The sequence below is a fragment of the Oncorhynchus gorbuscha genome, linkage group LG26 (assembly GCF_021184085.1).
Source record: "Oncorhynchus gorbuscha isolate QuinsamMale2020 ecotype Even-year linkage group LG26, OgorEven_v1.0, whole genome shotgun sequence".
Taxonomy (NCBI): Eukaryota; Metazoa; Chordata; class Actinopteri; order Salmoniformes; family Salmonidae; genus Oncorhynchus; species Oncorhynchus gorbuscha.
The window spans coordinates 11483377-11627555 of record NC_060198.1 but is presented as its reverse complement, the minus strand read 5'-3'; the positions used below and the strand labels follow the sequence as shown (position 1 = coordinate 11627555).

General features: G+C 43.8%; 7 protein-coding genes across 21 annotated transcripts in view; 4 read left to right on the top strand and 3 right to left on the bottom strand.

Moving 5' to 3' along the window:
• The window catches only part of LOC124015516 (protein AF-17-like), a 24352-nt gene extending 138 nt beyond the window's left edge, over positions 1-24214 (bottom strand). Inside the window, 20 exon segments of the mRNA XM_046330774.1 lie at positions 1-3339; positions 7218-7275; positions 7574-7938; positions 9175-9251; positions 9478-9690; positions 10289-10437; positions 14486-14552; positions 15583-15703; positions 16719-16888; positions 17482-18202; positions 18205-18338; positions 18574-18724; positions 19078-19164; positions 19274-19393; positions 19744-19837; positions 20129-20232; positions 21752-21861; positions 22218-22272; positions 22444-22523; positions 23761-24214. The exon segment at positions 1-3339 is cut by the window's left edge and continues 138 nt beyond it. Of these exon segments, the coding sequence (XP_046186730.1) occupies positions 3067-3339; positions 7218-7275; positions 7574-7938; positions 9175-9251; positions 9478-9690; positions 10289-10437; positions 14486-14552; positions 15583-15703; positions 16719-16888; positions 17482-18202; positions 18205-18338; positions 18574-18724; positions 19078-19164; positions 19274-19393; positions 19744-19837; positions 20129-20232; positions 21752-21861; positions 22218-22272; positions 22444-22523; positions 23761-23869 (3258 nt within the window). The 5' untranslated portion in view covers positions 23870-24214 and the 3' untranslated portion in view covers positions 1-3066.
• A 5821-nt stretch (positions 24215-30035) lies between these two features.
• Positions 30036-61406, bottom strand: LOC124015251 (zinc finger protein Aiolos-like). Of its 12 annotated transcripts, XM_046330345.1 has the most exons (10): positions 61187-61406; positions 45362-45412; positions 44934-45007; positions 41805-41869; positions 41445-41603; positions 35753-36121; positions 35161-35328; positions 34141-34257; positions 33118-33237; positions 30036-31480 (listed from the first exon to the last, which is right to left on the bottom strand). In XM_046330345.1, exons 4-10 carry the CDS (start codon positions 41854-41856, stop codon positions 30813-30815), a joined length of 1653 nt encoding a protein of 550 aa, XP_046186301.1. In that variant the 5' UTR covers positions 41857-41869; positions 44934-45007; positions 45362-45412; positions 61187-61406; the 3' UTR covers positions 30036-30812. The 12 variants fall into 12 exon arrangements, with proteins under 12 accessions (XP_046186301.1, XP_046186304.1, XP_046186302.1 ...); XM_046330348.1 differs by lacking the exon at positions 41445-41603; XM_046330346.1 differs by lacking the exon at positions 44934-45007.
• Positions 46511-62423, top strand: LOC124015252 (insulin-like growth factor-binding protein 4). The gene is made up of 4 exons (XM_046330355.1): positions 46511-47703; positions 59263-59426; positions 59990-60115; positions 61907-62423. The coding sequence occupies exons 1-4, from the start codon at positions 47343-47345 to the stop codon at positions 62042-62044; spliced, it is 789 nt and encodes a 262-aa protein (XP_046186311.1). The 5' UTR covers positions 46511-47342; the 3' UTR covers positions 62045-62423.
• Positions 62424-69965: 7542 nt separating this feature from the next.
• Positions 69966-78969, top strand: LOC124015972 (SWI/SNF-related matrix-associated actin-dependent regulator of chromatin subfamily E member 1-like). 4 transcript variants are annotated; one of them, XM_046331474.1, is made up of 11 exons: positions 69966-70144; positions 71211-71261; positions 71627-71679; positions 72193-72297; positions 73551-73631; positions 73956-74087; positions 74311-74482; positions 75966-76138; positions 76312-76413; positions 77075-77315; positions 77515-78969. In XM_046331474.1, exons 2-11 carry the CDS (start codon positions 71255-71257, stop codon positions 77736-77738), a joined length of 1290 nt encoding a protein of 429 aa, XP_046187430.1. In that variant the 5' UTR covers positions 69966-70144; positions 71211-71254; the 3' UTR covers positions 77739-78969. The 4 variants fall into 4 exon arrangements, with proteins under 4 accessions (XP_046187430.1, XP_046187431.1, XP_046187432.1 ...); XM_046331475.1 differs by lacking the exon at positions 69966-70144 and adding an exon at positions 70374-70460; XM_046331476.1 differs by lacking the exon at positions 69966-70144 and adding an exon at positions 70448-70466.
• A 3682-nt stretch (positions 78970-82651) lies between these two features.
• On the top strand, positions 82652-86568 carry LOC124015735 (C-C chemokine receptor type 7-like). Its single transcript, XM_046331170.1, has 4 exons — positions 82652-82859; positions 84298-84344; positions 84789-85213; positions 85583-86568. The coding sequence occupies exons 1-4, from the start codon at positions 82844-82846 to the stop codon at positions 86238-86240; spliced, it is 1146 nt and encodes a 381-aa protein (XP_046187126.1). The 5' UTR covers positions 82652-82843; the 3' UTR covers positions 86241-86568.
• An 11291-nt stretch (positions 86569-97859) lies between these two features.
• LOC124015550 (tensin-4-like) lies at positions 97860-110224 on the top strand. The gene is made up of 12 exons (XM_046330836.1): positions 97860-97996; positions 99968-100314; positions 100532-100866; positions 101000-101095; positions 102526-102657; positions 103953-104045; positions 104605-104682; positions 106417-106479; positions 107994-108165; positions 108304-108372; positions 108560-108586; positions 108714-110224. The coding sequence occupies exons 2-12, from the start codon at positions 99968-99970 to the stop codon at positions 108844-108846; spliced, it is 1545 nt and encodes a 514-aa protein (XP_046186792.1). The 5' UTR covers positions 97860-97996; the 3' UTR covers positions 108847-110224.
• Positions 110225-111118: 894 nt separating this feature from the next.
• On the bottom strand, positions 111119-137812 carry LOC124015549 (keratin, type I cytoskeletal 18-A-like). The gene is made up of 10 exons (XM_046330834.1): positions 137726-137812; positions 137382-137564; positions 131495-131577; positions 129692-129845; positions 127507-127788; positions 124238-124372; positions 122883-123103; positions 118667-118926; positions 117178-117280; positions 111119-113578 (listed from the first exon to the last, which is right to left on the bottom strand). The coding sequence occupies exons 2-10, from the start codon at positions 137547-137549 to the stop codon at positions 113347-113349; spliced, it is 1638 nt and encodes a 545-aa protein (XP_046186790.1). The 5' UTR covers positions 137550-137564; positions 137726-137812; the 3' UTR covers positions 111119-113346.
• Between the last annotated feature and the right edge of the window lie 6367 nt (positions 137813-144179).

The window sequence follows — 144179 nt, the reverse complement described above, 5'->3', positions numbered from 1 at the left end:
CAAATACACTGTACATTGACAACAATACTTGTCTTTTCTTAAATGCAGTGCTCAACTTAAATTTCATAAAACATTTTTTGAGAACAATGCATTTAAAAACTATGCGTAGTCAAACTTGGTATTTAGCTACTGATTTGCGAGACTTAACTGCATTTCATGCATTTTATGTCCCAAGAAGTTAGTTCCATTTTCGTCAAACTTCATTGAGAGAGAGGTGCTTAAATATGATGTAATACATAACAGATACACATAACAATATACGTACATAATAACATGGATTATCTTGGCTACCCAAACTTCAAAGCTTAGAAAATGAATGTGTCTATACACAAACACATTTAAGTATACAATTTGCACTCAAACAATAAAAAAAATAAAAAAGTATATATATATATAAAAAAAAAGATTTATATTTATTGGGCCAAATCGCCCCAGTGCAACATGGGAAAGATTCCCTTTCAAGATTCCTTCGAGGTACTCTTTCAGTCAAAACAACCTCTTCGACATGTTCTTTCCTAGATTTTTTAAAAACCTTAATCGTACAACAACTCATAAGGACGTACTTGTTCAACCGCAGACCTCCTTCGGAAGTCCTGTCAATGTGGAGGAATAGGCTCATGTGTTGTCAACGTTAACATTCTCCTATCGTCTCGTTGCTACAGTATTTTAACCAACTAACAATAGTCGATTGAAAGCTCCTCACTGTTAACTAACAACAAAAACAGAACAGATCTAATACTTACCGGATATCACATGTACGGGGAGGTCAATATCGAGGTCGCAAATGGAAAACTAACACACATTTGGGAATGATCGTTGACCGTAGTTAAATGAGGAAATGATCGAATAAGATTAGTAACGAACACCGCAAAGGAAAAATATTATTCCAGTCTAACAGTGAGTTAAAAGACCTGGGAAAACGGCCAATGTTAATAGATTAGCTTGATCCCAGCACAGAAGGACCTGTTGTTATGTGCCACACAGGAAAGGAGATGCAGTAAAGAAAGTTACATATTAGAGTTCCCGAGTTGCCTATGTGTTCTGAATGGTAACATTTTATAACTTGACATCGTGATCTCAGTAGTAAGACATACTGTACATAATAAGTGTTACTAGAATGACGTAACAGATGTCATGGGCAGTCATATTATAACAGATAAAGTCACCTGATGACAATTGAATCAACATTTGAACCTGATGACACCAATAAGACTTTGAGTCACAATTGTATAAGAACATAGTCACAAATACCATGACTGCTATGTCATTACTATGACCGCATTTTTATAGATCTTAAGACAAAGTAAAGTGACACCATCTAACATGGGATGTTGCTTGTCAGTTCTTCTAAAACATTGAGCAGCATCTTAAGACACAATTTACAGATGATTTGAGACTTACCAATAAACATATTTTCATTTGACAATTGTTGACATTATCACCGTTGCCTATCAATAGTATAAATGGTAAGATTGAAAAGAGTGTTTTCGCCCTGAATCTAAAATAACGGTAAATGTAACCAGAACAAAAACTAGACTAAGAAATGAATAAAACAAAAAGAAGCTGCCTTTTGGCTGTTAAGGTTGAGTTGATTTTCCTCAGTAATTCTAGCGTTATTTGAAGGCATTGACAACTATACAGTATTGCTAAAAGAACAACTAGTTACCCGGGCATCAACAGAACAATATGTACAACAGAAACATATAAGAAAACACTAACACTTCAGGATAGAGTGCAAAATATTCATACTAATCTATCATTAACTTATCAGTTCCAAGTATCCAAATGTCCCTTATTAGGTTCTATATCAGCGAAGTACACATGGGTTGAGGAAACAAAAATATTAATTTCTTACATGTTTACTTGGGACAATTTTCAAACGTTTGGTTTCGTTTGATTGATCTTGGCAGCGGCACACATATTGAAGATCATATATTCTCTCGAAATTCTCAGGGGTGGACTTGAGGCATAGTTCGCACTCTACACTGTCAATGGCAGTCCCCAGATCATTTGATGCCAGCCTGTAGCTGTGACATTTAATAGGATAGAATAGGAATATCATAGTTGTATAATATATGGGAGGGAAGAAAATGAAAGGAAGACAAGACCTTGAGGAAGACAGTTGATGTTTAGAGAGGTTTCAGACAGATTGTCCTCAACAAGGATGTTTGGAGGGATACATTGGTTCCACAGGGGTATAATTGCTTAAGCGGAGGGTCAGTGCTTCAGTAAAGTTGTGGCCTAAGGACACTTTGGCCCAAAACACTCACATCCAAATTCCAAGTCGACACTTAGCCCTACCCATAGGCACTCCAGGAGATCTAAAAGGATTGGATAGGTTTAAAGTTTACCATGTCTTCTGATTGGCTAGGTGGAATAGTCATCATGTTGTTTACGCCCATCGAATCATTTCAGATCTCAGGAAGTGCCTTGAGAGTAGCGGCTAGGGGTTGATTTGGAATTGATCACCAGAGTCCAATTTCTATGCTGGACCCCAATACTCTCCATATTTACCGTCAGGACACCAGAATCTCTGGCTCTTGCTACAAGAGTGAACCCAATTGGTCTAGCTAACAGATTAGTGCAATTCAATTACAGACCACCGTATTCATGCTCTCCGAAAGCTGCCTACACACACACAGACCTGGAAGAAAAAAAACGTCCTCAAATAAAAGGAATTCAATGCATAAGAAATAAAACATAACCGTTTAAATCGATTCCATTATACATTCATAAAAGAGGGGGAAAGACAGAGATGATAGAAGACAGAGAGTTCAAGAGTCTTTCGGGTGGAGATTAAAGGTGACATTAGTTTCTGATGGAACAGCTCAATTACGTTCTTTTCACCCGGCTATAGCTGCTGTTATAGCTGCAACAGTTCAGACACGAAGATAACATATCAGCCATTGTTGTCTCCGCCCTTCTCTCCCACCCCCTGAAATTAAACACATTTAAAACTGACCTGTGAGTTTAGATGTTCGGCCCACACATACATGTATCAACATTATATCCTCAGGTTTAACAGCATTACAAAGCAAGTCAACCTTCTAGAAAGAAGTTTATTCTTTAAAGCTTCAGTCGATCAAGAATTGACCTATACAATGGCCTATTCAAATAAGGAGTCTCGAACAACTGCATATCGGCACTCACCCCGGGCTTGTGCAGTGCATTCTCCTGCAGACCGAAGAGTGGGTTTCCCTGGCCACCCTGCAGGGGCGAGGCCCCCAGGTTTGGGGACTGGGCAGTGGGGGTGGAGGTGAGGGCCCCGGTCAGTGTGAGGCGCTGTAGCTCCCTCTGCCACTGCTGCTGCAGCATCTGATAGACCACCACCTGCTGCTCCTGAGACACACACAGCCCAAGATATTAGGGACTTGAACATGGGTAGTGATATGCACATCCAAAATGAATCTACCGGTGCCGGGCCAGAAAAGGACTGCAGCATATGCTGTTTTTTTTCTCCATGTATTTTTTGGGACCAAAAATAAACCTGACCATGGTCACACTCATTGAATAATTAGGGGTTAACAGTCAATCAGATTGGTAACTTTTTAAATAATTTGGAAGAGAGAAACTAGAGGCCATGAATAACTTGGGCAAAAAGAACGGCACTGATTGGCCTATAGTTGACACTGTCATAAGCAGTCTCGCTTTAAACCGTCATATCCACCGCCCTGTTTGACCTAGAGACTTGAACGTTTGTATGCACAGTTCCTTCAGTAAGTATTCACACCCCTTGACCTTTTCAACATTTTGTTGTTGTTACAGCCCAAATTTAAAATGTATTATGCAGTGTGTGTGCACACTGCATAATAGAACTCTGAATCAGTCAAAACCTCCTTCAGTCCACCTTTGCTATATGGAACAACCAGAGGCGCAGGGGCCATTCCCAAAAACACACTGCCAGGAGTGAAAGTAAGGTGGTACGGAAAAGATACGGCGTCCCGGGAAAACTAACTGGTGGGGGTACGCCTTATTGGTAAAACATGACCCTGTAAAAATAGAACAAAATGTCAAAAGAACTGTAGGTTATTACATCACTTTTCTTATAATTACCGCAAAAGAAAATTATGTGCAAATGGACTTGAAAACGGGTCATATAGCCTACGCTCAAATTCGATGTGGTTTGAGGAAAACCCTGATATTTTGACAAGGCAGAGATGAGTGGCTGACACCGAGACGTGCCCGAACAGCAGTGGACGCATAAATTATGTCCTAACGACAATCGCCAAATGTCATTACACTTTTTGGTATTTTGTGTAACAGATGTCTCTTTCCATTCACCATTATTTGGAGGCTGGGAATATGTTGCGAGTGGATGAACGTGCGCCGGTAGCCAAGTCACGGAGCCCTTTGAAGTGATTATTTGACAATCATATGAAAACATCATGACTGGTTGTGTTTATTACCACAGTAAATTGACATTCTGTCCTTGTTTATTAATCTTCTGTATTACTTCATGTTTGGCGTGGACCCCGGGAAGGCTAGCTACTGCTTTAGCAACAGCTAATGGGGATCCTAATAAAACACCAAATTAAAGGTCATACATTTTAAAAGTTCAATAACAATTCTTTACAACTAGGCCCGCAGAGATCCTATTTGAATTAATAGGGATTCTATATGTTATACATTTGTTTTGGTGCACGACAGGACGTCCTGTACCGGGAAGAAAATAATTCCACTTTCACCCCTGCACAGAAGTACAAAGAATCTGAGGAGGAACAAGAGCGAGACTTCAAAGTTCAACCCTCATCCAGGTCCAACCCCCATAAGCGGACACCAAAGACAACTCATGACCTTGTCCATCATAGGTCAGGACAATCCAATCCAACAGCTCCTGGCTATGGTGCAAGCTTTAAAGACATCTGTCGAAAATCATGGAGTAATTTTGGAGAAGCTGAGGTTTCAGATGGCACCTTCTAGCACAAATTCCAGTCCGAAACAATACACCAACGCAGCTCCCAGCGTTGGCATTAGCTACACCCGATCAAGGTCAGGCAACACCTGAACCACCAGCAATGGGCTGCCATTCCAGGGCTGCAGCCGCCCCCTACCAATCACCTCTGCCACCTCACCTCCAGACTCATCATATCCAACCTCAACCTATAGTGCCCCCTAACAAGCCTAGCTCCAAAGAAAAAATCTGATATTACACGTCCATTTAAAACACTGCAATTCCAATCCACAGTCGCCCATCAACTTCAAACTTGTCATCACTATCATAGACATCCCTAAGACGAACCACACTAAATTTGGTAATATATATAAAAAACAAGGAAACTATTAATAACTAATACTTTGCATATGTAACACTCATGCTCAAAATCATCTCATGAACTACATGTCAAATTCACTCCAGATGTTGTATTTAGAATCATGATTGCACATAAAGGAAGATAATTCCTGCATGATCGAGTGATCTTCTGTCCTTTTTGTCATCCTGTGAACCCCGTTCATTGCTGCTCACAGCTATATTTTAATAATGTACAGTAGAAGTTGGAAGTTTACACACACCGTAGCCAAATACATTTAAACTTAGTTTTCACAATTCCTGACATTTAATCCTAGTAAAAAAATCCCTGTATTAGGTCAGTTAGGATCACCACTATATTTTAAGAATGTGAAATGTCAGAATAATAGTACAGAGAATTATTTATTTCAACTTTGATTTCTTTCATCACATTCCCACTGGGTCAGAAGTTTACATACACTCAATCCAATTTGTAAGTCGCTCTGGATAAGAGCGTCTGCTAAATGACTTAAATGTAAATGTAAATTAGTATTTGATTGCCTTTCAATTGTTTAACTTGGGTCAAACGTTTCGGGTAGCCTTCCACAAGCTTCCAACAATAAGATGGTTGAATTTTGGTCCATTCCTCCAACAGAGCTGGTGTAACCGAGTCAGGTTTGTAGGCCTCCTTGCTCACACATGTTTTTTTCAGTTCTGCCCACAAACTTTCTATAGGATTGAGGTCAGGGCTTTGTGATGGCCACTCCAATACCTTGACCTGGTTGTCCTTAAGCCATTTTGCCACAACTTTGGAAGTTTGCTTGGGGTTGTTGTCCATTTGGAAGACCCATTTGTGACCAAGCTTTAAATTCCTGACTGATGTCTTGAGATGTTGCTTCAATATATCCACATTATTTCACTCACGATGCCATCTATTTCATGAAGTGCACCAATCCCTCCTGCAGCAAAGCACCCCCACAACAAGATGCTGCCTCATTGTCCCCATGTGCAGTTGCAAACTGTAGTCTGGCTTTTTATGGCAGTTTTGGAGCAGTGGCATCTTCCTTGCTGAGCAGCCTTTCAGGTTATGTCGATATAGGACTTGTTTTCCTGTGGATATAGATACTTTTGTACCCGTTTCCTCCAGAATCTTCACAATGTCCTTTGCTGTTGTTCTGGGATTGATTTGAACTTTTCGCACCAAAGTCCATTCATCTCTAGGAGACAGAACGCATCTCCTTCCTGAGCGGTATGACGGCTGCGTGGTCCCATGGTGTTAACACTTGCGTACTAATGTTTGTACAGATGAACGTGGTACCTTCAGGCATTTGGAAATTGCTCCCAAGGATGAACCAGACTTGTTGAGGTCTACAATTGATTTTTTGAGGTCTTGGCTGATTTCTTTTGATTTTCCCATGATGTCAGGCAAAGAGACACTGAGTTTGAAGGTCGGCCTTAAAATACATTCACATGTACACCTCCAATTGACTCAAATGATGTCAATTATTCTATCAGAAGCTTCTAAAGCCATGACATAATTTTCTGGAATTTTCCAAGCTGTTTAAAGGCACAGTCAACTTAGTGTATGTAAACTTCTGACCCTCTGGAATTGTGATACAGTGAATTATAAGTGAAATAATCTGCCTGTAAACAATTGTTGGGAAAATGACTTGTGTCATGCACAAAGAAGATGTCCTAACCGACTTGCCAAAACTATAGTTTGTTAACAAGAATGTAGTGGAGTGGTTGAAAAAACTAGTTTTAATGACTCCAACCTAAGTGTACGTAAACTTCCTAAACTTCAACTGTATCTCTTATTTCGGTCCTGATAATTCATCCATTAATACGGTTTCAGTTTTATTTTAACTTCTTATGATGATCCATCTTATCATCATGGTTGTGTTGTATTGCGTTACCAAACATCAACAGCGTGTACTGCAAGTGTTTGCATGTCTGAGTGTGTTTGTAGGTCATATGGTAGAGTCATTACTGGAGTGAAGTGCTGCTGGAGAAGGAGCTGCTTCTGCTGCTCAGACAGGAGGGAAGACCTGAAACACAACCATGTTCAATATTACTCATCATGGGACACTTCCAGTGCAAACAACACTTACCCAGTCAACCCATTAGTCACAACAAAAATCAATTACAGTAACAGTCTAGACCAGAATCAGTCAGCACAGCCAGTCACAACAGGACGATATAAAAATGTATCCCTGTCACAAAAAGAATGGCCGTGGCTATCACAACAACAACAACTGATCAACAGCAATCTACAAACAACATCCTCACAAAACAATCAACCAACACTATACTTTTCTGGTGATCAGACAGAGAGGAGGTACTCACGGACTCATGCTCTTGGGGATTTGCAGGCCCTGTGCCAGTGCTTGGGGGCCCAAAGGAGGAGGCTGGGGCCGCAGGGCCGGCAGGGTGGGCTGGGGTCCGTTCTGGACAGGTGACTGGATCACCCCGTTCAGGCTGCCCAGCACGCCGTTCATGTTCAGCTGGGGACTTCCGGCTAGGGAGACCATGAGCCCGCCCACCATGGAACTGCTGGCCTGACCGAGGACCCCCAGGCTGTCAGTCAAACCCCGCCCACCCAGCCCGTTCAGCAAGGGCTGGCCGAAGGAGGCGGGACTCTGCTGTGGGGGCGGAGTGCTCTGGAAGGAGAGGGAGGAGCTACTGCGGGAGGGACTACCAGAGTGGAGCTCCTAGAGTCGGAAGAGAAAAACACAGGGTAAAACTAATAGGACAGTTATGGTTCATCTAAAGGTGAAATCTGTGAGTTCCATTTCCCCATATTTCATATATTAACATTCCCTGAAATGTAATAACACACATGCCCCGCCCACCTGAGGATTTTGTCTTTTTCACCCATCTACTTCCTGTGTTTGAGGGGTGAAAATCCACTTGTCACTTAAATTTCGCTGGATCAATTGCTTTCATTTTACACCTGTGACTCTTTCATGATTATGCCTGTCGTTTATCCCCGTTAACGTTCGTAATGACCTGTCAAACACACTCTGGTAATGGCTAAAATGGGCTCAATGAAATGCATTGTCTTTACACTGATTCTGCAAAAAAAAACGCTAAAGCTTGGTTAGGGATTTAACGCACCATCTTGACACCTCCATCACAAGAAAGATAACTTTATTTGAATGGGTGTTCATTTTTTTTGCGGAATTTGGAAAAGTAATCCTTTAATACAGTTGAAATGTTTACAAATTAGAGGCTCTGAAATGAAAGCATCTTCCGGAAATGAACACTCGGATTATAGTGATATTAGTTTGATCTCGCAAATGTAAAGTATGTTTAGATAGGTGTAATCTAGAGCGAAGCGCGTTGATTTTTACTCTGAGGGTATCCTGCTATTGACACACTTGTTGAATTACGCAAGGGAACGTGAGAACAACAGGGGCACCTAAGCCAGCGCAGGTGAGTGCAGCCAGAGGTCGTGTTTGGGGGTTGCAGCCCTGTGCCACCCCTTTATGTTAATTTATTCCTATTTGCACATTTAACCTGGTGTATTTATACAAACGACGCATATAGAATCATCTTTATTTTAACACAAAATATCCCCCAAAATACTTAATACAATAAGAACATTTATATATAAGTTCATTCTAACTTTTAAAAAGTGACATTTTACAATAAATTGAATACCTGAATTCCTACCAAAATCCCTAAACTCATTATTCGTCCGTGCCAGTAAGATGAGTATCTTCATCCATTGTCCTTCTGTTGCATTTTTAGCAATCTAGATGACCGTTGCTACTCAATGTACAAACAAGTGGAGGCGGCACGTTCGATTTGAAATGAAACCCAGATATCCCCTTTAATGCTACAGTTGGGGATAAAGGGCAAGAGTATTGTATAAGTAACTACACAGTGGGTTCAGGTGTTGGCCGGTACTAAGTAAGGCGTGGTGGGCACAAAGGGGTTCTCACCTCGGATGAGGTGATGAAGGAGGTATCATTCAGGAAGCAGCATTTAGACAGGGGACTCTTATTGTTGCTGAGGGGGTCTATAGGGACAAGAGAGGTACACACACAGGGATATAGATACAGGGACAGGGTACAAAAAAACACAACACACAACTGTCTAGATTATAATGACAAAAACAAGGTTTGTTTTGGGGGATGGTGACACTCTTTTCCAGACTAGCAAACTGACTCTATCAACAAATGAGGTAAGGAGGATGGGAAGCATCTGAAAGGAGGTGAATGAGAGGAGGGTTTCCTGAGTCTGACCGTGTGCGGAGGAGAGGAAGCTGATGTGGGCGGTGGTGGGCACTAGGCCCTGGGCGGAGTGGTGGGAGTGGTGGACCTGCGGGGGGAAGGGACAGGCCAGCTCCACGTTGAGCAGCTGCAGCCGCTCCTTCTTGGCCGTCAGGCTGAGAATCTGGTCCTGGAGACGCTGGTTCTCCTGCTGCAGCGAGTGGAGGGACTGGAGCATCTCTACAACTGGTGGAGAGAGAGAGATGGAAAGGGGGGAGGAGGGGGGGAAGAGACAGGAAAAAGGGGTAGAAAAGAAAGTGAGTGAGTGTAGAGCACTGTGTTAGAGTCAGTTTCATTTTTTTGTTACAGTTTCCATACTAAGCCATTTTATTTTAAATATAATTTTTTTAACTAGGCAAGTCAGTTAAGAACAAATTCTTATCTACAATGACGGCCTAGGAACAGTGGGTTAATTGCCTTGTTCAGGGATAGAACGACAGATTTTTACCTGGTCAGCTCGGGGGATTTGAACTTGCAACCTTTCGGATTTACTGGCCCAACGCTCTAACCTCTAGTCTACCTGCCGCTACCGGCCATGATACACTAATGATCATCGCAGAACAGCACAGCGCATTTTAACGGATCTGAAAGCAAGCATATCAGACTGACTCGGGTTGATAAGAATCCACTTCCTCTTCAAAGGGTCCAAAAATACATTTCACATCGGGTGTGTATGACCGACTGTGTCACAAAGGCAGACACATCGCCCAAAAAAGACCAACTGAAAATCCTCAGAGAATGAAGATATATTATAGACTGCCACAAAGAATCCCAGTGTACTTACTGTTGGCACCCATCTCTCCGTTGCCATGCTTCTCCAGGAGGAGCTCTATGTGGGAGCTGGATGGAGGGACGTTTTCAGGGCGACCTCTGACCCCAGGGCCCACACCCTCCCTCTGGTCAAACAGTAGAGGCAGACAGCTCATAGGAGACCTGAGAGAATAACAGTGGTAAATGAACAGGCATATGGCTACAGAGAACAGAAACAGATTGAAATGGAATAACGTTGGTACACAAGAGACAGAATGAAATGGAGTAATGCTGGTACACAAGAGACAGAATGAAATGGAATAACGTTGGTATACAAGAGACAGAATGAAATGGAATAATGTTGGTACACAAGAGACAGAATGAAATGGAATAATGTTGGTACACAAGAGACAGAATGAAATGGAATAATGTTGGTACACAAGAGACAGAATGAAATGGAATAATGTTGGTACACAAGAGACAGAATGAAATGGAATAATGTTGGTACACAAGAGACAGAATGAAATGGAATAATGTTGGTACACAAGAGACAGAATGAAATGGAATAATGTTGGTACACAAGAGACAGAATGAAATGGAATAATGTTGGTACACAAGAGACAGAATGAAATGGAATAATGTTGGTACACAAGAGACAGAATGAAATGGAATAATGTTGGTACACAAGAGACAGAATGAAATGGAATAATGTTGGTACACAAGAGACAGAATGAAATGGAATAATACACAAGAGACAGAATGAAATGGAATAATGTTGGTACACAAGAGACAGAATGAAATGGAATAATGTTGGTACACAAGAGACAGAATGAAATGGAATAATGTTGGTACACAAGAGACAGAATGAAATGGAATAATGTTGGTACACAAGAGACAGAATGAAATGGAATAATGTTGGTACACAAGAGACAGAATGAAATGGAATAATGTTGGTACACAAGAGACAGAATGAAATGGAATAATGTTGGTACACAAGAGACAGAATGAAATGGAATAATGTTGGTACACAAGAGACAGAATGAAATGGAATAATGTTGGTACACAAGAGACAGAATGAAATGGAATAATGTTGGTACACAAGAGACAGAATGAAATGGAATAATGTTGGAATAACACAAGAGACAGAATGAAATGGAATAATGTTGGTACACAAGAGACAGAATGAAATGGAATAATGTTGGTACACAAGAGACAGAATGAAATGGAATAATGTTGGTACACAAGAGACAGAATGAAATGGAATAATGTTGGTACACAAGAGACAGAATGAAATGGAATAATGTTGGTACACAAGAGACAGAATGAAATGGAATAATGTTGGTACACAAGAGACAGAATGAAATGGAATAATGTTGGTACACAAGAGACAGAATGAAATGGAATAATGTTGGTACAAGAGACAGAATGAAATGGAATAAGACAAGAGACAGAATGAAATGGAATAATGTTGGTACACAAGAGACAGAATGAAATGGAATAATGTTGGTACACAAGAGACAGAATGAAATGGAATAATGTTGGTACACAAGAGACAGAATGAAATGGAATAATGTTGGTACATAATGTTGGTACACAAGAGACAGAATGAAATGGAATAATGTTGGTACACAAGAGACAGAATGAAATGGAATAATGTTGGTACACAAGAGACAGAATGAAATGGAATAATGTTGGTACACAAGAGACAGAATGAAATGGAATAATGTTGGTACACAAGAGACAGAATGAAATGGAATAATGTTGGTACACAAGAGACAGAATGAAATGGAATAATGTTGGTACACAAGAGACAGAATGAAATGGAATAATGTTGGTACACAAGAGACAGAATGAAATGGAATAATGTTGGTACACAAGAGACAGAATGAAATGGAATAATGTTGGTACACAAGAGACAGAATGAAATGGAATAATGTTGGTACACAAGAGACAGAATGAAATGGAATAATGTTGGTACACAAGAGACAGAAGAAATGAAAATGGAATAATGTTGGTACACAAGAGACAGAATGAAATGGAATAATGTTGGTACACAAGAGACAGAATGAAATGGAATAATGTTGGTACACAAGAGACAGAATGAAATGGAATAATGTTGGTACACAAGAGACAGAATGAAATGGAATAATGTTGGTACACAAGAGACAGAATGAAATGGAATAATGTTGGTACACAAGAGACAGAATGAAATGGAATAATGTTGGTACACAAGAGACAGAATGAAATGGAATAAGAGACAGAATGAAATGGAATAATGTTGGTACACAAGAGACAGAATGAAATGGAATAATGTTGGTACACAAGAGACAGAATGAAATGGAATAATGTTGGTACACAAGAGACAGAATGAAATGGAATAATGTTGGTACACAAGAGACAGAATGAAATGGAATAATGTTGGTACACAAGAGACAGAATGAAATGGAATAATGTTGGTACACAAGAGACAGAATGAAATGGAATAATGTTGGTACACAAGAGACAGAATGAAATGGAATAATGTTGGTACACAAGAGACAGAATGAAATGGAATAATGTTGGTACACAAGAGACAGAATGAAATGGAATAATGTTGGTACACAAGAGACAGAATGAAATGGAATAATGTTGGTACACAAGAGACAGAATGAAATGGAATAATGTTGGTACACAAGAGACAGAATGAAATGGAATAATGTTGGTACACAAGAGACAGAATGAAATGGAATAATGTTGGTACACAAGAGACAGAATGAAATGGAATAATGTTGGTACACAAGAGACAGAATGAAATGGAATAATGTTGGTACACAAGAGACAGAATGAAATGGAATAATGTTGGTACACAAGAGACAGAATGAAATGGAATAATGTTGGTACACAAGAGACAGAATGAAATGGAATAATGTTGGTACACAAGAGACAGAATGAAATGGAATAATGTTGGTACACAAGAGACAGAATGAAATGGAATAATGTTGGTACACAAGAGACAGAATGAAATGGAATAATGTTGGTACACAAGAGACAGAATGAAATGGAATAATGTTGGTACACAAGAGACAGAATGAAATGGAATAATGTTGGTACACAAGAGACAGAATGAAATGGAATAATGTTGGTACACAAGATACAGAATGAAATGGAATGGTAAAGTATACACAAGTAAAAGTGACCATATGAGAGAACAGTGTTGATAGTGACCATATGAGAGAACAGTGTTGATAGTGACAGTGAGAGAGAACAGTGTTGATAGTGACAGTGAGAGAGAATAGTGTTGATAGTGACAGTGAGAGAGAATAGTGTTGATAGTGACAGTGAGAGAGAATAGTGTTGATAGTGACAGTGAGAGAGAATAGTGTTGATATTGACAGTGAGAGAGAATAGTGTTGATAGTGACAGTGAGAGAGAATAGTATTGCTAGTGACAGTGAGAGAGAACAGTGTGGATAGTGACAGTAAGAGAGAACAGTCTCATAGTGGTAGTGAGAGAGAACAGTGTTGATAGTGGCACTGAGAGAGAACAGTGTTGATAGTGGCAGTGAGAGAGAACAGTGTTGATAGTGACCATATGAGAGAACAGTGTTGATAGTGACAGTGAGAGAGAATAGTGTTGATAGTGACAGTGAGAGAGAACAGTGTTGATAGTGACAGTGAGAGAGAATAGTGTTGATAGTGACAGTGAGAGAGAATAGTGTTGATAGTGACAGTGAGAGAGAATAGTGTTGATAGTGACAGTGAGAGAGAATAGTGTTGATATTGACAGTGAGAGAGAATAGTGTTGATAGTGACAGTGAGAGAGAATAGTATTGCTAGTGACAGTGAGAGAGAACAGTGTGGATAGTGACAGTAAGAGAGAACAGTCTCATAGTGGTAGTGAGAGAGAACAGTGTTGATAGTGGCACTGAGAGAGAACAGTGTTGATAGTGGCAGTGAGAGAGAACAGTGTTGATAGTGGCAGTGAGAGAGAACAGTGTTGATAGTGGCAGTGAGAGAGAACAGTGTTGATAGTGGCAGTGAGAGAGAACAGTCTCATAGTGGTAGTGAGAGAGAACAGTGTTGATAGTGGCAGTGAGAGAGAACAGTGTTGATAGTGGCAGTGAGAGAGAACAGTGTTGATAGTGACAGTGAGAGAACAGTGCTAATAGTGACAGTGAGGGAACAGGGTTGATAGTGACAGTGAGAGAGAACAGTGTTGATAACAGTGAGAGTAGAGTCAAACAGAAACTTACTGTGAGGAAAGGCTCTCTCGTGGCGAGTTGTCGTGACATGGGAAGCGACAGTCGTCCATCTCGGACTCTGAGAGGAGAGAGAGCAATCCCGATAAACTACCAGGTAGCTACAGTAGGGGAGACTGGGGTAAGTTGAGCCGTTTTTTACATTCAGCATCACTCCGTCAAGAGAAATATACTATGTCTTTCTGTTTTGAAAACATTGCTTGTCCAAAAAAAAGTGGTCTCTTCGCACAACTTAGCTGACCTGTGGGATAGGGTTAGTTAAGTTGAGCTGTGGGACAGGGTTGGTTAAGTTGAGCTGTGGGACAGGGTAAGTTAAGTTGAGCTGTGGGACAGGGTAAATTAAGCCGCAAACACATTTCTGTACTAAATTAAATATTAAAAAAATACCTTTTTAAAACCATGTTTATCTTAATTTCCCAGAACACAATTCAACACAATCACAATCGCTTTTTGTCTTTTAATCATTTTAAGCATCTTTTAACAGAGGCTTAACACCTAAGGCCCTGTTGTTACCTCATATCCCTGAGATAATGCCTTGATTTTTTCTGCCTGGGAAGAAAACACTTCAATTTGCTCAACTTGTCATTGGCTCAACCATTACCCCATGGTCATTGGCTCAACTTACCCCATGACAATTGACTCAACTTACCCCATGACCATTGGCTCAACTTACCCCATGGAAACATTTTGACTATATTATCCCACACACAAAATGATGCACTTTCATGCTAGGTTTAAGACCTCATACTGAAGCTTATAGAGACCCAAACTGATGTAAAGAACAATCTTAAAATGATCTACTTTGGTTTAGATAAACGCATCATGAAACCTCGTAACACAATAAATTCATTTGACTTAAATGTATTTTTACCTAACTTGCTAACCACCGTTTCCATGTGATTTCTTCCGTCACAGACTGAAATGAAGACCTCTTCCTAAATATTTGGTCAAATTATTCATTTTGTGTAAGGGTTGTCCAAGAAACAAGGGTTGCTCAACTTACCCCTTTGTCTCAATTTACCCCACTCTCCCCTATGTAACTTCATAGGAAACATAAGTATCTCACTAACGAGTGTGTGTGTGTGTGTTACCTTGAAGTGAGGTCTGGGCTTGGCTCAGTAGCGAGGGCAGTACACGGGCAGTGGAAAAGACCCTGCCAAACGGCTGAGAGGAGCTGAGGCTGTAGGAAGAACTGGAACATGGAACATGCACCTACAAGGGTTTAACACACACAGAACAAAGTTAGGATCTCATTTACCTGGCAACTGAATACATGTGGGATACTATTTTAGTTGTAACATGATATCGTTGATAAGCTCAGTCAAATGGCACTATATATTCCCTGCATAGTGCACTACTTTGACCAGATGCCTGGTAGTGCAGTACAGATGTAGGATCTTAATTTGATCACCCTGTTGCAGGAGAACTGTCACTATCAACACATTTTTAACTTGTCGTGTATTTCAGGTTTAAAGAGGCGCCCCAAGTTTGTAATTTCCACTTTGAAATGTCAGACTCCTTCACGAAAAAATGTATCAACCCCTACAGAAGTGTCCATTAATTAAAATCCACATAATAATTCATATTTCCTGCAGAAGCAGGATACTTTTTCTGCTGTAGCAAACTGGCTCAAATGAAGATCATACATCTGTATATAGGTACTAGTGTGCCATTTTTAAGAAGAAGAAAGCTCTGCTACCTGACCCGAGCTCGACGGGCTCTGACATTATACATGGTAGTTAGGGCCGGGTGGGGCCTGTTTTTTCATCAATAACTAGGGTACGTGCCGGGCCTGGGTATCACTAAATTGATGACAAAAACGTTGAAGCTGAGCCATTTGCTCGTGCTCTGCTGCGCAGTACAGTTATATCTGGCTCAGCTCGCAACATGATGTCAGAAGTGCTTCCACCTCATCAAATATAAGGCCGGAGAGATTATTTCACAGAGTTTCGAGTGACGAAAAGTATCTAACAGCTAACTGCTCTCTCATGCCCAAGCGGAGCCGTTGCTATGGATACTCACAGCCGCCATGAGCAGAGCAGGGAGCTCGTGACGGACAGAGAGGAGCGGCTAATGGATTGACTAACGCAGGAAGTTATTTCTGATTTTGGCCAGGGCCGGGCCTTAAATTTGGCAGAAGCAACCGGGCCTGGGTCGGGTAGAGCCTGAACGTCGAGGGTATGGGTAAAGGCTCGAACGCAGACGCGATGTTGATTTCCCCGAGTACCTGTGGGTTGAGGGCAGAGTTGACCGGTTGAAGTGACACTGTGGAGACGTGAGATGGCAGGAGTCCTGAAGAGAGAGCGGTGCTACATACGCCTCCGCCCAACGACAGAGGGGTGTTACTACAGACAGCCCCACTCAAAGACAGAGGGCCCTCGTGACAGGTGTAGATTCCTAACCAAGAGAATAGTATCAGACTTAATTCATAAATGCAATTCATTTATAGAACACACACACACACACAACCGCGCACCTAAAAGTGTTGAGGTCATATCTTGTCAGAGTAGAGCAAAAGCAGGATGTCAACCCAGCCATTGACGCACATGCTCTCTCTGTTGACACTGCACACAAAACCACAATCTAACAAATCTCTTTACGACGCACAGATCACTAACGACCTAAGATTTACTACGCACGTGCAAAGTCTGCACTTCTAGTTCTGTTCAAGAAGTCATAAGCAAAAAGCGTTATACATACAAGGGTTCTTTCCTCTGATTTTTACTCAATCTCTTACTCCTCTTCTTCCTTTTCTTTCTCTGTAGTGCAAATATGCACAAGCTTAAATCTGGCCGCCATTTTCTAAACGAGGCATCTTGCTTCCTGAACATCTCTAAATACACATACTTGATGATGTGTACGTTCATCATCCACAGCCACAATACATAGAAGTGCTGTGTATTATTTTCACATGCAAGTGCACACAGGAAGCTAGAGGGCTACCACACAGAGACTACGCCCGCTCAAGACGGATCTGGTGAGAGACTCACCGGAGCCGAGCAGCGTATTGCCGCGGCCTGTGGAGAAACTGACGCTAGAGGAAGTGGAGGAGGAGGGGAAGGAGGAGGAGGAGGAGGAGAGGGAGGAGGTGGGCAGGGTGGAGGAGTACGCTGTGTGGGGGAGGGAGGAGGAGCTGGGGAAGAGCGAGGAGGACGAGGTGGAGGAGGAGGTTAGGGAAGGAGGTGGAGCAGGAGCCATGTGGTGACGGTACTCCTCCTCTCGCCTCTCCGTCCGCTCCCGGTTCTTGCTCCCCCGCGGGCGCCCCGGTCCGTGCCGGCTCTTCTTGTTGCCACGGTGCCTCCTCTCCCGGTGTGTTGGCAGCGGTGGTGGGGGCGTGGCCTTGTCCTCCTCTAGGTTGGCCTCCTCCAGTATAGGGGGCGTGGCTAGGTGCGGGGACTTGAGAAGCGACTTGGAAAGCTTGTAGTCCCCCGAGGAGGAGGAAGTGATTTTGCGGAGCTTGCTGCTACCGCTGCCTATCCCACCTGAGGAGGAAGTGATGCGCATGATGGAGCCGAAAGTGGAGATGGTGACCTTGGTCTCGAAAGAGTTGGTCTCGCCCTCTGACCTCTCGTGACCCTGCGACGACCCTCCGTGAGGTCCGTCAACCGGGGTCAGGGCCGGGGGCTGCAGAGAGGCCTTGTTGTGGTATTTACTATTGTCCAATTCCTCCTCCTCTTCTTTCTCTTCTTCCTTTTCCTCCTCCCCTTCCTCGTCATCTTCCTCAGGCGCTGACCGTCTGGTCCGCTCATCCGGGGCTCCTCGGCGCAGTGCTCGTCCGCTCCTCGGTCGGGGTCGCGCTCCAAACGAGAGGTAGAGGAGAACGGGAGCAGGTCTTGGGAGCCGCCACCTGGGAATACACACCGTAGTTATTCCTAAACACAGCACAATAACCAGACAACACTATACGGTGCAGTTATACCTAAAACCATTATAAAACACACGTTCAGACTAAACACAGTGAAGTTATACCAAAACAAAGAGTTCTGCACTAGAGAGTTGGTTATTCACAAACAGAACTGACTGAGAAGTTGCTTGGACACAAAACGGCAGGTTAGTTGGCCCATAAAGGATTAGCTTTGTACCCGTGTTGAAGGGACTGGAGGAGCAAGAGGACGAGGAGCAGCTCTTGCCAATGCTTCCTGTCTTCTTACTGCGGTGTCCCAGCTGGCCGTGAGAGCTCATCCTCTTCAAATTCCCCTCGCTGTCCTTGTTGCTGTGGTGACCCGACGACAACTAAATCAACAGCACAGAGAGGTCACGGGTGGAAAACGTGTCATTGGAGATCGAGAAGCGGTTTGATGTCATAGATTAAAGCCCTTTACGCTCGTTAGAAAGTATTGCGAGACGGTCCTGTTAGAGAGTTCAACCAAGGACCTCACCTGAATAAAAAACATTTTCTCAAATGTATCCACTTAGAAACGCACAATAGTTCAAACTATTTAGGGAACCAAATGGTTATACTCGGTCAATGATGGAAGAGGATTGGTGGATGTGGGGAAAGACTGGAGAGAGAAAGAGAGAGTTAAGAGAGGTTAGAGACAGAGACTGAGGGCATTTAGGGGTGTAAATATTGGGGTTGGCGTTACCTTGTCCATGCTGCTGGACAGTGAGGACCCCAGACCATCAGATGACTTTTTATGCCTCTCCTTTTGCCTCCCCTTGTCCTTGTGACTCTGAATGAAACCAAAGGGAGAGGCTGAGGATTTGAGCATTCATGCAAATACACCAAGCAATAGTCAAATGCACGTTCAGTATGTGCACGACAATACACGAGACACTCACCTTCCTGAGCCTGTGGTGGTGGGAGCCGTGTTTGTCCTGGGCGGGGGACGTGGAGCCCCCCCTGGAGTGGCCGAAGGAGCCGCGTTCGGTGTTCTCTCCACTGGAGCGCATCTTCCTCTGCTACAGGACCCCGCCGAGGAGAGGCAGAGAGTCACACTGCTGCCAACCGTGACGGTCACAGGGGCAAGTACAGCTATTGGGGCAATCGCTGGACGGGCAATCGGCTAGAGCTACAGGGGAAACTAGGGGGCGGAGGCTATTTCTCCACGCCGGCTTGAAAAGCTATGTCTCCTTGCCTTCCTCAACGCAGTATGTGAATGTTACAAAACCAAGTGGAAGTAGTGGAAGTCCTTTCCAAATCCGTCTTATTACACAACACATTTACACATTTCATTCCATTTAAATAAATAATAACTGGAGCTCTCCTAGAAAGCTGAAAGGAGACTTGAATAACTCTGCCAGTCTCTTACCATCTTGATGTAATGGTGCTTGCAGTAGCCACAGTACTTGACGTTGTCAGCCTCGGGGCCCTCCTCCTCACACAGCAGGCCAGCCATCTGAGCACTGCACAGGGTCAGACAGTCAGACAGATGGGAGAGGACACACACACACACACACAAAAGCATTCACGCACAGTCACGTACGCACAGTCACGCACACGCAGTCACGCACACGCAGTCACGCACACACGCACGCACACACACACACACACACACACACACACACACACACACACACACACACACACACACACACACACACACACACACACACACACACACACACACACACACACACACACACACACACACACACACACACACACACACACACACACACACACAGACCACTCACCAGGTGACGTGGAAGGCTTGTCGACAGCCCTGGCGGTTGCACGTCATGCAGGCCCCACACGCAGCCTTGCTCTCTCGCCCATGGTCCTCACAGATATAACACGTCTAAAGAGAGGGGAGGAGGAAGATGAAAAAGAAGGATGACTGACCAGAACAGATCTCCTCTTATCAACGTCAGATGTCATGTCCACCTGAAATCACTCACAGATCTAATGGGCACACTTAGCTATGGAAGGGAAATCGGGTCGTTCCACAAAATTAATGCTTTTTTGCATTAAATAAAAAGTTACGACTACTTAACTACCTAATTGGTGGAACGACCAATTTGTATCTATGCCAAATGGCATCCCATTCCCTATAGAGCGCACTACCTTTGACCAGGGCCCATAGGGCTAAAAAGTAGTGCACTATACTCTGGGCCCTGGTCAAAAGTAGTGCACGACAAAGAGAATAGGGTTCCATTTGGGACACAGCCAGTGTGATACTGTTCAACTCTATGGGCCTCACCAGTGCCCAGAGTCCAACCCTAGCCTGTCATTGATAGCAGCCTGTTATGAAAAACATTCTACCCCCCTACTCCCCTTCACACCTCGCTCCCCTACGGCTACCCTACGGCTATTACCCAGACAGAGGGGGCTGGCTGTCTGCCTAGCAACAGGTGCTGGACAAAAGAACAGCGGGCCTCCTTACCTTTCTTCTCTTCTACCCCTCCTTCCCTTCATCTACCCCCTCCTTCCCTTCATCTACCCCCGTCCTCCTCCCCTTGTGAGCCACATGCATCATGGGCCAAAGGGAAACAGGGAAACGGCATTTTTGGAGCTACTGTAAAGGAAGGAGGGAGGGTGGGGGCTTATTGAGCCTTCACCCGTTGTCTGCGTCCCAAAAGGCGCCCCATTCTCTGTGTGGTAAAGCCACTTTTGACCAGGGCCCATTTGGGATTGTGTACTATTTGGGACACGGCCCATTGTCCACTCAAACGCTCTCTGAGAATGCAGGGCAGCAAATCCTTGATGAATGGCTCTGACAACCAAGACCAGAGAGGTGCGAGCCATTTAGTGTAGCTGCCCCTGACATGGTGGCGCGAGGCCACTACCAGACAAGCAGCCACTATCGTTCAGCAGCAGGCGTCTACGTAGCTTCCCATTGACTCCAATAGAACTGTAATCCAATCATATAAAAGCTTTCATTCAAAAACAAATCTGTCTGGTGGGCATATGCCGAATATAGATTTTTCCACAATAGCGATCACTCAAGACCATTAGGCCTGAAAGCATGCAGACGGTGGTGGGAAACATGGCCCGTGACTATCCAGATGCCAACTTTAAAGGCTAAACTTGCAGAGAGGACTTAGGAAAAACTCTGGATGATCTCATGAAAGCTTTGGCCCGTGCAAAAATATACTGTATACTAATGACTGCGTGCAAATCACAAAAACGCCCCCCCACGAGTTAGTGTGAAGTTTTGAAGGTAGGCAGAGATGGACAACCCTTTACTCTGGCGAAAGAAACAATATCTCCAATTTCATTCAATCATTTTAGGCCAATAAAATGCATTTGAAACGACGGTCAGAAAAGACAAAAGACAAACAAGGCTATCAAAAGTGGAAGTGAACAGTGACGAATACCTTGATGTATCTGTCGTGAGGGACGTACTGTAGTACGATAGGCTCCATGGTGAGAACGTTGGCGAACTGCACCTCGGGAATGTAGAGTGCACAAACCACATGGGCCCAGCCTGGAGCGAGAACAGCTCACATTAGTACAGACACACACACACGCACGCACACACACACACAGACACACAGACACACACACACAGACACACACACGCACGCACGCACGCACGCACACACACACACACACACACACACACACACACACACACACACACACACACACACACACACACACACACACACACACACACACACACACACACACACACACACACACACACACACACACACACACACACATTAACACGGACACATTATATGTTTGTAAGACAAGGGAAACGTGGAGGAAAGGAGGGATTGATGGAAAGTGGAGGATGAAGAATAGAGGAAGGAAAGTCAGCGTCCAGTAGTTTACCTCCACTGTCTGTCCTCTTGAGGGCGCCATCTTTGTGAGGGCACAGCTCACATCTCTGATGAGAAATGAGAGCACACCTCACAATAACCAACTAGGCACAGTAGCTTCAATAGCACACTGCACTACCAGTGTTATTTACTACGACAGACAGGGATATCCTGTACATTGACAGAGATTTGAATGAGTATACGGATAATATATCGATATATGGGATATATATACTCACCACTCTGGCAGCTCTCTCCTGAGACTCACATTTTCGACAGAACCACGGGCCAGTGGGCACCTGGACAATACCATAGCACGCTGTGACACACACACACCCACACACATAAATAAAGACACAAATACAGACAAATCATTAGTCTACCACTCAAATGAATGAGACACAAACAAGTTGCCTAACTTATTAGTTATGTAACTAACTAACTTCTAGGTATACCTTCAACTTTTAATTAATCTTTTTTTTTTTTTTTTTTTTTTTACTGTTGAGAGCAAGCATAGAGTAAGTAAGTAGCCTTGCACGAGCCATGGCTTGTACGAGCCGGAACGACTCATAGGAGCAAGAGCCAATCTCCTGTTTCCGTAGTGTGAAGCAGCTTGATGTACAAGTACACCCCCTGGACAGGATGCTCGTCTATCACCGGGCTCTCCTTAATGCTGAGTGCCAAGCAGAGATGCTGCAGGACCCATTTTACAGTCTTTGGTATGACTGAATCAAACTCCCAACCTTTTCAGGACAGACACTCTTAGCACAAGGCCACTGAATCGAGAGAAGGCGTAGCCAGGGCATAAAGTTAAGGGCATAAAGTTAAGTGTCACAATGATTTATATATTTCTTATTCCCTAGATAATCCCGATATTGATAGGCTATTGATGTAGGTCACCTTTTTCAAAGAGTGGTGGCGGTTTGAACGCAACCATAAGTGGTTTTACTTTGCAAGACATAGCCTAATTTATAATACTATGACGTGAATATCAGTTTGTAAACTCAGATTGTATCGTGTGTCGGACACAGACGATATTGTTATTGATGTTTCCTACATAGCACACTAAATAAAAGCCACGGGGGATATATTGCGAAGGTGTGCACTACTCTTATAGCCTTATAACCGTAAAGATGTAAACATTAAATCATAATTCATGACTCTTCTTCGAATCAAAACTCATGGACATATTGAGTGGCTACATTGCTGCAGGGCTGAGATACAAAGATGTCAACAAAGAATGTGGATGCGTCGTTGAGGAAACAATTAATCCGGAAGGCCCGATAGGCCAGCTAGTCCACTGCTCCAGCAGTAGCAAATGCTTCCTAACGATGCGTGACTTTGGATCGAATAATAGCCATTCTACCAAAACCGCAATAGCCGGCGCCATAAGGGCTCGATGTAATGTTATATGTCCCCTCTCGCACCACGGCAACGCGTGTTAAAGGAAAACACCCCCTCCCACATAAACATACAGACACGCACGCACGTAGGCACGCACCACCCCATCCTTCCCCCAATACCGTAATTACATTGTAGTATAGCAAGCTAGTTACCCTGGTGAACAGCGACGCTGCACCCGTGCCCATCACAGTATACAAGAGGATTTTCAGCCCAGCCTCGCTCATCGGAACACACGCAGCAACCTCCAACCATTTCCCGCATACTGTTCCCATACGGTATTTGATACGGTTTTGCGGCGACTTAAATCGCCAGGGTGTCAAGTAGTCCCTGACTTCAACGGTGTCTCAAACATGGTAGTCGGTAGTCGTGCTACTCTGCAACCAAGAATGAATTTCAGCGTGGGGGTTTCGGGTACAGCGAGTTTTTCCGTGATGTCTTCCCGTCCCCCGTAGAACCGATGCAGTGCGCATGCCCACATCTGCAGGATAGTCTCACGGTGTGAAGATGACAATATTTCCATCCCTTGAAGTTGTGTGTCCTCAGTTGTCCATGCTCAATGGCAATATGTATGTTCCCTTTCTACAGAATGACCAAACAGCCCGATCTCCTGCTGTCGAAAAGCAATAATGGCAAGTGTAGACTAAAGCGTGCCTTTTCTCTTTGAACGGTAGATTTAAAAAAAGCACTTTAAATGCATAGCGCCATCTTTAGGGATCAGACAAAACACAAATGTCTTGGCCTACTTGCCTAAATGGAATACCCAGAGATAGTTTGGGGAAACCGTTAATATCATTCAACAATATGTAGTCCAGGCCAACTACTTTGTCGATTTATTTAGAGACTTTATAACAACTATATCCAATATGTAGGCATATTCAAAAGATTTATCATAACAATAGTCCATAAAACAGAATCAGATAATGTATGTTGTATTAGTGGCATTATAAAGTCTCATAATGATGGTTGCTTAATCAGTTGGTCAACAAAATACAATTCTAGGCTAATAATGTGTTTTATTAAGCACTTGTGTGATGTGTAATGTAAAGCATTGTTGTAAAAGCTGAGACTGCAAAGCCTTACATAACTTATTACATGATCTTTCTCAGAAAGTGAAGTGAACTATGTTAGAGATGAAAGCCTAAACATGTGAAAAATACAATACAATATAATAATGTCTGTAATAGCCTTGTAATCCAACGTTTTAATAGGAGTTTACAACAGACCTCAAAAACAAAGGATGTAATTATCTTTCCTTGGAGTGACAGACAGTCAGTCAGCCTGTGAGACTTTTAATAGCCATGTTTTTTTTCAAATATTCAGCTCTGGCAACAACATCATTGGCATAATTCCCTCCAGTGGTTTTAGCGTCCACCTGCTCATATGAGGAGATGCTGTCAGCCCCCATATTGTAGGCTGCCAACGCCCATGAAAAACATAAACACAATAGATTGAACATAAACACAAATAGCTTAGTAGCTGCGTACGGTACTACAACATGTATGATTCATCAGCTCAGTCCAGGAGTGAGTCAGTCAATACATTTCAGCTTCTGCTCCTTGGTCCAGTGAGGCTACTTCTTTTCTCAACATCTGAATAGGAGCCAACCAACATCTGTGTGCCTTTGGTCTATATGTTCCCGATTGTCCCATGCCCCCCCCGTTGGACTGTGGCAGCACTTGTCAACCTCGAAAAATAACAGAGATCTCCCAATGGAACTGTAGATTCAATCGATGGAACTGTAGATTCTGTAGACTCATAGTGTATTGTAGAATGTTCATCAAACAATAGTGGGGCGGCAGCGTAGCCTAGTGGTCCGAGCGTTGGACTAGTTAACCGAAAGGTTGCAAGATTGAATCCCCGAGCTGACACGGTACAAATCTGCCGTTATGCCCCTGAACAAGGCAGTTCAACCACTGTTCCTAGGCCGTGATTGAAAATAAGAATTTGTCCTTAACTGACTTGCCTAGTTAAATAAAGGTAAAATAAAATAAAAACAAGTCATTCCACATTAGACATGACCTCCTGGGAAGCAGTTGCACAGTGGGTAAACAAATGTTTAAAATTGAACAACCAGATTATAATAATGGGTGTAAAAATGACGTCTCTACAACCTGCACATAATCATGATTGTAATTATGCCATTTCAACCCCTGATCCAGAGTCTCACATTCATTCTCAAAGGTTTATATTACCTGCATATTACCATGGGCATTTCCATTGTCAACCTGAGCGATTGACCAGTCCTGTCCCACCCCTGGACTTTCTAGAGACGTTACCACCGAGGACAGCTGGGTCCATTCCATACTTTTGCCTGCACTGGTGATGCGGCCCTTGTACTTGTTTACCTAGGGCCGATCACACTCTGCCATTTCATGAGATGCTGACACGCCTTGATGATTCATTGCAAAGAAAAATAAGAATGTTTTTACCATTCTGTGTTTGCTTTTCTATGAAATTGAATTATTAGATGAATGTGTATGTGACATGGTTTAGGTCTTGCCCAGGAATAAGCCAAAAGCGTGCTAATTAACTGCCAAGCCCCACCCATAATTGCAACAAGACATAACCATGTCACATATAGACTAGCGGTATTGATTGTTTGTGTGTACTGAATTTATACATACAATACCAGTCCAAAGTTTGGACACACCTACTCATTCCAGGGTCTGTCTTTATTTTGGCTATTTTCCACATTGTCGAATAATAGTGAAGACACCAAAACCATGAAATTACGCATATGGAATCATGTAGTAACCAAAAAAGTGTAAAACAAATCAAAATAGATTTTCTATTTGAGATTCTTCAAAGTAGCCACCCTTTGCCTTGATGACAGCTTTGCACACTCTTGGCATTCTTTCAACCAGCTTCATGAGGTGGTCACCTGGAATGCATTTCAATTAACAGGTGTGTCTTGTTAAAAGTTAATTTGTGGAATTTCTTTCCTTATTAAATTCATGTGTTTGAGCCAATCAGTTGTGTTGTGACAAGGTAGCGGTGGTCTACAGAAGATAGCTCAATTTGGTAAGTTCATACTATGGCAAGAACATCTTAAATAAGCAAAGAGAAATGACAGTCCATCATTATTTTAAGACACAAAGGTCAGTAAATCTGGAAAATATCAAGAACTTTTAAAGTTTCTTCAAGTGGAGTCGCAAAAACCATCAAGCACTATAATGAAACTGGCTCTTATGAGGCCTGCCACCTCTGCTGCAGAGGATAAGTTCATTAGAGTTAACTGCACCTCAGATTGCAGCCCAAAAACATTTTTCACAGAGTTCAACTAACAGACATCTCAACATGAACTGTTCAGAGGAGACTGCGTGAATCAGGCCCTCATGGTTGAATTGCCGCAAAGAAACAACTACTAAAGGACACCAATAAGAAGAATAGACTTGCTTGGGCCAATAAACACGAGCAATGGACATTAGACCAATGGAAATCTGACCTTTGGTCTGGTGAGTCCAAATTTGAGATTTTTGGTTCCAATCGCCGTGTCTTTGTGAGACGCAGAGTAGGTGAACGGATGATCTCTGCATGTGTGGTTCCCACTGTGAAGCATGGAGGAGGAGGTGTGGGGCTGCTTTACTGGTGACACAGTCTGTGATTTATTTAGAATTCAAGGCACACTTAACCAGCATGGCTACCACACCATTCTGCAGTGATACGCCACCCCATCTGGTTTGCTCTTAGTGGGACTATCATTTGTTTTTCAACAGGACAATAACTCAAAACACACCTCCAGGCTGTATAAGGGCTATTTGTCCAAGGGGAGTGATGGAGTGCTGGCTCAGATTATTCTTCTTCTTTTTTAAATTCAACCTTTATTTAACAAGGCAAGTCAGTTAAGAACAAAACCTTATTTACAATGACGGCCTACACTGGTCAAACCCGGACGACGCTGGGCCAATTGTGCGCCGTCCTATGGGACTCCCAATCAGGGCCGGTTGTGATACAGCCTGGATTCAAACCATAGGGACGCCACTAGCACTGAGATGCAGTGCCTTAGACCATTGTGCCACTCGGGATATGACCTGGCCTCCACAATCACCCGACCTCAATCCAATTGAAATGGTTTGTGGATGAGTTGGACAGCAGAGTGGAGTAAATGCAGCCAACAAGTGCTCAGCATTTGTGGGAACTCCATCCAGATAGTTGGAAAAGCATTCCTCATTAAGCTGGTTGAGAGAATGCCAAGAGTGTGCAAAGCTGTCATCAAGGCAAAGGGGGCCTACTTTGAAGAATATCAAATATAAAATATACTTTTTTTGTGTTATTTCATACTTTTGATGTCTTCACTATTATTCTACAATGTATAAAATAGTAAAAAAATAAAGAAAAACCCTTGAATGAGTAGGTGTGTCCAAACCTTTAACTGGTATTGTGTATATATAATAGTTGTCAGAAACCACATACCACTGGAAATTTGGATTTGCTGATTTGCTGATGAGGCACCAGTAGTGTCAATTCTCCCAATTTGTGTAATCATCAATCGAAGCAATTTCTTGGACGCAGATAAGTTATACCTTGACTTAGTCAGTAGATGTCACTGTGAGCCCCATTCCATTGAGCATCCGTATGTTCTCCATGGTCAATTTATTACTTCTTGTCTCTCAGAGGAGGCTGTTGGCACCTTAATTGGGGAGGACAGGCTTGTGGTAATGGCTGGAGTGGAATCAGTGGAATGGTATCAAACACATTTGCTCTGTTTCCCAGGCAATATTATGAGCAGTTCTCCTCTCAGCAGCCTCCACAACTGTCTGTCTGTGTAAGTAAATTGCTGCCGGGTAAACTTGTTTTAAACTTGTGGAAGACAGGGAACGTTACAGGGACACTTGGGCAGATAGAGAAAGTTAGACAAAGGACTGGGTCATCAAACGAGGGAAGAAACAATGACTGGATGTAATGCTTTTCTACCATTGACACACACCCCACCTCTCTACCCTTCTATACTCCCCTTTCAACCTATAGGAGTCAGTTCTGTTGTTTCTATTACCGTTTACTCTCAACATTGACAAATATCTATTTTGCATCATTGTTTTTAATGCAGAGACAATCAGACCTGTCATCTTTACAACAAACAACCTGATAAGCATATCTGGGCGTATTCATTGAGAGCACAGCCTGCTTTATAAGTAACAAGTCTCTTCACTCAACTCCTCACACAGAGAGAGAGAGAGAGAGAGAGAGAGAGAGAGAGAGAGAGAGAGAGAGAGAGAAAGGGGAAGTGAGTGCTGATGGAAAGGACAGATAAAGAGATGTCAGCAGCTGGATGAGATGAGAATCACACCTGTTCTGGTGGTCTGACGCCGGCTTGAGCAGTGAGTCGTGACTGACTGTGTCCCTGGTCTGTCTGACATGTGACTGGCTCGTCAACGCATTGCCTGCTTACTGTTACTGATAAGACTAGCTATATGTACATATCTACCTCAATGACCTCGTTCGTACCCCTGCACAACGACTCGGTACTGGTACCCCGTGTAAATAGCCAAGTTATCATTACTTATTGTGTAGTGACTCCTTGTGTTATTATTTTTTTCTCTCTGCGTTGTTGGGAAAGCCCTAAGTAAGCATTTCACTGTTAGTTTACACCTGTTGTTATGAGGTATGTGAGTTGACCCTAAGGTTACTGGTGTGACTGACTGATACTCAGGTGAAGGTGGACAGAAGCAGTTGATTGTTTTGAGGATTTCTTATCTGGATTGGGGTAGGCAAGTTCTCTCCTCAGGGACCTTCTGCACTTTAGGAATTGCTTACTGTGTGCCAGACGTCTAGTTTCATATTAAGTGGAACTGAAGACGTGTACTGTAGCAGGAGAACAAGACTGTTGACTGGGTGACGAACCGCAATAGTGGCCTACTTTAGCCACCAGAGGGCGTCTTCGAGTAAAAACTAAAGCAGAATGAAATCTATCAGTGAATCGCCCCAGCCTCCGGGTTGGACAATGGATCTCAAAATCCCATAATGCGATTGGAACTTTCTCCCAAATCAAATCAAGTGTGTTTTTACATTTTGCTCCCACCAGCCATATCTTTAGCCAACTTTTATATGCAAGCACAGTTCCCCATTATAATCACACTGTATTGTACATAAAATACAGCCTAAACCTTGGTATTAATGAAAAAGAATCAAGCGGAAATCAATTATAAGTCCTACTATCAATCCTACATGCTCTTTATTGATGACGGTCTATTTGTGCAATAATGTCCCCTCTATGGGACAGACATGCTTCAGCAGAGCCACAGAACATGTCTACAGAGCAGTCTCTCACAGCAAGTCTTCATAGCAACAGTTTGACGTTGAGGAGTTGTGAAGAGGGGAGTGTACTGTGAAGTGCTGCCTTTCTTTGAAGCTGTGGCTCTTGCTGTTTCTTTCACAAGGTACAAAGTCCCACACAATGACCAGATTAGCTTGAATGAACTAGTTTTTCTTTTTGAACCTCAGTAGTTTACAAGGAAAACAAAATGTACAGCAGAGTCTGTCAGTCAGCTTTACAGTGAACGTAAAATGTACTCAGTACTATATGTCCTACTGCTACTGCTGCACATACAGAGGATATTTGGACACACTGTAGTATATCCCAACCTAAAAGCAGCAGGCACGGCAAAGGTAATGCCGATTACCCCCTTTATATTGACACTTCTGTTGAATAGTCACCAAAGATAAGATGAAGAACACACATATTTCTGTAGAAAAGTTATTCCGCGGCTTAGTGAAGTAGAATAAAATGTAGTCCCACATAAAACATAGATAGAAAAATAACTATTGATCAAATGATTATCTTTCAGATAATCCTGATTTCTTTTACTTTTGACACTGTTATTTGTCATAAATAAATGTTGGCACTTGAGTCAAGCATGATTATCCTCTACAAAACATTTTAAATGCTACATTACTGAAATGCTACATTTCCTTGTGTGTGTGTGTGTGTGTGTGTGTGTGTGTGTGTGTGTGTGTGTGTGTGTGTGTGTGTGTGTGTGTGTGTGTGTGTGTGTGTGTGTGTGTGTGTGTGTGTGTGTGTGTGTGTGTGGTAATACTGGTGCTAATTAAAAACAAAAAGGAAAGTCCCTGAGATCATTTTTGTGTGTATGTAATGTTTGTACACAATTCGTGTGTGTAAGTGTATAGATGTGTATGCATTATTCCGTTTAGGAGTCTGACTACATGTATGGGTGTATGTGTGTGTTCACGTTCAAATGTGTCTATACTACTTCAACTCCAGGCGGTGCTCGCCGCGCACAATGTGTGAGGAGAACTCATAGCGGTCCCGGCTGCGGTGGCCACATACATTGCACTCCAGTGGGTCACGGAAGCCGTGGCAGCCCATGTGGATGGTGAACATGACGTAGTCCAGAAACCACACCCTGCAGTGACCGCAGGGGTACACCGCCCCCGCTCCTGTACCTACCCCAACCCCTACCTCCCCCTCGCTCCTTACCACCCTCAGAGCCTCTATGGGGGGCATGGGGAGCGCGTGAGCCTGGCTATGGGGGCGTGGGAGGCTGTTGTGGGGACTGGGCCCCAGCAGGTGGCCCAGGCTGTAGATGAGAGGCTGGGAGAGCTGGGCCCGATCGGCGTGGAGTGTGTCCATGCTAGGGTGGCCCTGGCTGGGCCGGGGCAGGTAGGCGAGACCAGTGCTCTGCTGCTGCTCCAGCTTGTGACCATTGGTGAGGGCCAGGGGGCTCATGTCAGCGCGGCTCAGGGGGATGGGGTAGGCCCTGTGGGGGGAGGCAGAGTCAGGGTCCTGGCCTGTGTAGAGGGGCTGGTGGCTGTGGTGGTTCTCGGATCCTGGGGAGGTGAGCGGAGGGTCCATGACGTCAGAGCGGTGGATCAGCTCCCTGTTGAAGCTCAGGTCCAGACACACGCCGTTGTCCCCTAGATCACCCACACAGGGAGAGACACCTCAGCATTCACTCACTCAGCACTGTGCAGGTGGGGCCACTAACCCAGAGCCAAAAATACATAAACTGTATATCTCTGTCTACCACACACATATATCTCTATATAAATGGCTCTGCAGTAACCATTTCGCTCTCAGAAAAGAGCCAGAGCCGTGCAGTGGAGAGGGAGCCACAAGATAGCCACCTCCACTAACCATTAGGAGCATCAGCAGCAAAGGAGCAAGCTTGGTCACACTTGAAGATAAAAAGCACATTTTGTACAATTGAAATCTTGATAGCTCGTGCAATGGAGAACTAGCAGGCAGCCGCTGACCCTGTAGATAAACGAGCTTCCTACCACAGAACGAACACTAAGAGGGCGTGACAGAACAAGAGATCTGTGTCCCAAACGTCACCCTGTTCTATACAATGAATGCACAATGGAATAGGGTGCCATTTAGGACTCAAGCCACGGAGACGAGGAGGAGACGAAGAGGCCTCTCAGTCTCCACGGCTGCAGCTGCTGTTCCACCACAAGAGGAGACGGACGCACCTGCTCACGTTTCGCGCTCTCGCCTGTTTTTCAACCACCACCTCTCTTTTCCTCCTGTGGTCGTTATATTGCAAGATTTCAGTTCATTTGTCAGGGTGATGGGTGACAGGAGGATCTCTTTAGGCCAGACAGCTTTGCTGTTTCTTTGCAGCGCCTCGAATTCTGAAACGAAACACTCCATGATAAGCGGAGACGCTTGACAAGAAAGTGTGACCTGGGTATTGGAAATGGGTACAACGCTTTAGGGTTTAGGAAGTCAACGTGATGACAAATCAATCATTTATTGAAACGGACGGTTTTCAAACACTCAGCAGTAGTAGTAGTAGTAGTACTTGTCCGTTTGTGTGTGAGAGTGTTCCGGTGTGCAAAAGGCACATCTCCCACGATTGCTTCATGTTATTGGCATTCTATTCCTATGCGTGGTTAACCATACCCACCTAACATATACATGAGGCAGGGAAATTAGGGCAGTGGTCTACCACCCTATGGCGCGGTGCAGCAGATGAGGCTGGCGTTCTGCCCAGAATTCCTGCTTGGCAAGCAGAGCAAGGGGGGACAGGAGAACTGCATAGATAGAGAGACATAGACAGAGAGCGAAAAAGACAGACAGACAGACATGTAGCTTAGACAGACAACAATATGACACACTTAAATAAAAAATAAATAAAAAAATCATGAAAACGTACATTCATTTGAATTAAGTGCAACTGACAGTAAACACGAATACGATAACAGCAGCAGCAGCAGCAAGTAGCAAGGGGTCAGATTATAGTAAAAACCTGACAGGTGCAGCAATGAAGCCAGTAATCAGAGACCCATTACACACAGACATACAATTAATCCACTTGCTATTGAATTGCCAAATTAGCAATTTCTCAAAAGAATAAGCAACCAGCAGTCCAGTCACAAAGGAATCATCAAATCAAAAATTGCAATTCCTCATTTTGTTTGAATGACTACATCAACAGCAAAAAAAAACATCTGCAGTTTTCACCGCCTACACACTCACCCATGCCTAGTTAACCCTACCAAGGTGACAGCCTGCAAGACAGTTGAGGAATGAGTCAGACTGGTCTTACCAGTGAACTTCTGTGGCATAGAGCTCTTGCGTTTGGCCACGTTGCTCGCCAATCTGTCCAGTAGCAGAGCGCGCTCCGTGCCCATGTGAGTAGTCCTGGACACGTGGGTGTCCTCACCGGCTGAGAGATACACAGAGAGAGAGAGAGAGAGAGAGAGAGAGAGAGAGAGAGAGAGAGAGAGAGAGAGAGAGAGAGAGAGGTTTCTTAGCAGTACAGAGGTACAGCAAAGACAAAGTGTGTGCTTTCTGTCCGCTGTGCTGCAACTGTCTACTGCCTCGAGCATTTGAGGTTGTGAAATGATCTTTTTCTTTTTACAGAACTAATAAACAAAACGACTTTAAAATGAAACTCGCCCTCAGAGGAACCAATAAAACATTGAGCGCAGCCAAGATAACAAAGCCCGTGACCTCACTTCCTGGTGTTTTGCCTCATCGACTAGTGAGGCCTGCAGGAGGAAGACCGCAAGGTCGAGGATGTGCTTCCTCACCACACGCTATCTATCTGCCATACTTACGACATTCAACCGACCACAAAACAACTTGGTATTTTTTGTGTCGCAATCGTCCTGACTGTCCCCCATGGCTGGCAAACAGACTTCTGGGGGGGGTGCAGTCAGAACAGGACACCGAGACATTTGTCCTACATCTCTTCTGACTGACTTCCCCTCTGGTGTCCTTACAACACAACGTCTCCCACCACAACAGCCACAACCTATTTAGCTGTAATGGTGGGGCAACTTACGACCATGAACTAAATGGAATGAAGCTACAGAACTCTGCAGCCAGCAAATGTGTATGTGTGTATGCGTGTGTGCACAAATGTGGGAGTAGACAACAGAATGTGCACACATCTGCGTGTGAGTGCCTGCGAATGTTGTATGTGTGTATGTGTGTGTGTGTGTGATTGCATGAGCAAAGTGTGTATGTGTGTATGTCTAAAGTGCATTTGTGTAAGTGTGTATGTGTGTGTCTGAAGTGTGTGTGTGTAACAGAGGGTAGGGAGGAGTGTTCCAGGGCCTCTCACCTCTCTCAGCGTTGCCTTTGTTCTGGATGTACACATGGCACCTCTCTCTGTGCTCTTCAAGGGAGCTGCGCTGCTTGTAACTGCGACCGCAGTGGTTGCACTTGTAGGGCTTCTCTACTGTGAGAAAAGAGTTTCAGTTAAAACTACAAACTCCCACTTCAAACCATCATACACGTTGCTTACTGAGGCTGTTGTTAAATAATGGGGCAACTGCGATCTCTGCAAGATCCTCCCTTTATTTTTTGAGGTTGTATTTTACTCCCTTTTTCTCACCAATTTCGATCTGGTCTCATCGCTGCAACTCCCCAACGGGCTCGGGAGGCGAAGGTCGAGGCACGCGTCCTCCGAAACATGACCCGCCAAACCGCGCTCCTGAACACCCGCCAGCTTAACTTGGAAGCCAGCCGCACCAATGCGTCGGAGGAAACACTGTTCACCTGATGACCGGGGTCAACCTGCAGGCACTCGGCCCGTCACAGTAAGTCGCTAGAGCGCAATGAGCCAAGTAAAGCCCCACCGGTCAAACCATCCCCTAACCCGGACGACGCTGGGCCAATTGTGTGCAGTCCTATGAGACTCATGGACACAGCCCAGTTGTGGCACAGCCCGGGAAATGAACCCGGGTATGCGCCACTGGGGAGGCCTCAAGAACCTCCTTTAAATGAACGTCTCTGACAGCCCCAACGTGATATCAACGCATATCTAAATAACTGTGTGCAGACAGGTTATAGGTACTTGTGTGTGTGTGTGTGTGTGTGTGTGTGTGTGTGTGTGTGTGTGTGTGTGTGTGTGTGTGTGTGTGTGTGTGTGTGTGTGTGTGTGTGTGTGTGTGTGTGTGTGTGTGTGTGTGTGTGTGTGTGTGTGTGTGTGTGTGTGTGTGTGCATGTGTATGCATATATTTTGTGCACATGTGTAAGTAAGTGCGAACAGATGGAAAATACCTGAGTTTGTGTTATTATGAGATGCATGTGTGGCTATACATATGTAAACGCAGGTGGCACACAGATGGTGGATAGGTACTTGAGTGTGTGCGCAGGTGTCCGCTGAGGGCGTCTCGCCTGCGGCAGGCGTAGCTGCACATCGGGCACTTGAAGGGCTTCTCCCCGGAGTGCAGTTTGATGTGGCGAAGCAGGTTTCCCTTCTGGGTGAAGGAGGCGCCACACTGGCTGCAGTGGAACGGACGTTCACCTGGGTGTAGGGAAAAACAGAGGGATCCATGTCATGGAGAAACTCGGGTCAACACCGCCAAGACTTACTGATACAGTAGTTATGTAGCGCATAGTTGAGCTACTGTGGTAGGTGAACTCGTATGTATTACTCTGCAGTACTGTGACTGAATAGGAGTTAACACTTGGTTTGTTATAAAGCAGACGGTTGAGTGAAGTGTGCTTGCTGTGTTATAGCAGATGTTGAAATGGCATTTTATCAGTGCGAGGGCAAGTAATGCAGAGTGCATGTAAAGTCAAATGTGTCCATTCAGTGTGACGCACGAGTCACTGTACATATTGAAACACAAATATTTTAATCAAACACCTTGATCTACCGAGTTTATAAAAAGAAAAATAAACATTATTTAAGGCCAGGGTTGGTTTGGCCGTGTTACTCTGCTCACCGGTGTGGCTTCGCTTGTGCACGAGCAGCACATTGATGCTGACGCACGACAGGCCACAGATGTCACAGTTGAGCTTGCCTGCTGCCTGGCTGCGGGGTTCTGCTGCGTACGGCGAGGAGTCGGTGTGGGCGTCCTGCGGGCCTGTGCTCTCATACTTTACATAATCTGCCAGAGACAGGTCCTGTGGTTCGTTAACGGCTTCCCCCTCTTCCTCCCCTTCCCCTTCTCCTTCGTCTTCCTCATCCCTTTCCTTCTCCTCCTCTTCCTCTTCTTCATAAAGGTAATTGTCTCGTTCACCTTCTTCACTCTTGGGGTACTGATCGTCATTGTCGTCATACTCTTCATTCTCAGTTTTCACAGGAACCCCATCTAGGAAGGAGGGGAGAGAAAGAGAGGGTTAAATATATTTCCCTCCTTGGTTATTTGGCTTCTTGAGCACCTAGAGCAAATTGCATGAAACTAGTTATGGCTGGTCTATGGTGGTAAAACAACATTAAAGAAATCAATATTTTTTGCTTTTCGACTAGTCTTATTTCAGCTGAACTGTTTCATAAACAGACTGACTGACTTTAAAGGGGCAATCAGCAGTTGCTCCATCCATTTTTGGACTTATAAATGAATTATATGTACCCATAGATTCTTGAAGAATATAACTTGTAAATGCCTCATGAGCTTTAATTCAACTGTCGTAGTCCATCAGAACCCAAAGTATATGCTTGTTTTACTCCAATGTTTGTAAACAAAGAACATGTAAACAAAACCTATACAGCCTCAAAACATGGTTAAAACTATAATTTTGATATCATGGATGGTCAATCCTTGCATCCATAGCTCTGCCTATGAATTTGAGAGTGATTACATTTCTCCAGTCCCATCCCTCGGCTTTTTACCGAACCAGTGGTGGGGAGAGGGATTTGCTATTGTTTCTACTGCCGATTGCCACTTTAAGCCCCAAAAGTTAGTATTTTGTCCACTGCCAGTGTGCGAAGAGAAAAATGCCAGTCTATGTTGTAAAACATATCTAATGATTCTACATGCAGTTTTCTGCAAATATGGACATAAATAGCTTCCCAGCTAACACAGCATTCTGAGAACCAGATGATTCAGAGAGCTTGGTGAGAGCGTGGTTGTCCTATGATTATTTTGCATACAACCTTCCCACAACTTTCTGGGAATGGTGCAGGATAGTTGCTAGGCTTTGGAATATTCTCAGCACATTTAAGGAACTTCACAAAAAAAAAATATATATTTTCTTGGTGTTTCATTACCTTAACAGAATGTTTTCTAAATGTTCAAACATGGTTACATTTTATTTCACTGCTAGTAATGTTCTAGGAACGTTCTCCAAATGGTTTGACATTGGGAATGTTCTCAAATTGTTGAGAGAATGTTAAGAAACTTAAGAAACAACTTTCTTCTTCAGGAATTTCATTACTTCAAAATAACGTTTCCTACAGGTTTCCTCATGGTTCCATTTAAAGTAATGTTCTCAAATTGTTCCAAGAACATTAAGAAACAATGTTCTTCTGTGGGAATTTCAGTACGTCATCAATTACGTTTCCTACAAGTTTCCTCATGCTTCTATTTAAAAGACATGTTCTCAAATTGTTCCGAGAACCATAATGTTGTAATGTTCAGAGAAGGTTCTAAGAATGTAATTTAAAAACATACTTTCCATAACAAAAATAACACTTTCATAACGTTCAGAGATTTACATTTTTACATTTCGCCCTCAGCATCAACAAAACTCTCTCTAAACTCTACCTTGTTAATGGTGTTCAGGTGTGTTGACCGTGCCCACTAATTGGCCACACCTGATCTTAATGAGTGCTTGTATGGTATGCTAGCTCCATCCTGGTGGCGCAGTGGACTAATTCCATGGTTAGAGAAGAGAAGATTATTGGTTCAAATCTTCACTGATGGTGTGTCACAATAAAAAATAAAGGTGTTTGCATAAGTACTGCTTCATAAGGAAATTGATTTTCATGTGTCTTATCTGTGCTTGGATTTTAAAAAAGTGAACCCACAATAAGATAGCAGTGTTATTAAGTGTTATTGAAACATTCAAAGGATTAAGGAAGTTATTAAAAAACCTCCAAATAACCTATCATTTCCATTCTCAGAGCTTTAATAAAACCTCCCAGGAAAACTTTCAAGGAACCAGAGTAAAACATTCTCATAACCTCCCTGCAACTTAAAAATAAAACATTCTCATAACATTTAAAAAACTTTCATTTTTACCAGTCAGGAAACATATGGCTTCGTTCCCACAACCAATGTGAAACTGAAAATATACAGCACCAGTCAAAAATGTGGACACATCTACTCATTCAAGGGTTTTTCTTATTTTTTAAACCATTTTCTACATTGTAGAATAATAGTGAAGACATCAAAACTATGAAATAACACATTTAGAATCATGTAGTGACCAAAAAAGTTTTAAACAAATCAAAATATATTTTTTATTCTTCAACTTAGCCATGACAACTTTTCACACTCCAGCTTCACCTGGAATGCTTATCCAACAGTCTTGAACGAGTTCCCACATATGCTGAGCACTTGTTGGCTGCTTTTCCTTCACTCTGCGGTCCAACTCATCCCAAACCATCTCAAATGGGTTGAGGCCGGGTGATTGTGGAGGCCAGGTTATCTGATGCAGCACTCCATCATTCTCCTTCTTGGACAAATATCCCTTGCACAGCCTGGAGGTGTGTTTTGGGTCATTGTCCTATTGAAAAACAAATGATAGTCCCACTAAGTGCAAATACGATGGGATGGCGTATTGCTGCAAAATGCTGTAGTAGCCATGTTGGTTTAGCGTGCCTTAAATTATAAATAAATCACTGACAGTGTCACCATCACACCACCTCCTCCATGCTTCACGGTGGGAACCACACATCATCCATTCATATACTCTGCGTCTCACAAAGGCACGGCGGTTGGAACCAAAAATCTCAAATTTGGACTTATCAGACCAAAGGACAGACTCCCACCGGTCTGATGTCCATTGATCTTGTTTCTTGGCCCAAGCAAGTCTCTTTTTCTTATTGGTATCCTTTAGTAGTGGTTTCTTTGCAGCAATTCGACCATTAAGGCCTGAATCACGCAGTCTCTTCTGAACAGTTGATGTTGAGATGTGTTTGTTACATGAACTCTGTGAAAATCATTTTTGGGCTGCTGTTAACTCTAATGAACGTATCATCTGCAGCAGAGGTAACTCTGGGTCTTCCTTTCCTGTGGCGGTTCTCATGAGGGACAGTTTCATCATAGCACCTGATGGTTTTTGTGACTGCACTTGAAGAAACTTTCAAAGTTCTTGAAATGTTCCGCATTGACTGACCTTTGTGTCTTAAATTAATGATGGACTGTTTGCTTATTTGAGCTGTTCTTGCCATAATATGGACTTGGTCTTTTACCACCCCTACCTCGTCACAACACAACTGATGTGCTCAAATGTATTAAGAAGGAAAGAAATTCCACAAATGAACTTTTAACAAGGCACAGCTGTTAATTGAAATGCATACCAGGTGACTACCTCATGAAGCTGGTTGAGAGACTGCCAAGACTGTGCAACGCTGTCATCAAGGCAAAGGGTGGCTACTTTGAAGAATTTGTTTAACACTCTTTTGGTTACTACATGATTCCATATGTGTTATTTTATAGTTTTGATGTCTTCACTATTATTCTACAATGTAGGAAATAGTAAACTTTTGACTGGTACTGTATATTCCCACAACTTCCAAAACACCAAATATGCTAGCTGGGTTAGCAGAGCTCCACGGGGCCAATCATCAGACAGAAACTTCTACAAGGTTTTGTGATAAACGTCACATCTCCACCTCTACATTTGTATTTACGCTTAGAATATTTTACAATATTGACACCAGCCCGTCTCCTAGTTTGGTTAGGCGAATTTAAGACAAGGCAGACTGCCAGAGAAAGATTTAGGAGATGTTTTTCGTAGATAACAGCAAGGCATTTCCTTTCAATGCTCAGAAACCAGAACCAGGGCAGAGACAAAGCGGCAAAGAGAAACCTCTCAGTCAACGTCGAAGAAAAGAACACAACAGCCATGCTTCATCATCTTCTGATCATACAGATTGAGAGCATAGCCCTCCCCATAAGTGTAGCATTGCCTTTTCAAGTTAGAAGTGTATACCCCAAACCACACAAGTGTGCAACCCAAGTCCTTAAAAGTGCATAACTCAAACCCAGCAAATGTACACCAATATAGGGCTGGGTGATATATTGTGAATACCTACATACCGGTATGGATTTTTCAAATACCATATTTAAAGATGTTTTTCATACAGTGCTAAATAACTTCAACAAAGTTCAACAAATGGACTACTTCACTGTCAGTATTGTCCTAGTTTGATTGATCGCGAATAAAAAACAAATCAGAATTTGTTGCCATTCTAGGGTCATGTCCTACTTCTAAAACATATTTGGAACTTGAATTGTTCAGAAACATACAATTCTGTCAAATGTCGCCATACCATCAAAAATGAGAAAAATATAGTGAAATGATATTTGGGCCATATCGCCAAGCCCCACACCAATAAGCCCTGCAAGAGTAGGCCTACACCCCAAGCATTGCAAGTTTAAGACCCAAACCCTGCAAGTGTGCACCTCATACCATACAAGTAAATCCCAAGCCCTGCAGTGTATAGGCTATCCCCTAAGTCCTACAGTCTATATATCCTACAACTGCACCTGTGTACACGTCAAGACCTGGGCTCTGGCCTGCAATGCCTGTCCCTGCTGAGAGTCAACCAACCCCTGTCGAGACTCAAGTTATATGCCATCCAGAAACCACATTGTGGTCTCAGCGGTGGCTGATGCTCTTCCTTGTCATGCAAAGCGCTCAGAGGTGCGATGGAAACTTTTCACAGAGAGAGTCCCCATATAGAGTCCAGGGCCTGAGTGCAGTGAACCGCAGGGCGCGCTTCAGTAGAAATTCAGAGCTACAGGGTTACACCCCGACTGTGTAGCTGTGGCAAAAGACTAAAATAAGGAAGCGCATGGCCTCCAGTAGTAGCTCCAGCAGACTTACACCACACCGGTAACACTTTATTTAAGGGGCCATAATAAACCATTTATAAGGCATTTATAAAACAGTTTTATTCACCATTTTATTTATCATTACTCCCACATCTGTAAATGTTAGTAAGTTCACACATGTATATATATTTCCTTAAACATCCTGTGTTGTGTACCTATTATTTTACCAGGTACTGCAGGAATGTCTACCAATGGCATGCCCGTCTTTTTGTGAGATATTACACTGCTCACTCAAAACATGTATAAAGTACATATAAAGTATCAATTGTGCTCACTTTAGATTAGGGACTGCAAATAAAACGCATGTATACTTATGATTAGTAATGATTCATAAATGGTTTATACATGTCTAAGTAATTATTAATATTATATATTAATTTTCTTTTTTTACAGACACTTAAAATAAAGTGTTACCAGCAACTCTTCTAACTCAGGTTGTAAAACGGAGTCAATGTCTTGTTAACACTGGTGGTCTTGGGCGTCTGACCTCCTTTGTTCACTGCCTCTGTTAAGCCCAATGGCTTGTGCATTTCATCCCATAGGTCGGTTGAGTATTGAGCGCAAGTGGGTAAGCTAGTCAATACAGCATGGTTTTGGGGCAATATTCTCATCAACACGTGTTTTGTACCTGTCATTCCCTCGTTTCCTGTGGGTTCTGAGTACTCTATTCCACTCTCTGAGGTCTTCCCTGGGGCCTCCTCTTCCTCTCCCTGTCTCTCCCCTGCCCCTTCTCCTCTCTCCACCTCCTCTGCCCGTGGCCTCTCATCTGTCACGGCGCTGCTAACGTCTGTGAAGAGACCATCGCCATCTTAGTCTTTAATACGGAGCCTAACATACATCTCAAACCGTATACGTTTTTTGTTGGGGCATCATTTTTTTTTGAAAGTCAATTTATGACCACATCCTTTTTGCAACAATAAAGATGATTAGCCTACGGTATGGAATATAAGTTAGAGTGAAAGTTCTACGTTGAAAAAAGCTGTCATACCCATCATTTCATCTTGTGATGACTTGAGCTCTTGTTTTTCCTCTGTGTTCATCTTCAATGATTCTCTGTGGAAATAAAACACAAAAGAGGCAGTGTGCCAATCAACCCATTACTGCAAAAGTTAACATAAACCCCAGAAAGCACTAAATCAGTTATTATAGGCAAAATAATATTGATTTCATTTGGCATATTTCCATGGAATTAGTTACTTTTCATGCAATAAGCCACTAAGTAGGGCATACGCAATGCAATATGTAAATAAAATGTTAAAAATGTTCATGAAAACAACCATGAAAACGACTAAATAAATGTGTGGTAAATTGTCCGTGCATGGTCCATTGCTCAACCCTAGCAGTTCATTCAAATGAAGAAGAAAAAAAAATATGACGATCACTGAACATGCATTTCCTGCCAAGATGATGCAAATAGAAAACTGTGAAAGAGACAATTCTACACTTCTACAGCAATGTAGCCATACAATTCTCCAGCATATTATTTCATTTTTCAACAGAAAAGACACCCTGCCATTGAGGTAGTTCATTGATTTGACAAAGTTAAGCCCTATTTCTTACAGCACACATAGGTTTTTTCATGCTTAAAACAATATAAAACTCTCATTATCACAAGACTTTTTGAATTATAGCTAAATGCACCTCTTTTAATGTGAACTATTCCGTTTTTTTCTATACAGTAGAGGCTTATCTTCCTATTCCCATTTCACATTCCTGTTAAAAATATATTTAACTGGGGGAAGACAACAGCAGTTTTCATAATCTCTTTTTAAAACGTCTCACCTGTAATGTGTGTATCTCCCCCCTGATACTGAAGCGCTCACGTCCAGTTTTAAATTCACCTGTCTCTCCCGCCGTTCAGATTCCCTTCTCCGCCACTGGATCGCCTCGCGTTATGGATAAGCCAAGGTTGACGTCATACGCTAAACTTTGGAGACCGTCTTAAAGGAACAGGCGACTGATTTTTTTGTTGCCTAAACGAAGTGATGGAAATACTTTGTAATGGCATAGGAAGACTAGAGTGAAGACATTTTAAGAATGGAGGTTGAAGTGGTGAATATGCGTTATACATGTATGCATGGATTTATCATTATGATATGAATGACTACGATCGATCAAAACAGGATATTACAGTAGACGTTCAACGACGGGCTCCGAATAATATACAAGTAACCCACCTTGTGGCCAAAGACTGCTACTGCCTCCTCTTTCCATTTAAAGTGTTTTTGTGCATGTATCCCTGCCAATTATTTAATAATTTGCCAGTAAACATATCCACTGATTGCATGAATAGACCATGACCAAGCATGGTAATGCTGTCAGAAGAAACGTTTGTTTGGGTAATGGATATTGATGCATTAATGTGGTCTACCGGCTCAAACAGACTTTTGTTCTGTCTACCACAAGTAACCTTTTGTTCTGTCTACCACAGGTAACCTTCTGTGCTGTCTACCACAGGTAACCTTTTGTCCTGTCTACCACAGGTAACCTTTTGTTCTGTCTACCACAGGTAACCTTTTGTTCTGTCTACCACAGGTAACCTTTTGTTCTGTCTACCACAGGTAACCTTTTGTCCGGTCTACCACAGGTAACCATTTGTTCTGTCTACCACAGGTAACCTTTTGTTCTGTCTACCACAGGTAACCTTTTGTCCTGTCTACCACAGGTAACCTTTTGTTCTGTCTACCACAGGTAACCTTTTGTTCTGTCTACCACAGGTAACCTTCTGTGCTGTCTACCACTGGTAACCTTTTGTTCTGTCTACCATAGGTAACCTTTTGTTCTGTCTACCACACTTAACCTTTTGTTTCTGTCTACCACAGTTAACCTTTTGTCCTGTCTACCACAGGTAACCTTTTGTCCTGTCTACCACAGGTAACCTTTTGTTCTGTCTACCACAGGTAACCTTTTGTTCTGTCTACCACAGGTAACCTTTTGGTTATAACGGGATCATCACTTTCTATAGCCTATACTGTGTGTGTGAATATGTGCTCATTAGAGCTGTGGCATTGGCCATTTCGGATCTAATACAGAGCAGCAAAAAGTGCTTTACTGCAGCTTGGGACAAGCAATCAGGTGTGTGTGTATTGTAGGACACTGACTAACAGAATCACAATCGTATCTGGGAAATTTGCTGCGAGGGCTGAAGCAGACCGCATGTTACTGACTCACCCCCTTTCCCGGCCTCATTGCTAACTATCCACCAACTGACCTAGGCAGCACCCAATGCTGTATCCCTGTCTCTTACACACACACGGATCACACCCGGCTTCATCTGTAACCACGGAGAGACCAGGGAGCATTCTCGCTCTCTTTCTCACACACGCACACACACAAACACACACACACACACACATATACACACATATACACACATATACACACATATACACACATATACACACATATACACACACACACACACACACACACACACACACACACACACACACACACACACACACACACACACACACACACACACACACACACACACACACACACACACACACACACACACACACACACACACACACACACACACACACACACACACACAAACCTCATAAATGGCATACCACCTATCCAGCAGCCCGAGCTCACTACAGTTGGCCTTATTATTTCATGAGAGATGGGAGACCAATAAACACCTCCACTGATGACACCTGTGGATTTCTCTACCGCTGTTACAGTACAGGCTTATTCACTTATTCGAGTTGTGCCTTGAATAAGATATTTGACATGCCAAAAGCAAACAGTTGAAGAAAGGTTTTATTGTACTATTTACAGTATGTGTTCCAATATTGTAATAGTTTGTTATTCATTACTTAATGGCCCCTATACCAAGAGACTTGGATAGAAATGACAAAAGGTATTACCAAAAAGCAATAATGGTTCATGGGGGGATTTGTACTGAATATCAATGAGGCCCACTACATCAGTAAAGAGGACTACTGATGTCGTCCAAAAAGCAAAATACATACATTCACTGTGCGAGACTAGACGTTGGTTTCTTGCAGAACGCTGAGACATTTGCTGCATGCCCCTGTCGTTTTCTGCTCATTTATTGAGAGAGGGGAATGAAGGAATCTCATCGCTAATAACACGTACCACCCACCTGAGTGGTAATACACTGCCTAGTGAGGTTTGGCCCACGGCCCATGGCCCAGCCTATGGCAGCGGGCCACCAGTCTGAAGAATGAAAAAAAAAAGAGGGAAGGAAAGCACATAAAGGCATTACAATACATGCTGGGTTACCATGCTAAAACACATGCAGAGGAACATAAAAGAGAATTGGCGTCGTTCCAGCCCTCTGAAAGCCTTGGAACCAAATAGTTGTGAATGAGAAAGATCCTGGGCACACACATATACACACACGTACACAAAAGACACCGACACACGCTGGCGGCCTACTAATTTACATTCTCTAATTTTCAAACATACACCCACAATCAAAACACTCCCAGCTAGCGGTGTAATTCAAAGTTAGCTGGTGAAGCCCTCTGTGGGAGAGGGGAGGCTTTTTTTAAGGCCTTTAAGACCTACCACGTGGAGGGCACTGTCCATTGGCCTTTTATAGCTGAACCGCACAGCTCGCTGGAGAGAGAGAGAGAGAGAGAGAGAGAGAGAGAGAGAGAGAGAGAGAGAGAGAGAGAGAGAGAGAGAGAGAGAGAGAGAGAAAGGGACAGAGAGAGAGAGAGAGAGAGTGAGTTTATTTCACTTTTGTTTTTTTAATGATCTTTTTCACTTACTTCGGCAATGTAAACATATGTTTCCCATGCCAATGAAGCCCCTTGAATTGAATTGAATGGAGAGTGAGTGAGTGAGTAAAGGGCAGATGCAGACGGAGGAAAAGAGGGATGCTGGTCCCTAATGGACTCGTCTTCTCACACAACACACACACACGGGCCACACTAACCACAGCCATGTGCAGGAAAGAGACATGAGGTTGCCCAAACTTTGTTATTTCAACAATGCTTTGTCATTAGCTAGAGGTGTATGTCTGTGTGTGTGTGTGAAAGAGAGTTTAAGATGGCATGGAAGTGGTTTCTTTTATCCCCTTTGTGTGTGTATGAATGCCTTTTACTGCAAGTGAGAATAATAGTTTTCCAGATACGTTTTTCGCCCTGTGTGTGTTTGTGTGTCAGAGTGCAAGTTCATGTTCAGGCTAGTGTGTATTTAGAGAGAGAATGAGAGAGGGGGGATGAGAAAGAGAGAGAGGGGAGAGTAGGGGTTAGTGGTTCACGGCAAGCTATTGTAATGATGCGAGTTAGCAATTTTTTGTGTTCACAGTCATTGTGTTCGGGTGAAGGTGCTGCCAGCTCTTGAGTCTGAAATGTGAGAGAGGGGAAGGCTTTAGTTACATATTTTGTCGGTGTGATTCTGTGTTATAAGGGGACAAAAAGTGAGATACTCAACATAGTGAATATTCAACACAGGAAAAGAGAGAGTGAGAGTGGGTACAGAGAGAGTGAATGTGTGTGTGTGTGTGTGTGTGTGTGTGTGTGTGTGTGTGTGTGTGTGTGTGTGTGTGTGTGTGTGTGTGTGTGTGTGTGTGTGTGTGTGTGTGTGTGTGTGTGTGTGTGTGTGTGTGTGTGTGTGTGTGTGTGTGTGTGTGTGTGTGTGTGTGTGGAGGGTGGTTCAGCTCAGTCTTTCTTCCCTGCAATTCTGTGCGAGCATTCAAGATTGAGGGAGAAAACGTGAGGGAGAGAGCATGTGTGTGTGTGACTGTGTGCGAGCATGAGTGAGCGACAGCAAGAGGAAAAGAGAGAGTGAGGGAGAGAGAGCGCGAGCGCTTGAGCCTGGCATTTCTTCCCTGTGCCTTTCAGCTCCTCTCCCCCTGAAGAAGGAGGCGTGTCCATTGGCCAGCAGTATAAATTCCAAGAGGAACCACTCGTGTAGAGCCATTCTCAGGAGCAACCCATTGCACTGCACCCCATATGGACGAGGAAATTGCTACTCAACTTGAAAAACTTGACGCCCCTTCCCTACACCTGGACATTGGCAAACCACAGACTTTTCTCTTTGCATTATAAAAGGCTTCAGGGGCTCTGTGTGAATTCTTCTTGAAGGGAGAAAGACTCACCTAAATAGACCAGTGGACATTTGTTCCACTTCCCAACAAATAACCACTTTGTGCGACTCAAAGACTTAAAGACTTTCGTCGCATGGGAGAGCAAGGACTAGATATTTAACAGTCTTTGATCAACCTGCATTCTTTTTCCAACCTCCCAAACATCCTAGGGCTAGGAAATCAAGCCTAAGAAACGGTGAGGTAAAACAGCGGGGACATTGTGTTCCAACTCTTGCCAAAACCCCTGCCACCCGCAACACCAACCAGCAGGCAACATCAAAGACCAAACCCTCCAACCGCCTCCCTCCCATTCCTTACCCTCCAAAACTAAAGCAGAGACCAAACAGTTGTGGGTGAGAGAGCAGAGAAACAGAAGGAATACTAACAAACAAACTGCAGGAAGTGCAAGAGAAATCGAGGGCAAAGATTTGAGATCACGCCTTCGGGACTGCCATGGTGCGAGGTGGCGGTGCGGCTATAGCGCCACCCTGCTGGGGCCTGTGGGCGGTGGGCGCCCTTTCGCTGGCGACCCTGTGTCTGACGGAGGAGGCCATCCGCTGCCCCGTGTGCTCCGAGGAGCGGCTGGCCAGCTGCCAGCTGCCTGATGGCAGCTGCGAAGAGACGGTGAGGGAGGCGGGCTGCGGCTGCTGCCCCACCTGCGCCCTGGCCAAGGGGGTGCACTGCGGCGTCTACTCGCCCCGCTGCGGCACCGGACTCCGCTGCTATCCGCCACGGAATGTGGAGAGGCCCCTCCACTCGCTCATGCATGGCCAGGGAGTGTGCACCGACGAGAGGGATGTGGAAGAGAACTCAGGTGAGACAATAGGGAAGGTGTGGTTGCGGGATACCGGTATCTTTAACGCTTGTCCACTGATGTGGCTGTATGTGCAGGTGGCATCACTGGGGGTCACCCTCTGTTAAAAAAGGGTGATGCGTTATGTTATCCCTCCTTCTTTTCTTCAGTTGTGGTCCGACTCTCCATATCGTATTTTCGGCTACTGTGCGCAACACTCTTAGTGGTGCACTGGCACGCCTACCCAGAACTAGGACATGTGTGCATGAGAACACCGCCACCTCAATAGCCTCAGTCGTTTTCCAGGTTAGTACTGTATACAACAGGATGTAGCTGTAAAATCAAGCCTGGCGAACTGGTTGGTCTCTTCACACTCTCTCTTCCTCTCTCTCCCTCTCTCATGTTGGATCCTAGCCGGTCCAGTTGGACCATACGCAGTTTTGGGCCAGGGTACCGGGGCTGGGCCAGAGTGTTCTCTCCCTGCTCCCTGCTCTTACCTGAGCTGGGGAGGGTGTGGCAATATGCTGCTTGTTTGCTCTAATCTCCGCTAAGCCTCGGCCCAGAGCACACACACCAGCTCTTCACGCATGGCCTGACCTGAGAGCACACAGTCCCCCCGCTGTTTTGCACCCGGCCGTACACAGCAAGAGGGCACCTTCTGCCTTAGACATAGCAGAAAAGGTATCGCTCAGAGAGAGAAGTACTGTGGGGATAGTATGGCGTGTGTGTATGGATGTATCAAATCAAATCAAATGTTATTTGTCACATGCGCCCGAATACAACAGACCTTACAGTGAAATGCCCACTTACAAGCCCTAACCAACAATGCAGTTTAAAAAAGAATAAGAATGAGAACAAATAATTAAAGAGCAGCAGTAAAATAATAATATAGTTATTAAAGTGACTTATGCATGGATAATAACAGGGAGTAGCAGTAGTGTGAAAGGGGGGGGGGGCAAAGCAAATAGTCTATGTAGCCATTTGATTAGATGTTCAGGAGTCTTATGGCTTGGGGATAGAAGCTGTTTAGAAGCCTCTTGTACCTAGACTTGGCACTCTGGTACAGCTTGCCGTGCGGTAGCAGAGAGTACCATCTCTAACTAGGGTGGCTGCAGTCTTTGACAATTTTTAGGGCCTTCCTCTGACACCGGCTGGCATAGAGGTCCTGGATGGCAGGAAGCTTGGCCACAGTGATGTACTGGGCTGTACGCACGACCCTCTGTAGTGCCTTGCGGTCGGAGGCCAAGCAGTTGCCATACCAGGCAGTGACGCAACCAGTCAGGATGCTCTCGATGGTGCAGCTGTGGAACCTTTTGAGGATCTGAGGACCCATGCCAAATATTTTCAGTCTCCTGAGGGGGAATAGGTTTAGTCGTGCCCTCTTCAAGAATGTCTTGGTGTGTTTGGACCATGTTAGTTTGTTGGTGATGTGGACACCAAGGGACTTGAAGCTCTCAACCTGCTCCACTACAACCTTGTGGATAAGAATGGGTGTGTGTGATCAGTCCTCCTTTTCCTGTAGTCAACAATCATCTCCTTTGTCTTGATCACGTTGAGGGAGAGGTTGTTGTCCTGGCACCACACGTCCAGGTCTCTGACCTCCTCCCTATAGGCTGTTTCGTCGTTGTCGGTGATCAGTACTACCATTGTTGTGTCATCGGCAAACATAATGATGGTGTTGGAGTCGTGCCTGGCCATGCAGTCATGAATGAACAGGGAGTACAGGAGGGGACTGAGCACGCACCCCTGAGGGGCCCCCGTTTTGAGGATCAGCATGGCGGATGTGTTGTTACCTACCCTTACCACCTGGGGGCGGCCCGTCAGGAAGTCCAGGATCCAGTTGCAGAAGGAGGTGTTTAGTCCCAGGATCCTTAGCTTAGTGATGAGCTTTGAGGGCACTATGGTGTTGAACGCTGATCTGTAGTCAATGAATAGCATTCTAACATAGGTGTTCCTTTTGTCCAGGTGGGAAAGGGCAGTGTGGAGTGCAATAGAGATTGCATAATCTTTGGATCTGTTAGGGCGGTATGCAAATTGGAGTGGGTCTATGGTTTCTGGGATAATGGTGTTGATGTGAGCCATGAAAGCCATTCAAAGCACTTCATGGCTACAGACGTGAGTGCTACGGGTTGGTAGTCATTTAGACAGGTTACCTTAGTGTTCTTGGTCTGCTTGAAATATGTTGGTATTTCAGACTCAGACAGGGAGAGGTTGAAAATGTCAGTGAAGACACTTGCCAGTTGGTCAGCGCATGCTCGGAGTACACATCCTGTTAATCCATCTGGCCCTGCGGCCTTGTTAATGTTGACCTGTTTAAAGGTCTTACTCACATCGGATGCGACAAGCGTGATCAAATTTCCGTGCTCTGTGTGTGGGTTTGTATATGTATGCATGTGTTTTTGCGTGTGTTCAGTGTATATGTGTGTGTGTGTGTGTGTGTGTGTGTGTGTGTGTGTGTGTGTGTGTGTGTGTGTGTGTGTGTGTGTGTGTGTGTGTGTGTGTGTGTGTGTGTGTGTGTGTGTGTGTGTGTGTGTGTGTGTGTGTGTGTGTGTACGTACACTATATATACAAAGGTATGTCATCCATCTCGCTAGCTGACGTGCTATAATGAGTGGATTTGGCTATTTCATTCACACCCGTTGCTGACGGGGGTATAAAATCGAGCACACAGCCATGCAATCTCCATAGACAAACATTGACAGTAGATGGCCTTACTGAAGAGCTCAGTGGCTTTCAACAGGGCACGTCATGAGATGCCACCTTTCCAACAAGTCAGTTTGTCACATTTCTGGCCTGCTAGAGCTGCCCATGTCAACTGTAAGTGCTTTTATTGGAAAGTGGAAATGTCTAGGAGCAACAACGGCTCAGCCTCGTTGTTGCACAAAGTGAGGTCCATAGAGAAATGTTTTGCTGAGATTGGTGTGGAAGAACTTGAATGACCTGCACAGAGCCCTGACCTCAACCCCATCGAACACCTTTGGGATGAATTGGAATGCTGACTGCGAGCCAGACCTAATCGCCCAACATCGGTGCCCGACCTCACTAATGCTCTTGTGGCTGAATGGAAGCAAGTCCCTGCAGCAATGTTCCAACATCTAGTGAAAAGCCTTTCCAGAAGAGTGGAGGCTGTTATAGCATGATTCTGGAATTAGATGTCCAATGAGCAGGTGTCCACATGCTCTTGGTCATGCAGTGTCTGTGTGAGCGTGAACTGAATGTAAATGTGTGAGAGTACATTATAAGTGTATGTGTATATATTTGAGAGTGTATGCATGAGTGTACTGATGTAGCTGCAGTATATGTTGGCGTATGCACCATATGTGTGAATGTATGTCCATCTCTGTGTGTATCCTGTTATTGATTTCAGCATGTTAATACGTGGTCATGTGTGTGTGTGTTGTATTGCAGGGAACCGTGTGTGTGTGTGTGTGTGTGTGTGTGTGTGTGTGTGTGTGTGTGTGTGTGTGTGTGTGTGTGTGTGTGTGTGTGTGTGTGTGTGTGTGTGTGTGTGTGTGTGTGTGTGTGTGTGTGTGTGTGTGTGTGTGTGTGTGTTTAACAAGAGGAGGTAATAAAAGCTGCCTGTCTGCCTGTATGAAATTACTCTGTAATGGAGTGCGGCCATTCTCAGGCTATTAGAGCTCTCTGCAATCAGTAATTCATTCTCACTCTCTTCATGGCCCCCATTCCTCTTCCTCCTCCTCCTCTTCACTGGCACTGCAGATGTCTGACTGACTGGCTCCTCTTTTACTGGAGATGTCTTGTTCACTTCCCTCTGCAGACATCTTGATACAACCCCTGTCTTTTTCCTCTCACGGTAGTCACATTCTTCTTCCTACTGCAGCAGCAGAGGTCTGGTTCCACTTTAACATCTAATACTGTATGGCTTATCTGCTATTCCTGTTCCATCGTATTCTTCAGATGGCAGCAGATGAAACTGTTCCTGCCTTTTTAATTTTTTATTCTTCCTCTCTCCCCTTCCAAAGCAGGGGGAACTCGTAGGCAGTCTTTCACGGTGGCGATTTCTATTATGCCAAAGAAGTTTGGTAGCGATCGTTAAAAAGAAAACGCACCGCCTACGAAGCCATTCACTCATTTGTTCCAGATTTCATCCACACGGATTGTTCCAACATCGCTTCTTTCACCAGCAGCACCGCTGCCGGGACCTCCAACGGTTATCGGTAATGAAGGTGAACTATCTCCCAGTTCCAAGCAGCACAGCAAGGCGAGACTTTGGACAGACTTGAACAGCCCTCAACTTCCAGGCTGTGTCTGACATGGCACACTCTATTCTCAGGGCTCTCTGGTCAAAAGTAGGGCTCTGCTTTAGGGAGAATAGGGTGCCATTTTGAAAGCACTTCCAGAGACTCAAGTCTCCAGTCAGCACTGCTGCATCAGTTTCCCCCTGGGCCTGGGTGGGTTGCTGCTCCTCTCCCCCCCCCTGCCCTGGAGCGCATCGCCCACCGTCCAGCTGCATCAGTTTCCCTCTGGGTCTGGGTGGGTTGCTGCTCCTCTCCCCCCCCTGCCCTGGAGCGCATCGCCCACCGTCCAGCACTGCATCAGTTTCCCCCTGGGCCTGGGTGGGTTGCTGCTCCTCTCCCCCTGCCCCCTGCCCCAGAGCGCATCGCCCACCGTCCAGCACTGCTGCATCAGTTTCCCCCTGGGCCTGGGTGGGTTGCTGCTCCTCTCCCCCTGCCCCCCTGCCCTGGAGCGCATCGCCCACCGTCCAGGATGAGCTCATCGGCACGCTTGCTGCCAGAGCAGAAATGAGAGCCTTCTGCTCTGTGCGAGGCCAGCCTAGGTTAGGCCAGCACATAGCGTGACTAAACGGAATCAGAGAGAGGGGGAAAGCTGTTTAGTGCATGATAAAAAGGTGGACGGTCTTGGTTTTGGCTTCGTACCGTCCTCTGAATGGCTTAATCTGGCTGAATGTTTTTCCCTAAACATTGTTTACTGAATGACTTCGCCATCCACGCCTTTGTGCTGTCCGTTGGAGACGAGCGGCGCAGAAGCCGAAGTGGGCTAAAGTGCTAAGGTTCAGCGGTTTGGGAGTTCTCGGAAACTCTCTCGACTCCCCCCCCCCGAGTCCTGTCATGAAGCAAAGTACCCCCCAACGTAGCCCTACTCAATAAGTCGTACATCAACACTTCAGTGCAGCGCCTCTGAAACCCCATGCGCCAGACGGACAGGAAGAAACGGGAGAGAGAGAGAGAGAACAGAGAGAGGAAGAGAGAGGAAGAGAGAGGGAGTATGAGAAAAACCCAAGCCACAAGTGTACGTGTTCCTTTGTGGCACTTTTGCCGGTTTTATCCATTATTCAACCGAGGGGTACATCTCCTTAAGACGCTTCCCGCACTGCCCCAGACCTAGCAACAGTGAGCATGTCTGATAAAAATAGAAGTTTTTTTTTTTATGGAACGGATTCCCAAAGACAAGGACACCATAGTGGGAAGAGTATGACTGATCCTGAATTGACAGCACATGTACCAGAAAGCATCCCAATGAAACGGTCAATACTCGGAATATAACATTTTCACACGTTTTGTCAATAAACTTTTCCCAAAGCTAGCCTACCATTTCCATGGCCAGGCGCACAGACCATTTAAATCTGAGGGATAGATGCCCAGATGCTATCTACTCTCTGCCTTCTGTTACATTCCTTCAAGTTCAAAGCTGCAGTATTCGTAAACTCAATTTCCATAGCAACTGTAAGTACTGGAGTACATTTAGCATCTTATCATGTCCTGCAAATCTCATGCAGTTCCCTAATAACCGATTCTTGGAAACTCTCTCGCAATCCTGATTCTTAGAAATCATTAATGGGGGCTTGGAATCCATTCAAACATTCCGACGGGGTCTCTTTTGGTGTCATATTCAATTCAAATGCTCCGCGAACCTTTTAAACTCGGAAATGTGTAGTACTTACAAGCAGATACAGGTGTCAATGGGAATGTCATGACTGACATGTTGCGAATGCCGTTCACGCTGGTGGTAAGCTGAAAGGAGCCACATGTGTCTGATGCACAGTATGTATCTGCATTTTAGGCAGAGGCCCGATCAGTGGCACTTCTAGTCAGCCATCTGTTCTTGTCAACCATCCCACAACTCCTGATCTTCTTACGATGTGAGGAAAACACTTGTCTGTGTGCTCGCTGGAATGATGAAACTGATTCAATCATTTCTCTGTGGCCAATGAGGATATGTTGGGGAATAGGGCAAACCAATTGCAGATGTCCGTGTTTAGGTCCTTATTATTTGCTTACTTTGGGTATTTATCCCATTTGTACAGCTGGGCTTTCTGCAGCAGAACTCAGTAAATGTGATTAGCTAATCGATCCCTCCGTGGACCCCCCTGGTGTCAGAGCTGCGGAGACACAGATGCACAAACAAACCAACGGACGCCGAGTAACGACACAGAGCGATGATGAGCGCTCGCTAGCTGGTCGTCAAATTCAAATACGCCTAATCCTCGGAGCCCAGTGAGATCAAAGTCCCTCGTAAACAGTCTGAGTTCATCTGTGTATTAAACAGCAGCCGTTCCCATCATGCTTTGTTTGGAAACATCCCATGCAAACACGTATATCACAAACATCTGGCAGGGGAACATCTGGCAGGGGAACATCTGGCAGGGGAACATCTGGCAGGGGAACATCTGGCAGGGGACTCAGCCCATGGTGCATTGTTTGAACAGTCGTTCGTTCATTCTGAGTTAAGCCCGTTGTCATGTATCGACGCACAGTTTGCACACTAAACATTTCATGTATAAATTCAATGACTCACTTATCTAATGAGCCAGAGACTCAAATATACTGCAATCAAAATGTGCTTAATCACTACGAACAGTGTTACTGTTGGCACGGGTGGTGTGTTGCTGTAATGTTTTATGTTGCTGTATTTTGGTGCATGATCCTGTTCTGTGGGATATCCTTACTGTACATGAGCAAAAAAACACCCAAACCAACCAGTAATTGTGGTTCAGTTCTTATTTCATGGGTAAATCATTTTGGCCCACTTTTGTGGGGTACCTACCTCGATTCACGGCTGCTTCATGGCTTAAGCAGAGAAGTCAAATGATAGTTGAAGGGGGAAAAAAGGGGAAGGGTAGTTTTGAGCGCATCCCTTTTTATTGTAATAATCTCCACCTGTGTTGTTTTACAGTACAGAAATATGCCACACAAAGCACTATGGACCAATAAGCTAGTTCAACACATTGTTCACATTCGTGCTATTGCCAGCTTACATAAAGAGCAACGACTTGACGTAAGATATGCAGTGGGCGACAAATTGTGTCACACGTGCACTATTTACATTCAAGCGTGCCAAACGCCCACTGTCTCCTCACCCAAGATTTCCACTGATGCAATGACGGCCGACGATAAGCGTCTCGCTAGCTGACGTGCTATAATGCTATGTAGCGTAACCCAGTTCAGCCTAAGCAGCCAGACATGTCCCCCGGGACAGTGTTGAGACGAGTACACATGCTCCATCCAGACTCCCAGTGACAGCTGCAACTGGAACAGTGGAGTTCCATGCCACCCTCTGAACCTCTGGTGGGCTGGGAGTGGGGAAACACACCGCCGACATTCCCTGGCAAACACCTCGCCGGAGGAAGGTCAAGTCAGAGCAAATGGCCGAAAAACGGTTTGCAACTGGGTCGGTGGCAGACAAGTCTGCATTAATTCAACGATACGACGGTAGATGCCGACGGTTCGAGGGATCCAGCAGCTCTTGAACCCCACATGAACTCTACACGAACCTCCCCGGGTTGACATGTTCACGGCCTTTGTTTTTTTAGGGTTTTTTGTTAAAAACGCTGTCAAAAACAGAGGGAAATGATAGAACCTTTATCAGAACAGTCGTAAAACCGAGTCTTTCTTTATCTTGGCTATCCACCTGTGGCTGGGGTTGGATGCGAGTGAACACCGCAGACTGTCCATGCTTGTGTTCTTCGCTTTCGCCCTTGACAAAGGAATCTAGCCGAAATGGTTCTGGCCCTGACTTTTCTTCCTCCTGTTTGTTTAACATGATCCATTTGTAATAAAAGAAGATTATTACTTGGATTATTTTCCCCCTCGGAGCGTTTCCCCCGGAGTGCGTCCCCCCGGAGTGCTTCCCCCGGAGTGCGTCCCCCCGGAGTGCTTCCCCCGGAGTGCGTCCCCCGGAGTGCGCCCCCCCCGTCCTTTCTATTATTCATCACAGCAGTCTGCCTTGTGCCTCAGCCTGCCTGTGTTTGAAACGGAGATGTTGACACAATCCTCCCGAAGCAGCAGCTTCCTGCCCGGAGAACAGAGGTGGCAGCAAACAGGACATGGCACCCCCTGACCCACTTTTAAATAACGTTGGGCTTGTATGAAATGGCACTCCGAAGGAGCATGGATTCGGCAAACTGGCTAAATGGCAAAAGAGGGAAAGAACGATTTATAGGGAGACGGGAAAACAGCTGAAGTCGTGCTTGGTCTGGCGGAAAGTGCTGATGAGTAAAGGCCAACAGAAACATACAAACCCCCGGTCGGCAGAACACAGCCTGTCAATCAACTTTAGATCAACTTCCTCACCTCAACCTCATGTAGAGAGGTACGGTATAGAAATGTAAACCTCTCGTGTCATTACTGAAATGTGACTAGAATAGCTAATGGCAAAACCCCTTACCCCGAGTCTGAAACAGACAAAGGCCACCTTACCTCATGAGTAGGCTAGTCTATCCATTGTTCAATAACAAAAATAACTCCACAACAAAACCTGTTGATAGCTAATTGCTATTGAATCCTAATTACAGAGGGGAATTCCCCTGGTAAATGTGGAAAGGTCAGAGAGAGCAATGCAGAAGATCTGACCATGACAGAAAGTAGGTTCCCAGAAGCAACTGGTATTAATGCCACACTGATGTGAGACGCCATTCGTGCTTTGATCTTTCCAGTGATCTGACAGACAAAGCACAAAAGCCCAGGCTCTGGGTGCTATGGTTGCAGTGCCAACCCATGAAAGGTCACAAGCAGAACAGCAAAGAACAGTTGGTGGGGGAATAAAATGTGTTTGAGTTACCAACCAACCCTGCAAAGGCCACAGGTGAACAGTCAAGCCAGAACAAAACAGCTGTAAAGCTCTCCACACTCCATACGTTTGCCCACCGGCACCTTGTGACACTGCAAAATACCCTCTTCCAATCTCCATCTGGCACAGTGAGGTTTTTTTTTTGTTGCTGTAGGGGAGATGGAAGTGGGGTGGGGGCAGTTTCCTGAGGAAACAGCTGGCTGCCTGCAGGGCCATAGAACTGGAGAATTATTGCAAGGTAAATGTGGCACAGGCCACAATGGGTAGGCAGGCAGCGAGGAGGGGGGGGGGGGTCATTTACTGTACTGTACCCCTCTGAGTGGGAACGCCACTGTTTGTCCTTGATGCTAAGCCTGGTTCTTAGCCTACAATTCACCATGGTATTTTCATCATTTTTTTTGTTCCTACTGTGTTATTGACTTAATTGTTTACTCCATGTGTAACTCTGTGTTGTCTGTTCACACTGCTATGCTTTATCTTGGCCAGGTCGCAGTTGCAAATGAGAACTTGTTCTCAACTAGCCTACCTGGTTAAATAAAGGTGAAATAAAAAATACATAAAAAATCAAATCAAATGTTATTGGTCACATTCACATATTTATGGAAAGATATCTCTCTGTTGGTATGACAACATTTGCATTGGGTCAGATCAGTGATATACTGTAAATTAGGTACATTAAATTATACATTTTCATGCAATCATCAAATTGCGAAAAGCCTCTGAGAGAAGGCGTAATTGACAGAGAAACTCGTCAAAAATGGCCTATTGTTTCAACACTTGTGGTGTGACACATACAGTGGGGGGAACAAGTATTTTATACACTGCCAATTTTGCAGGTTTTCCTACTTACAAAGCATGTAGAGGTCTGTGATTTTTTTAATCATAGGTACACTTCAACTGTGAGAGACGGAATCTAAAACAAAAATACAGAAAATCACATTGTATGATTTTTAAGTAATTCATTTGCATTTTATTGCATGACATAAGTATTTGATACATCAGAAAAGCAGAACTTAATATTTGGTACAGAAACCTTTGTTTGCAATTACAGAGATCATATGTTTCCTGTAGTTCTTGACCAGGTTTGCACACACTGCAGCAGGGATTTTGGCCCACTCCTCCATACAGACCTTCTCCAGATCCTTCACGTTTCGGGGCTGTCGCTGGGCAATACGGACTTTCAGCTCCCTTCAAAGATTTTCTATTGGGTTTAGGTCTGGAGACTGGCTAGGCCACTCCAGGACCTTGAGATGCTTCTTACGGAGCCACTACTTAGTTGCCCTGGCTGTGTGTTTTGGGTCGTTGTCATGCTGGAAGACCCAGCCACGACCCATCTTCAATGCTCTTACTGAGGGAAGGAGGTTGTTGGCCAAGATCTCGCGATACATGGCCCCATCCATCCTCCCCTCAATACGGTGCAGTCGACCTGTCCCCTTTGCAGAAAAGCAACCCCAAAGAATGATGTTTCCACCTCCATGTTTCACGGTTGGGATACTGTTCTTGGGGTTGTATTCATCCTTCTTCTTCCTCCAAACACAGCGAGTGGAGTTTAGACCAAAAATCCCAATTTATGTCTCATCAGACCACATGACCTTCTCCAATTCCTCCTCTGGATCATCCAGATGGTCATTGGCAAACTTCAGAAGGGCCTGGACATGCGCTGGCTTGAGCAGGGGGACCTTGCATGCGCTGCAGGATTTTAATCCATGTGTTACTAATGGTTTTCTTTGACACTGTGGTCCCAGCTCTCTTCGGGTCATTGACCAGGTCCTGCCGTGTAGTTCTGGGCTGATCCCTCACCTTCCTCATGATCATTGATGCCCCACGAGGTGAGATCTTGCATGGAGCCCCAGACCTTGCCTTCTCACCAAGCTGCTTGCCTATTGTCCTGTAGCCCATCCTAGCCTTGTGCAGGTCTACAGTTTTATCCCTGATGTCCTTAGACAGCTCTCTGGTCTTGGCCATTGTGGAGAGGTTGGAGTCTGATTGATTGAGTGTGTGGACAGGTGTCTTTTATACAGGTAACGGGTTCAAACAGGTGCAGTTAATACAGGTAATGAGTGGAGAACAGGAGGGCTTCTTAAAGAAAAAAGAACAGGTCTGTGAGAGCCGGAATTCTTACTGGTTGGTAGGTGATCAAATACTTATGTCATGCAATAAAATGCAAATTAATTACATAGAAATCATACAGTGTGATTTTCTGGATTTTTGTTTTAGATTCCGTCTCTCACAGTTAAAGTGTACCTATGATTTTTTTTAAATTACAGACCTCTACATGCTTTGTAAGTAGGGAAACCTGCAAAATCGTCAGTGTATCAAATACTTGTTCTCTCCACTGTATGAGTTGCGACCTTGTACGGGTTGGGATTGCGAATCTTTCATGTGTTGTGTAGGTTGTAGCTCTAGAGGTTTCCCTGGTAAAAAAAAGAAGGTCTATTGACATTGCTGGGACTTACTGGATAAATAAAGGCTTCAATAAAATGTTGGTGACTTGTAGTGTTGCGACTCAATGTTAACTGTTGTGTCCCACAGCGATGGACCGGCACGGTGAGACCATCCCTGAGCACCCCAACAACAGCAACATCCGCTGCAGTCCCCAGGACAAGCGCTGCATCCAGAAGACCCTGGCCCGCCACCCCGCCAAATCCACCAACCAGAGAAGCAACAACGCCAGGGAGGACCCAAAGGCTGCCCTGGTGAGCGCACCAACCACCGTTCGCCTCCGTATATAAGGAAAAGACCACAGCTAAAGGTTACGTGTAGGAAAACATTACATACGCACATTTAAAGTATTTGAGCAGGTGCTGGATGTAAGAAAAGGAATGTCACCCCATAGCTTTCAACTAGAGTCCAGTTGAGTCTTGTTACTAGACCGACACGGGTCTAAGGACAGATCCAAATCCATGAGTTTAGCAGTTGGGTTTATAAACGGCATGTAACCTATTCGCTATTTCCAGCCCTCATCATTTCATGGTCATCTCATGAAACGTAAAAACAGGTGTTCACTGAAATCAACGACAAAAGGGTCGTATAAAACTCTTTGCCATTTCCAGATACCTACATGGACGTGTATAAGCATACATGGGCGTGCATGCCCAAACATCTACATGGGCCGACACTAGCCTGGGTACCAGTCTGTTTAGCTAACATTCCACTCCTTATTCTCCGTGTCATATGCCAAAGATTAACATAACGGGAGTGGCAAGGAGTGGAATGGTCGCTGAACAGATTTCCGACTGATTCCACTGGTCGTCCTCAGGCTCCATGTCGTGCTGAGCTGCAGAGAGCGCTGGACCGACTGGTGTCCAACACTCGCACCCATGAGGATCTCTACAGTATCCCCATACCCAACTGTGACAAGAACGGAGACTTCCATGCCAAGCAGGTTTGTCGACTGACAAGGAGTCCTTATCCCAATGGTATCTATATTATGCACTATTCAGGAAGTACTCCGACCCACTCTGAAATGGCACCTTATTTATATTTTTAACCAGAGCCCTATTGGCCACTGCCAAAAAAGTAGACCACTACAAGGAATATCGTGCCATTTTGGATGCAGAAATTTATCCAGGTAGTCTGTGTAGAAGGTCTTTATCATTCACTCGATCTGGTATCAGACAGGCGCATAAGAACACACCACGCAAACAATCCCCTCTAACATTGTCACGGCTCTATTAGCCAAAACACACAATGGCCCTGTAACAGCATTGTTTATTGTGAGCATTTTCTACTGCCAAGACTCTACATCTACAGACAAGCAAAGTGATTTACCAAAGAAAAACCGCGCTGAACCGTGCACGTACAACACGACACAGTGGTTAACCTAAAAGGGCTGACAGTAATCGCTTCACTGCAGTGATAGATGTCATTAGCTTTTCGAAAAAAAGCAATTATTTCTCCGCTACGTCTGAAATGGGCGACTTTGTAGATAAGACGGGGAAGAATCTGAGAACACGGAGCTCGATAAGGCTCGTTGCTCTGTGGAGCTGAATACGCTACGAAGCAACAGGCGTAGCAGAGTCAGTCAGTGGTAAAAGTCTTACCCTGCCAAGGGCATCAGAGTCTGGGGTCAGACTTGATTGTACAACACAGTTAATGTACCCTTGTCTGCTCTTTATAGTGTGCAAAAGGCATCTGTTCACTGTTGAACTATAACTGCATTGTGGTGGAACTTTACGGCACCCTTTGTGAGCATAACTAAGGTTATGAGAGGTCATCTGGCATCTTTTCATTGCACAGGAGGAATTTCAATAGGAAAGTTGAGCCAGGCTGATGGGGTGTTTCAACACCACCCCAGGCTACGTACAGATATTTATCACTCAGGTTATGATTCCTATAACTTTGAGATTCTATTCAATTGATCCACATTCACACTGGTGAGATTGAGGGGCTTGAGAGAAAGTGATTGACAAAGGGAACAATGTCAAATATAACAGTGGTTTGAATTTGAAGGTACCTTAAAGATGGAATCCGCAGTAGGGTGGAAACATCGCCACTGACCGCCCTCCCACTGTTGTTATTGTTTTGGTTTTTGTTTCCGGAGCTGAAGAGAGTCGTGCGGCATGGTAAAAAAAATGATTGAAGTACATATTGCGCTTTTCTATCGTTGTTTGCAATGATGTTCGAGGATGACAAAAAGTGTTTGTTGTTTGCAGTAACTTCTTCGTTGTTGTAATATCACAAACGGACGTGACGTTTCACCGTTAAGTAATCCAGCTTTAATGGAATTTAAGTGCTATTAAGAAACATCAACAGTTTATGCCAGAGTACCTGCGGTTTTCTGAGACAAGTTTTCTGAACCAAAAATATATATTTCGTTGTTGGACATAAAATACTATAGAATCACCAGGAAATCAGCTCAAAGTGATTTTAATTGAGGAAATCTGTTCCCAAGTATTTCCATGCATAAATAGAGAGACATATGTGATCGTATCACAATGTAATCAAGGTTTGAAATGAAATATCTCTGTTTGAGATTCTTGCGGCCAATTTGCAGTGTACAAATGATTTATAACTATGTTCCAGCCCCGGACCATCTGCTCAAGGAAAAATCGGTCCATTGCTGAATGTATTTGGAGGCCCCTACCTTATGCCATTGATTTGTATCATATGCCTATCGTGCAACAAATGCCATTTAGCTTGTGACTGACACCTGTCTTGTTTCCTGTGTCTACAGTGCCAGCCAGCACGTGACGGGCAGCGGGGAAAGTGCTGGTGTGTCGACCAGAAGACGGGCATGAGGCTGCCAGGGCCCCTGGAGCTGCGGGGGGAACTGGACTGCCACCAGTTAATGACTGTACCTATGAGAGAGTGAGGAGGGGACCGGCGGGGGCCCTGGGGGGCCAGGGCTAGGGCTAGGGCCTAGGGCCAGCCAAATTCTACTGGTGCTGTTTAGTTACAACTATGGAAGGAAAGGACTTAACCCTAAAGCCCCACTTCACGTGAGGCTAACGGTACTTGCTTGATATGAAAAAGATAAAAGGAAACCATATAATTTTGCTATTTTGCTATTGTTTGTTTTCGTGTGTGAGCGTATGTCTGTATGCATCTTTTTGAGCACATGTGTGTATTTTATGATTCTGTGAAGTTAGGCAGATGCTCTTGCTTTAAATAACAAGTGGCAAACAACAGACTCCCGAATAAAAGTGTTGTAAACATTCTTCTCAAAACAGGACAACATTGGTTTAGTGTAGTCTAGTTGAACTCTGATTTCCATCTCTTAGCCTCTTTGAAACAAAAAAAAACAGAAAATCTTTACGCATGAGTTAAGTGTCCTAACATGACTCACCATCGACCATTCAGCAGCAGCTGTGGAAAATAATGACTATTGGGAGTGTGTATGAGAGAGAGAGAGAATTACCAATTGATGATAAGCCACAGCTTTTCACAACACTTGGAGACATGAAGTGAAAAGAGAGATTACTTTTGAAAGAATAAACCGTACCTCTGAGAGGAGCCCAGAATAGATGTGCTTTACCGCTATCCCCCCTCTACGCTCCCTCCTCTCCACTTCCCCCCTTCTCTTTGACTGGGAGCTCTCTCTCTCTCTGGCTTATTTGTCCAGGGGGACTGGCATCATAGCTGGGCTCAGGACTCTGTACACCGCTGATAGGATAATCTTGTTTCTCCAGCTGGGGCTGAAGTACTAAGATGCCAATGCTGCTGCTCTCATGTTTGTATGAATATGCTTCTATATACAGGATTTCTTTCTAACCAAGAGACTGCTTGTTGGCAGTATTGTGTCGTTTATAGTGGTGCTATACACTCATTGTGCCAAAAAAAATAAGTGTTTTTTCTTCTCCTGTGCTTCTTGGGGGATTGTTTTTAGAAGGAGACAGAGATACAAACTCCCAGATGAGGGGGGCGATCTTAGAATAGCATAGATGTGTGACTGACCACAAATACGGTCTAGTTGTCACACAAATATCTCCAAGTTTTTATACTGCATTGATGAAATAAAACATACAAGTAAATACACGGATCTCAGTGGGAGCATTACTGTAGTTCACCCGCCTGACTGTTTCATGGACTAATGTAGTGTGACTTTGCATGATTGTAGCACGTGTGGCTCGTGACAACTTCTCGCGGCCAGAAGGGAAGAGGACTTTATGACTGCAATGATGGAAAAAAACAAGCTCTAGACAGCCTCTGTAATGGCTAGCTGGCTGAAACGTTCGGAGAAAACGGCAGACGTCTATATAATAACATTAGAAACCTCACAGAGAGGTAGCATCATGCTCATACATGGACTCCCTCCAGTATAAGTGAACACCCTTGTCTTGTACTCTGGCAGAGCCAGTTATCAGGTTTGACGTCATCGATGAAGCAGTATACGAGCCAAGGAATCATTGATTTGTATTATTATGTTGATAAACTCCCCTAGTGCATCATACTCCTACATACCTTCCACATACACTACATGGACAAGACTGTTAACATCCCCACAGCGATTTGATTGTACTGTATTGCAAACGGGTGGAAAAGATCGGTGATGGGTTCCCTCGGGCTGTGATCTATGATGTGATTGGTTGATTGACCGACTCAGGCGTAACCTGTGGACCACAGGGAGTGTAGGAGAGAAGACGGCCCTTGAACACAGGACAGTCTGATCAGTGGGTTCAGCGAGATCGGTCGTTTGTCATTTCTAGAAATGGATAGTGCACTTAATCCCCCTGAGAGAGTTGGGTTACTAATTGACTCCAGGGAGGATTCATCTCGCCGGGACATTCATTATTGGTGTCAACAGTACACTGGCACAGTTCGCTTCCTGTAGAGCGAGGCGAGGGGACAGGGCCGAAGAGGGTAAACCAGACGGACGTGGGCAGCAGTTGTCCTGCTTCCTCTTTCAAGAACTGAAAGAAGAGTGCAGGACAGGTTGTCCAAAAAAACGGACTCCTACAAATGATAGGCAGCTCTTTTTGTCAGCAGAGATGTGAGTAGATCGACTAGAGGGAGAGGAAGCAGAGACGGTGTGAGTGACAGCGAGCCGAGGAGTTCCAGCTACATTTGTGTCGCAACTGATTTGCTCTCACAAAGCCACATTGTGTCCGTAAGGCACACAGCTTTTACCGTTCACTCACTCTCTCTCTCTCTCTCTCTCTCTCTCTCTCTCTCTCTCTCTCTCTCTCTCTCTCACATACCCCTCTGGTTTGACAGAGGAGCCTAGAAGTCATTCAAGGGCTTTCCTCTGGCTGTTATCCAGAGCAGCAGAACACATACTGTAGCAAGTCCAACTAAGCCCAACATAGCAATGCCCTTCAACACGGTTGTGCTGTGATTGCTGCCATGGGGTAGTACATCCTGGGACAGAAACATCTCATTTCATTAGGCAACATTGAACATTCACACCTCCCTGCCTGGGGACAAGGTAGATAGGAAACCCGCTGTGCTACATTACCATTCAGAATCACAATATCAAAGATATTTGGGTCGATGTGTGACATGACCTGACGTGAGCCGGGCCAAAGGTAATTATTGCGGACTTAGCCAACTGTATCTGTATCTGTAACTTGCTTCCTTGTAAAAAAATAAAAGAATAAAAATAATTTTAAAAACTGCCAAAGTTATCCAAAGGGTCAATGGGGATATTGCATGGTAATAGTGTTGTAGTGTACTTAGCAGTCCCTCAGTCCATGACTTATCTTCTGAACTAATTACTAACCTGTAGACATTTACTAAGCCTACATTTGACCAAAACTTTGACCGACAAAACAAACATCCCCAGTGGGCTGGTTGAACCGACGTCCAGTTTTGCCTGCTTTCTGGGTCACCTTGAAACTGAGCCTCTTGATGATCACTAATAGTTCATATTAGCTTTTTCTCAATTGACAAGTCCCCAAAACGTATTTTTGGCTCTCTGAGGCTATTCAGTGAAACAGGATGCTCTTACTTTCTGCCACATTCCACCATGACATCCACTATTGCCCTAGAATACCTAAGAGCAGAGTTCCACCTCAGCAGCCCCCAAATGAAAAGCCCATATTCCAAAAGCTGGTCATATTTTCATTGTAAAAAATCCCTTGTTCTAAACCATAAATCACACATAACTTCAACAAAGCGACTGATGTCATTCCCAACTAGAAAGACATAGGAAATGGTATTAAATTAAGGAAGGAGGATATACTGTAGCTGATAAGTTGATTGTATTTCAAAACACAATGAAGTAACATGAACAATGAAAGGCTTCTCCAAAGAAGTTACAAGGAAGAGTATTTTGAGGCGTGAAACCCCCCAAAACTATCGGAGTACTTTGTGTACATTAAATGTTGATATTCCCTTGTCATGTACTGAACAAGCATTTCGCTACACTCGCATTAACATCTGCTAACCATGTGTATGTGACAAATAAAAATTTGATTTGAATGAAAAAACACCATACATAAGTCTAAGGCCTTATCTTTACAAGTAGGCTGTCATTGTAAATACGAATTTGTTCTTTACTGACTTGCCTGGTTATATAAAAAGTAAAACAAAGTAATATCCTAGAACATTCCATTTCTGTGCTACTGTAGATATTATCTCTAGGTAAAGTAGTGCTATGTTACAAGTCAATGGTCCTGGTTTTCCTTTTGGATCCAAGACCTTCAGTGTTTAATTTACATTCAACTGTGTATGCCTACACTATATTACTTGATCTCTAACTTTTGCTCTACTGTATTTTGTACTTCTGAGGGATATTCCTGTTTGCCTTGGACTTTACCTGTTAATTCTACCGTAAAAAGATTCAAGGTAACTTTAGCATGTGTAGCCTAACTATGTACTGGGTTTAAACATGGTGAGATCTTGTATGTGTGGTCCAGAACAGGGCCATGCTTTAGCAACACTGAAGAAAACACAGCAAGAATGTGTGCTTGTTACAGAATAATGATCTGGTTACCTTAGAAATGTTTACTCTATGAGAGAATTGTATACAATGTATTAGATCCAATGAAATTCTAAACGTGTAGCATCTGTTCTCTCGCCTGATTCGTCCCCCCTCTAAACGTCTGCATGGCATGTAGTTAAACGGTTCATGTATGTTAGATCATGTACCAAATATATTCCACCACACGGTAGATACTGAGTTCAAGGGAAAGTGTGTACTGTGCTAAGTGTCGGCCATACTGATTACACAAGAACCGAGGGTGCACTTCTAAACGGGTTGTTTCAATCAATATGTCTGGATCATCAAAGGCTAAGAAAAACATCATCTCAGTACTGTTTTCCAGGTCCACCACACAACCATAGCTACAGGTCAACCGACCGAGTCAGAAACTGCGGAAGTTTCTGGCAACTGAACATCGGGGGAAAAATCTCATGAATGTCTTTTGCCGGGTGTAACTTTTGAAGGCTCCGCTTAAATATACACGTCGTTAACAGTATTACTCGAGGCATGTCCAACGAATACCTCAGGAATGATACGTCGTAACAGTGTGACTGCCACCGCTTCTAAAAATACACTGCACGGTCCACCATCCGAGTAAACTTTCAAGGCTGCTTAGTTCCACTGCCTGAGTCTATTGGTGAGCCCTACAGGTTTAAGACAAACTGTGCCTGAATCAGAGTGGGAAATACCTGAGACCTTTCAGAAGAAAATCCTATGCCTAATCCAAAATGGGAAGTCAGTAGAGATTTAAGTGGAATCCTCTGCTTGATTTAAAAATGTGATTGGCCTTTTCCAGTCTGCAGGCATCCAGAATCCCAGCACTGTACCAAGGAGGCCTGGGGTTGTGTCAGTTAAGCCATTACATCTGGCATTGAGTCTAGGGGTCATCCGTCTCTGCACACCTCTGTCCAGTACTTGAACAATAGGCTATATGAGATATTTACGGAATACAATGGAGTACTTACTGCATGACAGGTGTCACACATCAAGTAAGTGATGCAGTGGTGGAGGTCAATGTACGTAAACTGACCTATCCATAGATATCAAACAGTGCTAACTCAGTGGGCCCATCTAAATAACGGCCACAGAGAAAATAGTACAGTGTTTTTCTGTATTCAACGTATTTGAACTGTATTCAAAGGTCGTGTTGGAAGACAATACAAATAGAGGGTCACACCCTGATCAATAGCCTGTCAAATCAAACTACGAGTGGATTCAAACAACAAGTGGATTAGGGCAGAGCCATTAAAAAAAAAAAAAAAAATGTCAATACAGGTCAGAAGAGGCTTACTGTGTTATTATAAAGATGGCAACAAGCAAATAAATCACTACTGTTGACATTGTACCGATTGCAAAGAATGTGAGCAAGAATGCAAAGTATTTGAGTTCCAACAATCAGTGGCGATTTCAGCATGTAAATCTTGGTGGGGCAAAAAACAATGGGATGCATGGCATCAAAGCCAGTACACAACACAACACTAAACAATACATGAATTGCATGATAACGGTGACAAACGATGCCCACAAACTGTTAAGGCCTACAGACAGCTGTCCCAACATTTTACCACTGCTACACCTGGCTATCAGCGGAGCCTTTTCTGGCAGCGAAACAGTTCATTCAGCCTCATTTACTGCCTTTAAAAAAACATAGCTGATATGTCTGACTTGCTTAAACAAATGTGGTTTCTAATGACAATTGAGATGTACAAACTATGGCATAAGGGGACAGACAACAAGCGGATAAGAGGCAAATCCGTAGTTTCAATGATGACATTAATGAGCGAGCTAGTACGGACGTAGTCAATATAACTATTTGTTTAGCACTTTTGAAATCTACAGTGACAGAATTCAGAAAATGGGCTGTTCTTACAGTGTTCTCCCTGTACACCAAGTCAGAACTGTACGATAAATAAATGGGTCATGAAAGCAGACAATGAAAACTCTTACAAGATGAAATGATTATATTTCTCTAAAACAGGTTATAGGCTACATGTGCACTACCAAGTTTAGAACAGTAGGCACAATTAAGAGGGATAAATAGACCAAATTATTAGGGTGAGGCACAGGGGCTACTAACAGCTTACTACACAACATACAGTACACTTAGTATTTCTTTCTTAGCTACAGTATACATATCTCCCTGGCATATTACATAATTTATGCAGTGGCATACAATACATTTTTGGACTCACCTTGTTGTGCTGTGCTCACTTGAACAGGAAGGTGGCACGGCGGACCTTCGTGGGCAAATTTTGTCATCAAAGTCTGGCATTCTCTGAATTTATGGTGTTTTTAAGACAACTGGGAACTCAGAAAAAAAAACCTAAGTTGAATCATGATGACGTCATTGATCTTCAGGTCGTAACTCTATAAAAAGGCCAGACTTACAATTCCGAGTTGGATGACCATTCAAAACATATTTCCCAATCATTATTTCTGGAATTCCCAGTTGTCATGAACTCACTGAAGTCAAGATATCACAGTTCTGAGTTAACAGTTGTTTTGAGCGTGACACAAATCACGCTTCATTGACAGCATGGCCAATGTTGAATGTTTATCATTTTAAACTTGGAAAAGAGACCCTTAATCCCAGATTTGGGACCACATGGCCACTCCACTGAATTACAAGCTAGTGATTGCTTTGCAATGCTTGCAGTTAGCCACCGTTACTGATTCCTTCCAAACCACTCATCGTTGAATTTCCGATTTCCAACTTGTTGTGTAATGCTTATGTCCAATGGCCGATGAGCACCGATACGTTTTTATCTACAGTACTGTTCAAAAGTTTGAGGTCACTTAGAAATGTCCTTGTTTTTGAAAGAAAAACACATTTTTGTCCATTTAAAATAAGATCAAAATCGGTCAGAAATACTATTCCATGCGAGAAATTATCTAGAAACTGCGCTGTGTACTACTCCCTTCACAGAACAGCGCAAACTGGCTCTAACCAGAATAGAAATAGGAGTGGGAGGCCCCGGTGCACAACTGAGCAAGAGGACAAGTAGATTAGAGTGTCTAGTTTGAGAAACAGACGCCTGACATGTCCTCAACTTGCAGCTTCTTTAAATAGTACCAGGAAAACACCAGTCTCAACGTCATCTGTGACGAGGTGACTCCGGCATGCTGGCCTTCTAGGCAGAGTTCCTCTGTCCAGTGTCTGTGTTCTTATTGGCCAGTCTGAGATATGGCTCTTTTATTTTTGCAACATCGGCCCTGAATGACAGATTGCCACTGCTAACAAAATAGGAGATATGAATAGACCAGTCTTGGCTTTTCTGAAAACCCTTTTTTGTTAGTGAAGCAGAATGTATATAACTAAGTTTCATGCTTGGGTGACGTAAGCAATATTTTTGTCATTTTTATCATATGGAATTTGAAGCTAAGGATAATAGCTCTTGGCAAGCAATGGAATATGAAAATGTATGGTCAGAATGAATTACCAAGATTAATTATTCTGCCATAAGTAATAGCAGCTCAACCTTGGATCAGTGCACCAATGACAAGACCTGTCATCATGTAACTGCAGCAGCATAGTTCAATTAGTGCAGTTTATATGGGTTATGTATAAATTATAAATTGTTCATGAATTCTTGCAATGTCCTCTTTAGTATATGTTCATGTTCATCACTGATTCATTCGTACTGTAGTTCACTCTAGTGAACCCATGTGTATTCAGAAGATCTGATTCCAAATCAGTAATTGGTTAATTATGAATTTGATAGTCTCAAATTCAGTATTATATTGCAGAATCATCACAAACGTGTATTTATTACGTATAATTTATTTTAGTAATATATTGATTGAAAAAATGTTAGTAATGAAATGAGGTGATTCAATTTAGAGTAGGCTAGCCTTGGGGTGTAAATGCAAACATTATGCCCTTAACAGAGGAGAAAGGAATAGTTCTGGAAAATTCTACTGAAATCTGTGTGGACCCCATAAACACATATATATATATATATATATATATGTTTCATTCTGAGGACTGTTTCTGCTCGCAAAACCTGAATCTAGCCACACACACACTGGTGGGGGACAAAGGATTTTGGGGTGAGTGTGCTGGCCATTACTTTCACTTGCTTGCTATGTGAACTAACCAACATATGAAAGGCAATAGTATTCATTCATTGATTTATGTTGAATAGTCTTTCAATTGTATGTCAAGAATTTTTGTAAAATGCCACTTTTGTTTGAATAACAGATTTACAGATACATGCAAGGTGATGGTGTGACTGTATTGTGACAGCTCTAGCTAGCAAATAGCTTATTCATATACAGCGTAGGAGGTAGTGGCTATCAAGCTAGCATGGTGCTTTCTAAATTGTCTGATCCAAGGTTTTCGATTGCAAAATCCACATCCAAAACGGTTCGGGTATAGTCACTGTTAATCCGCTGTTTTAACGCCTCAAATCAAAATCAAAATGTTTCAGTGACAGCTAGATAGCTAACGTTAGCTTGCTTTGATCTGAATGCTTGGTGGCTAGCTAATGCGAGCTACCTGACAACGTATGCGGTGTATCAAATACAATATTCTGTATTTTAGCTTTTGTTAAATCATTTAAACTGCAGATTATTCGCCTTCTCCAAAAGTTACCAAGTTCACTGATTGTGTTATCTACGTTTGCATGCTCATCATCTACTGATCAGATGGTCCAAGTTAGCCAGCTGGCTAGCTATAGCTAGTAGCTGCATATACTAAGCAAGTAACGTCAGTTAGCTTAGCGTTACTAGCCTCGCTAGCTAGCACAGCTGGGTGTCAACCAACTACGCAAGATGACAGAGCTTTATTTTTCAGCAAATGCATTTCCATGTATCTCATTTATTTACGCATGTGCAATTATAAGCAAATGCCATTCCAAATAGTGTAAGCGATGTTTTTGGACGCGAACAGCTTGCTAGTCGTCACATCAAATCCCTGTCATGTTCATGCCCGTCCACTGACACTGTTGTGATGTTGCACATACGTCGCCTGACATCATTTTGGCACCAACATCTCTTTTGTTCTCCCTCTTAAGCTATTAACTTTCTTTCCTATTCAATTTTTAAAGTACTGTAATAACAAATGAAGTTAATGAAACACCTAAATGCTTTCCCCATTATAATGTGTTTATTACAGACCCAATGACTGGAATAAACTGATAGAATTCTTCCCCTGCCAAGATGTCAAGTAAGACATAGTTTGCAATTATACAAGTTTAGCCATCAGATAATGAAAATATGAGTACTTCTGTTTGGTCTCGGATAAAGCTGGGCAACTATGGCTGCAAAAATGTGAATTTACAAATGTATATGTTATCACAATAAAATACATTTGAGTTTCAGGCATGAAATATTAACTTCTGGTAGCCTATATGATTTCCTAGTATTATAACTGATAGGTTAATAATTATCTGTCTTGTATTTGCTGAGAGAGAAATAGAAAATCACAAAATTCAGATCTACCTTGATGGGATTGATTTAATCAACATTGAGAGATGTAAAAAGGGGGCTTTTTGCCTCAATTTTAAAATCTCACCTTTTCTTTCAAAACAGAAAGAGAAAGAGAAAGGCCATATGCCCCTCCCCCTCCCCCAGCCCCTACAACAGTAAGTATTTCTGATGGCACATGGGAAGCCATTTGGAAAGGGATGTCCCATAACAACATTCATGCCATCTATTATCTTTCAATGTTAACTTGCTACTGTCCACATTTTTGGGGGCTAACTTTGTTTTTAAAAGTGGAATCCATTTGGCCATTTACTACGGTATACCCTGTAGATAGTCCTGTTACCACAGTAGAATTGGTCAATGCAATAGGCTTTGCAGTCTCAGATAATAAGCTCCACTCCCTAAGATGTGAGGTGCCGTATACAACATACCGTACAGTGTAGACTATACATTATTTTCATAACAAACAACGCTAATGTATAGATAACATTGCTGTCTTGACGATCCTTCTCGTTGCTACAGCATGAGTGCAAGTCTTTTTCAGTTGATCTCTACAGCTTTTCAACATTCATGTTTTCGCCAGTTTTATTCATTGATTTTGTCATGCTTTACCCCATTTTCTTTTAAACGTTATTTCTCATCTGTGTTTCTGTCTCATTTGTTTCCATCAGCAATTGCCCAACACCCCAGGGTTTGTGGGGTACAACCCCTACAGTCATCTGGCTTACAACAACTACAGGCTGGGAGGGACAACAAGCAACAACAGTCGGGCGACGGTAGGAATAACGACGTAGAGAAAACACCGGGATGAAAACGCCAGACACAGAAGGAAACTAACATCAATATTTAAAATGACTATCTTGTTGGATTGAAACAGCCTCATCTAGCTTGCTTAGTAAAACTCAGTAGTAACGTATCTGCAGATATGAGCTATAACAGCTCTTGACAACTTTGCTCTTTGGCTTTGTTTAGAAATAGTACTTTTTCCAGGGCTTATAAGAGCAGACATACTTGAACAGACAGACAGTATGATTCGTCTAACCCATTCCGTTACCAAGGCTTTCTGAGATGTATGCCATCCCAACGCTCCTCTTGCTGCCTTCATCATACTAGTGCAGACTGGCCAAGTGTCCATCTGTGTGTGTTCAAAATTGCTCGATCCTGCCCTGTAAAGTCTGCATTGCTGATAGCCATGCTAAGTAACCCATGCCATCAGCGTTGCCATGGCATTATAGACCCAATGCTTGGCATGGGTTTCGGCTGCTACGGGAATAATTCAGTCGTTGCATGCAAGCTGTGGTTGGCACTCGGGTTCTGATAATGGCATTATGTCACGCAGTGTGCCAGTCTCAGCTTGAGGGAGGTTTTGTATATTCTTCCATCAGCGTTGCCATCAGCGGTGCCAGTCTCAGCTGGAGGGAGGTTTTGTATATTCTTCCATCAGCGTTGCCATCAGCGGTGCCAGTCTCAGCTGGAGGGAGGTTTTGTATATTCTTCCATCAGCGTTGCCAGTTTCAGCTTGAGGGAGGTTTTGTATATTCTTCCATCAGCATTGCCATCAGCGGTGCCAGTCTCAGCTTGAGGGAGGTTTTGTATATTCTTCCATCAGCGTTGCCATCAGCGGTGCCAGTCTCAGCTTGAGGGAGGTTTTGTATATTCTTCCATCAGCGTTGCCATCAGCGGTGCCAGTCTCAGCTTGAGGGAGGTTTTGTATATTCTTTCATCAGCGTTACTCAATCATAGCCTCTGTGTGACTTCTGTACACTGGTTGGGCTCAAACAGGCTTGAATTAAATGGAGGTGATTGAACTGATGGTTTTGTAGTGTGAAGCGTCTTTGTTGGGATTTTTTTACAAATACTTTGTTGAAGGTTGGATGATCAGCTATGTGGTTGCGTATTTTCCTGCAGGGTGTCTCTCAGTCGAAACTTTGCTTTGTGTAAAATTGTATGATGAGACATTTTTAGCACCGGTTGGTGTCCTAACTTTGACTTTGAATCTAAAAAAAAAAAGTGCCTTTTTATTTCCCAGAATTCTTCAGGAATAAACATTCCAAAGCCACCCAAGCCGCCAGACAAGCCGTTGATGCCATACATGCGATATAGTCGCAAGGTAAGTTGTCTCCGCGTAACATTACTTAAACCCAAACTGCGCCATCGTGCGCACCACTGCAAGACATATTAAAATACTGTACTATACCCTTATAACACGCAGCACATTAGCCAGGGTTAGGGACGAGCACTCTTAATGTACACTGCACATCGTCTGCCCCATGTGTCCATGCAGGTAGGTGTGAACTGTGAAACTAGACATACAGCAGCCTAGGCATTAAGAGCACACAGGCAGACTATGGGGTATCTCCTTGGAGGTGGAGTTTACACACGGACTCCATAGGTTTGTGGAGATAATGAGCCCCTGTCTGGTTCTCATCACCAGGTTTGGGATCAAGTAAAAGCCTCCAATCCCGATCTGAAACTATGGGAAATTGGGAAGATAATCGGTGGCATGTGGAGGGACCTCACTGATGAGGAAAAACAGGATTACTTGAATGATTACGAAGCAGAGAAGGTTGGTTTGTTTTTACCGGGGTGTTTATTTACGGGGTTGTTACGGGTGACCAGTAACAAGTGTCTCCAACAGTTGTCAGAAGGGTCCCTCCAGTCATCATTCCTTCCTTTGTAAAAAAAATACTTGAGTAACTTTTCTTCAATGTCGAAGAGTTTGTTTTTGCATTGCAGGGGCACGTGTCAAAGGTCTCTCCTTTTGTCACATCCTTGTCTCTCCCCCACAGATTGAGTACAATGAGAGCATGAAGGCCTACCACAACTCTCCGGCCTACCTGGCTTACGTCAACGCTAAGAGCCGCGCCGAAGCCGCTCTGGAGGAGGAAAGCCGACAGCGCCAGTCTCGTCTCGACAAGGGCGAGCCGTACATGAGTATCCAGCCAGCAGACGACCCAGATGGTAAGACGCTCTCAGCACTACTAGTATTACCATGTTAGTCACACTGGTTCCCACACCATGTTTCAGCAACTGTGACATCACCTTGGTGTCAATTTCTATCCCTGCACTACTTCTTCGTGTTTTGTCACACTTGCTACTTCACCTTATAGGCCACGCTCCATTTCAGTTCTGTAGTATAAGTCTGGGCCCTGTATTTGGGATCAATGGCTTCACTGAGATCCAGTAAGAAACAAGGCAACACACATTCACATAGAAACATACATCAAAACTGGACTTCTGAATGACACCCTACAGGAAATTATGCTTGTCTCGTATCGAGCTGGATAATGGTATACAGGAAATGGATTTAAAAAAAATCTTGTAGTAAGTTGGAAACACCTAAGATATAAAAATGTGATAGTTAGTATCCCTATGGGTTCATTTGTCAACAAGCTGTACATTGATGACTTCAAAAAGATTTGCCACAACAGTTGCTTTAGTAGATGCAGAGAACAGGGAGAGTCTGAAGAAACGGTTCCCTTTGGTTTTGGAGATAAAGCACCCCCCAAAAGATATCGGAAGTGAAGATCAACCGATGGAACAGGTTGATGGAGATGATGATCATTTTCGAATGACGTCTTTCTCCAGCATAAAATGTGCGATGTTAATATGAAGCCAAAATTGTATTTCTTGCTCCCAAATTCACAGACAAATGCATCATCTTGCCCCCATTGCTATTTTCAAAGGGTAACATCCTTCACAGACTTCAAATGAAATGGGTGTTTGACTACAGCAATAAATTACTTTATTTAATCACTGCAGTTTTTAGTTTTTTTTTGTCAATTGAATGACCTTTGGCCCAACGTGGAATGAATGAATTCTCCATGTGTTCAATAAGAAGTTGACCTTATTAAAGAGACAATTTATTCTCCTACATTTATGACTTACTTTGATGCTGGTGTTACAGAGGACAGCTTCATTTGACCCTGGATTTAAAAGAAAAGTGTCATGTACCTCAAAGCTTGGCTGTTCACTTAGTTTCGCAACATCCTCTAGTTGTTCTGGGAAATAATAAAGAGCACAAGCGCCAGTAAAAACCACCAAGACATTTCTGGAGTAAATGAGTAAGGTTTTTGAGAGGCAGCGAGAGAGAGAAATGTATCTTTATCTCTCTACCCACACATGGATGTCAATACCATTCACAACAACAGTGTTGAAACTGTGAAATGTGTATATTCAAGTATATTCATGCGACAAAACATGTAAACAGCCACATTTGCAGACATTTCCGACTGATATATAAATGGTTCAACCAAACGTAGGTATGTCAATGTTAAACTATGTCCGATTAAGATATGCCAGATCAGGTTTCTTTCCGGAAGCCGACCACATCTACACTTGTTGTGGTGGGATCTCTCCCCTCTTGACCCATTGACCGTTCTGTTCGCTGAGCCCTGATAGATACACGGCACCCGCCACATGCCTTTTCCATTCGCTCTCCCAGATTACGACGACGGATTCTCCACGAAGCACTCGGCTGCCGCCCGTTTCCAGCGCAACCACCGGCTGATCAGCGAGATCCTGAGCGAGAGCGTGGTCCCCGACGTGCGCTCCGTCGTCACTACCGCCCGCATGCAGGTCTTGAAACGGCAGGTCCAGTCCCTTATGGTGCACCAGGTACGCTGGTGTCTTGTCAGTCTTCAGTCGGTCTTCCTAGAGACATATAGATACCCAGTCATGGCAACCTGGAAATCAGATCCTTTCTCCTTATTTGATAAATGAGTAGCAATTAAAAACAGGTAACCAGTCAGGTAAATTGGCAGGTCTCTGTCTGTCTGTCTGGTCCACAGAGGAAGCTGGAGGCGGAGCTACTTCAGATTGAAGACCGCCACCAGGACAAGAAAAGGAAATTCATCGATGCCACAGAGTCTTTCAACGGCGAGCTGAAAAGGGTATGGGATCATCATCAGGGAACTTGTACGCAAAATCTATTAATGTTGCACATAGTAAATATTACAGCGTTGACCTCAGGCTATTTGGAATGGGCCAGTTCTGCATTGTAGAGATCCCGCAGCTGCTAACTTTATCCATGTGTCCTGGCAAACACGCGGCGTCATCACTTAGAATTCTAAGTGAATTGACTCGGTGCAGTTCTGAATCCAGATGCCGCACTGTGTAGTCCATACCCCAGATGGCGCCATTTACTTCGAGTCAATTTACTTCCTCTATGCTTCACAATGGGCAACTCAATGAAATAAAATGATTGAAAGGGGGAATACCTAGTCAGTTGTAGAACTGAATGCATTCAAATGAAACGTGTCTTCCGCATTTAACCCAACCCCTCTGAATTAGAGAGGTGCGGAGGCCTGCCTTAATAGACATCCACGGCGCCCATGGAACAGTTGGTTAACTGCCTTGCAATGTGGTATCATTGTAGAGGAAACAGGAACTGTGCCAAATCTGATCAAGGTCAACATTGCACTCGCAACTTACTGTCTCACTGTTACTAATCACAGTTGCACAGGTGTGAGATTGATTGTAAGATGAATAGCATGAATCCCCAGCATTAATCCCCTGGCGGGGAGACTCAACGTGTTGCCATTCTGCGCCCAGCTGTGTTGTATGAAAGTAGAGGTGGACATGGAGAAGATATCTGCAGAGGTCGCTGCGGCAGAGGATGCATCCCGCAGGCGCCTGTCGGAGCGGGAGAAGGAGGCGTCCACGTCCTCTAGCCTGGAGGAGGAGGAGAAACCAGTTGGCCCGTCAAATGGCAGCAAGAGCCAGCAGGTGTCTGTCAGTGACAGCAGCAACAAGGAGAGAGAGGAGACGGAACCCAGCCCCATGGATACTGGTGGTGAGGCCCAACAGTATTAATCACTGAACCGTATGGTATTTTAATGTATGGTTCTGGTCAGGTCCCCTGAGTTAGGCAAATGGGGAGATGCTTCTCTTGGGAGATTGTCTGCTGAGCGCATTTTACAATGTTATTTTATATGTTTGAAACCACATCGGTGTTTGCTGTCCCCTAATATTTCCTGCTTTCTTGGTTACAGAGAAGTCAAAGGCATCGGAGGAGTCGACGGCTCGTCCTGCCAGTGAGGTTGAGGAGGGGGCGCCGTCGGAGGACAAGGAGAGTGTTCCGGAAGGGGTGATGGAGGACGGCACCAGTGACAGTAACACGGGGTCAGAGACCACCTCTGCTGTGACGGAGGACGCCCCGCCCAGCGAGCCAGCAGCCTCAGAGGGGCCGAGCAGGGCACGCCCTTCCGCCCACTGAGGAGTCGACCTCTGACCTTAGGGCCGAGAAATGTCCATGATGCATCATTCCATCTCTACGGTCCCACTCTGATGATAACACATTGTACATTAGTATCTATGTGAACAAAAGCTGTGTTTAGATGGGTTTCTATTTCCGATGGGAAGTTTGATGCAATTGGTTGAATCTTCAGAGCTCTGTTGGCAGGGTCAAAATGGACCTGCTGTCAATTTGCGAAGCGCTCCAAGTGCACAAAGCAAAGCAATTGTCCCAACTAAAGTGAATGTCATCTAAATTGAGTCACAATTCATACGGTGAATTCGCCGTATTTCTATCACAGACCGCAGTGCCAGTCGATAGCAACCATCCCATCACCTGTCAATATATCAAAACATATCTCTTGTCTTATTCTATGGTTCTATATCTGGCAGACACTATGGTACTATATCTGGCAGACACTATGGTACTATATCTGGCAGACACTGGTACTATATCTGGCAGACACTATGGTACTATATCTGGCAGACACTATGGTACTATATCTGGCAGACACCATTAATCTTACCGATTGAGGCTGGTTGTAAAAACTGTCGCAAAAAAAACAAGTTGTTCAATGTTTAATTACTTGTTCTTTGGAGTGTAATGTTATTGTTGCTTTCAATGTTATTGTTGCTTTCAATGTTATTGTTGCTTTCAATGTTATTTTTGCATGGTGTCGCAACTCCTCAAATGGAAGAGTTTGCTTTAGTAAAGGGAAGGGGTGGGGTGACTCTCGATATTTTGTCATGTTTACTCTTAAGTATCAGTATTAAGTGACAGTATTGTCTCAGGAGTTAATAGAAATAAGTAGTTGTTTTCATGATTTATTATTATTCTTGTGTATTGTGAGTCCTGGGCCCAGTCCGTTCGTCCACCAACCTGTTGTAATGCTACGAGTCCATCCATGCTGTACAGTGCTCTTAACAGTCAGTGTTCTAAAGTCTGCTAGCTCTCAATCAAATCAAAAGCACTATGCTTAGAACAACCTTTCAAGTGTTATGTTGTTATGACCAGTAGTACAATGTTCGACCCAGAACAAACTCTTAAATGTTAATATGCAATGTAAGAAGCCGCGTTGGAAGGTTTGCGTGAGCGTGAGTGGTTTTTCATCTCGTCCTAAAGCTACTTGGAAGAGCAGAGTGAGTCATCAACATACTGTCTTAAAAATCGATTTTGTTTGCCACATTTATACCAATAAACTTTTCTACCCTGACATGAAGTTGTTGACGTCAGAGTTTGTTTTCAATGTCTCGCGCATTGCGTATAGAACTGGTCATCCTTTAAGGTGGCGTGTTTGTTCATATTAACAGTTATTCCCACACTCAGGCTGAGGTGGCCGAGGATAATTCCATGTTGGAATTCAAATCAAATGTATTTGTCACATACACGTGTTTAGCAGATGTTATGGCGGGTGTAGCGAAATGCTTGTGTTTCTAGCTCTGGCAGTTCAGTAATATCTAACAGTGATATCTAGCAATTTCACAACATATACACACACGTCTAAAGTAAAGGAATGGAATTAAGTATATGTAAATATTTGGGTGAGCAATGTCAGAGCAGCATAGACTAAGACACAGTAGAATACGATAGAGTACAGTATATACATATGAGATGAGTAACGCAAAATATGTAAACATGATTAAAGTGACAAGTGATCAATTATTGAAGTCTATGTATATAGGGCAGCAGCCTCTAATGTGCTAGTGATGGCTATTTAACAGTATTTAACAGTCTGATGGCTTTGAGATAGAAGCTATTTTTCAGTCTCTCGGTCCCTGCTTCGATGCACCTGTACTGACCTCGCCTTCTGGATGATAGCGGGGAAAACAGGCAGTGGTTCGGGTGGTTGTTGTCCTTGATGGCCCGTCAGGAAGTCCAGGACCGAGTTGCACAGGGCAGGGTTCAGACCCAGAGCCTCTAGCTTAATGATGAGCTTGAAGAGTACTATGGTGTTGAAGGCTGAGCTGTAGTCAATGAACAGCATTCTTACATAGGTATTCCTCTTGTCCAGATGGGAAAGGGCAGTGTGCAGTGTGATGGCGATTGCATCGTCTGTGGATCTATTGGGGTGGTATGCAAATTGAAGCGGGTCTAGTGTGTCAGGTAAGGTAGAGGTGATATGATCCGTGACTAGTCTCTCAAAGCACTTCACGATGACAGAAGTGAGTGCTACGGGGCGATAGTCATTTAGTTCAATTACCTTTACTTTATTGAGTACAGGAACAATGGTGGACATCTTGAAGCATGTGGGGACAGTAGACGTCGGTGGCACTGTGTTATCCTCGGTGGCACTGTGTTATCCTAGCCCTGTGCAAATTGTGACCCATTTGAACTGGCCAGATTTGATAAGACATGAACTCTAGGCAGCATGTGTTACACTTCCAACGACTTATCACACACTATCTATGGCCCCCAATACTGACGACAGATTTGAAACCATTTGTTAAAGATGTGGTCCACTGGTCTGTGTCCTCTGATCTACAAGGTACAAGGAAGTGGGTTTCCTGTTTTCAGTACAAGCACCACTCTTTCCAGCTGTCTGATGTAGTGTTTTCTGTTGTAGTTAACATGTTTTTAACCAACAGTATTTACGTTGTATCGACCTGATGTGAGCAAAGGAGACAGGTAGAAGATAAACAAAGAGAGACAGGTAGAAGATAAACAAAGAGAGACAGGTAGAAGATAAACAGATAAAGAGGACAGGTAGAAGGTCAACTGATAAAGAGGACAGGTAGAAGGTAAACTGATAAAGAGGACAGGTAAAAGATATACACATCTAAGAGACAGGTAGAGGATCAACAGCCACAGTCGTCTTCCTGTTAGCACACTTAGAAAAAAGAAACATCTGTCACTTTTGCAGCTAGATTCCATGTGCAGGAACCATACCGGCAGCCCCATAGCATTTGAATTAGTAGAAAGTGAACATCCGTGATGGGTGGACCGGTGACCTATTGAGTTTACCCGTGAGTGTACCAGTCCAATTTTTTTTGGCAGCTTATTAATTGTCCGTTCTAATAATGATATTTCTATGATCTGCTTTCTGCAATAGCGATGAGATTTGTCTCAGCTTTAGTGTAGGTGCAGATGTGCACAGTTGTCCCTCTGCAGCAGTCAACCTGTTGCACAGAATTGTGGTTAGTGTTTCTTGGCTGGTTTCTTTTCCTGAGCGCCTTGAAAACTCAAAGCCGCAACCGCACGGGCAGACAGGTGTGCAACTTGCACAGAGTTGGAGGAGAGGAGGGGAGAATAAGACTGAACATGCCCTTTACTGACAAAAAGGTCAACTAAGACAGCAGCGGTACTGCCACAACTGCCTAAGCAAAAGTGTTGTGGTGGTTAACACAATGACCAACATATACCGTATGAGTATTGGTGAAAGGGACATTTGGAGAAATCACTTATTTGTCGAGGTTGTCAAAGGGGACATGAAGAAACATGAGTTTATCTCTAATATTTTGAATTAAACACACATGGAGCATTGATTGTAATGAGTCTGTCTCACCTTTGAAGTTCTCTGCATATCAGCCAGTTGCTCTGGGAGGCCTGTTTTGGTAAGACACTTGAAAATAGTCCCTTCAGTGCATGCTGTTTACAGAATGAGCATCCATCTGGTTTGTTACTTACTTATGCAGTAAATACTTTTCAGTATTTGTTTTTTAGTTATACTTGTACTTTTATTCTAGCTAAATGTATCTCAAAGTGGGTTATTTGCTATGCTGAAGATTTCATTTCATACAGACTTTGTAATACAGCCTTTTCATCCAACATATCTCCAACATCCACTCTTAAGCACAACCCAAAATAGTTCTACCTGGAGCCAAAAGGGTTCTACCTGGAACCAAAAAGGGTTCTACCTGGAACCAAAAAGGGTTCTACCTGGAACCAAAAAAGGTTCTACCTGGAGCCAAAAAGTGTTCTACCTGGAACCAAAAGGTGTTCTACCTGGAACCAAAAAGGGTTCTACCTGGAACCAAAAAGTGTTCTACCTGGAACCAAAAAGGGTTCTACCTGGAGCCAAAAAGGGTTCTACCTGGAACCAAAAAGGGTTCTACCTGGAACCAAAAAGGATTCTACCTGGAACCAAAAAGGGTTCTACCTGGAACCAAAAAGGGTTCTACCTGGAACCAAAAAGGGTTCTACCTGGAACCAAAAAGGGTTCTCCTATGGGGTCAGTTGAAGAACCCTTTTGGAACCGTTTTTCTAAGAGTACATACAGTACATGTATTGTAATGATAATCAGTATGCCCTGTTTACCTTCATCCCTGCTCCACCTGAAAGTACAGGCAGGGGTGAGGATAAACTGAAGACAATAGAAAATGGTAGACCAAAGTTTAACAAAATACAATTAAAATCAAGGTGGCTAATGGCTTTTAATACAACATCAGCTGTAATCTCAATCGGAGATGGCACGGGAAATTTCATCAACATCTAAGCCTATTGATAAGTAATGGGGTTGTAACGGCGAGGTGAGAAACCAAATCTACACCAATTTAGGACCTATATATATATTGTGTTCTCAATGAACCGATCTAGCATTTTCTTCAGTGTAGACTACAAAGAAAAATAAGCCTCAACAGCACAAGCGTAATGGTGTTATCTTTCGAGTGACTGCGGGTTGAAAATAGAACCAGGCGATACATTTTCCCTCGACCACTGCGGCCACTGAGATCTTTGTGTGTCTGAGTGTCTGTGCTGAACAACATGAACACTCATTTCCTCTCATAGTGTCCAATAGCTGTATGCAGCAGTTCAACTGCAATGTTCAATAGGTAATGAATCAGTTCTACCAGTTCTATGGGATGCAGTTCTATCTCTCTACACTGTCATACAAATGATGAAACCTCAAATGGTTCTGCACAGTGTGTTAAACCAACAACATTTGCATTTACTCTCATTCCTTGTCATTGTTTTTTTCACGAGACACCCCGGGGGAGTAAAGGTGTTAACTTTTTTTAAACTTTTTTTTTTTAGTATAGTTCAAAGGGGAATCTAGCACCTGACACAGCCTCATCTCGACTAGCGGGCTTGTCTCTCTACTTTCACAACCTGTGTACAGAGAGAAAGTGCAGTTGTAACTCTCAATCAACATGACCGCTGTCAAAGGTGAGAGCACATCTTTCGATGTTTCATACATTTAAACAAAAATACATGTCATCATTTTTCAAATAAATGTTAAATAGTTTATGTATTCACGGGATATTAGCTTCCTGTCATTTTTCAACAAATAACAACTTTTATCAAAAGGAATATAAATACATTTTTGTTGTAGGATTTATTAATCCAATAAATAAATAGATAAATAAATGTGTGTTGTATAAGTAGGGGTTATATTGAATTAAATGACTAAAAAGGCACTACTGCGGGGCAGGATTAGCACAACAGTGCGTCCAGTCAATTGCTGCATGGATGTAGACAATCATATATGAAAATAGTAAATGTGCTTCCTTCCGTTGGTTGAACATAGTGTAGGGTGCTAAAATGGAAAAGCTAAAGCCTTTCAGCTTTACCTATACAAGCCATACAGCTGTATAGCTACGTAGGCTAGAATCATTCAATTGAGCTTTTACTTCTATATTATTAACACAATATCTGTGAATCTCTGACATCTGCTGCCCTTGTTTCAATTCATGATTTTTGAAATGTTAATTGACTTTTTTAAGCGTTTCAAATCAATTGAGCATAGAAATACGGAAACTTGAACCAGGTTTGTAAGACTGAGAGGTTTGCAGGTACAGCCCCAGTTCACTCACGACACGTTTTGTAACCGAGTCACTTCTGTTTTGAAGGTTTGAGAATTTCCAGTTTTCTGATCGTGCGATGAGTCAAAGGGGGATTTTTAAAAAGTCGTTTTTGTTTTGTTTCTTTGTTTCTTTTTGTCTCTTAAAAAAGAGAAGATTGATTTAATGCTTTCCATATTTGGGTATGCTATGATATCTTTGGACAACCGATCAATCGGTGCATCCCTTTCTGTTACCACCAGATGTCCTGCTGTGTCTTTTGTTGCACACTGTACAACAGGGGTCCTCAATTACATTCATCCGAGTGAATATTTTTCCTTGAGTGGATGGTCAGGAACATAGTTATATATGATTTGTACACTGCACAATTAACTCCCAAACAGATATAGTATTTGACAAAAGCAGAATCATTTCAAACCTTGAATACATTGAGATACTGCTAATGCTGATTCCCTGGTGATTTTCCAGTGTTTGATGTCCAACAACAAACACGTTATGCTCAGAAAACTTGGGGGGCCAAATATATCACCGGTGGGATGAATTTGGCCTGTTGGCCACTTATTGGGGAACCCTGCGGTACAAGCTAAATACCCAACAGTTGAGACAACTCAAATTCACTATTGACACTTGCAAAAACAATATATGCTAATAACAAGGGACATCAACTCCTATGTAGCCTCATAAGTGACGTGTCTTGAACTCTTTCCAAAGGTTGTTCTTATAGTCAACTACTGTAACATATCAGTCTATTTATTGATCAACTGGTACTCTAGAGCTTTAACCACACCTTATCTGATTTTCAGATACACGAATCTTAGTACCAGCTCTGTTGATCTGGACCTACTTTGAGGTAAGAACCATGGACGAACACAGTCTTCAGTATACCACATCATACAATATCATTTGTGTGAAGTATTAATAGTCTTTTGAAATCATTTTTTTGGACAATCATTTTAATGACATGTTGACAACTCACTTAATAACATGACACGAACTCTACCCACAGAAACGCACAAACACTACACTGGTACTAACCACAGTCTTTCAGTCAATGGCATACTGTATAACACAACTTCCTCTCAGGAAGTGGTATGCTCATCTGAAAGCATGCCAGTTTATCAAGGGGCCAGATGCAGGGTACATTGTGTCGGCTTCATTTTGGACCCAGTTCCCTGATCCTGAACACTAATCTATTTGAATGACATTTCATTAGTATTCAAGGCGTTCGATTACACCAGTCAACCATCAATTATCCTGATTTATAGTATGTCCCATTTTGTCTTTTTTTCCCCAGACTTGCTTCTCTCAGAACGAAAACGTGACCACAGAGTTCATCACTGATTACACTGATTACCCCACAGACAAGACTGACTTGGATTATGATCATTGGACCCAGCAATGCCAGAAGGAATCCAACCGCCACTTCCGCTCCTGGTTCATGCCCACCTTCTACTCCCTCATCTGCTTCCTCGGTCTGGTCGGTAACATCCTGGTGATCGGTACCTACGTCTACTTCAACCGGCTGAAGACCGGGACCGATGTGTTCCTGCTCAGCCTGTCCGTCGCCGACCTGCTGTTTGCCGTGTCGCTGCCCCTCTGGGCGACCAACTCCATGACGGAATGGGTGCTGGGGCTGTTCATCTGCAAGGTCATGCACACCATCTATAAGGTCAGCTTCTACAGCGGCATGTTCCTCCTCACCTCCATCAGCGTGGACAGGTATGTTATTGCAAATGCGAACGCGTTCTCAAAGACTAACTTGGTTAAATAAAAGCCTGATTGAAACGTGTTTCAGTGTGCGTCCTGCTGTGACCTAATAGGCTGATCTGCTCCTATCTCTGCTGTGACCTAATAGGCTGATCTGCTCCTATCTCTGCTGGGACCTAATAGGATGATCTGCTCCTATCTCTGCTGTGACCTAATAGGCTGATCTGCTCCTATATCTGCTGTGACCTAATAGGCTGATCTGCTCCTATCTCTGCTGTGACCTAATAGGCTGATCTGCTCCTATCTCTGTAAATATTTGAATATATGAGCAGATATATGAGCCTACTTTATAAAGCCTACTTTTTGTCATTTTTCTGACAGGTACTTCGCCATCTCCAAGGCCGTCTCTGCCCACCGCCACCGCTCCACGGCCGTGTTCATTAGCAAGGTGACCTCTGTGGTCATCTGGGTGATGGCGCTGGTCTTCTCTGTGCCCGAGATGTCCTACACCAACATCAGCAACAAGACCTGCACCCCCTACACCGCCGGCTCAGACCAGGTGCGCGTGGGCATCCAGGTGAGCCAGATGGTCCTGGGGTTTGTTCTGCCACTCCTAATCATGGCCTTTTGTTACGGCGCCATTGTGAAGACCCTGTGCCAGGCCCGGAGCTTTGAGAAGAACAAGGCCATCAAGGTGATCTTCGCTGTGGTGGCGGTCTTCCTGCTCTGCCAGGTGCCCTATAATCTGGTACTGCTGCTGACCACTCTCGACACAGCTAACGGGGGCAGCAAGGACTGCCTCTACGACAACAGCCTCCTCTACGCCTCTGACATCACCCAGTGCCTGGCTTTCATGAGGTGCTGCCTCAACCCCTTTGTGTACGCGTTCATCGGGGTGAAGTTCCGCCGCGACCTCCTGAAGCTGCTGAAGGATCTGGGCTGTATGAGCCAGGAGAGATTCTTCCAGTACACCTGCGGAAAGAGGAGGAGTTCAGCGGTCGCCATGGAAACCGAGACCACAACCACTTTCTCCCCCTAAAGCTGCCAATGCTGCCTTGTCTGACGGCCTTTTCAACATGGACAAGACCTTGTGCACAGCCTGTGTTTATTTCTTATTATATTTTAAATGTTTGCTTGTAAGTGTTCTGTAGGTCACTTAAAAGGTCTAAAGGACATATATGTTTTATGTATCAGGCAGCTTACTGGTCGTCACCAGGAATTTATTTGGATCAAGTCTATACCATAAAAAAATCCTGTTATATAGCTGCCAGTGGAGGACTAGCACTGTAAATACTCAATATCTTTGTATTATTTCTGTGTTGTTTTGAGTCTTATTTCCGAAGTAAATAAAAAATCAAATTTAAAAATGTGTAGTCTGGTCTCTAAACTATAATTTGACACCTTGTGACCACTTGTTCCACAACCTGGATTAAAAAATACGAAAGTATTCTAGGGTATAAATACTGTAGTATTCACTGTAGTGTTTACTGTAGTACACTGTATACTGTAGTAAAATAAAACTGTAGTATATACTATACTAATACAGTGCCTTGCGAAAGTATTCGGCCCCCTTGAACTTTGCGAACTTTTGCCACATTTCAGGCTTCAAACATAAAGATATAAAACTGTATTTTTTTGTGAAGAATCAACAACAAGTGGGACACAATCATGAAGTGGAACGACATTTATTGGATATTTCAAACTTTTTTAACAAATCAAAAACTGAAAAATTGGGCGTGCAAAATTATTCAGCCCCTTTACTTTCAGTGCAGCAAACTCTCTCCAGAAGTTCAGTGGGGATCTCTGAATGATCCAATGTTGAGCGAAATGACTAATGATGATAAATACAATCCACCTGTGTGTAATCAAGTCTTCATATAAATGCACCTGCACTGTGATAGTCTCAGAGGTCCGTTAAAAGCGCAGAGAGCATCATGAAGAACAAGGAATACACCAGGCAGGTCCGAGATACTGTTGTGAAGAAGTTTAAAGCCGGATTTGGATACAAAAAGATTTCCCAAGCTTTAAACATCCCAAGGAGCACTGTGCAAGCGATAATATTGAAATGGAAGGAGTATCAGACCACTGCAAATCTACCAAGACCTGGCCGTCCCTCTAAACTTTCAGCTCATACAAGGAGAAGACTGATCAGAGATGCAGCCAAGAGGCCCATGATCACTCTGGATGAACTGCAGAGATCTACAGCTGAGGTGGGAGACTCTGTCCATAGGACAACAATCAGTCGTATATTGCACAAATCTGGCCTTTATGGAAGAGAGGCAAGAAGAAAGCCATTTCTTAAAGATATCCATAAAAAGTGTCGTTTAAAGTTTGCCACAAGCCACCTGGGAGACACACCAAACATGTGGAAGAAGGTGCTCTGGTCAGATGAAACCAAAATTGAACTTTTTGGCAACAATGCAAAACGTTATGTTTGGCGTAAAAGCAACACAGCTCATCACCCTGAATACATCACCCCCACTGTCAAACATGGTGGTGGCAGCATCATGGTTTGGGCCTGCTTTTCTTCAGCCGGGACAGGGAAGATGGTTAAAATTGATGGGAAGATGGATGGAGCCAAATACAGGACCATTCTGGAAGAATGGGACTGGGACTGGGACGGAGATTTGTCTTCCAACAAGACAATGATCCAAAAGATAAAGCAAAATCTACAATGGAATGGTTCAAAAATAAACATATCCAGGTGTTAGAATGGCCAAGTCAAAGTCCAGACCTGAATCCAATCGAGAATCTGTGGAAAGAACTGAAAACTGCTGTTCACAAATGCTCTCCATCCAACCTCACTGAGCTCGAGCTGTTTTGCAAGGAGGAATGGGAAAAGATTTCAGTCTCTCGATGTGCAAAACTGATAGAGACATACCCCAAGCGACTTACAGCTGTAATCGCAGCAAAAGGTGGCGCTACAAAGTATTAACTTAAGGGGGCTGAATAATTTTGCACGCCCAATTCTTCAGTTTTTGATTTGTTAAAAAAGTTTGAAATATCCAATAAATGTCGTTCCACTTCATGATTGTGTCCCACATGTTGTTGATTCTTCACAAAAAAATACAGTTTTATATCTTTATGTTTGAAGCCTGAAATGTGGCAAAAGGTCGCAAAGTTCAAGGGGGCCGAATAATTTCGCAAGGCACTGTACATGTAGTGTTTTTACAGGTTATAGTATTTACTGTACTGCTTTTGTAGACTTTAGTATACTGTAGTATTTACTGTAGGGTTTTTTCAGACTGTGGTATACTATAGTACTTACTGTAGTGTTTTTGTAGACTGTAGTATACTGTAGTATTTACTGTTTTTGCATACAAGGTGTTTTTGTTGTACTATCTTTGAAATAGAAGTGGAGGCTTTCTCCTTCAGGAAACCTACTGGAGAAATACTAAAACAGCACATTTTTCCTAACCTGTATGTAGGTAGGACTTGGGTCTGGACAGCTAGTTCAGTGCTTCTGCTCTTTTCTATAACCTGTAGGGGAATGAATATGTGGTCTTGTTATGCAGGTGAATGAGGACCCAAAAGCGACTTGGCGAAAACAGAGTCTTTAATCCAGTAAAGTAAAATACAATCAAAAAACACAACTTCCACTCGTAATGACGAGAACCGACTGGAGACTCGATCTTGAACAGCAGGTTGCCTCGGGAAGGCACTTGAACCTAGCAGACTCAGACACCTGCTCACCACGCAGCATCTGTGGGAAACACGACACGACAGGGCGATACACAAACACAGCACGGTGAACAATAGATAAGGATCCGACAGGGCAGGAACGGAAAACAAGGAGAGAAATAGGGACTCTAATCAGGGAAAAGGATCGGGAACAGGTGTGGGAAGACTAAATGATTGATTAGGGGAATAGGAACAGCTGGGAGCAGGAACGGAACGATAGAGAGAAGAGAGAGAGGGAGGGGGAGAGAGAGGAATAGAAAAAGGGAACGAACCTAATAAGACCAGCAGGGGGAAACGAACAGAAGGGAAAGCATAATGACAAGACAATATATGACAAAACATGACAGTACCCCCCACTCACCGAGCGCCTCCTGGCGCTCTCGAGGAGGAATCAGGGAAAAGGATCGGGAACACTGGCGGCAACGGAGGAAATCATAGATCAAACGGTCCAGCACGTCCCGAGAAAGAACCCAACTCCTCTCCTCAGGACCGTAACGGAAAAACGAAAAAAAGGGAAACTAGGGTACTACTCTAAAAAAAAAAATGAGACACGGGTAGAGAACTGAAAACTTTAGAGCAAACAGGACCAAACAGGCCAGGAGAGTAACAACTAGGGACAGACTGAGACACAGCAAGGGCAGGAACAAGAACAGGAGAGATGCGATGGCAGGGAACAGACTGAGACCCAGCAAGACCAGGAGCAGAAGCAGAAAAATACGCACAAGGGTGGACCCCATCGTCAGTATCGGAGCGCTGGGACAGAATGGCTCCCACGCCCACCCCCGACGCGTCAACCTCAACAATAAACTGTTTAGTGACGTCAGGTGCAACAAGGATAGGAGCGGATGCAAAACGCTTCTTAAAGAGATCAGAACAACAATCATACGACCGGTGAGGAGGAAGGGAGTTGGTTCTGGACCGACTGAAGACCGTGCGCAGACCATGATATTCCTCCGGCACTCCTGTCAAATCACCAGGTTCCTCCTGAGAAGAGGGGACAGAACAAACAGGAGAAATAGCAGACATTAAACACTTCACATGACAAGAAACGCTCCAGGAAAGGACAGAACCACTAGACCAATCAAAAGAAGGATTATGACACACTAGCCAGGGATGACCCAAAACAACAGGTGTAAAAGGTGAACAAAAAATCAAAAAGAAATGGTCTCACTATGGTTACCAGATACAGTGAGGGTTAAAGGTAGTGTTTCACATAATATACTGGGGAGAGGACTACCATCCAAGGCAAACATGACCGTGGGCTCCCTAACTGTCTGAGAGGAATGTCATGTTCCCGCGCCCAGGCTTCGTCCATAAAACAGCCCTCTGCCCCAGAGTCTATTAATGCACTGCAGGAAGCTGCCGATCCGGTCCAGCGTAGATGGACCGGTAAGGTAGTACATGTACTTGACGGAGAGGACCGTCTAGTAGCGCTTATCAGTCGCCCTCCGCTTACTGATGAGCTCTGGCCTTTAACTGGACATGACATGACAAAATGACCAGCGGAACCGCAATAGAGACAGAGGCGGTTGGTGATTCTCCGTTCCCTCTCCTTAGTCGAGATGCGAATACCCCCAGCTGCATGGGCTCAACACCTGAGTCAGTGGGGAAAGACGGTAGTGTCGGAGAGAGGGGAGACACAGTTAACGCGAGCTCTCTTCTATGAGCTCGGTGACGAAGATCTACCCGTCGTTCAATGCGAATAGCGAGTTCAATCAAAGAATCCACGCTGGATGGAACCTCCCGAGAGAGAATCTCATCCTTAACCTTAGCGTGGAGTCCCTCCAGAAAACGAGCGAGCAACGCCTGCTCGTTCCAGTTACTGGAGGCAGCAAGAGTGCGAAACTCTATAGAGTAATCCGTTATGGATCGATTACCTTGACATAGGGAAGACAGGGACCAGGAAGCTTCTTTCCCAAAAACTGAGCGATCAAAAACCCTTATCATCTCCTCTTTAAAGTTCAGATAATTGTTAGTACACTCAGCGCTTGCCTCCCAGATAGCTGTGCCCCACTGCCGAGCCCGACCAGTAAGGAGTGATATGACGTAGGCAATCCGAGCTCTCTCTCTTGAGTATGTGTTGGGTTGGAGAGAGAACACGATATCACACTGGGTGAGAAAGGAGCGGCACTCAGTGGGCTGCCCAGAATAACAAGGTGGGTTATTAACCCTAGGTTCCGGAGGCTCGGAAGAACCGGAAGTAGCTGGTGACACGAGACGAAGACTCTGATACTGTCTTGAGAGGTCGGAGACCTGAGCGGCCAGGGTCTCAACGGCATGCCGAGCAGCAGACAATTCCTGCTCGTGTCTGCCGAGCATCGCTCCCTGGAACTCGAGAGTAGAGTAGAGAGAATCCATAGTCGCTGGGTCCATTCTTGGTCGGATCCTTCTGTTATGCAGGTGAATGAGGACCCAAAAGCGACTTGGCGAAAACAGAGTCTTTAATCCAGTAAAGTAAAATACAATCAAAAAACACAACTTCCACTCGTAATGACGAGAACCGACTGGAGACTCGATCTTGAACAGCAGGTTGCCTTGGGAAGGCACTTGAACCTAGCAGACTCAGACACCTGCTCACCACGCAGCATCTGAGGGAAACACGACACGACAGGGCGATACACAAACACAGCACGGTGAACAATAGATAAGGATCCGACAGGGCAGGAACGGAAAACAAGGAGAGAAATAGGGACTCTAATCAGGGAAAAGGATCGGGAACAGGTGTGGGAAGACTAAATGATTGATTAGGGGAATAGGAACAGCTGGGAGCAGGAACGGAACGATAGAGAGAAGAGAGAGAGGGAGGGGGAGAGAGAGGAATAGAAAAAGGGAACGAACCTAATAAGACCAGCAGGGGGAAACGAACAGAAGGGAAAGCATAATGACAAGACAATATATGACAAAACATGACAGGTCTATACTTGCCATGTTTCTCAGTCATGGTGGCACAAATTGCGATACAGGGGAGGGGAATGGGCAGGGTATATGTAAATTAAATAATGTAGTGTTTACTATAGTAAAAAAAAGTATTGTTTTTGTGGACTGTAGTGTTTTTGACATTACTGCGGTTAATACTGTAGTATTTACCAGAGGTGGGACCAAGTAATTGTTTTACAAGTCACAAGTCTCAAGTCTTAGCACTCAAGTCCCAGGTCAAGACAGGCAAGTCCGAGTCAAGTCAAGACCGTCAAGTATCAAGTCAAGACCGTCAAGTATCAAGTCCTAAACTTTGAGTTTCGAGTCCTAAACAAGTCATAATGTGCTCTTCACCAAATGTAATACCATTTCATATTTTTAACAAGAGTAATAGTTAGTATATTACATTTATGCAAATCATGAATGCTTTTAAAAATATCTATATATTTATTACTTTCCAAATAAACGTTATATTTCCATGGAAATACATGGGTAGCCATGAGAAAGACCCCCCCCCCCCCAAATAGTGATCGACTATCGAGGATGGCTATGGGGCGCAATCAGGCGATGTAGGTTTGTACACAATCGGCCAACCTTAACACACACACACACACACACACACACACACACACACACACACACACACACACACACACACACACACACACACACACACACACACACACACACACACACACACACACACACACACACACACACACACACACACAGTCTCTGTGTGGTTACAGTAGACTAACATATGGCAATGGTTTAAGGAACAGCAGCAACATCAGGCAGGATTTAGGCAACCAGCTGTGGTACGATTCAAACTATAATACGTGAAATGAAGAGTTGATGGGCTGCACACCTTTTTTTTTAAAGCTTCATTTTTTAATATTTGGGTTTGGGGAGGGTATCAAGTCAGGTCGAGTCATAAGGCTCAAGTCATTGGCGTTAAAGTCAAAGTCGAGTTGCAAGCCATCCTATTTGTGACTCGAGTCTTGAGTCCACACCTCTGGTATTTATTATAGTATTCTACAGTATATTACAACATTCTATAGCAGGGCTGCCCAACCCTCTTCCTGGAGATCTACTGTCCTGTAGGTTTTCAGTCCAGCCCTAATTTAGCGTATCTGATTCAGCTAGTTAAGGTCTTGTTGAGCAGCTGATAAGTAGAATCAGGTGTGTTAAATTAGGGTTGGACTGAAAACCCACAGGACGGTAGATCTACAGGAAGAAGGTTGGACAGCCCTGTTCTATAGTAAGTACTACACGTGATTGAGGGATTCTACAGTGTGGTATAGTATTCTACAGCAGGAGTAGACAACCCTGGTCCTGGAGGGCCACAGGCACTTCATGTTTTCGGTTTAACTGACCTGGAAGACCAGGTGTGTTGAATTTAGGCACTGAACTGATTAACAGTATACTGCAGTTTACTATAGAATTCTATAGTAAGTACTGTATTATTCTATAGTAAACTGAAGTATTTTTTCATGTGGGAACCCTACTTCTAGGCTATTTGGCATGCTAGATTTCCACCAATTTACAAGACCTTGCTTCAATATGGGTATTTGAAGCCTGTAAGTCTTTATTTGTATAGTCCATCTGTAGATGCTCTACAGACTCATCAGTAACATTTCAGCTAACTATCTACTAACCCTAACCCTAAGCTTAACCTTTACCCTAACCCAGGGTTTCCCCAACTCGGTCCTGTGGACCCCAATAGGTGCACATTTTGGTTTTTGCCATTGAACTACACAGCTGATTCAAATAATCAACTAATCATCAAGCTTTGATAATTTGAATCAGCTGTGTAGTGTTATGGCAAAAACCAAAACGTGCACCCCTTGGGGTCCCCAGGACCGAGTTGGGGAATCGTTGCCCTAACCCTTATTTTAAACCTAACCATAACCTTAGCAAGCAGTTGCTTATCAACAGATAGTTTGTTGATAGTATGACCATCTGTAGAGCATCTACAGATGGACTATCCAGACTCTCCAAATAAAGTGTGACCTTGAAGGCTTCCACGGGACAAAAGAACATCACATGGCACGGTTAATAAATGGTTTACACTCAAACTATGGGGTTACAGAGGAGATTAGCAAAAGTCAGACATTGCCAGACATCGTTTCATTCACCTACTCGTTTCAAAACGGACCTTGGCGAGGTCACTTCCCCAGAATAGCAAATGACAATAGGCTATTGTTTGTACGAAAGGGTTTATCCCTTTACATCCTTTCTGAGTGGAAAATATAAGACAGGGGTTAGACTCGTGCCGTCTTCACGACTGTGTTCTCTAGAACACTACCCCTCCTTTCAATTTCACTCATTCTAGTTACAGATGTCTGTAAAAATACAAATGTATTCCAAATCGCCATGAATTATATTATATATAATTCCTATTTCCTGTTACTGGCTCAAATGAATATCCTACAACTCTATGTGCTTACCACGTTGATGACATCATCCGACCTAACCCAGAATGTTAGAGCTGCAAGCAAGGGCGTGTGACACAGTGGGCTGACTGGATGACAGTAGGAGGGCTCGGGAGCTATCAATAAAAAGCATTCTACTCCTGGATTCATTTACTTTGAAACCTCAGGGACATAAACAACCCCTTTCTTTACACATTGAGGACAAGAGAACAACAAAAACAGGTAAGATACCTCAACTATATTTCAGTATTACAGGATCTCATAAATGGGACGGAGGGAGATTAAGAATGCATTTCATTAGAATACGTATACTGTGTTTTACTTATAATTCTGCTGTTACACTTTGGAGAAGAAAAAAAAGATTTATGCAAGCAAGTATCAAAAAAACGTTAATCGAGGATAGATAATTGTGTCTTTACAAATGTTAAAGTAGGGATTTTTCTGATCAATTTGATGTTATTTTAATGGACATTTAAAAAAAAAAAAAAAATAAAAACATTTTAAACAAGGACATTTCTACGTGACCCCAAACTTTTGAACGGTAGTGTATATCTATTATTCTTATAAGTATTACGTGTATCGTGGTGAAGGTGGGTTGGGACTTCATGCACAAGCTACCTGCACAAACACATGGAGATTGGACGTCCTTCGCAGGGTCGCAATCTAATGCTGCAACCTCATGCTACTGCAACTACAGTATGTGTTGCCCCTAAGGCTGATAGAATGTTTTTGAAGTGTGTCACACAACGGAGAGCCTCAAGCATCAACTTTCCTCACTCTGTCTGCAATGTGGAAATAGTAGGCTACAGTACACTACAGCAACACTAACGGGGGTCTTTATAAGGCCTCCCGAGTGGCGCAGGGGTCTAAGGCACTGCATCTTAGTGCTAGAGGCCTCACTACAGACCCTGGTTCGATCCCAGGCTGTATCACAACTGGTCGTGATCAGGAGTCCCATGGGGCGGCGCACAACTGGCCCGGCGTCGTTAGGGAAGGGTTTGGCCGGGGTAGGCCGTCAATTGTAAATAAGAATTTGTTCTCAACCGATTTGCCTAGTTAAATAAAGGGTAAATAAAATAGGAAGCAGTTCTTAGATGTGACATCTGCACATCTTTTAATTGCCTTATTTATTTTCATTGGTAAATCAGGATAGAAAACGTATGGTCTCTGATTGCTGTATCAGCAATGGAAATGTTGGGGGGGGGGACAACAAGGGTTGCGTTGTCATGGCGACTCCCTCTGGCCCTGTGACTCACCGGGTGCCTTGCCCTGTCTGAGACGAGGGGGAGGAGGGGGGTAGAGTCTATGATCTCCCTCTGACACACTACACGCCCTTCCTCTGACTGCTTCCTTTATCTCCTCAACTAATCACTGCAAGCAAACCTTTCACTTTCACAAGAGATTACATCATACCTCTAGGTCAAACATGTCAGTTTCAGAATGACTATGGCCCTTACCTATACTCTTGCATGTGTGATGCTAATTAACAACAGTATTGATAAGCAACTGGTAGGCAGAAAACCTGAAGAGAAGGATATGAGTATCTGTTAATCGCCAGTAGCTGTTCAGCCAACAGTAAACAGGTCTCATATAATTATTAAATATTACTCATATTTAGATATAGCTCTTTTCACTGGGTTCACCAAAGAGTTGACCTTTGTTGACAATGCTATCAACAATACAATGAACGTTTGTGGAGGGTTCTTGTAGTTCACGGGACAGCTGCAAGTCTATTGAGGCTGGGAACCGCTGGGTGGAGATCACACAATGTGGAAGAGTGATATTTGCATTGATTCGACTCAAGATAACCATGTGTGCGAGTCCAATGAAAAAAAAAGCAATATGATGTGAATCCTAAAACAAACGTGTAAATCATCTACTGTACCACATCTGGACTTTTAGTGCTGAGCCTTCCACTTGGGTTCTGTTGAATTGCAATGTCCTTCAACTGACAGCTTTCTCTTAGTCGGCAACTCTGGTTGAAATTCCGTTCCTTACAACCAGACAGTTTTAATAACTTTTCCCCTCTGGGTTTCTTAACATTTTGTATCTGTAATGTAGATCTGTATACATACATGTGCATTTTAGCAAAGTGTTAACATAACTTGTACAGTAGCAGGGTCAAGTGTAGGGTAGGTACAGCTGTCCTATTTAGGTCAGTTTGGACACAGTGCAATAACTCCCATTCATCCCATTGACACACCAATGTTAGCAATCTCGCCCGTGCTAATCAAATCAAATCCAAGTTTAATATGGGACGTGGGAACAAATCCAATTAACAACCCAAAAAGCACTGTAACAGTATTCCAAATGCCATCTATGTACAGTACCAGTTTAAAAGTCACACTTACTCAATCCAGGGGTTTTCTTTATGTAAAAAAAACTATTTTCTACAATGGTGAAGACATCAAAACTATGAAATAACACATATGAAAACAAAAAAAGTGTTAAACAAATCAGAATATATTTTCTATTTGAGATTCTTCAAATAGCAACCCTTTTGCCTTGATGACAGCTATGCACACTCTTGGCATTCTCTCAACCAGCTTCAACCAGCTGGAATGCATTTCAATTAACAGGTCTGCCTTAATTTGAGGAATTTCTTTCCTTCTTAATGTGTTTCAGCCAATCAGTTGTGCTGTGACATGCTAGGGGTGGTATACAGAAGATAGCCATATTGGCAAAATACCATGTCCATATTTTGTCAAGAACAGCTCAAATAAGCAAAGAGAAACGACAGTCCATCATTACTTTAAGACATGAAGGTCAGTCAAGTGCTGTCGCAAAAACCATCAAGTGCTATGATGAAACTGGCTCTCATGAGTACCGCCACAGGAAAGGAAGACCCATATTTAGCTTTGCAGAGGATAGGTTCATTAGAGTTAACTGCACCACAGATTGCAGCCCAAATAAATGCTTCATAGTAACAGTTTAAGTAACAGACACATCACAACATCGACTGTTCAGAGGAGACTGCATGAATAAGGCCTTCATGCAGTCCACTACTAAAGAACACCAATAATAAGAAGAGACTTGCTTGGGCCAATTGAGATGGTTTGGGATGAGTTGGACCACAGAGTGAAGGAAAAGCAGCCAATAAGTGCTCAGCATATGTGGGAACTCCTTCAAGACAGTTGGAAAAGCATTCCAGGTGAAGCTGGTTGAGAGAATGCCAAGTGTGCAAATCTGTCAAGGCAAAGGGCGTCTACTTTGAAGAATCTCAAATGTAAATTATATTCTGATTTGTTTAACACTTTTTTGGTTACTACATGATTCCATGTGTTTTTTTCAGTAGTTTTTGATGTCTTCACTGTTATTATACAATGTATAGAAAATAGTGAAAATAAAGAAAAACCCTTGAATGAGTAGGTGTGTCCAAATGTCTGACTGGTACTATGTACGCACCGGATGAATTTACACAAGATATACTAAGAATGATATTTACAGAAATAAATATATAAGTGAGTTAATCCCACTGGTGTGTCTGTTTCAGAGATTTACGTGATGCCTATAGCTGGAGCCATGTCCCACATAATACCCAATCACATTCTGAGGGTGGGTCAGAGTACCTGCCTGGACTCTGCTCGTGAGGTAGCTCTGGGGTGCAGTCCGAGCGCCATGATGGACCCCAACGGGAGTTGCAGTGAACAGGACGACCTGGACATCTCCCTAGATAACCTGAACCAGCTCATTCTGGAACTGGACCCCACGTTTGATCCCATCTACTTCAACAAGAGGTCCCAGTCCAGCAGCCTCCACACAGGTAGGACAATGAGTGAGAGGGCATATAAAGCCCAATATTTATTCATAGCTGTAATATAGGCCTATTTATTTTCTACAGTACAAACTCGCATGCTTTATTTAAACTGTAGTTTATCTACATACATATATTTTTTTAATCAATATTTCTACGTAGATCTGTCAGGAGGCCTACGCCTACAGAATTACTTTCGCTCATTCAATTCAACAGTTTTGAAACTTGAAAAATGTCCAACTTGGTCAACGAAAGGGTTCAGACCTAGGGTACTTTTCCGTCGTAAAACATGGCTAGAAACATCTGCAGTTACGTTGCCTGGAAACCAAGCCTGAGAACCTTGAATAACAACTTCCTTTGTGCCCCATTCATGTGCCCATGGCCCGGGGATATGTAAAAATCCACCCAGAATTTTGCATCAGTTTAATGTTACAAAATAGAGTACATTTGTCTGTGGTTACTGCCCAGACAAAAAAAAAACATACCACACCCAGAACATCTGAGGCAGACGCACTGGTGCTTTAAATACAGTCAACCTGTTCGACAGTAACTGTCTGACATGATCTGAACAACTGAAAAACAGAAGTGAGCACAATTCCATACATAAGTATTCATTCTTAGAAAACCAAAAGAATAAATGGCGTGAGATGTACTGAATGAGGTCACAGTAATTGTGATGGATATAGTTACTGTTACTACCTACTCATCAACGGATCTCCCCCTTGGTACTAGTCACCGTTCCACGTCAACTCGAGTCACAACGTAACAGTCTCACTCACCCTGACCACAGGACACCTCACCTCAGTGTCATGGGGCAACAGACTCATCTATTTCAATAGGTTCCCGCCGTTACTGACAAGCGGGTAGATCATACAGTCAATAATATATTTATTTTTTTGTGGGGGGAGACAAGTTGAAACTTCTCCGTGGCAAATTACTGCATTCTCATCCTCACAGCAGGAACACAGTGTTTGCTTGGTGTATTTGAAGACGCTGGGTTGGGACTCACTTGAACAAGTAAGAGCCTGCACGACGTGGAGGAATTTCAACCTGCTGTTTTTAGCCTCCCGGGAAAACACTTGTGTGGTAGACACTGAGTGTACAAAACATTAAGAACGCCTGCTCTTTCCAACACATAGACTGACCAGGTGAATCCAGGTGAAAGCTATGATCCCTTATTGATGGCACTGGTTAAGAATGGCCCACCACCCATTGACCCACCACCCAACTTGACACAACTGTGGGAAGCATTCGAGTCAACATGGGCCAGCATCCCTGTGGAACGCGTTCGACGCCTTGTAGTCGATGCCCCAACGAATTGAGGCTGTTCTGAGGGCAAAAGGGGGGCGAAACTCAATACTAGGATGTTTTCAATGTCTGGTATACTCAGTGTAGTATTGCCATAATAAAGCCACACCCATCTAATACAGACAACGCCATAGAAGGGAAAGGAATGGGATGTCTGTGTGTGTACACGTATGAGATTAAACAAGTCTCCACAATCTGCTCTGACTGTAGAGTATGGGTATGCGGCTCTTGAAAAGGCAATACATTTGATCTGTAACGGCACTCAGTGGATATGATTGTTGATCACAGGAAAACAACCATTTCAACACTTCTCATTCATATTATGGGGAAGGAAACGTTTAAGACCATCCAACTTGAAATGTGTGTGATCACTTCTCGTTAGTGACTGTATGTTAGAAACACCGGGAGAAAATGAAAAAATATCTGACGAGTTGTGTGACTCGTTGCTCCCGAATAGGGAAGTTCAGCTGATTCCCTGGTTAAAGCCACTGAACATTCCTTTCTCGCGCTTCTCTCGGGTTTGTTCTTCCTCCTCTCCTCTCAGATAACACAACATTTGCAATTTCTTATATTGTCTCGACCCATTAGGTTTTTCATTCCCCTTTTCACTCCCTTTATCCATTCGATATTTAGCACCAACTCCCTCTGGCGTTCTCCCTCTCTCCTCTCCAGATGACTCCTCTCCAGATGAAGACGTCTCCAGCTGTGTGGCCGGAGGCTGTTCTCCAAGGCACATCTCCACCTCCGTCTCCCCCTCCTGCAGCATTCCCATCCCACTGTCCTCTGCTTCTGGCTCCAGGTGCAGCCCCCAAGGCTCCCTGGCGTTCTCTGATGCCTCCTCTCGCCCCCCCACTGCCGTGTGGAAGTGTCGTCCGCCGGCGGCTGCCCTCGACGCAGGGAGGCGAGGCGGGCATGTGTTCATCCCCGGTTACCCTGCGCATGTCACACTCTCACAGGAACAGTGCCGTCTCGATGGTCTCCACGTCGCCCGGCTCAGAAACCAGTTACATGATGGGCAGGTCAGACTCCTTCGCACCCTGTTAATACATGCTTTTGGAAATGACTTTAATATCGGAGTTTGATGCAAAGATAATGACAAGTTAGACCAATCATGACTCCATAGAGCAACACTAACTGGTGCTGATACAGATTGGCAGTTGAAAGCTCAATCTACCCTCTGTCTGGACTTCACAGTGCCGTAAAACATCTTCTCTTCCACTCATCTCTCTTCCACAGCTATCAGTCCTTGCTCAGTGACAGTGAAGGCGACAGCCCCGAGTCTCTCCTCCTCTACCGCACGTCCAGCTCCTACAGCGACGTGTCCAGGTCCTCGACCAGGCCGTTCACCAACAAGCGTTCGCCGACCGGCCCATCACCACTCGGCCACTTCCAGGGGATCCACAGCAGCCCTGCCTCCCTGGCCGGTTCACTGACAGACATCCCTGTGGTGTTGGTCAACGGAGCCCCAGAGCGGGAGCTCAGCCCCCAGTCACCTCCAGAGGCAATGGTCCCAGACATACAGATCAAGCAGAGGCCCAGCGTCAGGCAATCCTCGCCATCTCCCTCTCACTGTGAGTCCTGATGATGATGATCCTCGCCAATCTGTTTAAAATCTAACATCTCAGTCCAGTGCTCTCTGCTGGGAAAAGGTTTGTGCGTATACAATAATAAAAGCATGTGCATTTTCTTTTCATGGTCCCTCAGCTTTGCAAGGCCATTTCCAAGGCAACCAGCACTCCATGAAGTTTGTCATGGACACCTCTCAGTTCTGGTTCCGCCCACACATCAACAGAGTTCAGGGTAAGCGTTTTGAGAAGAAACGGGGAGCCAATATATTTGGCAGCAACTGTTGCATTTTATGTTCTAAATTACGTTTCAAAGACGCACAGCAAATTTAGGTTGAAACAGAAAACAAAAGCTGATCTTAGGCTAAAATGAATGATTTTTATTGATACTCGGTCTGCAACAGAGTGACAAAAAATGGTGACTATGGGGATAGCCCTGCACAACAATGATGACTATGGGGATAGCCCTGCACAACAATGGTGACTATGGGGATAGCCCTGCACAACAATGATGACTATGGGGATAGCCCTGCACAACAATGATGACTATGGGGATAGCCCTGCACAACAATGGTGACTATGGGGATAGCCCTGCACAACAATGGTTACTATGGGGATAGCCCTGCACAACAATGATGACTATGGGGATAGCCCTGCACAACAATGGTTACTATGGGGATAGCCCTGCACAACAATGGTTACTATGGGGATAGCCCTGCACAACAATGGTTACTATGGGGATAGCCCTGCACAACAATGATGACTATGGGGATAGCCCTGCACAACAATGGTTACTATGGGGATAGCCCTGCACAACAATGGTTACTATGGGGATAGCCCTGCACAACAATGGTTACTATGGGGATAGCCCTGCACAACAATGATGACTATGGGGATAGCCCTGCACAACAATGGTTACTATGGGGATAGCCCTGCACAACAATGGTTACTATGGGGATAGCCCTGCACAACAATGGTTACTATGGGGATAGCCCTGCACAACAATGGTTACTATGGGGATAGCCCTGCACAACAATGGTTACTATGGGGATAGCCCTGCACAACAATGGTGACTATGGGGATAGCCCTGCACAACAATGGTTACTATGGGGATAGCCCTGCACAACAATGGTGACTATGGGGATAGCCCTGCACAACAATGGTGACTATGGGGATAGATAGCCCTGCACAACAATGGTGACTATGGGGATAGCCCTGCACAACAATGGTGAATATGGGGATAGCCCTGCACAACAATGGTGACTATGGGGATAGCCCTGCACAACAATGGTGACTATGGGGATAGATAGCCCTGCACAACAATGGTGACTATGGGGATAGCCCTGCACAACAATGGTTACTATGGGGATAGCCCTGCACAACAATGGTGACTATGGGGATAGCCCTGCACAACAATGGTGACTATGGGGATAGCCCTGCACAACAATGGTGACTATGGGGATAGCCCTGCACAACAATGGTGACTATGGGGATAGCCCTGCACAACAATGGTGACTATGGGGATAGCCCTGCACAACAATGGTGACTATGGGGATAGCCCTGCACAACAATGGTGACTATGGGGATAGCCCTGCACAACAATGGTGACTATGGGGATAGCCCTGCACAATCTGATCTGTATCTGTGGTACCTGTGTGATTGTAGCTGAGGCCATAGTGATAGATAAGGAGCCGGGGACCTTCGTGGTGAGAGACAGCACGTCCTTCAGAGGCTCCTTCGGGCTGGCTATGAAGGTGGACCAGGCGCCCGTCAACATATCCCCTACTGGCCAACCAGGTAAACGATACTTAAGTTCTTCTCTTACATTTACATTTACATTTAAGTCATTTAGCAGACGCTCTTATCCAGAGCGACTTACAAATTGGTGCATTCACCTTATGACATCCAGTGGAACAGTCACTTTACAATAGTGCATCTAAATCTTAAAGGGGGCATACTTATCCTATCCTAGGTATTCCTTAAAGAGGTGGGGTTTCAGGTGTCTCCGGAAGGTGGTGATTGACTCCGCTGTCCTGGCGTCGTGAGGGAGTTTGTTCCACCATTGGGGGGCCAGAGCAGCGAACAGTTTTGACTGGGCTGAGCGGGAGCTGTACTTCCTCAGTGGTAGGGAGGCGAGCAGGCCAGAGGTGGATGAACGCAGTGCCCTTGTTTGGGTGTAGGGCCTGATCAGAGCCTGGAGGTACTGAGGTGCCGTTCCCCTCACAGCTCCGTAGGCAAGCACCATGGTCTTGTAGCGGATGCGAGCTTCAACTGGAAGCCAGTGGAGAGAACGGAGGAGCGGGGTGACGTGAGAGAACTTGGGAAGGTTGAACACCAGACGGGCTGCGGCGTTCTGGATGAGTTGAAGGGGTTTAATGGCACAGGCAGGGAGCCCAGCCAACAGCGAGTTGCAGTAATCCAGACGGGAGATGACAAGTGCCTGGATTAGGACCTGCGCCGCTTCCTGTGTGAGGCAGGGTCGTACTCTGCGGATGTTGTAGAGCATGAACCTGCAGGAACGGGCCACCGCCTTGATGTTGGTTGAGAACGACAGGGTGTTGTCCAGGATCACACCAAGGTTCTTAGCGCTCTTCAACCGCTCTTCTTCTCAGTACAACACCGCTGCTCAGAACCACCACCACCACCACACATCACACAGTCCTATAAACAGAGTACACACAACTAAAGCACACTAAATGCCAGGATCAACACCAGTGTGTCTTGAAAAGACCTGACCGGTCTCACCTAACTCTCCCCGCTGCTAACTTGAGTGGGAATGTCGGTCTGTGTTGACCCTGAAATCTGTGTTGCAACCGGAGGCCGCTCATTACTCATAACGTCTACCTCTGTGGCAGTGCAAACACTCAATAGCATTTGATTATCGGAATGCTATTATAGAGATTAAATCCTGGCTTCTTACATCAGTAGTAACTATTATCAATATTACACAACACCGCATCATCACAGTAGAATCAAAGCCATCGGTCCGTATGTTATCTAACGGTCATATGTCATATCAGATTTGTTTTCATTAAATACTACACTGCCTATCTGCCTTGTCTCTTTCCTGACTCTTGGCTTCTTTATTGCAGCGGAAAGCAGCTCAGATCTCGTGAGGCACTTTCTCATCGAATCGTCGGCCAAGGGCGTCCGTATCAAGGGCTCCTCACATGAACCGTACTTTGGTAAGAAGTGGGCTACGTCAACTTGTTCATTCATAGTGTGACAATCCATCAATCCCACACTTCTTTGACAGATTGCTCATTCATGGTAAACAGTCTTGACAAAAGGCCCACACCCTGGTTTAGGAGAACCGCGAATCACAAGACTTGAGTCAGCCATGTCTGGTCTGTGTCCTGAAAACTGGGAGGCAGAGGGATGGAGACATTTTCATTTCAGGGCTTTGAGAGATGTGGGCTTCTATCCTGTCCTGTAAGAAAGAATGAAAGTAAGATGAGATTTATATTGGCTGTACCGCAACAATCACAGAAAAACAACAGTTGAGTCTGATTGTGACAATCTATGCCGATCTCAAACACATTTGTGATGTCGAGGTTGCTTTGTTGTTGCCTTGGATCATCAAGGCTACTCTGGTGCACAGATGTAATGCCATGACTCAGAAAGATCACCCACGCCCCCTTGTGGACATTCCTTGAAACAACATGAATACTTTTATCATTTGATATGTACATTCAACCACTAAGCTAAAACAACTGGACTGTGTTTTTTAAAATCCCCTTGCAGGTAGTCTGTCTGCCCTGGTCTTCCAACACACCGTCACTCCGTATGCCCTACCCTGCAAACTTCTGCTCCGGTCACATGGTATGCTATAATACTTTAACGAATAGCCTAAATCTAACCAGGCAACAAGCCACAGATGATGTTGACATACATTTTATGATGATGTGAATAATAGCATATTCCACATATAAGACGAAATTTTCATTTCTAAACCAGGCAATTAAATAGTACAGTTGAAGTCGGACGTCTTGTTAACAAACTATAGTTTTTGGCAAGTCGGTTAGGACATCTACTTTGTGCATGACAAGTAATTTTGCCAACAATTGCTTACAGAGAGAGTATTTCACTTATAATTCACTGTATCACAATTCCAGTGAGTCAGACGTTTACATACACTAAGTTGACTGTGCCTTTAAACAGCTTGGAAAATTCCAGAAAATTATGTCATGGCTTTAGAAGATTCTGATAGGCTAATTGACATAATTTGAGTCAATTAGAGGTGTACCTGTGGAAGTATTTCAAGACCTACCTTTAAACTCAGTGCCTCTTTGCTTGACATCATGGGAAAATCAAAAGAAATCAGCCAAGACCTCAGAAAATAAATTGTAGACCTCCACAAATCTGGTTCATCCTTGGGAGCAATTTCCAAATGCTTGAAGGTACCACGTTCATCTGTACGCAAGTATAAACACCATGGGACCACGCAGCCGTCACACCACTCAGGAAGGAGACTCGTTCTGTCTCCTAGAGATTAATGTACTTTGGTGTGAAAAGTGCAAATCAATCTCAGAACAACAGCAAAGAACCTTGTGAAGATGCTGGAGGAAACGGGTACAAATGTATCTATATCCACAGTAAAACAAGTCCTATATCGACATAACCTGAAAGGCTGCTCAGCAAGTAAGAAGCCACAGCTCCAAAACCATCTTAAAGCCAGACTACGGGTTTGCAACTGCACATGGGGACAAAGATCGTACTTTGTGGGGAAATGTCCTCTGGTCTGATGAAACAAAAATAGAACTGTTTGGCCATAATGATCACCGTTATTTTTGGAGGAAAAAGGGGGAGGCTTGCAAGCCGAAGAACACCATCCCAACCATGAAGCATGGGGGTGGCTGCATCATGTTGTGGGAGTGCTTTGCTGCAGGAGGGACTGGTGCACTTCACAAAATAGATGGCATCACGAAGAAGAACAATTATGTGGATATATTGAAGCAAAATCTCAAGACATCAGTCAGGAAGTTAAAGCTTGGTCACAAATGGGTCTTCCAAATGGACAATGACTCCAAGCATACTTCCAAAGTTGTGGCAAAATGGCTTAAGGACAACAAAGTCAAGGTATTGGAGTGGCCATCACAAAGCCCTGACCTCAAGCCTATAGAACATTTGTGGGCAGAACTGAAAAAGCGTGTGCGAGCAAGGAGGCCTACAAACCTGACTCGGTTACACCAGCTCTGTCAGGAGGAATGGGCCAAAATTCACCCAACTTATTGTGGGAAGCTTGTGGAGGCTACCCGGAACATTTTGACCCATGCTAAACAATTCAAAGGCAATGCTACCAAATACTAATAGAGTGTATGTAAACTTCTGACCCACTGGGAATGTGATGAAAGAAATAAAAGCTGAAATAAACAATTCTCTCTGCAATTATTCTGACATTTCACATTCTTAAAATAAAGTGGTGATCCCAACTGACCTAAGACAGGTAGTTTTTACTAGGGTTAAATGTCATGAATTGTGAAAAACTGAGTTTAAATGTATTTGGCTAAGGTGTATGTAAACTTCCGACTTCCACTACATCTGTTTGGTCTACAGATCTGAACAAAGGACAGGAGGAAACGAATGACAGGTCAGCACCAGAAGACAAGACCAAGACAGGTGAGAATTGTGCACCCATCGTTCATCATTAGGTTGTCGAGTTGTGGTATCAATTCGCCAATCAGCTAGCTAGTTTTCTACTATTCTGCCTCTAAGGAATAACATGCATCGACATATTTCATTAACATGTTTGGTAGGCCTTAATGGTGACTGGCTAAAGAAGTATTCCAAGCTAGCTAGCTATAGTAGCCAGCATTTCATTGTAATATTAGCTAATTATCTGTTAATGGCTAACCTGAGTAAACTTGGCCTTACAAAAAAATGTTGCAGTTTTGATACAGCAGTAAAAGTAGAGTAAATGCAGTTGACTGGTATTTTAGCAGAAAGAATTGCAGCATACTGCGGTTATACTGCACTCTGACTGCACATTTTGTCCGTAAACTGCTGCATTGGTTATCTTGAACTTGTTAGTTCAACTATAAGTTAGTTTCCCCGTAATATACTTTTGGAACATCTATAAATATGTACAAAGTCAGCGAACGGTATCTTCAGCTAAGACGTGTATAGAGTTTCCCTAAAAACACGCCACTTTGAAATAGCTACTACTTGTGTGTAGTTGGTTAGGAGAATTAGGTTAGCGAAAATGCTATCCTAACCTGCTACAAAAAGTCACTTAAATCGAAGTGGCAGGTTTTTTAGGGATTCCAAAGCGGTGCATGCCAACAAAGCTCAAAGGTGAGGTGATCACTTGACCCCTCGTGACTCCTGCCAAGTATCTGGATCATCACAGTATTCTTGATAAAGCCAGAGATTTGGATATTGACGAAATACCTATGTATTCGTCTCGGCAATTGGATTCGTTGTCCACAGAGCGGAATGGCGCGCTGTCAAGCTTCCACATATTATTCTATTTGGATTGGTGGATATATTTAGTTATTTAAAAACTATTTTGAATATTCGATGAGGGGTGTTGACGTCACCCGCCTGTGTTCAATGGAGAGTACGATTCTATTCAAGCCTAATAATATACATACTGTCTTGAATTTCAACAGGGACAACACTGATAGAACGTTTTCTCAAAGTTGCCAGGATGTCACGTGAATAACAGTTATATCAGTTATATCAACAACCTAAACATGATGAAACGTATATTAGATCAAATAAGCCTCGCGTATCAAAATAGCAATTCATGTTTATCTTGGCTAAATTCAACACTCTCATTGCCGCCCATACAACAACTTCTCGCCTGCTTATTAATTAGGAATCTGCTTAACGTGGACAGATTTTATACAGCGCTGTATGAGTGCAACACAAACTGCAACAATGTTGCAACTTCTTGCATTCAATCAATTATGCTACATTATAAACAGTCATAGTAGGTTACATTGCACACAGCATTTGGACTCCTATAATATTTAGGGAATGACTGGTAAGTGTAGAAATCTGCAGTACAGTGTAGTGGTTGTCCCCCTGTCCTGCATGCCGCAGTAGACAGCTGTGATTTTTTTTTAAAAGCACCACACTGGTTTCTCTTCTCTCAAATGAATTCATGATCTTCCCTGTCTTCTCCCTAGCTTGCAATTTCCTCTACCTGAGTGCAATCCCCACTGAGACGTTGACAGGGCCGTGTGCTGTACAAAAGGCTGTGTCCTCCACCTTCACGATGGACCAGGGCACCATCACACCCACCATAGTCAACCTGAAGGTGTCACCCAAAGGTGTCACCTTGACAGACGTCCAGAGAAAGTAAGAAAAATATGGCTTTTTTTTCTGAATGACATTTTCTTTTGAGTTGTTCGGTGACGCTACAGCGGATGATGGTAAATGACTTCTAAGAGCTTTCTTGATGAAATGACATCTGATGAATGTGTGTGTTCCCACTAGACTCTTCTTCAGACGTCATTACCCTGCACACATGCTCAGCTACAGTGGTGAAGATCCAGACAAGAGGCTGTGAGTTGATTCTTTCAAAAGCTTGTGTTTCACGGCCCCCCCGAGTTTTTCCTGGTAAGGTCATGTGGTCAGGAAAAACATGGGGCCTACAAATCAGAAATTAAAGTCCACTCTGAATGGACTGTTTCTCTCTCCATTTTTAAACATCGTTTTCATCTCTAAATTGAACCACTTTTTATCTTCACAGGTGGCACAAGAGTTCCAAACCAGCAAGGTAATGTTCTTCATTATTAGATGCTTCAGCATGCATTTGCCCACATTATAATATGTATAATTTGTGAATGAAAGCTAACAACAATGTAGGCCAATATCCAACTTTGATTCTTTTTTCCCCCCTCCAGGATATTTGGTATAGTGGCAAAGGGCACTGAAGCGGGTAGGGAGAATGTGTGCCACGTCTTCGCAGAATACGACCCTCTTCAGCCCTGTAATCCGACCATTGAGTTGATACAGGGCATACTTTTCAAACCATAACCTCATTCTGTCCAGTATGGGAAGGTGAGATAAGACAATATCACTGGACTGAATGTTGGAAGCTCTTTACATCACTACGGTCTACGAGGGCGCCCAGAGCCAGACCTGACACAGATACTCTGTGTTGTGTCAATTCACGGTCCTTGTATGCAGGCACGAGATCAGAGTTAAAAGTACGCAGAAATGAATAGGGCCTGATTTATTTTTTATTTTTTTTGGGGGGGGGGGGTAAAAACATAATTTTAAAAAAAAATCCACTGAGTAAATCTAACATCGAGCTGCAACACAGAGACATGTACGGTGTGGACATTCAATGGGCTCTAAAGTGCCAGCAGTTCACTCGCATTTGCTAGTGAAAGAAATGAATGCGTCCCATTAGTTGTATTTTCCACGTAACATTACGAGGATCACGCAACCTGATAGTCTGTAATTGTAATTATGATCCACGTCACAAAAAAAGCATTACAAAGGTATTAATCAAAAATAAATATAAACATCTTGGCATTAAATGTGGTCGGGAGTTTAGAAGAATGCGCGATGAAGAATGAATGAGTGTCCGGTATTAGCTATAGAGGCAATGCTTCTAGAATCCCTTGCACTAGATTTGAGATTTTATCCATTTTGAAAATCCAAATGATGTATGCAGCTGCAAAGAAACCTTTACATAGGCTGAAACACTCTTCTAATGAAGATATCGCTGACATTGCCAATGGGCAGTGCACTATTGTTAAGTGACTGTCCCACTGGATGTCATAAGGTGAATGCACCAATTTGTAAGTCGCTCTGGATAAGAGCGTCTGCTAAATGACTTAAATGTAATGTAAATGTAAATGGCAGACAGATTGCCAACAACAACCTTTTTGAGCAGAGTCTGGTCAACATGCGCACGGATTAGGCCTCTGGAGAGAAATCGGCTGTGACGCTGGGGATATTGGTCTTATTCCACAGCAATGCAGACTGCGAACGAATATTCCGTCTCGTTTCCAATAACAAAACCCAGTACAGAGTCTCCCCCAGTACAGACATTCTGATTGCCCTCGTTACCAAGGTTTCAATGATGGGCAGTGGAACTGATTGCCACAGAGAAGTCTACCCTGGTCCCTGCTGCGTAACTCTAAATCCGCTAGCTACCAGGCAAGTCTGCCTAGGAAATGATTTCCTGAACATTTGAAGGTCTCTAGAAGATTTGTTCTCACCCACTGTTTCCTATCATAGCTTTTTCGTTTGTACTGTATTATGGATAACATGTTTATTTGATACTGATGCTCTGCTTCAAACATTTGTTATTCCTTATCATGTCAGAGTTTATTTTATTTTATCGCAGATAAGACGTTTGCACATGTTATTTGTTTAATAAAATCAAAACTCAAAGAATAAAGGCCCTTTGTCTTTCTAATTATTGTTAGTGACTTTTACCATAGGTGTAATTGGAATGCTGTCAAGAAGAAGGAAAGAAAGTATTCCAACCTTGTATAGACTTGATTTGGTACAATTATATAATTGCGATCAGACTCAAACAGCGCGCGCATGAACATGTGGGGGGGAACCCCAATTCGGCGCGTGCTACGCGCGCGAGTTGAATCTCCAATTTGACGCGCGCGTCTGGTACTCTAAAACGTTGGACAGGGTTGACAGGTCTGCAAGTGATTCCTGTAGCATGTTGCAGGTTTGATGACCCACTGAGCCCAAAAAGCTTACTTTCCATCAAAGCTAAGACTGTGGTGTCCGTTCATGAAAATGTGGTACCCCCAATTAATTTCACACAAGGTAGGAAGATACTGTAGATTTCAAAATCGATAGGTCATATAGATGTTACAAGCTATAACTTTGGATGGGAAGGGTTGGACAAAGTACACTACTGATGTACTGTAGGTCAGTACCTTATTTAATAGTCAACCCCTGATTATGTGGAGGGCACAGTAACTGGAGCTCTTCATTTCTACAGGAAACTGTGATATAAATCTGTAGTAGTTATCTAATGAGGTTGAAAAGCACTAGAGGTTCATTAGATAAGTAGAGATATCCTCTCGGGGACAAATTCTAACTTGAGATCCATGTGTCACTTGCATTTTGGCACAACTCTCCCATCTACACTAATGCATGAGAAAATGTGATTTATGGGCATGCAAGTTAGAATTGGGCCCTAGTATGGGTAATTTGATTATGTATAGCCTATTGCTATGCTTCATGACATTTTTTCCTGCACTAACTTTATCATCTCTATTTTGTCAGATGTTGTATATTATTGTGTATTGAATACAAAACGGATCTATTTCATATTTTGTCATGTTTATTTTATATTTAGGATAATAAACTTAAAGTGACAAGTGTTTGTGTCTTGTCCGGTAATGGATCTTTAATATCCCTGCAGGGTGCACCCATACCCCAAACACATACCTGCCAAATACATGAAAGAATCCGGAAATACATGAAATAATATCACTCCGTGGAAACACATTATCTCTGAAAAATTGCAGCATTTGTACAAATACCCATGACTAGAGAAATGTACTATTATATATATTTTTTAAACCCACTGAAGACAGCGTTTTTGGTGTTTTATTTAAATGAATGCATTATTAGATAAAGGCATAATTCTTCATTCTAAAGAGCTCCAAAAACGAAAAGAAGATTCAGTCCCAAGTACTCCGCGAAGCAGAGCAAATAATGAAGAACTGCATAGAATATAATTGTTTTTAACATTTGTACACAGGAGGGACCCAACTGCAATGCACAATGGTATTATCTTCGCGTCATATATTTGGTGCCAACTCAAAAACATAGCAATAAAATAAAGATACTGTCTTATAGAGTGTAATCAGTCATATAGATATTATGTATACGACACAACAATACCAAAATAAAGCATTCAGGATACTGTAGAGCAACTATTTACAAATACCGGCCCCTGCTGGCTAAACCAGGGTATATCTCTGCGATACAAGAGGCGGGGTTAGATTAGAAAAGGGCTCTCCGTCTCCAACCGTTGGAGAGCTCCCGTCCTGTAGGTTTTCGCTCATATCCTAATCTAGCGCACTTGATTCTAATAATTAGCTGGTTGATAAACTGAATCAGGTTAGTCACAACTCGGGTTGAAACGAAAACCTACAGGAGGGTTGCTCTCCAGGAAGAAGCCTCACTGCAATTTCGGGTCACAGTGAGCAGTGTGGGGGAAATATGAGCTTTTTTTTTTAAATAAAAAAAGAAAAAAATCTTTTTTTTAACTGTACATTTCTAACTTCGTTGCTTTGTTTGGACTTTGTCCATATATAGATAATATATAGACTACAGTTGATTTACAGCATTATAAGGAAAAAGCCCGAAGTACAGGTTTCAGACATAGGCAAACTGTCAGTGCTGGGTTGATCCATGACTGCGTAGCAAAACCATTCGCATTTTACACACAGCGAATTGAGAAGTAAAGAACCACCCTTAAATAGTCCACAGTAGAATTCCACATACAACTCTGTGACGCCTCAGCTTTTTCCCCATGTTTATATTTTTCACCACCTGTATAAAGTGTCAGTTGTTAACGAGGGATGGTTGGATTATACATTTGTTAAATGTGATGACCACAGTGAGTACTATATACTCTATCATATATTATTGACCACAGGGGAAATCTCTGGAACATGGCATTTTGTCACATTTGCCTTGGATGGCAAAATCGCAAGTAGGCCATATGACTTTCTACTTTTACACATGATTAAGAAATGCTGATATATCAAACGAAACACACATTAACCCCTCATGTACGTGGTCTTCTGTGGCTGGTTTGGTCTTGGGGGTTGCAAAATGGCTGCTGGTAATGCTGATGTCACAATGATGATTGTGGGTGATAGTGGAGTTGCAGGAACTTTGATGTCATGAAAATACCACTCGGGTCAATGGCTAGGTTCAAAATATACAGGTTCATACAAGAGGATTCTAATGAAGCAATAAGGCCCGAGGAGGTGTGGTATATGGCAAATAGACAGCGGCTAAGGGCTGTTCTTATGCACAACGCAGAGTGCCTGGACACAGCCCTTAGCCTTGGTATATTGGCATATACCACAAACCCTGAGGTGCCTTAAAGCAATTATAAACTGGTTACCAACGTAATTAGAGCATTAAAAACAAATGTTATCATTCCTGTGGTATATGGTCTGATATACCACAGCTGTCAGCCAATCTGCATTCAGGACTCGAACCACCAGTTTATAATATTTCATAACTCTTTGCAATTCATGGGACCAGTGTTGCTAGTTAGCAATGGCGCTAATAGTTATTAATGGACCTGGTCGGTCCCATGAAAGTGTTTTATATTTTGAACGCTTGCGCATGGAATGTCTTAATTGTCTTAACCTTCACGTCTTCAGCCTAGGTCAATGGGAAGCAATGCTGATATCACGGTGATATCACTGTCAAGGGTAGGGATGCTGTTGCCAGATCACAACATTTATGTTGGAGGCAATTCAATGATGATAATACCCATCAAGGATGGGCATACTGTTGCATCGACTATACTGTTGCCTCGACATTTGCCGCGATGGTGGGGATACTGCGGGACCTCTTCATCACCAGGCGGACCTCCACGTCGGGCAGGCTGTCCTGCTTGGTCTGGGCGCAGCCCTCGTCTGCCGCCGCCATGTGCAGGTCGAATCGTAGCGACACAGACTTCTTCCGCAGCTTGGGGTTCCCCTTGAAGAAGGAGCCCTCCCACTGCTTAATCACCTTGTCGATCCTGTCCGTCCTGGGGGGTTGGGGAAACAATGGGTTCGGTTTTAAAAGGCAATAGATGCTAGACGGCAACTGGAAGCGTAGAGTACATGTTTAGAAACAAACAAACATTCCTTAACAAAGCTGGTGTGGTGAAGTGTACCCTGGCCACAGTAAACCTGGGGTAAATCCTAATATGGTATCTCTAACTGATGATTGGTCCTATATGATTGTATGGGTGGGACTTTTACAGTAAAAGGTATGTCAGAGAACCCTTCCCAAACACACACTGATTGTACATGCCTCATGAACAGCTAATTGTGATAAGTATCTAACTCAAAGTCAAGGAAAGTTTAGGAGATGACACAGTTAGTAAAACAACTGGCTTTAAGCGCCAGGGCGACGATGACTCTGAAAGCAAACATATTTATGCGGCCGTTCCCATCCTGGTTGGTACAGAGTGGGGATTTAACACCTGATGTGTGCACAAAGAATTTAGGAATGACAGACGCCACTCCCTCTTGGGAAACGCCGGTGTCTCCACATCTAATGGAGCTCATTAAGGAATGTCTCTCAACGAGAAAGATTCCCAACAACCCCCAGACAGAGAGCTCATGCCAAATTTATGCCACATTTCGCAACTGAATAAACTGCTGTTAATCACTCCTGGCTTAGGCATGCAGAGGTACTTCCCTGTGCGTGTGCGTTTCTGCACATCTTGTCTCTCGGACTAGATGTCGCTAAGGGAGGGGAAATGAATGTGCCTATTGGTGTCCTCTTTAGTGTAACAAAGACGATACACACGGAAAGGTGGTTCGTGTGAAAGATACGTTCAGCTGCTACCGAAAGTGGCAAAAAAACGTGTCCTGAATTATATTTAGAATACCTCCTTTGACAGTTAGAAAATATATCCCATAATGGTCTCTTGAATAACATATGTAAAGCATCCCTGCTCCCTTCATTGTAGTTGACACTCGGGAACGTTTACTTTTCACACTTACTGAATCAGGCGGTGACACTGGGTCAACAATCATGATTAATAGGTCTGATTAGCGATGTGGCGATCATGAAATTTCGTCAGCCGGTGATTGTCAACCAAATAACTGCCGGTCTCACGGTAACTGACCATTAATTAACCTAAACACACTTAGCATCTGCTGGCTTCCACACACGAGCCACTGATGCATACCTTCGGAACATCTCAATTTGAAAAAGTCGAATAAATCCATGTAATATAGCCTACACCTTAACAATAAATCCATTCTTTAGTTTAGACAGGTATAAAGAAGCATGATATGAAAATGTATTTTTTGTCTATTTCATAAGAACAGAATAGCATACGTAAATTGACCTTATGTTAGGCCCTAATCTGGCTATGCCATATGACTGTGGGCTACACTAGTTCATTGAGCAGACAAGATTTCTGTGGCATTATTTTACATTATTTTATAGTATGAAGAATACAATAGAATAAAGCTGAATAAAATAGAAATGATATTTTCTCCAAATGATTCGAGGGAATGCGCATATGCAGCTATTCTGTGTTGAGCAGTTAACAACAAAATAGGTACTCCTATATTCTTAATTTAGTTTTTAATGTACCTTTAGTTGTTCAAACATTGGGCTATATGTTTAGATTTTTAATACATTGGAAGGCTGCATGATGCCACTCTAATGATGATTTGAAAAAAGGTTGCTTGAAAGGCATGAGCTCTGCTTAGTTTTTTTTTTGCACAGGCTGTACACACTTCATCAGTCTCTCATTCACAATTTGACAAGCACTTGATAATGCCTCAAATTTCCCGGCGGCATCCCCTTTGTGTGACCGTAATGCACTCTTAAAATCCATGCCTTTTGCGGGCCAGTGACCGTTGTGCCCTTGGGCTCAATATAATCATTATAATTCCCTTTTCTCTAAGTGCTACGTGCTCCGAAGCACTTCTCACTCACATGGCTCTCCATCACGTGATCGGGTCTTTCTCACAGGCTACAAGTGTAGACAGACACATCGGGGACACAACTGCACGCGTCCTTATCCAATTCCGAGGTGCATATTGAAGATATTGGAAGAACTGTCCACATTTACTTTTCGTCAGCCAACAAGATGAGGAGGCCTAACGACGAGCAAAAGCACTAGCCTATGTCAATCTATCATCCCCCATTGTAGAAAAGTTGACCTATTCTGTTCTGTGCAATAAATAAATATTCCAAACATAGTCTGGGACAGTTGTGGGATGTGATAGATTCCAAATTAATGCAACCACTACGCAATGAGGCTGACGCAACAGATCAGAACATTTAGCTTAAAATGTTGATAAACTATTAGGCTATTTCTTCACATTATAAGCGCAGCAATGCGCACACGGCAGTAGGCTATAAGCACGAATGTTTCATTAGGAGGAAAACACCATGATCAAAAGTGACTGCAAATGCGCTTATTTTATTATAGAGGTGCATCTTTATGGTGAAAAGGATCTTTCCCAAACTTGAAACACACTCGCTGCCTATGTATGACAGTTGGACTCTTACACCCCTTGTAAAGTGGATTGATGTGCTTCATTTTAAGAAGTTATTTGGCCACTTTAAGATATAGACCTACGGGCTCGGCTACATGAGTTGTGCGACTATGAATTGAAAAAGATGAAGAAGAAAAAAGGCCTTGTTTCTTGCCACACGCTAGGCATCATTCACAAGTGATAATATATAATTCAGTTCAAGTGATAGGCAAATATTGTCACCCATCAGACTATTCCTGATTTAATCTTATCTTTCCATATTCTAAATAATATATGTGGGAAATTAGGTTTCATTCAGAATGGACCATCATTATGCACTTGTCCCGAAACTGGCAGGGGAAAAAAATACATGTCACCTATGCACTTAAATAGCGAACGGAGGACGATTTTCCCGTGGGAATTTTTATATGCTAGCCAGGTAGGCTATACTGTTGTAAAGAGAAGCAATGTGCTTAATATTGAGGAAAGTTGAGAAGAAAATATAGTAGGCCCGAGCCTATACAATCTGATGGGATGCTATTTTAATAGAGGCCATCACTCTGTTTTCTCACACAATTGCATAGCCTATGGAAATGTTGCGCAACATGAGCTCATGGGCTCTCATGAAGTGTTTGATTAGATTTTGAAATACATTTTTATTGATGTCAGAGTGATTAGAGGGACATGCATAGACTACAACTAGAAACGTAGAGTACACGTATTGGAAACAATCAAACAAACATTCCTTAACAAAGCTGGTGTTGTGAAGTGTACCCTGGCCACAGTAAACCTGGGGTAAATCCTAATATGGTATCTCTAACTGATGATTGGTCCTATATGATTGTATGGGTGGGACTTTTCCACTAAAAGGTATAAGTCAGAGAACCCTTCCCAAACACACAAGGATTGTACATGCCTCATGAACAGTTAATTGTGATAAGTATCTAATTCAAAGTCAAGGAAAGTTTACGAGATGACACAGTTAGTAAAACAACTGGCTTTAAGCACCAGGGCGACGATGACTCCGAAAGCAAACATATTTATGCGGCCGTTCCCATCCTGGTTGGTACCGAGTACTCAGCACAAGTGTGGCGGTAATACGGTCACCGCAACAGCCCTAGGTCTGATAAATACTTACTCCACAGTGCCAGTGCCCTCTGCACTCTCCCTCACCACGTTGCCTTGGAGGATCTCCTGGGTCTTCACTGTGGAAATCCTCAGATCGTTGTCTCTCTCTGGCTCTGCACATAAAACACATACTCAAATCAAACAGAAATTAGATTGGTGACACACACATACGCTACATGACCAAAAGTATGCGGACACCTGCTCGTCGAACATCTCATTCCAAAATCATGGACATTAATATGGAGTTGGTCCCCCCCTTTGCTGCCATAATAGCCTACACACTTCTGGGAAGGCATTCCATTAGGTGTTGTAACATTGCTAGGGGGACTTGCTTCCATTCAGCAACAAGAGCATTGGTGAGGTCGGGCACGGATGTTGGGCGATTAGGACTGGCTCACAGTCGGTGTTCCAATTAATTCCAAAGGTGATTGATGGGGTTGAGGTCTGGGCTCCGTGCAGTCCAGTGAAGTTCTTCCACACAGATCTCGACAGACCATTTCTGTATGACCCTCGCTTTGTGCACGGGGTCATTGTCATACCGGAACAGGAAAAGGGCTTCCCCAAACTGTTGCCATAAGTTTGGAAGCACAGAATCATCTAGAATGTTATTGAATGCTGTAGCGTTAAGATTTCCCTTCACTGGAACTAAGGGGCCTAGCCCAAACCATGAAAAACAGCCCCAGACCATTACTCCTCCTCCACCAAACTTTACAGTTTGCACTACACTTTGGGGCAGGTAGTGTTCGCCAAACCCAGATTCATCCGTACGACTGCTAGATGGTGAAACGTGATTCATCACTCCAGAGAATCAGTTTTTGATGCTACAGAGTTCAATGGCGGCAAGCTTTATGCCACTCCAGCCAATGCTTGGCATTGCGCATGGTAATCTTAGGCTTGTGTGCGGCTGCTCAGCCATGGAAACCCTTTTCATGAAGCTCCCGACGAACAGATCTTGTGCTGACGTTGCCTCCAGAGGCAGTTTGGAACTTGGTAGTGAGTGTTGCAACCGAGGACAGACGATTTTTACGCGCTATGCGCTTTAGCACTCGGTGGTCTCGTTCTGTGAGCTTGTGTTGCCTACCACTTCGCGGCTGAGCCGTTGTTGCTCCGAGACATTTCCACTTCACAATAACAGCACTTAAAATTGACCGGGGAAGCCCTAGCAGGTGAGAAATTTGACACACTGACTTGTTGGAAAGGTGGCATCCTATGACGGTGCCACATTGAAAGTCACTGAGCTCTTCAGTAAGGCCTTTCTACTGTCAGTGTTTGTCTATGGAGATTGCATGGCTGTACGCTCCATTTTATACACCTGTCAACAACGGGTGTGGATGAAATATCCGAATCCACAAATGTTTTTATATATAGTGTATTTAGCATACTGAATGTGTGTGTATGGTATTCCTGCCTGATTGTGTGTATACGAGTGTGTATATGACTATTAACATGAATATGTGTGTACCATTCTGTGTGTGTATGTGTCTGACCACGTCACCCACCTGTAAGGATGACCAGGCTCTGTTGCCTATACAGCGTTAGTGCAGGGCTCTTCCTCAGGCCGTTCTCTGTCACAGACCACTGCTGGGGTCTCTCAGGCAGGGGATCGGACAGTGGCTCCTCAGGGGTCACTGCGGGGTCACTGAGGCCATTCTCCTCCACTCCATTCTCCTTGGGCTCCTCCCCTATGGGGCCTGGCTCTCTTATGGGGCCCCTCCAGCGCCGTAGCCCCATGACCTGTCCGTTACGCCCACCTGGGTACCTGTGAATAGATGAGAAAACATGGTGAGTAGGACTCAATGGAATCTGTGAGGGGGGACACTCCTTCGGCAGCTGTCTCAGATGCTGTCTACATATTTGATGGGATAAGAAATTGCCTGGCGTAAGGATATCCTATAGTGTGGTCAGCACATCCGAATCATGATATGACATGACAGAGCAGATTGATACAATACAGAGCCTGGCATCTTGAGTTGAGCAAGTGCATTGTGATCTTCTGAGAACATAGATCTGAATCCAATAGACTGGGAGAAGATCTAGGATGCATCATCGAGCGTCACCTTACTCAACCTGGATGGTCATAAAACTAGATCCTGCGGAGCACCTCCCAGATCAATAAAAGGTGGTACTAAAAACATAATTATGAGGCCTGCTGGGGTGAGTGTGCTAAATTGAGGGACAGATCTGCGATGTACAAACATAATGGCTGTGAACTGTCTGTGCTTGAATGCATTCGTGTGACCAGCCTGTGAATGCCCCAGTGATGATAACTGAGTATAAACTTTAGGCCTGTAAATTGAATGGAATCTTCCATAATAAATGTTAAGAGGAAACGACATTAAAGATCTCAGGGACCCGAAAGCCATGAGGTAAAGAGGTGAATGTGGGGATGTCTGGTACAGAACATCTGGTAGTTTAAAACGGTCTTATATCTGTACACCCAATGCAGAGAAATGAGTCTGTCTGTCTGTCTGTCTGTCTGTCTGTCTGTCTGTCTGTCTGTCTGTCTGTCTGTCTGTCTGTCTGTCTGTCTGTCTGTCTGTCTGTCTGTCTGTCTGTCTGTCTGTCTGTCTGTCTGTCTGTCTGTCTGTCTGTCTGTCTGTCTGTCTGTCTGTCTGTCTGTCTGTCTGTCTGTCTGTCTGTCTGTCTCTGTCTGCATGCATGTCTGCATGTCTGCATGTCTGCATGTCTGCATGTCTGCATGTCTGCATGTCTTTCTGCATGTCTGTCTGTCTGCCTGTTTTCCTGCATGCCTGTCTGCCTTCCTGCCTGGCTGCCTGTATTGTATGTAAGTAAATACACTGAGTGTACAACACATTAAGAACACATCCCCCGCCCCCACCCCTTGGACTCTACAAGGTGTCAAAAGCATTCCACAGGGATGCTGGCCCATATTGACTCCAATGCTTCTCACAGTTGTGTCAAGGTGGCTGGATGTCATTTGGGTGGTGGACCATTCTTAAATCTTGAAAAAACCCAGCAGCGTTGCAGTTCTTGACACAAACCTGGCACCTACCATACCCTGCTCAAGGCTTAAAAATGCCATCAATAAGAGATCATAGCTTTCACCTGGATTCACCTAGTCAGACTATGTCATGGAAAGAGCAGGTGTCCTAAGTGTTTTGTACACTCATTGTACATTAGCACACTCCTGGTGAATTTCCAGTAACCAAAAGTTTCGCAATTATATTGACTCACCACCAGAACATCTCTGTCTCAACCTGCAATTATTTTTTGATTCTCTATGCAGCTGCAACAGTAAAGAAAGAAAATCACACTCCTCAACAAAAGAGAAAGACTCAACACGTAAATCTAGCTGTTTGGACAGAGAAACAAAGGGGATAAAATACGAGGAATCCTTTTTTAAACGACCTTCATCCTTTAAGCTCATTTTCAAATCCAATCAAATTTGATTAGTCAAATGCGCCGAATACAACACGTGTACACCTCACAGTGAAATGCTTACTTACGAGCCCTTAACCAACAATGCGGTTTCAAAAAAATACAGATAAGAATAAGAGATAAATGTATCAAGTAATTAAAGAGCAGCAGTAAAATAACAATAACGAGACTATAAACAGGGGGATACCGATACAGAGTCAATGTGCAGTGGCACCGGTTAGTTGAGGTAGTATGTACATGCAGCTAGTGTTTTCTTACAAGTCGGAAGTTTACATACACCTTAGCCAAATACATTTAAACTCAGTTTTTTAAACAATTCCTGACATTTAATCCAAGAGAAATTCCCTGTTTTAGGTCAATTAGGATCACCACTTTATTTTAAGAATGTGAAATGTCAGAATAATAGTTTATTTATTTGAAAAGTGACTATGCATAGATTACAACAGAGAGTAGCAGCGGTGTAAAGAGTTGGGTGGGGGAGAGGGGTCAGGGGGGACAATGCAAATAGTCTGGGTAGCCATTTGATTAGATGTTCAGGAGTCTTATGGCATTTGGGGGTAGAAGCTGTTTAGAAGCCTCTTGGACCTAGACTTGCTGCGCTTCCGGTGGGACCGCTTGCCTCCCCTTTTCCCTCCAAACATGTGCGGTAGCAGAGAGAACAGTCTATGACTAGGGTGGCCGGAGTCTTTGACAATGTTTAATGCCTTCCTCTGACACTGCCTGGTAGAGGTCCGGGATGGCAGGAAGCTTGGCCCCAGTGATGTACCGGTTTGTTCGTGCTACCCTCTGTAGTGCCTTGCGGTCGGAGGCTGAGCAGTTGCCATAACAGGCAGTGATGCAACCAGCCAGGATGAGGGGGAATAGGTTTTGTCGTGCCCTCTTCACGACTGTCTTGGTGTAATTGGCCCATGTCAGTTTGTTGGTGATGTGGACACCAAGGAACTTCAAGCACTCGACCTGCTCCACTGCAGCCCCGTCGATGAGAATGGGGGCATGCTCTGTCCTCCTTTTCCAGGAGTCCACAATCATCTCCTTTGTCTTGATCACGTTGAGGGAGAGGTTGTTGTCCGAGCACCACACATCCAGGTCTCTGACCTCCTCCCTATAGGCTGTCTCGTCGTTGTCGGTGATCAGGCCTACTACCACTGTTGTGTCATCGTCAGGCAGGCAGGGATGTCTTCCCTGTAGCGCACAGCTTTGAGATTGCCTGCAATGACAACAAGCTCAGTCCGATGATGCTGTGACACACTGCCCCAGACCATGACGGACCCTCCACCTTCAAATCGATCCCATTCCAGTGTAACCTCGGTGTAATGCTCATTCCTTCGACGATAAACGCGAATCCGACCAACACCCCAGGTGAGACACAACCGCGACTCATCAGTGAAGAGCACTTTTTGCCATTCCTGTCTGGTCCAGCGACGGTGGGTTTGTGCCCATAGGCAACATTGTTGCCGGTGATGTCTGCTGAGGACCTGCCTTACAACAGGCCTACAAGCCCTCAGTCCAGCCTCTCTCAGCCTATTGCGGACAGTCTGAGCACTGAGGGTGGGATTGTGCGTTCCTGGTGTAACTCGGGCAGTTATTGTTGCCATCCTGTGCCTGTCCCGTTGCCATCCTGTGCCTGTCCTGTGCCTGTCCCGTGTTGTTACACGTGGTCTGCCACTGCAAGGACGATCAGCTGTCTGTCCTGTCTCCCTGTAGCGCTGTCTTAGGCGTCTCACAGTATGGACATTGCAATTTATTGCCCTGGCCACATCTGCAGTCCTAATGCCTCCTTGCAGCATGCCTAAGGCACATTCACGCAGATGAGTAGGGACCCTGGGCATCTTTCTTTTTGTGTTTTTCAGAGTCAGTAGAAAGGCCTCTTTAGTGTCCTAAGTTTTCATAACTGTGACCTTAATTTCCTACTGTCTGTAAGCTGTTAGTGTCTTAAAGACACAGGTGCATGTTCATGAATTGTTTATGGTTCATTGAACAAGCATGAAGATTTGTTGGTTATTTGAATATTTACGAATTATCTTTGAAAGACAGGGTCCTGAAAAAGGGACTTTTCTTTTTTTGCTGAGTTTATGTCTGTGTAATTGACCAGAAATCGCTCAGCTGCTCCATTCTAGAGTAAAGCCTTTTGCTCTGGGGGTTACAGTTACACATGTCAAATCTCAGGGAAGGTTACTCGTCACCATGTAGTTCACCAAACCTCCTCTGCTACATCTGCCCCAGGATCTGTACCAAATGGCATTCTATTTCATTTTTAGTGCAACATTTTTGTTGAGGGCCCATATAGCCCCTGTCTGTGACCGTTAGCCTCCTCACCTGCCCTCCTCGCGCTCCAGCAGGCGCCTGTAGGTGGCGATCTCTTTCTCCAGCCTCATCTTGGTATTGAGCAGCTGGCCGTGGCGCTCTCGCTGCGTGGCCAGACCGCCCCTCACCTGCTCCAGTTCGCCCTCCAGACCTTGGATGACCTGGGACAGGCCCTGCAGCTGGCTGGAGTACTGACGCTGGGTGTGGTGGAGGGAACTCTCCAGACCTTTCTCCTGGTGAAGGGAAGGACGGGGGAGAGAGGAGAGAGGAGAGAGGGTGGACAGGAGAAAATGATGTGGGACAGAGAGAGCAGATGAAAAGGGAGAGAGTGGACAGAGGAGATAGAAGAGGTGAGAGGGAAGAGGGGATAGAGGAGAGAGGGTAGAGGAGATGGAGAGAGTGGAGAGGAGATGAAGGGGAGATGGAGGAGATGGAGGAGAGAGGGGAGAGGAGAGAGGAGATGGAGGAGAGAGGGGAGAGGAGAGAGGAGATGGAGGAGAGAGGGGAGAGGAGAGAGGAGATGGAGGAGAGAGGGGAGAAGAGATGGAGGAGAGAGGGGAGAAGAGATGGAGGAAAGGGTAGAGGAGAAAGAAGAGAGGAGAGAGGTGAGAATAGAGAGGAGATGGAGAGAGGAGAGAGGGGAGAGGAGATGGAGGAGAGAGGGAGAGGGGAGAGGAGATGGAGGAGAGAGGGGGAGATGGAGGAGAGAGGAGATGGAGGAGAGAGGGGAGAGGAGAGAGGAGATGGAGGAGAGAGAGGGGAGAAGAGATGGAGGAGAGGGGAGAGGAGATTGAGGAGAGAGGGGAGAAGAGATGGAGGAGAGAGGGGAGAAGAGATGGAGGAAAGGGTAGAGGAGAAAGAAGAGAGGAGAGAGGTGAGAATAGAGAGGAGATGGAGAGAGGAGAGAGGGGGGAGGAGAGAGGGGAGAGGAGATGGAGGAGAGAGGAGATGGAGGAGAGAGGGGAAATAGCAGGATCAGAGAGATTAAATAATTGTAAAAATGGAGAGGGGAGAGAGAGCAGAGAGGGGATGGAGAAGGTGGAGCACAGCAATGGAGAGGGAGGACAGTGTAGAGGGGAAAGAGGGAATATGTTAGAGGAGAGTTGGATAGGGACAAAAGGTGATGAGAGGATGACACAGAAGGTGGAACAGAAGAGATAGAGAGAGGGGACGGGGTCGAGGGGGAAGAGGCAAGAGTATAAGAGTGAAATAATCCCCAATAGTGCTTTCAGAATCAATCAAGATGAATGTTCTCCATACTCTACTGATCCGCTTTACTGATCCATGGGTGTTTGTCTGCTGCAATGCTAAGCTTATAGTGGTGTGTGTGTGTGTGTCTGTGCATGTGTGTGTGTGTGTGTACTCACCAGAGCATGTAGGGATTCGATCTCCACCTGCAGGCAGTGCCACTGTTTCCTGGCCTCAGCCAGCTCTGCCCGCGCCTCCCTGAGGGCAGTCCCTCCAAGGTTCACCTGGGCCCATGCTGCCTCTTCTGTATTGAGCTGGGGGAGAGAGAAAGAGATCATATAACACACACACATGCACCTACACGTGCGCACGGAAGTACGCATGCACGCACCTACCCACACACACACATCATTCACATGGACGTACACGGAAATAAAGTTCTGATGGAGATAGATGCTGACACACACACAAACAGGAACAGTTCACATGGAACTCAGGGACACACACACACACTCATACAAATTGGCACCCGCACACACTCAGAAAAACTGGTACCCATACACACCCATAAAAACTGGCACCCTCACACATTGGCACAGAGCCAGAGGACTCTGTGCAGGTACATAAAGTAAAACAACTCTAAACCTTGACTTAAACTTGATGAAACATTGTAAATAAGCTTCGCACCTTTATAAATCTACATGTAATCATTTTCCCCACAGATTCCCACAGGGCACAAACACGTTGAATCAAGTTTGTTAGTTAAACATGAAACTGACACTTGTGCTCAATGGATTCCTCGAACCTGTGGACATCATAATATTACTCTGTAATTACCGTGTAAACAAGAACATATTAGGGGAAATTATTGTAAATGTTAACCTAAACCAGTCATTTTACAGTAAGATGGATAACGTAATAGCTAGTTAGCCTCGTCTCATACAGTATGTACAGTGCATTCGGGAAGTATTCAGATCCCCACTCAGGCCCTATTCTGAAATGGATTCAAAAAAATGTCCTACTCAATCTTCACACGATACCCCATGATGAGAGAGCAAAAACCGTTTTTTTAGACTTAGAAATTTTGAAAATAGGACATTTACCTAACTATTCAGACCCTTTACTGAGTACTTTGTTGAAGCACCTTCGGTTATTACCTTGAATCTTCTTGGGTATGACGCTACAAGCTTGACACACCTGTATTTGGGGAGTTTCTCCCATTTTTCTCTGCAGATCCTCTCAAGCTCTGTCAGGTTGGATGGGGAGCGTCGCTGCACAGCTATTTTCAGGTATCTCCAGAAATGTTAAATCGGGTTCAAGTTCAGGCTCTGGCTGGGCCTCTCAAGGACATTCAGAGACTTATCCCGAAGCCACTTTATTGTCTTGGCTGTGTGCTTAGGGTTGTTGTCTTGTTGGAAGGTGAACCTTCGCCCCAGTTTGAGGTCCTGAGCACTCTGGAGTAGGTTTTCAACAAGGATATCTCTGTACTTTGCTCTGTTCATCTTTCCCTCGGTCCTGACTAGTCTCCCAGTCCCTGCCGCTGAAAAACATACCCACAACATGACGCTGCCACCACCATGCTTCACTGTAGGGATGTAAGACTTGATGCTTGGCATTCAGGCCAAAGAGTTCAATCTTGGTTTCATGGTCTGAGAGTCCTTTAGGTATCTTTTGGCAAACTCCAAGCGGGCTTTCATGTGCCTTTTACTGAGGACTGGCTTCCCCAGATCTATGCCTCGACACAATCCTGTCTCGGAGCTCTACGGACAATTCTTTCGCCCTCATGGTTTGGTTTTTGCTCTGACATGCACTGTCAAATGTGGGACCTTATAGAGACAGATATGTGCCTTTTCAAATCATGTCCAATCAATTGTATTTACCACAGGTGGACTCCAATCAAGTTGTAGAAACATCTCAAGGATGTTCAATGGAAACAGGATGCACCTGAGCTCAATTTCAAGTCTCATAGCAAAGGGTCTGAATACTTATTTAAATAAGGTATTTCTGTTTTTATTTTTAATACATTTGCATCATTTTCTAAAAACCTTTTTTTACTTTGTCATTATGGGGTATTGTGTGTAGATTGATGAGGATTTAAAAAAAAACATTTTTAAAAAGTAATCTCATTTAGAATAAGGCTGTAACGTAACAAAATGTGGAAAAAGTCAAGGGGTCTGAATTCTTTCCGAATGCACTGTATGTGCTTCAGCCAACTCTGCTTCGCCGACAGATTTGGAACCAGGCTGTAACAGGGCTGTATTCCACTCCAGACTCCAGTCCACTCTGACATAAGGGGGCTCTAACTAGGAGGGCAACAAACAAAGTCATTCTGTAGAGCAGATGCTGGTGAAGTACCAGTCGCTGCCTGCCTGCAGCCATGGGCCAAGGTACTTAATCACGCCTGTTACATCAAAGTCACTGGCTGCATCCCAAATGGATCCCTATTCCCTAAAAATTGCACTACTTTAGACCAGAGCCCTATGGGAGCCCTATGGGTCCTGGTCAAAAGTAGTGCACTAACCAAGGAATAAGGTGCCAATTGGGATGCAGCCAGACGGTAAAACTGACCAGACGGAAACAAGACAGCCATGATGAGTGACTCATTCCATTCCCCATATTCAATTGAAACTGAAATGCTCCTATTTCAAAACCTGAAATATGAGCTGAAATATCATCTCATGGGCAATAAGCAAAACTGACTAGATGGGCTGCGTTATTGTTGAAAACAACACAGCTACGAGAGGAAGCTATAGCCCATTTGCTAAACATACCATATTCCCTGAAATCAAAATGCTACTATTTCAAAGCCTGTAATACTGTCCCCATCCGATGTGATGTCAAAAACAACAGCTGTGCCAATTGCAAGTTCTCCTTTTCAACTGAAATCCAAATGCTCCTATTTCAAAGACTGAAAAGGTTACCGTCCTCAGCTGATGCCTTATAAGGACTTAGCAGTAAACAGATCAGAGAGGCCCGTTACAAGTGGTGTATTACAATGCTGTGGTTGTGGTTCACGACGTTTCAATAACGCAGTAAAAGTGTTTCAATAACGCAGTAAAAGTGGATCTCTTCTTCTTCTTCGGAGGTAATGGATTGTCCACGGGTACCTTTCTGCATGTGGAGTGGTGTGTGATGAGGATGAAGAGGGAAGGAGAGAGAAAGAGAAGGAGAGAAAGAGGGAGAGAGGTGAACAACCCACCTCGGACCTCAGACCACCTCAGAGCTCCGACACCCTAATTCAGTACAACAAATCAAAATTAAACCAACTCCTCTTATCTTACCACATGTCTGCGTTGCCTGGATACAGCCGAGGTGAGCTATGGTCAGGGTGTGACTAGGTGGCAGGGAGCCAAGGGAGGATGAAAGGAAAGACAGAGAGAGGGATGGATGGATGGATGGAAGGAAATGAAGAGATGCGGAGGGACGAAGGCAGTGGGACACTGCGTACCTGTGGGAGAGACCCTCCATGGGCCCGGGGTCTGAGTCTGGCTCCAAAACGGCTAGGCCCGGCAGCGGAGCATGGAGCTTGATTTGGGCCGGCGGCCAGGCCGGGGTGTCGGTCATCTGGGACTCGACTTAGGCCGGTGAGGCTGAGGCGGTCGCACTGCGTCCCGATTCGGTCGAGGAGCTGGGAGAGCTCCATCCCTGTGCCATCCTCCTCCCACGCTGTGGCCGTCACTAGCAGCGCATCACGAGAGTCGGCCCGCTGCTGCTGCAGAGCACGGGCTGCCTGAACAATGAGCCAACCAGTGAGAGGTAGAGAGAAGAGGGAGAGAGAGACAGGGAGATATATGCATGTAAGAGAGTATACAAGAGTGTGTGTGTGACAGCGAGAGGCGATGGATCCTGAGAATGAAGGAGAAAAGGGAACAGAGAGAGAACGAGGGCAGAGGGAGAGAGCAAGAGAGAGAGAGAGAACAGTGTGAGATCAGACACACGCAATGCAGGGGAGGGAGTCTGTTATTGAGCCTGTGAGTCTGGGACAGTGTGTGTGTGTGTGTGCGTGCGTGCGTGTGTGTGTGTGGGAGAGAGTAGCTGGATCACGTAAAGACCTGAGTGGAGGACGGGAAGGGGAGTATTAGTCAGCAGGAATAAAAATGGTTAGTGAAAGAGAGAGAGAGAAGGGTGGGAGGATGACAGGAATGCATTGAAAGGGAAAGGATGGTGTGAAACCTAACAAGCCTTTCCACTGAGGTCAATAGGAGAGGTGTCTGGTTAATGGGATAATAAGTAGAAGGTGTTCTGAGACGCTGCTCTTTCTTTACAGTAGCCTGCCTCTCTCTCTCTCTCTCTCTCTCTCTCTCTCTCTCTCTCTCTCTCTCTCTCTCTCTCTCTCTCTCTCTCTCTCTCTCTCTGCACATAAACATTCAAAAAAGAACGAGACAGTGGGAATTATCAAAGGTGGAATATACTGTACAAACACACTGGATGCTGATCAGTAAAAAAGTAAATGAATTTCCTCCTAATTGGAACAGGACGTAGAGTTGAATAACCCCTACCAGAGTCACTTCCCACTGGGCACAAACTGGTTAAATCAACGTTGTTTCAATCATTTTTTGATGTATTGTGAAGTGGAATCTACGTGGGAAATACATTGGATTTGAAAAAAGTAATCAACGTAAACTGTTGTTTTGAGGGTGAAACTTTAACCACAGGATTGTGTCATCATGGTAACCAAATTTCAACATAGACAAACCTTGTACAACACATGTTCAATTTGTAACTTTAAAACAATGTCAGATCTTCAACGTTATATCCAGTATCAGAAAAAAATGGTTATTATTTCAATTCAACCCAGAACTGGAAAAATAGACAATGAAATAGGCAGATGGCTTCAATCTCTGGTTGACTTCAATTGTAATGATATTTAGTGATATTGGAATGCTTTTGGTTGTCAACGCAACCAAATATCGACATTTGAAGGAGATGTATCTTCTGCTTGGATAGTTTCATCTCTGCTACTGACTTAGTCTGACTTTTATTCCTTTTTGTCTACAAATTAATCATTGATATGTTGGATTCATGTCTGCATCTCAAACAGAAATCGAAGTTAAAGAATTGGACTGAAACAAAAGAAAACAAACTTGAAATGCCCATTCATCAACGTTTGTTTTGAATCAGTCCTATTCTTTAACTTCGATTTTTGGTTGAGATGCAGATGTTTCATCAACATATCAATTATTAATTTGGAGATAAACTGGAATTAAAGTCAGTGGCACAGCTGGAACTATCTAAGCAAGAGATAAATCTCCTTCAAATGTTGATATTTGGTTGTATACCAAATACAATAAATAGCCTATTAACCTGTCGACATGTTAACAAATGATGTGTTGGATTCATGTCTCCAACTCAACCACAACTACAAGTTGAAGAATGGGATTAAGCCAGTGGCTCAGATGGAACTATACAAGCAGTAGATGCATCTCCTTTAAATGTCGATATTTTTGATGCAACCCAACACAATTCAATAGGACGTTTACAGTAAATAGCCTAAAGTTAACTCTTTCTTACAAACGAATGTCACAGTATTTATTCAACCTTCTTTTAACGGATGTCTTTACTGAACAAAAGCAGCTGTCCGCAACCGTACAGACCCTTGCAACATGCACACGGACACTGGCACAAGACCGTACCGCATAGTCCTGGTGCATGTCCTGCACCTCTGTCATGGAGTGGTGTAGCTCCGCCTCCAGCTGCACGTTGGTTTGCTCCACCCTCATCTGGTTCTCCCTCAGCAGAGCCACCTGTTGCTCCAGACATTTGGTCCGCCTCTCTTCCGCCTCACATCTATGACAGGACACACGACACATCTCTTCACATCAACCGGGTTGTGTTCATTAGACTCAATGGGGGAAAAAATCTAATGAAATCGAAGAACACATTTTGTTGTTGTTGTTGTTTCTTACTGGACAGGTAGTCCCTGTTTCCATGTTTCAGTCGGTGTTATTGACTTGTATTTAGCCTTGACCACAGTGGTCTTCGCAAAGCAGCTATAGGCCTATACTTTACCAAGAGGTGGTGGGCGTTACATAGGGAAATGTTTTTCAACGTAAGGCTACTGAAAACACCCTCGTTGGCCTCACGGGTGGAATGTTATTCATACTTTTCATCATTTCATAATTAACAAAGATGCTTGTATTTATTTATGACGGAACTATGGTGTTTCTATGTCAAACGGTTGTGTCATAATTCGGTCTTCTGTGATGTACTCTATATAAAGTGTAACAGTGGGATGCAAACTCTATATCTGACATGGTACAGGTGTCTTCTGTTTTTAAGCCCATAACCATGTGTGTGAGGTGTGTACTTTTGTTTCAAAGTATATTTGTTTAAGACCGCCAAGAATCACTCTGTGTGACCCTGATGTAGCCCACTGCAGTAAGACGTTTTAAGATATAGAAGTGTTTTCAGGTAAAGGTAAATAGACTGCACACTGCCATCTCTGCTCCCATGTGTTTTAATGAGCCTTCACCAGCTCTGACATAATCATGTAAAAGACCTTATCATACAGTACGAAAAAAAAAATCTTGCAACAGTCATTCAGTAGTTGCAATAGTCCTCACTTCCCAGCATGCTAAAGTCACAGTCACGCACATCAAATCAAAGTGTATGGGTCACGTACAACGGTTTAGCAGGTGTTATAGCGGGTGCTGTGAAATGCTTATGTTACTAGCACCTAATGATGCAGTAAAATGTCAACAAGTATACAAGCCATACATATATATTTGAAACACAATATAAACCTTGTGACACAGAGTTGCAGACAACATTGTGACAGTGGCCCAGGTAAGGCCAGCAGGATACAATATATAAATAGAGGAGGTGTGTATTCATAGCTCATAGCTGTCTGCATGCTGTTGCCCTCCCTTGCCCTTCAGGGGTTAATGGATATCCGTCTGCATCCCAAATGACACCCTATCCCCCATTCAGTGCACTACTTTTGACCACACTCAATGGGCACCCTTATGCACCCCGGTCAAAAGTGGTGCTCTAAATAAGAAGTAGGGTGCCATTTGGCACGCAGCTCTCTGGCAGTAGCAGAGGGACTGGTGTGTCACTCCGCATCAATACCGATGGGGAAAGTGCTGACGAGGCACAACACAGCCGGGCTGCGATTTGTATGCAGGTTGTTGAGCAGCAGTGGGAACTAGCCGAGTTACAACAAAGTGTGGGCTGCACTGCTGCTACAGTAGAGAAGTGATTATAAAGTATCGCTGCAGGGGAAAATGAAATATCTGATTGTTATTCAAGAGGTGCATTTAAAGTGTTATAGGCTGAAATTGGTAGGAGTAGGATTTGATGGATTTTTCCAGGACTGCTATGGTATAGCATTGTTTTCTTTAGATATGATGATAATAAATACTATGAGGGTGTATGTGTTACTGTATTCGTATAGTATTCTAGGCCTGACCTAGAATGTCCCAAACACTACTGACCTGGCCTGGATGGTAGAAGCCCTGGACATCATGTGGTCAGACTGCAGCACCAGCTCTGCATTCTCCATCAGCAGCTTACCAACCTACAGAACCAAAAACACAGTCGACACACACAAGACAAAAATAACAAGGAAGGGAATAAGATGCGACGAGAGGCGCGTGTAAAACACGATCGATTTCAGAATGTGTTCAATCTTGTTGATCCATGTAACGTTATCGGTCCAATAGTTAGGAAAACACAATGAAACATGACATCACATACGGATACACCTCAGTACACTGGAAGTTCACATTACCAGGTGCTGCATCAAATTGGGGACTGTTTTTAATGTGAAAACATACGGGTGAGACTTATCGCTATAGAACAACTGCAGTAGAGGTTTCGCTTCCTTGTATTACACTAGCCTCGTCTCATACTGTGTGGCATGACATTGACCAACGGAAGAGTTGGCTACCGCACATAGAGTACGGGACAAGGCTAACACACTAGCAGCAGCATAAAGAGAGACGCCGTTGAAAGTTCATCAGAGAAAAGGAAGGTGGAACAGAGACGAGAAATAATGATATTGTACACAGAGACATAACAATGGATTCCACAACTTCATCTGATTTTGGGGGAAGTAGATATATAATAATAATAATAATATAAAGGGCTTCATTGCCCCCCCCCCCCCCCCCCCCCCAAAGAAAGTATCCCTTTAATCAATTTAGACAAGTCAGTTGGAATTGCTCATTGTTCTGTGAGAATAAGATCACTTGAGGTTGAGCCACTTCACATTCATTGAAACGACTGCGCAATAATATTCTGCCTGTTCATGCGTGTCAGATTGCCACCAGCTCAGTGAGTCAGATTTATTACATGATGACGTTCCACGATTCGGGTTCATTAAGACAAGGCCTGGAGCAGTTGTGACACAGGTATTATTCAAAGCCCAAGAGCCTCTCACAGGGAGTCTAGTACTTGACCTCATAAACCATAAATGTTTGGCGTTAACTGCAATGCGAGCACATGCAACTTTAACTCGTGTTACCCAAAATCCCTTGCATCTTTGATATTGAAACGCTTGCTGTACAACCCGAGGGCCACTTTTGAGCAAACAGAGTTTTCAATGTTGACTCGTCCTTTGCCAGTCACAATAGCACAATGCTTCCTCAAGGCCAACACACCCATTCTGAAGGAAGTAAGTCAGGAATAACTCGGACTTTATTGTGTTCTGCTTTTGCTCACAACAACCGCCTCAAAAGGTTATGACCCTATTTTCATTGCAATTACCCGTTCCATTATCTTCGCTCTGCCAGTTTGTCATCTCTGACCGCGTTGATTCATAGCCCTGAGAGAGTACAAACCAGACATCGGCGGCTTGTTTTCGTCCCGACAGGGCACTTCTCCAACTGAACATTAACGGATTGATTTAAAATGAAATCACATCAAATTGTATTTGTCACATGTTTCGTAAACAACAGGTGTAGACTACCAGTGACATTCTTACTTTACAGGCCCTTCCCAACAATGCAGAGAGAAAAATAGAAACCAATAACACAGGAAATAAATACACAGTGAGTGATGATAACCTGGCTATTTACACGGGGTATCAGTATTCCTTATTATGGCTCGTCATTCAATGCTTCTAAATAGAAGGAGGGTGGCGCCAGGTCTTAAAACCTAAACCCACAACAATATAACAACAGTCTAGGACTGAAACCGGCCTTGAGGAAGATGCACATAACAAAGTCAATTGTTGCTATAAATCATGAATTCATGTCAAAGGAAGATTTGAAGAATGTTATCGGTTATGCGTATGTCAAGTCATACATTTTTCATTTCATTTGATTTATTTCGCCAGGATAGTCCACTCAGTAATAATTGCCACTGTTTTCCAGGGAGTCCTGGGTTCCACAGAAATCAATATTCCAGGTATTAGTCCAGGCGAAAGTGTGAGGAAATGTCATACATACCACTACCGGTCAAGTTTTAGAACACCTACTCATTCAAGGGTTTTTCTTTATTGTAACTATTTTCTACATTGTAGAATAATAGTGAAGACATCAACATTATGAAATAACACATACATGAAGTAACCAAAAAAAGTGTTAAATAAAAATATATTTTATATTTGAGATTATTCAAATAGCCACTCTTTGCATTGATGACAGCTTTGCACACTCTTGCCATTCTCTCAACTAGCTTCACCTGGAATGCTTTTCCAACAGTGTAGAAGGAGTTCCCACATACAGTGGGGCAAAAAAGTATTTAGTCAGCCATCAATTGTGCAAGTTCTCCAACTTAAAAATATAAGAGAGGCCTGTTATTTTCATCATAGGTACACTTAAACTATGACAGACAAAATGAGAAAAAAAAATCCAGAAAATCACATTGTAGGATTTTTAATGAATTTATTTGCAAATTTTGGTGGAAAATAAGTATTTGGTCAATAACAAAAGTTTATCTCAATACTTTGTTATGTACCCTTTGTTGGCAATGACAGAGATCAAACATTTTCTGTAAGTCTTCACAAGGTTTTCACACACTGTTGTTGATATTTTGGCCCATTCCTCCATGCAGATCTCCTCTAGAGCAGTGATGTTTTAGGGCTGTTGCTGGGCAACACAGACTTTCAACTCCCTCCAAAGATTTTCTGAGATCTGGAGACTGGCTAGGCCACTCCAGGACCTTGAAATGCTTCTTACGAAGCCACTCCTTCGTTGCCCGGGCGGTGTGTCTGGGATCATTGTCATGCTGAAAGACCCAGCCACGTTTCATCTTCAATGCCCTTGCTGATGGAAGGAGGTTTTCACTCAAAATCTCACGATACATGGCCCCATTCATTCTTTCCTTTACACGGATCAGTCGTCCTGGTCCCTTTGCAGAAAAACAGCCCCAAAGCATGATGTTTCCACCCCCATGCTTCACAGTAGGTATGGTGTTCTTTGGATGCAACTCAGCATTCTTTGTCCTCCAAACACGACAAGTTGAGTTTTTACCAAAAAGTTATATTTTGGTTTCATCTGACCATATGACATTCTCCCAATCTTCTTCTGGATCATCCAAATGCTCTCTATCAAACTTTCCGATGGGCCTGGACATGTACTGGCTTAAGCAGGGGGACACGTCTGGCACTGCAGGATTTGAGTCCCTGGCGGCGTAGTGTGTTATTGATGGTAGGCTTTGTTACTTTGGTCCCAGCTCTCTGCAGGTCATTCACTAGGTCCCCCCGTGTGGTTCTGGGATTTTACTCATCGTTCTTGTGATCATTTTGACCCCACGCGGTGAGATCTTGCGTGGAGCCCCAGATCGAGGGAGATTATCAGTGGTCTTGTATGTCTTCCATTTCCTAATAATTGCTCCCACAGTTGATTTCTTCAAACCAAGCTGCTTACCTATTGCAGATTCAGTCTTCCCAGCCTGGTGCAGGTCTACAATTTTGTTTCTGGTGTCCTTTGACAGCTCTTTGGTCTTGGCCATAGTGGAGTTTGGAGTGTGACTGTCTGAGGTTGTGGACAGGTGTCTTTTAAAATGATAACAAGTTCAAACAGGTGCCATTAATACAGGTAATGAGTGGAGGACAGAGGAGCCTCTTAAAGAAAAAGTTACAGGTCTGTGAGAGCCAGAAATCTTGCTGGTTTGTAGGTGACCAAATACTTATTTTCCACCATATTTTGCAAATAAATTCATAAAAAAATCCTACAATGTTGATTTTCTGGATTTTTTTCTCATTATGTCTGTCATAGAAGTGTACCTATGATGAAAATTACAGGCCTCTCTCATCTTTTTAAGTGGGAGAACTTGCACAATTGGTGGCTGACTAAATACTTTTTTGCCCCACTGTATGCTGAGCACTTGTTGGCTGCTTTTCCTTCACTCTGTGATCCGACTCATCCCAAACCATCTCAATTGGGCTGAGGTCGGGGGATTGTGGAGGCCAGGTCATCTGATGCAGCACTCCATCACTCTCCTTCTTGGTAAAATAGTTCTTACACAGCCTGGAGGTGTGTTGGGTCATTGTCCGGTGGAAAAACAAATGATAGTCCCACTAAGCCCAAACTACATGGGATGGAATATCGCTGCAGAATGCTGTGGTAGCCATGCTGGTTAAGTGTGCCTTGAATTCTAAATAAATCACAGACAGTGTCACCAGCAAAGCACCCACACACCATACCTCCATGCTTTACGGTGGAAAATACGCATGCGGAGATCATCTGTTCACCCATCCCGCATCTCACAAAGACAGCGGTTTGAACCAAAAATCAAAAAGGACATATTTCCACCGGTCTAATGTCCATTGCTCGTGTTTCTTGGCCCAAGCAAGTATCTTCTTCTTATCGGTGTCCTTTAGTAGTGGATTATTTGCAGCAATTCAACCACAAATGCCTGATTCATACAGTCTCCTCTGAACAGTTGATGATGAGATGTGTCTGTTACTTGAACTCTGTGAAGCATTTATTTGGGCTGCAATTTCTGAGGCTGGTAACTCTACTGAACCTATCCTCTGCAGCAGAGGTAACTCTAGGTCTTCCTTTCCATATTGACTGACCTTCATGTCTTAAAGTAATGATGGACTGTCATTTCTCTTTGCTTATTTGAGCTGTTCTTGCCATAATATGGACTTGATATTTTACCAAATAGGGCTATCTTCTGTATACCAACCCTACATTGTCACAACACAACTGATTGGCTCAAACACATTAAGAAGGAAAGAAATTCCACAAATTAACTTCTAACAAGGAACACCTGTTCATTCAAATGCATTCCAGGTGACTACCTCATGAAGCTGGTTGAGAGAAATGAAAAAGAGTGTGCAAAGCTGTCATCAAGGCAAAAGGGTGGCTATTTGAAGAATCTCAAATATAACATACTATAACAATAGTATTTTGATTCGTTTAACACTTTTTTGGTTGCTACATGATTCCATGTGTGTTATTTCATAGTTTTGATGTCTTCACTATTATTCTAGAATGTAGAAAACAGTCAAAGTAAAGAAAAAACCTTGAATGAGTAGGTGTTGTAAAACTTTTGACCGGTAGTCTATGTACATTTGTAGATGACATGTTCTCACATGGTAACGCCTGCAGGTATCGTATCAGTGCAGCTATGCATGAAGGATCTTTATGATGATCAATGGACTGGCAATCGCTCATATTTTATGCAACACTCTCACTGAAAGTGAAATTGGGCATAAAAGTCAGCCCTCCCGTTGGCTTCAATACTAATAGGTCAGATCATGGTGCTTTCTTCGCCTCTGTCTCCATTCACATTCAGAGACCATAAATCAAGGAGTGGTTGCAAAAACTCCAATCAGCTCATGTGAGCTGACAATTACAGCAGCCTGTGTTAATGGTCTTCTTGGGCAACAGCCTTTAAAGCAATAAAAGGATCCACATTCTTGTGTGTGACAATGGAGTGATGGCTTGTTTCCAAATGTCCTGACATACAGTATGAGACTACTTCTCACCCTCTGTAACAGTTGACATTGTCTGGGTTGTCATATACCAGTTTTAATTCGACTGCTATTAAGTGTAATCATCGCCAGGACTGAAAATGGTTAAAAACCGGTTTGTTCAGTCAATGCTGTATCTATCTCAAGCCAAAACCCTGCACGCAAGAAAACACCTTTGAAGTAAAGATGCTTTGCAAGCTATTTTCAGAGACCTTTTGTCGGCTTTGGTCTACTCTGGTAAAAAATGATACGGATAATATACAGCACAAGTTAGGTTCCTAAAGTCAGTCCTACTAGCTACTGTATGGCCACAACACACCAGCTCAATCATATCTAGGCATTTACAGTACCTCAGCATAATCACTGGCAAACAAATGGACTGTTTAATGAGTTGGGGTCCCTCAGGGCTCAATGTTTGGACCAATTAAAAAGGTAATAGATGGCAGTCTCACCTGGGAACGAAGGTCGTCCACAGTGCTTTCCTGCTGGGTCCATTCCTGGGGGTGTGGAGCGTTCCTCAGACCCCAGTCTGCAATCTGGCCCTCCAGAAACAAGTTTGCCTCTTGCAGTTTGTTTACCTGCTCCAGGAAGCCCTTCAGACGGCTGTTGAGGCCCTGCATGGTCCACCGAGAGTCCTGCAGCAAATCCATGATGCTCATATGCAGTGTACACCAACAAATACACACAAACGCCTCTCAGGGGTATTATCAAACACTTACAGCCTCGCCAAATCAGGAGAGTGTCTGATACAAAGGGTCAACCCAAACGTACAGTAAACACTTATGCCATCCAATACCTCTTGCACTTCAATTTCAGCATACGTCAACAACACAGCCACTTCTACCCACTTTGCAACCCTGGCAGGCAGCGCCCTGCCTGCTACCGATACTGGTGAGATTATGGACCCATGAGGTGTTTACTGGGTAAATATTTACCTAGCAATACTCACCTGTGAGGCAACGTGGCGTCCCTCACTATCTCTCCTCCTCTCTCTCTCCCCTCTCTCTCTCTCTCTCTCTCTTTCTCTCTCTCTCTCTCTTCAGGCTAGGCAGCACCTTGTGTTGACAGTAGTAAGATAAGCACCAGTCTCAGTAGTCCCTGGTCGCGGCAGCGAGCTGCTCCTGATCCTCCCCTCCTAGACGGAGCTGGACCACATTCTTCTCCACTGCTTCGAACAACTTTCACTTTCCCACTGGGTCCCAGGTCAGAGACGGTCCCCTGTCTGTGACAGATCAGATAGGAATGGTAGGGTTAGGGCTAGTCTCGCTATCGCTCTCGCACCAACTATGTGTCAGCTGTCATGGGGTCAGCCATGACAGGGCCAGGTTCTTTCCGCCCCAAACACAGCCTGCAGCAGTACTCTAGGGGAGAGTGCTGGGGTAAAGCAACACGCTCACTCGCTGGACACACTGCTGCTTACATCACCAGCGCTCTGAGGCCCTTTGTGTTCTCTGATCCAGGATTACTGAGCCCTGTGTGGAGGGAAAGTTCAGGCACACACTGCGACAACACTCTCTGTTTGTGTGTCTGTGTTTGTGCGCGTTTGCGTATGTGTGTGTTTGTTTGCACATTTGCACGTGTGTAAACAACATATCTAGTATCTACTAATACTACACTTTAATTAATAATGAGAAACTAATGTCTATCCACTTACTCATCAGATCAGCAGCCTGTAATAAACACTGAACTTTGTGCTGTGTCACATGGGTTGCTCAATTCCTCCCTTGACTACCACTACCGTCTCATTGGCCTGTTTTGTGTGTGTGTGTGTGTGTGTGTGTGTGTGTGTGTGTGTGTGTGTGTGTGTGTGTGTGTGTGTGTGTGTGTGTGTGTGTGTGTGTGTGTGTGTGTGTGTGTGTGTGTGTGTGTGTGTGTGTGTGTGTGTGTGTGTGTGTGTGTGTGTGTGTGTGTGTTTGTCTGTCTGGGGGGCAAGTGAGATCATTTTCCAGACATTCTCGCAGGACACAACTTTTTCATCCTCTTGAAGTTGACAACAATGTTCTACTTGTATAGGAGTTACCAAATGTGTGTTCATTCGTCATGGCAACCATCAAGCTTCCTTTCAGTCTTTCACTGACTTTTTTTATGACTTTACCTCAAGTAATGTGAGGATGTTATTCCCATGATCAATTCATCTAACCAAGATCTTAGACATTTTGGCACCAGAACATACGTCATAACAATACGAGCTTTAAGTCAGGTGAGGTGATAAGATAAGACATATGGTTGAGGTAGTTAAGGTGTGGGCGCGGCGTCGAAGGAAGCCGGTGAACGTCTGATGGGAAAAAGCACAATAAAACATCCAGTTTAAGCCGCTCTGACAGGGTGTTTGGAATGTGAGTTATAGTTTCTCTCTCTCTCTCTCTCTCTCTCTCTCTCTCTCTCTCTCTCTCTCTCTCTCTCTCTCTCTCTCTCTCTCTCTCTCTCTCTCTCTCTCTCTCTCTCTCTCTCTCTCTCTCAGAGTAGGCACCTTCAAGTCCTTTCCAGTCCTTTGCACTCTCAATCTACCTCATTAGGTGATAAAGGCAGCAGATGACTGTGGGATTTACTTGTTGGATCAATAAAGGGTTTCTCTTCTTTTCTGTGTAAACAGCCACGCATACATTGTACCATTCACAGATAGGATCTAGGGATCATTAATATGAGGTCACACTTTAAGCTGCTACAAACACTGTGTCTGTCTTGAGTCTATAGTACAATATCCCCATGGAAACACTTCCTTGATGGGCAAAAATAATGTTCTCTCATTGAAGTGTTTCCCTCAATACGTCAGTGCCTGTGGTTTTTCCTTTGGTCCATAACAAGCGAATACTAGCAGAGAGAGTCATAGGAGAGTCTATTCCGACAGGGACGAGAGAGAGGTGAGAAATGCTAAACCCACACATCCACCAGACCAAAATGTGAAACCAGGTGAGACCTAACTAGCATGTCAAAGGGAAAACTAGAGCAGGTGGAAGTAAGAGGCAACGCGGGGCTGTTAGGGCTCTTACCATCACACATACACGCCCACGCAGCGCTGGCCCGCAGCCTATCCCCCTGGTATGATGGTTTGATGTCTATGATGATGGGCGAGATTGATAGTGGCGTCGTTAACCGGATGAAAACAATACGGCGCAGCAAGCTCTTCTGCGTGTGCGTCGTTAACCGGATGAAAACAATACAGTGCAGCAAGCTCTTCTGCGTGTGCGGCCTGGGATAACATATGACAAAATGTGAGTGAATGCGCACGGGGGGGAATGCGTTCCAGCCGGTTCCAGTCAGGACACTGCGTTGCGTTGCTCCCACAAGGACGCAGTTTCGTCGCACGACATTTGCAGGGAACGTTGAGGCACGCAATTAACTGAGGGGGTCAGGCAAGCAGGCAGGGAGCAAGGATAAGTGAACAAGTAAAAACCTGATAGAGGTCAAGTGTTGATCTTGATCTTGACAGTGCTACCCAAGACCTTCAGTTCATACTCCTTAACCTGTTTCCCTTAGTACATTCATTGCTCTAGGTGTTTTCTGCAGGCAGAAGAGCACAAACAATTATGACAACTAACAGTTTTTTTTTACCTATTCCATTAGGCATTCAAGCTTTATTAAACCAGGTATCATTTGAAACACACCGTGGCACACAGTACTGTGTTAACGGCCAAGAGGGTTTTGTCTGAGCATGATCTCATTATGCAACCTCTGAGACTAGAGTCCTGATTTGTAGGTTATTATGGTATTAATCCAAACCAGTTCAAAGGATTAGCTGCAGTAAAACGCTTTAGCATGATCTCAGTAACTGGTCCCGTTTTGGCTTCCACATACCTGACATGCCATTGTAAACCAGTAAACCATGATACTGTTGAAGACGGTCTGGGACATACACACATTTACAATACTTCATCATCACACTTTTTATGAGTAGGGGTAATCATGTCTGTCTGGGCCAAATTCCTAATCTGGTCTACCATACTACTATGGCCACCTAATTATCCCCAGCTTCCAAATCGCTCATTTAAAACCTATCTACGTCCTCCTGCAATGCTCCACAGGTCTCTGCTGTAAAACACGTTGTTGTTATAGCTGACTTTCGAAAGCTGCACCACATTGTGAAAATGGATGTCTTTTCCAACCGGTAAATGAATGATCAGGACAACCACAGGGAGCAAGCAGCGTTTCACGGCTGCTGACTGGGTCCTGGTTAGAAAACATCTGTTTTTGTTCACTTGGTGGGCCACAAACCTTTGAAAACTTCCAATCTTAATTCCTCATGAACCATTTTGAGCTTCAGTCACTTAGTCAATAAGTCAGTAGAGAGTTCATAAGGAGTAAAGGCCTACTGTATGCATTGGGTCCATCTCTCCTGTCACTAAGGGAGTGTGCAGGGGTGTTACGTTTTAGACCACCTGCGTGGAGCGGCGCCCCTTAAATCCAACACCCATTCTAATCCAGTGTGAACTCCCTTTTATCTGACTCCCTTTTATCCAGTGTGAACTCCCTTTTATCAGATTATTTCCCTGAACCTCAGATAATTTGCATATACTGTAGAGGGACAGCTGTTGACATGAAACACCTTAATTAAGGTGAACACACTCATCAGATGACTCAGATAGTACATGTTTTTATCTACTCTCCCTGCCACACCTTAGACATAAATGATAACCACGACAGGTATTCAGAGGTGAGATCCAACCATTTCTGGTTGTCCTCTAAGTAGATATCTATCTATCTATCTATCTATCTATCTATCTATCTATCTATCTATCTATCTATCTATCTATCTATCTATCTATCTATCTATCTATCTATCTATCTATCTATCTATCCAGTCATAAGATTGGACACACCTACTCATTCAAGGGTTTTTCTGTATTTTTACTATTTTCTACATTGTAGAATAATAGTAAAGACATCAAAACTATGATATAACACATGTGGAATCATGTAGTAAGCAAAAAAGTGTTACTGTAAACAAATCAAAATTTAATTTACATTTGAGATTCTTCAAAGTAGCCACGTCTTGCATTGATGACATCTTTGCACACGCTTGGCATTCTCTCAACCAGCATCACCTGGAATGCTTTTCCAACTGTCTTGAAGGATTTCCCACATATGCTGAGCACTTTGGCTGCTTTTCCTACACTCTACGGTCCAACACATCCCAAACCATCTCAATTTGGTTGAGGTAGGGTGATTGTTGTAACGGTCGTCATATGAAGGAGTGGAGGATCAAAGTGCAGCGTGGTAAGTGTTCATCTTGATTTTTAATACGAATAGTGAACACTGAAACAAAGAACAATAAAACAACAAACGAAAAGTCCTGAACGGTGAAATAAAACACAGAACAGAAAATAAACACCCACGAAACACAAGTGGGAAAAGGCTACCTAAGTATGATTCTCCATCAGAGACAACTAACGACACCTGCCTCTGATTGAGAACCATACCAGGCCAAACGCAAACACAACAAAGAAAACGGAACATAGACAACCCACCCAACTCACGCCCTGACCATACTAAAACAAAGACATAAATAAAAGAACTAAGGTCAGAACGTGACAATTATGGAGTCCAAGGCATCTGATACAGCACTCCATCACTCTCCTTCTTGGTCAAATAGCCCTTACACAGCCTGCATGTGTGTTGGGTCATTGTCCTGTTGTAAAACAAATGATTAGTCCCACTAAGCGCAAACCAGATGGTATGGCGTATTGCTGTAGAATGCTGTGGGAGCCATGCTGGTTAAGTGGGCCTTGAATTCTAAATAAATCACAGACAGTGTCACCAGCAAAGCACTCCCACACCATCACACCCCTCCTCCATTCTTCACAGTGGGAACCACACAGGTAGAGATCATCCGTTCACCCACTCTGCGTCTCACAAAGACATGGCGGTTGGAACCAAAAATCTCAAATTTGGACTCATCAGACCAAAGGACAGATTTCCACCGGTCTAATGTCAGACACACTTGTGCCATTTTTCAATGCTGATTTGAATGTCATTGACAAAACAGAGACGTGTCAAATATGTTTTTTTTCTCGCAAACGTCACTTCTGAATTTCAAAGTTATCCCAGACGTAATCGTCTAGTTTTTAAAAAGTATCTGTAATCTGATTACAATATTTTTTTCTGGTCATTTAACGGAGTACAGTTACCAGTCTTTTGTAATCCATTACACGTAAAAGATGACATGTAATCAGTTACTCCCCAACCTCTGCTTATTATGTCATGTCTTGATTTCATGTCTTCTCATCTGTTACTTCCTTTTCTTGTAAATATATGATTCATGAATGAATGTACTCACTGTATCACTATTTAATTAAAGATAGAATATTATATTTTTAAGTGATAAAGTAAAAAAATGCAAAATCCGAACAACTTTTTCATTTGCCTTCTTCATGCAATAATGCCATTATAGTGCCACGAATAAGTATTTGGGACCTTTATTTTGGCAATTTTTTTATACTGAATGTTATGAGATTTTCAACCAAATATTATTATTTTTTAAAATCTTTATTTAACTAGGCAAGTCAGTTAAAGAACGAATTCTTATTTACAATGACTGCCTACCGGGGAACAGAGGGTTAACTGCCTCGTTCAAGGGCAGAACAACTGATTTTTACCTTGTCAGTTCAGGGATTTGATCCAGAAACATTTTGGTTAATGGTCCACTACTTTAACCACTAGGCGACCTGCCGTCCCAAAAACACGATAAAGGGAACCTGAGTTTTATTTTGTATTTTTTTTTAAAGATAATTATTTTATTTATTAAATTAAAGTTTTGCAAAGCCCAATTCCCCTGTGTGAAAAAGTAATTGCCCCCTTAATAAATGGTTGTGCCACCTTTAGCTACAATGACTGCAACCAAATGCTTCTGTAAGGGCCAATGCCGGAGAAGAGAAGCAGGTACAGAGAGTAGAACATTTCATATGGAACAGGCATCAAACAGTGCTGTCTTGCCGATACACAGAAAACCCAGCCAGGTCCTGAGGCAGCAAAGCAAATCCCCAAACCATCTCGTCCAAAACCATCTGCCCTTGACTCAAGTAAAAATTGCATTCCACAGTAAGAACCTTTTTACCAATGAACAAGCATGGTGGTGGCGGTGTGATGGTTTGGGGATACTTTGCTGCCTCAGGACCTGGACGACTGGCCTTAATAGAAGGAATCGTGAATTCTGCTCTGTATCAGAAAATTCTACAGGAGAATGCCAGGCCATCCGTCGGTGAGCTGAAGCTAAAGCGCAGCTGAGTCATGAAGCAAGACAATTATCCAAAACA

Coding starts and splice junctions, on each gene's coding strand:
- LOC124015972 (XM_046331474.1), top strand. Junction 74,088..74,310: donor ATGATTACGAAGCAGAGAAG/GTTGGTTTGTTT, acceptor TCTCCCCCACAG/ATTGAGTACAATGAGAGCAT. Junction 76,139..76,311: donor AGTCCCTTATGGTGCACCAG/GTACGCTGGTGT, acceptor TCTGGTCCACAG/AGGAAGCTGGAGGCGGAGCT.
- LOC124015735 (XM_046331170.1), top strand. Junction 84,345..84,788: donor TGATCTGGACCTACTTTGAG/GTAAGAACCATG, acceptor TTTTTTCCCCAG/ACTTGCTTCTCTCAGAACGA. Junction 85,214..85,582: donor ACCTCCATCAGCGTGGACAG/GTATGTTATTGC, acceptor TTTTTCTGACAG/GTACTTCGCCATCTCCAAGG.
- LOC124015549 (XM_046330834.1), bottom strand. CDS start 137,549: ATGCAGGGCCTCAACAGCCGTCTGAAGGGCTTCCTGGAGCAGGTAAAC. Junction 127,789..129,691: donor ACATGCACCAGGACTATGCG/GTACGGTCTTGT, acceptor CTCATTGTTCAG/GCAGCCCGTGCTCTGCAGCA. Junction 117,281..118,666: donor GAGCCTGGTCATCCTTACAG/GTGGGTGACGTG, acceptor TTTTATGTGCAG/AGCCAGAGAGAGACAACGAT.
- LOC124015251 (XM_046330342.1), bottom strand. CDS start 42,345: ATGAACTACCTCAATGGCAGGGTGTCTTTTCTGTTGAAAAATGAAATA. Junction 36,122..41,444: donor AGGAAACGAGGGAATGACAG/GTACAAAACACG, acceptor CCTCCTTCCTAG/ATGGGGTTCCTGTGAAAACT. Junction 33,238..34,140: donor CAAAGGCAACGCTGAGAGAG/GTGAGAGGCCCT, acceptor TGTATCTCTCAG/CCGGTGAGGACACCCACGTG.
- LOC124015252 (XM_046330355.1), top strand. CDS start 47,343: ATGGTGCGAGGTGGCGGTGCGGCTATAGCGCCACCCTGCTGGGGCCTG. Junction 47,704..59,262: donor GGATGTGGAAGAGAACTCAG/GTGAGACAATAG, acceptor TGTGTCCCACAG/CGATGGACCGGCACGGTGAG. Junction 60,116..61,906: donor GAGACTTCCATGCCAAGCAG/GTTTGTCGACTG, acceptor CTGTGTCTACAG/TGCCAGCCAGCACGTGACGG.
- LOC124015550 (XM_046330836.1), top strand. CDS start 99,968: ATGACTCCTCTCCAGATGAAGACGTCTCCAGCTGTGTGGCCGGAGGCT. Junction 102,658..103,952: donor ATCCCCTACTGGCCAACCAG/GTAAACGATACT, acceptor TCTTTATTGCAG/CGGAAAGCAGCTCAGATCTC. Junction 104,683..106,416: donor ACTTCTGCTCCGGTCACATG/GTATGCTATAAT, acceptor TTTGGTCTACAG/ATCTGAACAAAGGACAGGAG.